Source organism: Bidens hawaiensis, unplaced genomic scaffold (assembly GCF_021521415.1).
Source record: "Bidens hawaiensis isolate Kalapana, Puna unplaced genomic scaffold, B.hawaiensis_p1.1 tig00045938_1, whole genome shotgun sequence".
NCBI classification, from domain to species: domain Eukaryota; kingdom Viridiplantae; phylum Streptophyta; class Magnoliopsida; order Asterales; family Asteraceae; genus Bidens; species Bidens hawaiensis.
Window position 1 is genome coordinate 1 of NW_027498170.1, and position 143,050 is coordinate 143,050.

Consider the following 143,050-nt stretch of genomic DNA (forward strand, 5'->3'; position numbering starts at 1 on the left):
GGCCGTCTTTTTAAGGTACATTTTCTTTATTATATGTCATTTTTTTTAATATTGTTGTTAATGCATCTTGATAGTAAAACATTATTTTGGATAAATGGTCATTTGTTTACTTTAGCAGCCCGGAAAGCCAGTGAAAACAGTTGACGGAAGTACAACCGAAGGAAGAACACATTCTTCTGAGTATCCTTTTTTTCTTGATTTTTACGGGTTGACTTTTGTGGTCAAGTGTAAATCATTTTGATGGTCAACATTGATATGGGTTCAGAAGCAAATGCATCACCATTCACATGAAAATTTCTTGCTAATCTTGAAGAAAATAGCTGCTTCTTTTGGCTATCTACTAATGGTTATGTTTTGACTTTGAATATCAAACTTGTTTTTACCGAAACTCTAATAATACTTGTAACTTTGATTCTTTTTCAGAGTTATTATCCTTATATATTGTTGTATCTTGCTACCAATAATTTCTGAAAAAAGATAATCGCATTCACATTAAATTCAAAATGAAATATACTTTTTTTGATTTCCAAAGTCAAAGTTGGACGATATGATGGTCAGTTAATCCTTAATTACTTGATTAGAAGCTCAACAACAGGAGACGAGAAACCACAAAGACACGGAACACTGCCAGCTTATAATTTTAGTTTTAGGTGTAACGAAAGAGCCGAAAAAACGGAAAGAGGTTTGAAATGTTGACTTGACTTTATCGGTGTAGATTATTTTCACCCTAAAAACTTATTTATTTATTTATTTTTTGCTTTTGGCAGTTTTATTCTAAGCTCGAGGAAAAGATCCACGCACAAGAAGAAGAAAAAATCACATTAGAAGCAAAAACCAAGGTAAATTTGACTTTTTGCTACATATTTAAAGGTGAATAACTTATAACAAGAAATTGTATGTAATTTGTACTAGGAAACATCAAGAAGCCGAAATTAAAATGTTAAGGAAGAGCCTTAAGGTTCAAAGCAACACCTATGCCTAGTTTTTACCGTGAAAACTCCTCCTAAAACCGAGTTAAAGAAGGTAAGATTGACTCTATAAAGGCTAACATACTACTTTCAATCCCAAAAGTCAAAATCTAAACAAATTGATTTTGTTTATGTAGATACCGACCACGCGTCCCAAATCTCCAAAACTTGGAAGGAAAAAGGATTCACAATCACCATCAGAAATGGAAGCAAATGGTGGTAATACTTTTAGACCACGGTTAAGTTTGGATGCAAAGAAGTCATTAAACAACAAAGCAGTCACTAAAGATCCTTCTAATGGTCCTGCAAAGAAACCAATAAGGAAATCCCTTCCTGAACTCCCTTCTGAAAAGACCAAATTGCCCTCCGACTCCTGTGAAGGTACAATATCGTCATCCAACGAAACAAATGAACCTGCAAATAAAGAGTCATCAGATTCACATGCCCAAGAGGAAGATTCACATGCTGTTGAGGTATCAGTTAATTGAAATGGTGAGAAGTATGTAAATGGAACCATCATTGTTCATAGTCAGCTGCCGAGAATACAAAGAGCGTTTTTCAAGAATGGTGGTGTGACCATTTTGCCCTTATTTGAGGACTGAATGTGGCTTAGTTTACTAGTTAATTATGAAGAAACTGGTGGGAAGTGATGCTTTATGAATCTTTGTGAATCCTTGAAATGAGATTGTTAAATTTCTGCATTTGAGGCTTCATTTGTGTCTATACTTTTGCACGCATGAAGCTTTATGAATCTTTGTGACACTATAAAACACTATAGTCCTTTTAGTAATAAACTTGTTTTCTTTTAAACTTGCCATTATACATATACTCCTTTAATATACACCACTTTACATAGTTTATTATTAAGGGTAACTTTGTATGAAAAAGTATATAGTTTATTAAATTAATAAGTTATAAAAAATAACACTCAAAGCCAAAGATAAATGCATTGATTGAGTTTGTCCTTCGAGATAAATATTTCAAGGTGTGACAATTATAACAACAAATGTAATTAATGAGATGTGACTGCTTGCTTGTGACATAGCAATCCAACAAATATACTTAAATTACTACAGTCTAATCATGTCAAATCAAACCAACAAAACCAGACAACATGAACCCAAATTTACAAGCCTTTTCCCATCCCAAACTCAAAAACAAATAATTATTATAAGGTATGCAACAAATGAGGTAGTCCAATGGTGATGGTGAAATGAAGGCTATACAAAAAACAACTATAGTTAAAGGTAAAATCCTTGATAAGTTAGTAATTCAATCGCTGCATAGTTGCTTCATCTGTTAACTAGATCAATAGCCTTCCAAGTGATATTTAAGTAAAATTATACACAAAAACTTGAAGGTGTTCTCAACCAAAAAGCCAATATATTTGTACCACTACACTCTCAATACAATTTATGCTCACCTTAAAACATCATATACCAAAAGTTCCGAACCCAACCTCGTACCTCTCCCATCAATCCAAACATACATACATAATCAACATTTTACGGTCGTATAATATGAACATAATAACAAATAAGATGTCGATTATAGTTGCATTACAATTAAGAAAGCAACGTATCTTGTGTTTGGCAGCAACTCAGTCATACAATCCCTCTTGTTCCCAAATATCCACAAGAAAATTTACCATCTCCTGAGATAATAAAATGTCACTTTGGTCAACAAAAACTATTATTAAAATAGTTCATATTTTAAGCTCCAGATGTAAATCAGATATGAAAACTTACTGGTAGAGGGATGGGCCGTGAAAAGGGCTTATTTGTCCCGAGCAAATTATCATAAGTTGCATTCCAACTAAACAAAATTACCATTAAGTCATCATATTAATTATATTACCAAGTATGTTTAAACAAATTATTTACCTTATAACAGATGGACGAGGTTTTTTATTATGGTCAGCCGCCTTATTCCCAATCCATTGTTGTCTTGTTTGGTTCCAAAGTAAAAGACCTGGAAGCAACAAAATGTCACTATTGATTTTACTAAAGTTATTAATGATATTGTATAATTATGAATAACTGAACAACATACCTCGGTTAACAAATTCTGAAGGATTGGTGCCAGAACTACATTCTGCAACACTAGTTGATGAAGCACTTATTTGAGACTGAGGTAAACTATTATCCATTTCATATGTGCTGCTGCTACAAAAATCTTCTAGAATACTATGTCGGTTAGTGATTTGGGGTTTTCCTAAGTTTCCTGTCTGCTTGTTATCAGTGGTTATAAATGGAGTCTTAGTACAACATCCAAGACACCCTCTGCTCTGTTGCAAATAAGGTTTACAACCGTAAACTTGATTAGAACAAACGCCACGGATCAGATTCATGGTAACAAAAACAAGAAATTATGTACCAAATGTTAAGGTCAATGTGGGTCCTACTAAAATTAGTCAACGGGTCCGTAATGGGTTAATCAACTTGTTTAGTAGTTTTTGTCTGAACCGTAGCTAGATTAACTTACAGTAACCGGAACTAGGAATCATTTTATTTTCTTCACCTAGCAATAATTTATGGAAAAAATGCAAATGCTTAACTTTGTTCTGTTATTTATAAAGATTAATTATCAAATTTATTATTTGTCAGGTAAGACGTTGAGATTCAAGCTTCTTACTTTTAAGACATGTTTATTATATTTTTAAATAGGGCAAATACCATAAAAAAAACTAACATTCTTTTGTTGTTTCTCATAAACTGATAAAAGTCCCTTAAAATATTTTGCATAAAAAAAACCAGCATACTTTCTTTTAAAACGACCTGTTTTGCCCGAACCAGATTGATACTTTTTTTAAAGCAGCCTGTTTTGACCATAACTCATTTTGCTCCAAACCTGTATTGACCCGTCACCCAAACCCGCCCGAGGCCGCCCAGTTTGCTATGCCCAATATAATTAAATAATAAGTACCATTACTTTTGAATTTATAACAAAAGTTAAACCAAATAGGCTCTCTTCACCCTCTTCTATAACAACATAAAGAAAGAATTTTTCCTAGAAAGGATAATGACTATATTTATTCATTTACTTATTATTAATATTTTGAAAATATAAGTAAACACCATATTACAATATCAATTAAGACCCTATCAAAAAAATCCACTATAAACAACATTCTTAGTATGCACTTTGTACCTTCAGAAGCCAATACACTGAAACTACAACTAAATCATACTACTTTAGATTGTCTAGTTTATATATTGAAAAATTATTGCTAAAGTCTGCAACTTTCAGATCATATTCCATTTCATTTATTTATGCAAAAAAAAAAAACCTTAAAATTTAATGGAAAAGGCATAATAATTAATAGATGTAAGAGTATAAAAATAAAAATAAAAAGAATTGTTACAAAACCACCTAAGGTGACATGTGATGTGAATACATCACCATATATATTGTTGAACAATTTGCAAAGAGGATTGATACATATATATAATCAAGAAGCTAGCTTCTAAGACTAATAAACAATAAATAATGAATGATATATGGAATCTGAAGAAGACAACTGACCCCATGAATTCGATGATTTTGAGGATGCAAGTGGAAATTGATCTGAGAATTTGCATCTATAAGACTATAACTACAACAAACCCGATCGTCTGCTTATCAAATCCTCACCTGCATAAATCCAATTGGACGTGAAAATAAAAAATAATAATAATAATTGGAATTTGATTTGGAAAATGAAAAGGAGATGAAAGAGAGAGAAACATAGTGCATACATACCGTAGAACATGATATGATTAGTGGTTAATTTTAGTCTCCTTCTCTTCTCTTTCATTATTATTTATTTATCTTCACTTTCAAGTTATTATTATTATTCCACTATGCACTTTTAACCCACTCAACTTTTTAAATTAATTAATTCTTTCCTTACTTTTTATGGAATTTGTTCGGGTTTGACATAATAAAAATTATATATTAGTATAATTGATAAGTTTGGTGTTACGAATTTTTTTTAAAAATATTTTAATAGTTTAGTTTTATTTTATGTAAATTATTTTAATACTTAACCAATTGTGATTACTTGGCATGTTGGTTGTTGATGAGTTTGTTAAAAGTTGAGAGGTTAGAAAAAAGGGTGTACAAGTTCAAGGTACATCTCTAACAATTTTTTTGATAAATATTTTGGGTTATGTGAAAACCTTTCTTTGAGTTTTTTTTTTTTTTGTTATCTTTTTTTTTTGTTTTTTTAAATATGTTAATTTGTCAAAATTATTATCTGGGTTTTTTTCGATACCTCAACAAACCTATTTGATACCTATCGAATTCACGTCGACTCGATGCCGCAACGTCCGTGTTTTACCGACCACACAAACATCGTTTTACATATGTTATTTTTCGTATCATACGCTATGCAAGTGTCGCTATTATAACATATTCACGTCGTTTCTCCGTCTCAATGTGTGCTTTTCTTTAAATATGTTTATTTGACGTATATCTAGGTGTTGACGAATTAATTTTTTTTGTTTAGTTCCGGTTACTACCAAATAAACGTCGAATATTTTATATTTTTTATATGTTAACTTGACCAATTTATTTTTGGGTTTTCACGCTCAGATTTTATCAACAGTGTGTATAGTGTAGCGAGCCTAACTGATAGTGTCTAAATTCGCGTCGACTCACCGTTATAGCACTTAGCTTTTATAAATACATGGGTTTCAACGTTAGGAGTTTAACCAGTTGTCCCGTCGCAACGCAACGGGTAAATCACTCGTTAGATACAAAATGAAAACAAATTTACATAATGGATCTTGTTCGGGCGTGGTTTCTTTTAGTACCGTGACATTCTTGTATTTACGCTAACACACTCTTTAAATTTGGAAAGTTTCGATGCCCCACTTAGACCATTAATACTTTACATTTATTTTATTTTTTTTCTAAAAAAATGGATTTTAATAATTTCATTTTTTACAGTTAGCGATAATAATTGTTACCAGTCTCATCTTTTACACTATTTTTTTATTGGACTTCGTTAAGAAAAACTTAACTTCATTTAGTTTTATCTTATTTTCAAACTGATGTATTGAGGCCTTTGATTAGAAAGATGATGATGTAAAAATATCCAGATTAAACTAGTGTAAAGGTGGAATTGATGGTAAACGTATTATCAAGTAAGATTATTAGTGTGCAACTATAAAAATATGGGATTATTAATCTATTTTTTTAATTATAAGTTAGAGTTACTTACACAGGGGGATTGTAATTACTCTACTAGTATATATAATTATTTTACTTGATTATCACGTTTAGCACGTTAATTTCATTTGTATTTGATCTAAACCCACTTACACATATGATACATGTTGCGTGAGCGCTTGGCCATATTAGCCACTTCAATAATATTTGAACAAAATTAAAACATTTCACAAAAATATCAATCATACCCAGTAAAATCCCATCAATAACACAACTATTAGTAATGTCTGAACAGGGTGAGATGTAGACAAGTCATACATCTATCCTGAAGAATAGAAATGTTGATTCGAGAGTAAAACAATCTAATGCATCATTACATTTTTCAAACAATCCTGAATTAAAACAGGTTTAATTTCCCACAAACATTTTAGTCTCCATCGTCACATGTGGTTGGAGAACAATAAGCCAATATGTCATGGTCTTGTTCAAATATAGCCATTACATCTTCCTCCTAATTAACCCATACTTCAATTCCATTCCCTTCTTTAGTACTTGAATGGTGTATTTGTAAAACTAATCCACCTTGGTTCCCCAATCCAAAGTCAATCTCATACAATGGAAATCCACACCAACTACTAAATGTAAACACTTCAGTATCGTTTCTCTGCAATTTTTCACTAAACATTTTATTGTAATTCAAGATCGTAAAGATCCTGTCTTTGGGATCTTGAACACCTTTCATATAAACATCACAAAACTCTTTGAATTCGTTCTTAGTTGATCGGTCAAACGACACAACTCGATTTCATTCTCGTCGCCAAATTGTTTCTCAGCCAGAAACGACCCGACAAAGTTACCGAAAGATATTAGCGGTAATGGTGGGTTGGACCGGCCCTGCATGTTCACAAGATTCATTGCTATAGACGGCGTTATATCAGGCTTAGCCGACTTCTTGATCGTGCTCATCAAACATTTAAGTCCCTTATCCCTACCTAGTTGATAATTTTGAACCGAAATTTTAAGGATATTACAAATTAGATGAATAAAGCATGAATTTTTCAATTCATTTCATTCAAAGTGTGAGATTTAGTTTAGAGTTATTTAATTGAATTAAAGTTAAAACTTTAATATATTACTATTGATGTGATCACGTTGACAAAGTTACTACAAAAATCAATAGGAATCAGAGAGTAACATGTTCAATTAGAATTCGGCAAGTCAATTAATCGACATCTGTTCAATCTGAATTTGCGAAATTAGTTTTTGGGTTATTTGGAAATCCGCAATCACGTGCTTGATTTTTAAATTGATATATAGCTTTCTGAAGGTCACGCACATGTTGTATGATAAAGGATTGTTGTGCAATAACTCACTCATGTACTTTATCACGATAATAATTCAGTGATTACATATAACTAAAAGGTAGATTTAGATTAAGTTAAGGGAAAATTCCCAAAATAAGCGTTTATGAATATGTTTTTCAGGTTTTAGGTGTCATCTCCAACAAATTCCCAAAATAGGTATTATAAACTAGTCGTGACGAATAGTTTATTATTACACACGAGTAGTTTGTATAACCATTTAAAACTTGCCACGTGTCTATAAACCAATCGTAACGACCAGTTTCACTAATTATCTACCCATAACGATTAAATAAGTTTAAAGCCTCGTAATCAACGCCCACAAGTAAATAAGAAATCCTTTAGTCGCGACGAGTAGATTTAAAAACTTTACGATTCACGAGTAGTTTATCAAACTAACCACGACGATGCGTTTGTTTACCAAATACATCGAACCGATTAGTTTTACAAAATACTAACAGGAATGGTTAGTTTGATAGGTCAACTAGTCGTTACGTTTAGATCTTGATCAACGACTAGTTTACATTCTCCATACAAGTATTTTATTAGTAATTAACTCGTCTCGATAAGTTTACCTGTTAAACATTACGCATGCGAGTAGTTTATATCTAGTTAACTCGGTGTGACTAGTTTACCTTGTTTACATTCCCGATAAGAGTATTTTGTTAGTAATTAGCTCGTCCTGATAAATTTAACTGATTTACATTACCCATACGAGTAGTTTATATGCAGTTAACTCGTCGTGACTAATATCATGCTATAAACTAGTCGCGGCTATATATTTATTTGTATATTACTTGTTTTGTTATCTATAATCCCTTACCAGTGCACTTTCCAATCAAACCATTACCGTTGAAAAAACACCAAAAGTAGAAAATGTCTAGGTTGTCAAATGAATTGTCGGAATCACTTTGCCACCGACACAATGATGGAAGGGTTATTTGTTCTTGTGTTTCTGTTACAACGATTCACACTTCTTGGACCGATGCAAATCCTGGCAGAAGATTTTACTGCTGCACGAGTGTGAGTTTTTTTTTGGTTATTCATTTTTTTTAATTTTGATGTCACAATAAATTGTTCGTAGCCATCTAGATGTGGTTTTGTATGTTGTTCGATGCCCCATTGTGACTTCATTAGGTCTTCCTTTATCACGTTTTAGAAAAAGCGTCATGTCATAGTCGTCGTGTATATCCATCGGATATGAGTAATTACATAACTTATAAGATAATCGTTTGACATGACCTATTTTAAAAACGACTAGTAACAAAATCTATAAACTCACAATAACCGAACCTCAACGATAGAGATACACCTTGCAGTCCACAATCAAATAACATACTCAGTAGCTCCTTTTGTTTTTCCCACTTTACGTGGTAACAAACTACAATATTATCAATTTCCTACTCCACTGATGTGCAGGTTCAAAACAACAAGAACATGACGTTATAAACCCAACAATTTCAAATCAACATTGTAATGACTAGTTTAGACTATAAAGTAACGAGAAGAGTAGATTGTTACGTTAAACTAGCCAAGACAAGTTAGTTACTAATTAACTACTCGTGTAGAAATGTAAACAATGTAAACTATTCACGACGAGTTAGCTACGTATAAACTACTTGTATGGGTAATGTAAATCAAGTAAACTGATCAGGACGAGTTAATTACTAATAAAATTCTCGTATCGGGAATGTAAACTAGTCACGACGAGTTAACTACGTATAAACTACGCATATGCGTAATGTTTACCAGGTAAACTTATTGAGACGATTTAATTACTAATAAAATACTCGTATGGTGAATGTAAACTAGTCGTTGACCAAGATCTACTCGTATCGACTAGTTGACCTATCAAACTAACCATTCTGGTTAGTATTTTGTAAACCTAACTGGCTCAATGTATTTGGTAAACAAACGCATCGTCGTGGTTAGGTTGATAAACTACTCGTGAATTCATAAGTTTTAAAATCTATTCGTCGCGACTAAAGGATTTCTTATTTACTCGTGGGCGTTGATTACAAGGCTTTAAACTTATTTAATCGTTACGGGTGGATGATTATTGAAACTGGTCTTTACGGTTAGTTTATGGACACGTGACAAGTTTTAATTGGTTATACAAACTACTCGTGTGTAATAATAAAGTATTCGTCACGACTAATTAATAATACATATTTTGCGAATTTGTTGGAAATGACACATAAAACCTAAAAACGTATTCATAAACGTTTATTTTGAGAATTTTCCTTAAAGTTAAACGCAAAAGTAAGAAAAATTATTAAAATAATAAATTATTAACGAGAAAGATATTTAAAATTTTCTTAAGAATATCAAAATATTAAATTAGAAGTATGAGAGCATTTAATATCAAAAAAATACTCAAAAATATCCTAGTCACTTTACATGAGCATTTAAAAACATTAACTTTATTTCTTTTTTTTATTTAATGAACAGCTAAGAAAAAATTTATTTATATATATATTTTATTACTAACTTAAAACTTTGTACTATACAAGATTAAAAGTATCGATACATAAAGTTTTAGGGTCAAATTATTATATAAAGAGAATAAAATTGATATGGATGAAAATGATTTATAGTCACACAAAAAACCCTAAAAAGTTAATAAAAAAAAGCATAACTTAAAATTTAATAAAAAAAACAAAAAAAGTAAAAACACAAAAATGTTTCCACCGTCTTTCTCGTTCTTAAAAACACAATTGTGAGTGAAAAAGATCATTGTGTCTTTTTGTTTATCATTATGTTTTGTGTTTATTTTCTCATTGATTGTGTTTTTTAATGTTTGATATTTTGTTATATTACTCAAAATTGTTTTATATTTGTTCGACATTGTGTTATATTTTGCGATCTGTTGTGTCTTCTTTAGTTATAACTGTGTCTTTTGTTCATTTTCGTCATTGTGTCTTTAATCTCGGCAGTGTGTCTTTTCTTCGATTTTTTAACGGTAATGACGGAGGATACATTTTTGTTTTTTACATTTCTTTGTTTTTATTTATATTTTAAGTTACGATATTTTTATTATTTTTAATGGGTGTGTGGTCACAAATCTTTCTCACACTTCTTATTTTTGTCTCCCTTTTAACTTTACCCAAAGTAGGTAAAGCAAAAACACAAAGGGAGACAAAAATAAGAAGGATTTACGGTCACACAAAAAACTTTCTAAAAAATAATAAAAAAATCATAACTTAATGTATAAATAAAAAACGAAAAAAATTTTAAAAAACCAAAAATTTCCCCTCGTCATTCTTGTTCCAAAAAAAGGTCGACGAAAGGACACAAAGTCGAGAAAAAAGACACAATGCTGAAAATGAACAAACAACACAATGATAAACAAAAAAAACACGATAAATCGTAAAATATAAAACAATGTTGAGTAATATAACACAATATCAAGAAAAAAAGACACAATTAATGACTAAAATAAACATAAAACACAATGATAAATAAAAAGACACAATGAACTTTTTCACTTAACATTATGTTTTTTTCGAGTTTTTTTTAAGAACAAGGAAGACGGTGAACACATTTTCGTGTTTACATTTTTTGTTTTTTTATTAAAATTTGAGTTATGATTTTTTGAAATTAATTTTTTAATTATTTTTTAAGGTTTTTCTTTGGCTATAAATCATTCTCATCTTTTTTCCATTTATAAAATAACTTGACCCTCATATACAAGCTAAAACAACACTATTAGGTGCTGTTTGTTTTTGCAGACATAAACTGTCTGCAAGCTGATTTCATCTGTTTTCATGTCTGCAACTAAAGATGTGGTCTGAAGATCTGCAAGCTGAAAATATAAGACTGTTTGTTTTTATAAGCTGATACTGTCTGCATAACTGTCAAACTTATCTCACAAGATAGAAGTCATTTATTCAAGTTACATCTAGTTTTTAGTCTTTGCTTGCCATGCCGATTTGGTTTTGGTGGGTGGTGGAAGGTGGTGGTGGTGGATGGTGGTAGTGGCGGCGGACGGTGGGTAGTGGCGGTGGATGGTGGTGGTGGACAATGGGTGGTGGTGATGGATGGTTTTGGTTGGTGATGGACGGTGGTGGTGATGGATGGTGGTGGTGGTGATGGATGGTGGTGGTGATGGATGGTGGGTGGTGGACGGTGGTGGTGATGGATGGTGGTGGTGGTGGCGGACGGTGGTGGTGATGGATGGTGGTGGTGGTGGCGGACGGTGGTGGTGATGGATGGTGGGTGGTGGACGGTGGTGGTGATGGATGGTGGGTGGTGGACGGTGGTGGTGGCGGTGATGGATGGTGGTGGTGGTGGCGGTGATGGATGGTGGTGGTGGTGGGTGATGGATGGTGGTGGTGGCGGTGATGGATGGTGGTGGTGGTGGCGGACGGTGGTGGTGATGGATGGTGGGTGGTGGACGGTGGTGGTGGATGGTGGGTGGTGGACGGTGGTGGTGGCGGTGGATGGTGGTGGACGGTGGCGGCGGGGTACGGGGGTGGTGGTGGCGGCGTACGGTGGGTGGTGGTGTTGGCGGACGGTGGTAGGAGCAGTGGATGAGAGGGTGGCTGCAAAGGGAGAAGAGTAGGGTTTTTTTGTGAAGATGTTTTAAGCAAGATTTCCTTGCTTTTCTTTTAAGATGAAAGAAGATAACTTCAGATCTGTTTTAAGAAAAAAACAAACAGTCTTCAAGGGTAATGTCTGCGCGCCTGCAGACATTAGCTCCCTTGAAGATGTTTGAAGAAAAAACAAACACCCCCTTAATGAACTACTCCGTCTGTCCGGTTAAAGTGTCTTAGTTTGAAAAACATAAAGTTTAAGGTATATTAAATTATTGTTTTCTTTGCTTACCAAATAACAATGATGTCATTCGAAAGTGGGTCCATTAATCATTAATATTATTTACTCCGTATAAATGTTAATTGTGTGTGTTTAATAGTAAATTTGAAAATTAGTTAATAAATTTTGAAAGTAAATATTTATAATGAGGCAAAAAAAAAATTTTATATGAACATTTGTGAGACTAGGGAGTAATATAATTAGTGGAGTATTTTTTATTGCATTGCATTAATGGAATGGGGGTTACATTATCCGACATTAATGGCAAATTTTTAAATTGGTTTTGAACTAAAATAGCTATTTATTATTACATTGCATTAATGGAATTACATTATCCGACATTAATGGTAATTTTTTAATTGATTTTGAACTAAAATAATTACTTTTAGTGATATAATTATTTCGAATTAAATTATGTTCTATGTTTGGTTGAAAAAAGAACAAGATTCACATAATACCATTACTTAGTTGGGTGTATAAATTCAACCTTGGTTTGGTAATGTTTACTTACATGCATCTAGCAAATCAGAAATCAACCATGAAAAGTTTCTCCTATCTTGTTATCTTTGTGCTCTTTAGCTTTCTTGTTTTCGGTAAATTTCCTTTCTGCTTCAAAACTTCAATATATAATAATTTCTAAACAGTTTTTTAAATATATGTCATGCAAATTATATGTAGTAATTATTCTATATGATTTTGTTTTTCTCATAAAAATGAAAACAGAGCCGACCCTAGGTAGTGCAGGCGCCGAGGCCCGTAATAATATATAGTTAATATATTGTGTCCAAAACTTATCATTTTTCTATTTTTATAATAAACAAGGTATTGATGTTAATCATCATTAATATATTGTGTCCACATTTTTTTTAATATATAATTAATTTAATCTGTTGAGCCTAAACTAAATTTAAAACCTAAAAAATTTAACATATATTGTCAACTAAAAATATCTGCTTATATATTGTATTTTTTGTTAGTGCATATGGCCTCATTTTATTTCGACTCGGCCGAGATATTTAAATCCTCGGGCCTGCCCTAAATGTAAATATGAAATAACAATAACAAATTTATATATGCTGAGTTGTGTTTGCGAAATTACAGGGCCTGAGATATCAAATGCGACTGCATCAAATGGATATGAGCAAGCATGTGAAAAGCGTCTCACAATAATTCCAGGATTTTGTGAGAACAATGCATGTGAAAACACTTGCAAAGATAAATTTGGCTTTGGAGCTTCGGGACTTTGCACGAGTTTCTTTATTTGCAGATGTCGATGGCCTTGTTAACTTTAATCATTTATTATTAATAATACGGAATTGTGTTGCTTTTTTTTCCTGATGTTGTATGCATCTTATTCTATAGACCCTATCCTATATAAATTATTAATTAGCTATTACAACATGCTTTAATGACTATGTTAAGTGGATGGCTATGGGCTAAGAGGATGTCACATTTTCTTTAACTTGATGAACCCTGTTACACAAACATCAAAGGCATGGCTAACTCAAATTAGCTATTACAACATGCTTTAATGAGTAATGACTATGTTAACTTGATGCCAAAGGGTGGCCATGGCTAACTCAAAACAAATCAATCACATTTTTTATTATATTTTTCTTTGATTTATTTTTTTAGTTAAAACCAATATAACATTGTTAAATGATGGAGTGTTAAAGCCGCACCGCACCTACTTGACAATAGTGTGACAAATTAACATGTCTTTTTAACCTCGACCGTTACGCATAGCCTAAAAACATCTTTATTTATTTTTTTCAATCATTAGTTTCAAATATTTTTTGTTATTTCTACTAAATGTAAGTTTTACTTTTATTATTTCTTTCGGTGAATACTTTATACTTCATAGAATTGTTAGATTAATTAAATATAAATAATTGTTTTATATTATTAATTTGAATTTTATCTAATTAAATTTGGAGATAAACAATTAACTTTTCAAAAACTACACATTTCTGTAAATACTTTTCTTAACTACACCATTTTAGGAACAAAAAAACTTGTATATTATTATTAGAAAAGCCTGTAATTAATATATTTAACATCCATGTAATATTGAATCCGATAGCAGATTGCACCTTACAACATCCACAAAAGAAAAAAAGGAAAAAAAATTACAATAAAAGAAAATGATTAAATCTATCTTCTCAAAGTGGAATATCAAGTCCTTTGCCAATTTCAACTCCAATGATCTCAAGTATGCCTTTGTTCAATATCTGAACAATAAGATCAAACAGTTAACAAAACATGTATGAATCAACCGCTAATTTCATAGATTACTTAACATACCAGTTCAACAATGAAAGTACCAATGAGACCAATCATGCAAGCTCTAGAGTTCCAAACTTCAGCAGTTTTGGTGAATCCAAGAAACGGTGCTTGAAACTTAGGCTGTGACTTTGGCAATTTCACCTGAATATTATATTTTGTTTTTTAGTAAAATAATTCATAAATTTCAAAGTAAATATTACAATAAAGTGGCGGTTAAACGGGCAACAATTTTCGCCCCAACCTCGTAACATATTAAATATTAATATGTACCCCGGCAGGAAGTTTGGCAGCTTGAATCTTGAAGGAGATGGATCTTTTTGTGGGAATTTGGTGGGATTTAAATAAGTGGGTAGATTGTAGAGTTGGTGTTTGTAGGAAAGATGATGAGATGGTAGCCATTGTTGAATGATTTAGGATTGGTTGGTTTGGTTACTCTTGTTTGCAGAATTTTTTGTTGGGATAATGTGTTTGTGATTTTATCTGGTTTTGGAGTTTTGGTTGGGGAACCATTATCCACCACTCATTTACAACTGGTGGGAAAGAAGATGATGTGGAACAAGAAAAAACTAGAAAAAAATATTATAAACAAACAATATTTGTACATAAGTTAAAATGGAGGTCTCTGTAAAACCGTCCTATGTGGAGTGTTTTGTAGGGGTGAGTAATAACCGAATTGTTAACCGAAACTGAATTGAAACCGACAAAATTGAACTGATATAATTGAAATTAACTGAACTGAACTCTTTATTTTTTAATATTTTCATGTATTTTTTTCCTCTATGTCATGTATTATATATGTATTAATAGTTTAATACTATTATTCTCATGTATTTAAATCTCCATTCATATACTAATATATCAATTTTATATATTTATACATTCATTTCATGTAGTTATGCATTCATTTCATGTATTTAAACATTCATTGCATGTATTTTTAAGCAAAATTTTAGCCCACGTTTGATATTAGTTATTAACCGAAATTAACCGAACCGAACCGATAACCGATCGGTTCGGTTGGGTTAATGCTAATAACCGAATCGAACCGAACCGTGCACACCCCTAGTGCTTTGTCGTCCTGTTACATCATCGCCACGTAAAAAACAAGACATCAAAGTCTTTTTTCATAATGTCCTGTTGTGGTTTAAAATCTTTTTATATTACTCACATTATATATGTATATACATATAGGGAAAGTTAACGTACAAATTAAATTAACGTGTTAATTGTGAGAATCAAATAGTGTAATTATATATACAAGTAGTGTAATTATGTATTTATATCGTAGCGTAATTACACTATGTTGTAATTATACTATGTTTTATATATAATTACACTATTTGATTTTCACTATTAACACGTTAATTTAATGCGCATTTGATCCAAACCCTAAACCACCTCAATCCCCACGTTGCCCTTTCTTCAGCCCACCACCCCAACCCAACTCGCCCCTCCAAGATGCCCATCGACGGTGTGTTCCATCCCAAATCACCCCATTAAGCCCATAGCATATGGTCTAACAATGAGTGTTAGGCCTACGGCTATACACGTGATGCTGATAACGGGGAATGGATGCTCACGCTCTCCTTGGCGCTCCTCCATAAGTCATAATGATCTGTCGTCGATTATAATAGTGAGGTGGTTTGGGTGCCATCCCACTACGAACAATATAATGTATTTTATGTACAGTAGGTATATCAAATGTAGGATTTTTTTTTTCTAAATATATCGCTACATACTTAATTTTACAAACTTTATAAATTACATCCCCTACACATTTTTCTTAGGGAAAATTCCTTAAATAACCTTTTTTAAAAGAGAGAAAGTGTCACACCCCCATCTAAGGCCTAGGAATGCGACTAACAGTTGGTACCACATTTGTAAATAAATCAGAGTTGCTGGTTAATGCGGAAGACTTAATAAACATGTGGATTTGAGTTATAAATATTTACATTACAAAAGATGAGACAAAATTCTCATATAAGATTACTTGTTTATAGTTTTACAAAACCACCATTCATTAATATTTAAGTTAAACAAAAATATCCGAGTCATCGGATTCTTGAGCACTTCGCCTACACAAGCTCTAATCTTGATTACCTGCAAAATGTTAGAAAATACGTCAGCAACGAATGCTGGTGAATATGCTGACGCAAAAATATTTTCTTTTACTTGATTACCCCTCGAGACATAACTTAGGTCCGGCCCATCATGGCTTAGGAATAATCAAGTTATAAAACAATACAATTTATAAACTCAAGTCTCTACACAAGGTCACCCCAGCAAACACCACAGTGTTCGACATTACTTAGGTACCATAGATATACACATGGTCATTACTCCCCACAGGCGAGCGTACTATAACCAAGTGTGGTGCGATGTGCCCACCGCGTTTTACCACATATGTAAGGATCCAGACAAACGTATACTACAGCCTGAGGACAAGGTTTATAGTTTTCGTTTATAAATGTTTTAGAAACACATAGTCTCATGTAAACTCTTTTTCACATAACACATTGGACTCGTTTGAAAACAAGTTTGTAAAATTTGGGGCGTATTCACCTTTTTGATTTGGATCGACTTCAATCACCGTCTGAGGGTCTTTCCTGTTGCTATCTCGCACCTATAGTACGAGTATAACCATTTGTTAGTCGGATATACAATCCGGCCTAAGACTGTCAAATGTGATAAATCAACCTCATAATTACATGAGAATCGATAGGCATTATATAACAAATGTTATATAATGCCTAGGAATGCGACCTAGGCATTATCGATAGGATATCTTTAGCATATTTTGACTGCGTTAAAAAGAGACCATTATCGGTATATGCTACTTCAAGACCCAATAAATAATTCAAGTTTCCAAGATCCTTGATGGCGAACTCTTGGTTAAGACGTGAGATAAAGGCGGCAGTGGCAGGCTCATCATTTTCTGTAAGAATAAGGTCATCCACATACACAAGTAGGTACATAATACATGAATTTTTCTTGAAAACAAACATGGAGGTGTCTGCGCGGCTACATGTGAACCCATATGAGATAAGAAAAGTGCTCAAGCGTTGAAACCAAGCACGTGGGGCCTGTTTTAAACCGTACAAGGCCTTGGATAACTTGCATACATAGTTGGGAAAATGAGGATTTGTGAATCCTGGTGGTTGCTCCACGAAAACCGTCTCAGAAAAATTGCCATTTAAAAAGGCATTTTTGACATCTAATTGATGCAATTTCCAATTGTTTAAGACTGCAAGAGATAAAACAATTCTGACCGTGGAAGCCTTGACGACAGGACTAAAGGTGTGAGAGTAGTCGAGACCGGGGATCTGTGTGTAGCCTTGTGCCACTAACTGGGCTTTGTAACGTTCAATGGTACCATCCGAGTGATATTTGATACGGTAGACCCATTTAGATCCGACAATATTAGTGCAACATGGGCGTGGTACTAATGCGTGTGCGCGTGTAGTAGTAAAATATAAAAGGATGGAATGATTTGCTTTTGCACAAGATCATGTTTTAAATTTATAAAAGTGATTTCTACAAAGACTAAACACACACAAAATAGGCAAGTGTACCTATCGTATATGTAGAATTGTATTGGTAAGAACCAAGTATCGATCCGTGGACACAAAGGTTTCTAATAATAAATCGTTGTTTTGCTTTAATCAGAGGTTTTAATCATTTTTTGGGGTTAATTTTTAAGTTTTTATAAAATGTAAATACTTATATATAATATATAGGTGACCAAGACAAGAAATTCTTAACGAGTTGTTCAATTATGCGAATGTTACCATCTAAGATCAAGAATCCACTCCATTTTAACATTGATAATTAATTTTTGGACTTGTGATAAACTTGCCATAGCAATATATGATAGATAGCTCCTTAAACCTTAAGTGAGCATCTTTGGCACTAAGGAGATAGTATGCGCATTTTAAAGTCCACCATTTCCTAATGTCATACCATCTCAATGATGTCAATTTAAGTTGGCAAGTAGTTTCGTAAAGTAGAAAGATTAGGATTGACTTCGATTTCTCAAATACCAATTCTAACAACTTCGGGTGGTTGTAGTTCATCACACAACCTCCCCTTGGTTGATTTATGTAGGTTATAATTACACATTCCGTTAACATATGGTTTCTTTAACTATTTTGATATCCTAAGCAAAGCCATTTTCGGATTACCAAGGTTTAGAAAAATACATCATAACTTATATCTCATCATTTCTAAGTACAATATAAGGATCCATATTTCGATAATGTATCAAAGTATTTCTATCTTTCAGGAACATGAATCGATCATGAACGATTGCCAATGAAATTAACAACCACCAACTTTGAATTAGTGATTTAAGATGGTGAAACATTTCTCATAAAAAGATAATTGTAATATAACCATGTACTTTACTAGACTACATCACATGTCTTGATTAATTATCAAGTAAAACAAAGCTTCTTTATAGATTTTAGATGGTAAAAGGAGTTTATCTCATAATGAGCATGATGATAAACATTAAGATGATTGATAATAACAAATAAATGATTAAACTTGGAACAATCTAACCAAATGTAGATGAATCTTTCTTCTTAATGATGGTAATGATGGTTGATGATGATGATTGATGGTGATGACCTCCAAGCCTTCAAACTCTTCACTAGATCTTCAAAGTGAGTGTTAGTGTGTGTTTTTATAAGTGAAAACCGGAGAGAACTCTTTTCAAGGCACACCAAATGAGTGCAACATGAGCCACTATTTATAGGCATTCTGGATAGTGAGGCACGACCCCGTGCTTGATGAGCACGCCCCGTGCATTTTTATGACACGTGCCAGATTTGTTTTGTCTTTTCTGTGAGGTGGCAACGGCCGCGTGGTTGGTAGGCATGGCCTCGTGTTTTTAGTGACATGTGCTCAATTCTTCTTTGTCTTTTCTGTATTCTCATCCACGGACCTGTGCATGATGAGCACGGCCCCGTGCTTTTGCTTTCAGATTTTGTCTTTTCTTGTGTTAGAAGCATGGGGGCGTGTTTCTTGAGACATGGGGGCGTGTTTCTTTGTTTTCTTGTGTTTTCTTCTGTTTTTCTTCGTCTTTTTGCTTGTTTCTTCGTTTGGGGCTTGGTTTCACCTGAAATTATGTTTTATTATGATAAGTAGCCTTTTATGCTATGTTATTAGATAGAAATTGCAATTTTTAGAGATTATTTGATGCCGAAAAGATGTGTATTTCTATGTACATCAAACATCCCCACACTTAATAAACATGTGGATTTAAGTTATAAATATTTACATTGCAAAAGATGAGACAAAAGTCTCATATAAGATTACTTGTTTATATTTTTACAAAACCACCATTCATTAATATTTAAGTTAAACAAAAATATCCGAGCCATCGGATTCTTGAGCACTTCACCTACACAAGCTCTAATCTTGATTACCTGCAAAATGTTAGAAAATACGTCGGCAACAAAATGCTGGTGAATATGCTGACGCAAAAATATTTTCTTTTACTTGATTACCCCTCAAGACATAACTTAGGTCCGGCCCATCATGGCTTAGGAATAATCAAGTTATAAAACAATACAATTTATAAACTCAAGTCTCTACACAAGGTCACCCCAGCAAACATCGCAGCGTTCGACATTACTTAGGTACCATAGATATACACATTTTCATTACTCCCCGCAGGCGAGCGTACTATAACCAAATGTGGTGCGATGTGCCCACCGCATTTTACCACATATGTAAGAATCCAGACAAACGTATACTACAGCCTGATGGCAAGGTTTATAATTTTCGTTTATAAATGTTTTAGAGACACATAGTCTCATGTAAACTCTTTTTCACATAACACATTGGACTCGTTTGAAAACAAGTTTGTAAAGTTTGGGGCGTATTCACCTTTTTGATTTGGATCGTGTAACATCCTGTTTTTCTAGTTTCGGTTAATAAAATGAGAATATGAATTATTATGAGTCGGGCTAGTGTTGGGTGGGCTTTGCCCCTTGGACCCTGCTAGGGGCTGCCGCCCCTAGACCCCGCTACCAGGGGCGCTGCCCCAGGACCCCGTTCGTTGTGGGTTATGAATAAACTAGAAACGCGATATAGATAGTGATAGTTAATTGATACGTGTAATTGTTATACAGTTAGTCGTGCATAGCTCAAGAAAGGAATAACTATAAACGGTGAACGTAACCGCATTCAGGTGAGTTTCTAGCCCCATTCCTTGTTATGTTTTCGGGGCTGTGTGCATACTCGATGTGATTAGTTAATACACTTATCCTAAGTGATAAGTGTATGCCATATATGTATTATGTGAAATGTATGAATGATTTCTTGTCGGTACATGAACGATCTTCGGAATTGTATGTACTGCCAGGAAATGGTTTGATGTTATATGTATGTTGTAAGATGAAGAATGAATGATGTATGTATGTGCGAAACTTACGATTATGTATATAGAAAGTACGCTATGGAGGTATGGAAGAAAGGGTACCGGACCCTAATAATATCCGAGGATGGAGGGTGATCGGACCCTAATAATATCCGAGGATGGAGGGTACCGGACCCTAATAATATCCGAGGATGGAGGGTGACCGGATCCTAATAATATCCGAGGATGGAGGGTACCGGACCCTAATAATATCCAAGGATAAAGGGTGACTGGACCCTAATAATATCCGAGGATGGAGGGTACCGGACCCTAATAATATCCGAGGTATGTAGGGCGAATGCTCTTTATAACGTAAGGTTAGTTATGAATGTATATGTAAGAACGATGGACAGGTTAAGTATGTAATGCGTACCTTTGGGCACGTATATGTGTATGTAAAGTAAGTTATGTGATTAACTAGAACTCACTCAACGTAGCTGACTTTTAGTATGCACGCAGGTTAATAGGTTGAGACAACTGGTTTGAGGAGGACACATGGCAAGATCGAAGAGGCTGGCATCTGAATATTTGTCGTGATGTTTTGATATTATCATTTATGTTATGTTTTAAAGACAAGTTAAGAATGTTTGTAATGAATGGATGACTACTATTATTATTATTCCGCGAAAGTTTTAATTAACTCTGATTTGTAGAACTGGGTTTATGAGTAAATCCAACACCAAAGTAGGGCTACCGGTAACGGGGCCTTACAGATCGACTTCAATCACCGCCCGAGGGTCTTTCCCGTTGCTATCTCGCACCTATAGTACGAGTATAACCATTTGTTAGTCGGATATACAATCCGGCTTAAGACCTTTAGTCTTATTTTATAAACTTTACCTCGATGAACCTTTAGTTCAAAATCTCATTTTTACTTTAAAACCTTTAGTTAAAAAGTAATATTATAAACCTTAAGTTTATTTATAAAACCCTACGCTTCTTCTTCTTTAAAAAACGTATTCTTTTTCTTTAATTTAAGAATATTCATTATTACTTAAATAATATTTATAACAAAGAATAATCACACACACACATATATATATATATATATATATATATATACACATTTATATTTCTTTCTTTTTCTTTTTCTTTCTTTTCTTTGTTAAATATTTCTTTTGTTTATCGAGGTATCGAGTATAACCTCGACTTAGGGTATTAAGCCTTTTATAACATATTATTATTATTTTATTCAGGCATTATGTCTACCTTTGTCGGCTTATAATTACCCTAGAAAGTTGACATGTCCATATTTTCTCATTAAATCTTCTTCTCAAATGCAGTCTTGTCATACGGTTTTTTAAGGTTTTCTACCTGATCCCTACAAATTCTAAAAACATGGAAAAACGTGTCTTTAAAATCCGTCTTTCAAGACGCATTTTAGATGAATTTGTATCAAGGAGACGATATTTTGGTTTTGTTATTATAAATTGAAATCTCGTCCACACCGACAATATTATTTTTAATCCGTCCACACCGATATGATTTAAGTTAATTCCATCCACATGACATGTTCGTCCATTGAATATAATTCCCATATAATTTTCATTATTTTTCATCTTTGTATATAATTTTCATCAAACGTTTTAATAACAAATGATGTATTAAAAAAATATTTTTCTGTCCAATTATGAAATGTCATTTTTGTCCTCATTATGTAATTGCGAAATTACGCTCATTGCCAATCACTCGTGCTTAATAATATAATATAGATAATTTACAATATACATTGGACTTCTAAAAAGCTCTATGTTGTGGAGCTTCATGTGTAGGAGGTAGGACTCGAAAGTCTAATCGCTCTTTTTGGTGCGTATGGAAATAGTTTAGGATTATCTTTTTTGAGAGCCTCAGGGGCATCCCCGGTGGTATTTTGTACATAACCAGTTAGTTTAGGTCAACGATGGTATTAAACGGTAGACGGTGGTGGTGGTGATGGCCGGTGGAGGTGAAAGTGTTGAAGATGAAAATGGAGGTGGACGGGCGTAAACCGAATCCCTCAAAACCATAGCAACTCAGTATAACTTAATAAAATGGCATAAATGTCATCTCAATTTTTTTGTGCAAAAAATGAAACCACAAGGACTATATTTTGTTTGTTTTTAAAGTACAAGAAACGATTGGGTCATTTTGACTTTTGGGGTAGCAACATGCGCCCACTTTATAACTACATGGACTCAAATAAAAATAAGAATTCTCACAAAAATGGTAGGTAAATTTGAGGGGGTGAAATATAAATTTTAAGAGGTGAAAAACTAAAAATGTAACAATATTGTTTTGTTAACGATAATAATAATAACTTCTATAAAACGTGGTAGATGGGTACAGGGTCGTCTATGGGGTATGGCGGGGTAGTCGACGGCCACAGGCCCGACACTCTGCTAGGCCCGAATTATTTTTTTTTTACAAATTATATTTACTTTTATGAAAAAATATATGTATATTCAATGTTTTAACACAATTACATGACCACTAGTTTGATCTAGTGGTAATAAGTATGACATTTAACCAAAAGGTTGTGGGTTCTAATCTTACTTGAGACATTTTTTATTTTATTTTTATACAAAAGTTTTTTACACAACTCAAATCATAATAAAGTAAGCCCATTTATAATTAAATTGTATAAACCCAAAAAATATTCCTTTTACTAAAGGCCCAAAAAAATTTCGCCTTTGGCCCGAAAATTTTTTCGCATTCTCGGAGCCGGGCCTGGATAGGTAGATTACAGACACACCACCACCGTAACCGTAACCGTAACCGTCATCGCACCAACGCAGTGCCAGATCCTAATACGCACTCCCGGCGCCAACACCACCATCACACCCGCCGTCGAAATAACCATCTCAGACTTCCTTCAACTCTTTCCAACCAACACTAGCACTCCTCTTCATCACAAACAACCTCCATCTGATTCTACACCATAGGTTTTTTGGATAGGATCTCATTGTAATAATAATAATAATAATAATAATAATAATAATAATAATAATAATTCATCTTCTTCTTCAGGTGAGTTAGTTGGTGGAGGTTTGTTTCTTCTCTTTATTATATTATTATGTTTTTCATTCTCTCTTTATATATAATTCTTATATTTGTAATGTATACATATACATAGAAATAACAGCAACAGCGATTCACGACAAGTTGGTATCTTCTTTTTCGACAATCAGACTAACGGCAGTTTCAACTTCTGGTTACCTATGTCAGTTCTGGGCAACTGTAAAAGTAAACGGCAGGCGGCTACTTTCAACTTCTGGTTATCCATTTGTCGTCGGTTATCTTACCAACCAGCTTGCAATGTATAGGCAGTTTTCTCAGAAACAAATATATTATCCGGATAACATGACCGGATTACCTACCACAGTACCACTGCAATCCTGTTTCGGTGTTTCCTATGCCAAAAATGTTTTGAAAATTAATTTGAAACTCAACTCATGTTTAAAATTCTAACTTTTATCCGTTTGGCATTTTAAGTCAACACTTTGAACCCATAAAAAATTTGACGATAAATCTATTTGCATTCTCAAACTTTTAAAAATACTCATATTTCTCATTTTTTACCCATAACAAATTTTGACCCAAATATAATTAATTTGTACCAAACAATCTATTTACCAATTTTTCTTGTAAAAACCAAATTTAAGTTTCACAAAACCCAAAATAATCCTTGATAAAAATAATCAAGAAATTAAATATGATAAATTTGTTATATATGAAGGTGATTGGTATATCGTTACTAAATTAACTGAAAAATATATAGTTTATGAAAATTAACCAAAAAAATAAATTGATAGATTTAAAGCATATTTAAAATTTATAAATTCATATGGCAAATAATAATAATAATATAGGTAAATGGATTGATTTTAAAAACAATGGACCAATTTTTAAGCATAGATTTATGATTTAATCATTAAAAAAATTACTTTGTAAAACTAAAACATGTTCGAGTTTTTTTTTCTTGATAATCTTCAACAATATGCATAATAAAATATTTAATGATAACATTTGAAATTATATATTCTTTTCAATCTTTAACAAGCATGGTTTGTTGTTAATTTTTGGATTTACCAAGTATTTTGGAATATATAATAAACTTATATGTTAATATTTATTTTTATAAAAATGTATAAATATAATTAAACAAAATGTAAAAGGAAAATAAATATGAACATGTATTAAAGTCAAGTAAGATCTTAGTTTTGGAAAAAAAATGTTGTAAGGTTTAACCACAAATTGACACGTGTCACAATTACTTTACTTTATTAGAATAAATAAATAACTCACCCATGTACTTTATCAGATAATAAATCAGTGATTACATATTACTAAAAGGTAGATTAAGTTAAACGCAAATGTTAAGAAAATTTATTAAAAAAAATAATTATTAATGAGAAAGATATTTAAATTTTTCTTTAGGATATCAAAATATTAAATTTAAGTATGAGAGCATTTAATATCAAAAAAACTACTCAAGAATATCATATCACTTTACATGTACTTTATCACGATAATAAATAAGTGATTATATATTATTAAGGTTATATGTAGTGAAGGAGCTACAAATTAGGACGTTTTGCGTCGTCTGGTGCCCAGTCAGTAAGGGGTGAGAGTTAGTTTTTGGGGTGTAATGGTATAGGGCTACAAATAACTATATATATACATACATATATATATATATACATACATATATATATATATATATATATATATATATATATAACACATATGATTAAAATAATAATATTCTTTTCCCCCCTTCCGGCAAAAATTTTCCCCCATCCCTGCCCCTTATCGCCCCAAAATCGCCAGGGGGGGGGGGCGGTGTCCCCCCCCCCAATCCGCCCCATTTCGCCTCTCCTTATCGCCCATTACGAATGGCCTAAAAGGTAAATTAAGTTAAACGCAAATGTGAGAAAATTTATTTAAAAAAATTAATTATTAATGAGAAAGATATTTAAAATTTCTTTAGGATACCAAAATATTAAATTTAAAGTATGAGAGCATTTAATATCAAACAAATACTCAAGAATATCATAGTCGCCAGGGGCGTACACAGACCGGACGGGCACGGACGAGACCTTGTCTGTGTCCGTCCGTTAAGCTTTTGACGGACAAACAGACGGTTCACGAACACTCTACCGAATAAAAATTTATGTCCGTGTCCGTCCGTTAAGAAATTGAGTGTGTCCGTGTCCGTCCGTTAAAATTGTAAACGGACGTTAACGAACACTAATGGACAAACGGACACTAATGTAAATTAATGGACAAAACAGACACTAATTGACTCTAATAGACAAACAAACACATGAATATCAATTAAAACTAATGAACATTAATGGACAAACAAACATATGAACATTAATGGACACTAATAGATAACAAACACTTATAAAGTCATTAACAAAGACCAAACATACACACACCTATCTATACGAACATTACCGGATGGACATTGTCGGGCATAATTGAACGGACGATACCAGACGTTCTAGGACATTATTGAACGGACATGGCCTTTGTCCGTGTTCGTCCATTAAGCTTACAGAACGAATTTTTTTTGTCCGTTTACGGTTCATTTATTAAACAGACAAATACAAGCAAACTTCTTGTTGAACGGATGACCAGACGGACATCGGACGTCAGGTTCGCGTACACCCCTAATAATCACTTTATACGAGCATTTAAAAACATTAATTTAATCTTCAAATCGTTGGTTTGACGAAGGAGGTGTGAGATTTTCAATTTTTTAATCGTATATATATAAAAAAAATTTTTGTCATTTCCCAACATGAAACACATACAAACTTTCCTACACCATGTGTATTTAATTGCATGAAAATAAAAATTGCATAAATTGAAATGGTGACGTCCAAGCATAATTACACACTAACATGAGTACCCAATCAATATAAATTAAGTTGAAAACAAAAATGAAATCATAAAAAAGTTCATGGATAACCTCAGTTTTGACGTTTTGTAATAAATTTATTTTCCAGTAGATAAATTAACACCATCAGACAAACTATAATGGAGAATTGCCATTTAACTGATGAAGAGATATGTATTTTTTTACCAATGCAACGTATACTAGTTTATCATAACTATGTTGTTCAACTCTTCAATGATTTTGATTATGAAGAGAAAATAAATCCCAAATTGAATCTATCTGGGATCAAATAAATGCACGAGAGATTATAGGAGAGACTATAGGAAGGAGTTAACAAAGAAAATAATTTTCATCTCCATAATGCCCTTTACTTATTTAGTTATTACCCATACTCTTTTAGTTAATTACACAAATGCCATTGTTGTTTAGAACCATTGATCAATTAATCTAGGGTCTAGATGAGTTCTTAGTGTTCTTAATGAAATTAAGGGTTCTTAATTGATACTCATCCTACACACACACATATATATATATATATATGAACAAAAATGAGAAGATTGAGAAGAATTTTTTACCACACAAAAAAGCTCCTAAAAATAATAAAAAAAACATAACTCAAAATTTAATAAAAAAAACGAAAAACGTAAAAACACAAAAATGTTTCCACCGTATTTCTCGTTCTCAAAAAAAAAAAGAAAAAAAAAGACACAATTGTGAGTGAAAAAGATCATTGTCTTATTTTGTTTATCATTTTTTTGTGTTTATTTTCGTTAGTAATTATGTATTTTTTTTCTTGAGATTGTGTCTTTTTACCCAGATATTGTGTTATATTACTCAATTAATATCGTGTTATATTTTGTTCCACATTCTGTTATATTTTGCGATTTATTGTGTCTTTTTAGTTATAATTGTGTCTTTTGTTTATTTTCGTCATTGTGTCTTTTATCTCAGCATTGTGTCTTTTCGTCGCTTTTTTTAACAGTAATGCATTTTTTTTTATATTTTGAGTTATGATTTTTTATTATTTTTTAAAATTTATTTTTAATGGGTTTTTTAAGTGGTCACAAATCATTCTCACACTTCTCATTTTTGTTTCAATTTGTTTTTTGTGTGGTTACAAATTCTTCTCACATTTCTTATATTTATCTCCCTTACAAAGGGAGACATGGAGATAAAGAGACACAAAAATAAGAAGTGTAAAAAGGATTTGTGACTACACAAAAAAACCTTAAAAAATCCTTAAAAAATCATAACTCAATATATAAATAAAAAACTAAAATGTTTTCCCCGTCATTCTTGTTAAAAAAAAAGGCCGACGAAAAGACATAATGCCGAAAATGAACAAACAACACGATGATAAACAAAAAAGACACAATAAATTGCAAAATATAACGCAGTGCCGAACAAATTATAACACAATTTTTAGTGGTATAACACAATATCAAGAAAAAAAAAGACATTATGTAAAGAAAAAAAAAGACACAATCAATACGAGAATAAACACAAAACACAATGAATTTTTCCACTCAACATTGTGTCTTTTACGAGTTTTATTTATAACAATAAAGACGGTAGAAACATTTTTATGTTTTTATATTTTTCGTTTTTTTTTTAATTTGAGTTATTTTTTTATAAGGTTTTTTCATACAAATCAATTTTATCCTACTCATTTTTGTTCTCATTTATAAAATAAATTGACCTTCATATACAAACTAAACTCAACAGCATTAATGAACTAATATAATTAGTTATTTTTTTTATTAGATTACATTGATGGAATGGGGGTTACATTATCCGACATTAATGGTATTTTTTAAATTGATTTTGAACTAAAATAGTTACTTTTTTGTTTTGCTGAAAAAAAAAACAAGATTCACACAATACCATTACTTAGTTGGGTGTATAAATTCAACCTTGGTTTAGTAATGTTTACTTACATGCATCTACCAAATAAATCAACCATGAAAAGCTTCTCCTATCTTGTTATGTTTGAGCTCTTTAGCTTTCTTGTTTTCTAATTTTCTTTTATGCTTCAAAACTTTTATATAAAATCATTTCTAAACAGTTTTTTAAACATATGCCATGCAAATTATATGTAGTAATTATTCTTTATGTTTTTGCTTTTCCTATAAAGATGAAAACAAAACCGACCCTAGGGTAGTGTGAGGCCCAAGGCCCATAATTAGGGGTGTTCATCAGGTCAACCCGATCGTGTTTCGGGTTAATCGGGTCGGGTTAGTTGGGTTTTCCTTAAAAAATATCTAACCCGCAACCCGACCCTATTAAGGTTTAGGTTAGCCAGGTTCGGGTTATTTGGGTTTCGAGTTTGTCGGGTTAATCGGGTTAACCATGTTACTTTATAATTTTAAGTTGTTTTTTTGTGTTTGTAACTTGTAGGTTGCAAAATTTATAATTCTACTCAATTTTCATTTCTTTTACAAGTAGTTATCTTATAATTTCACATATAGACCTGTAAACGAACCGAACATAAATGAACAAAGGCATTTTCGTGTTCTTTCATTTAACTTTTAACGAACACGAACACGAACACTTAATGGAACAAATATTTGTGTTCATGTTCATTCATTTAAAATCTAAACGAAGAGTTTACAAACATAAATAAACATAATTAAACAAAGATTAATTAACATGAAGAAACGTATATGTACATACATTAACGAACACAAACATACATTAACGAACATAAATGAAGGCATTTAAATAAACACAAACAAACAAATATAAAACATATTAGGGTGATATAATTACTAAATGCAAATAATATTTAATAAATAATTTTCTATTAATATGTAAACAAACATGAATGAACGTAAACAAACTTAAATGAACGATCATAAACGAACATTTACAAACATATATGAACGAGTGAAACATGTGTTCATATTTTGTTTAATTAAATGAATATAACATAAATTAACTTTCCACAGAACGGTTCATGAACACAACATTATTGCATTTATAGTGTTTATTTCACCTTTTAATAATTGTATTTAAAGTTAAGTATCACCACTAATCGGGTTATTCGGCTCCGAAACCCGACTTTTTTCCAAATATGAACTCGAAACCCGACCATATTAACAATTCGGGTTAACCCAAATAACCCGATTAATACTTTTGACCCGATTTAACCCGACCCGAATTTGCTTATTCGGGTTTGGGTCAAGTTAATCGGGTTTGGGTATTTTGGACACCCCTACCCGTAATAATATATAGTTCATATTTTGTGTCCAAAATTCATTTTTCTATTTTTATAATAAACAAGGTATTGATCTTAATCATCTTTAATATATTGTTTCCACATTTTTTAATATATAATTAATTTAATCTGTTGAGCCAAACTAAATTTAAAACCTAAAGAAAGTTAACTTATATTGTCAACTAAAAAAATTTGCTTATATATTGCATTTCTTGTCTGTGGCCCCTTTTTATTTCGACTCGGCCGAGATATATAAATCCTCGGGTTTGCCCTAAATTAATATATGAAATAACAATAACAAATTTATATATGCGGAGTTGTGTTTGCAAAATTACAGGGCCTAAGATATCAAGTGCAATTGCATCAAATGGATATGAGCCGGCATGTGAAAAGCGCCTCACAATAATTCCAGGATTTTGTGTGAACGATAAATGTAATAACACTTGCAAAGATAAATTTGGCTTTGGAGCATCTGGACTTTGCGCGAGTTTCTTTGTTTGCAGATGTCGATGGCCTTGTTAACTTTAATCAGTTTTTTATTAATAAAATGAAATTTTGTTGCCTTTTTTCTTTTCTTTTCATGATGTTGTATGCAGCTTATTCTATAGACCTATCCTATATAAATCATTAATTAATTATTACAACATGTTTTTAAGACTATGTATAGTAGAGAGTCATGGATTCAGATTTAAGAGGATGTCACATTGGTCTTTAACTTGATGAACACTGTTACACAAACATTAAATGCTAATTCGTTAAAGTTTTAACGAAAAAACATTGATGCCAAAGGGCGGCCATGGCTAACTCAAAACCAATCAATCACACATTGTTTATTACATTTTTTTTAGTTAATACCAATATACCATTGTTAATGATGGAGAGTTAAAGTCGTACCGCATCTACTTAACAGTAACGTGACAAATTAACATGTCTTTTTAACATCAACTGTTACACATAGCCTAAAAACATCTTTAAATATTTTTTTTCAATCATTAGTTTCAAATTTGTTTTTGATATTTCTACTAAATGAAGTTTTTCTTTTATTATTTCTTTTGGCGAAAACTTTATACTTCATAGAATTATAACGTAGTTTCTTACTCGTTGTTAGAGTAATTAAATATAAATAATTATTACACTACTTGATTTTCATAATTAACACGTTAATTTAATTTGTATTGATCTGAACCGTAAACCACCTCCATCCCCCACGTTGCCCTTTCTTTGGCCCACTGCCCCAACCCAAATCGCCCCCATGAATCTCATAGCGGATGGTCTAACAGTGAGTGTTATGTTAGGCCTACGGCTATACACGTGATGCTGATAACGGGGAATGGGCGCTCACGCTCCCTTTGGCGCTCCTCCATAAGTCATAATGCTCCGTCGTCGATTATAATAGTGAGGTGGTTTTGGTGCCATCTCACTACGAACAATCTAATGTATTTTATGTAAAGTAGGTATATCAAATGTAGCCTTTTTTTTCTAAATATATCGCCGCATACTTAGTTTTACAAACTGCATAAATTACATCTTCTACGCATTTTTCTTAGGAAAAATTCCCCTAAATAGCCCTTTTTTAAAAGAGAGAAAGTGTGTAATAACTCTAAATCCTCAAATATTCCACATAATTTTGACTAAGGCGACATATTAGAATGATCCGACCAAATTTCTAAACCAATGGTATTTTGATACATGTAAAGATTTCTGAAAATCCAACCAAATTTTTGAAAATATTAAGGGACACGTCCATATTTTCTCACTAAATATTCTTCTCAAAAGCGGTATTGCCATCGATTTTTTAATGTCTTCTACATGATCCCTACAAATTCTAAAACCATGAAAATATGTGTCTTTAAATTTCGCCTTTCAAAACACATTTTAAATGAATTATACCAAGGAGACGATATTTTGGTTTTGTTATTATAAGTTGAAATCTCGTACACACCGACAAGATTTATTTTTAATCCGTCCACACCAACATGTTCGTCCATTGAATATAATTCCCATATAATTTTTATTATCTTTATCTTTATATATAATTTTCATCATCTTCTTCATCCTTCATACATTCATCCAATACATTAATCCATTGATAAACCTTAATCTTCAATCATAAGAAATTATAAGGAATTATAAGAAATTAATCTTTAAGGTTCATCAATTGATGAATGTATGAAGGAGGAAGGAGATAAGGAAAATTATATATAAAGATTAAAAATAATGAAAATTATATGGGAATTATATTCAATGGGCGATCATGTCGGAGTGGACGGAATTAACTTAAATCTTGTCGGTGTGGATGGAATCAACTTAAATCTTGTCAGTGTGGACAGATTAAAAATTAATCTTATCGGTGTGGACAAGATTTCAACTCATAAGAAATTAACCAAAAGCTCGTCTGTTGGTACAAATTCATCTAAAATGCGTCATAAAAGACTAAATTTAAAGACACATTCTTTCATATCTTTAGAATTTGAATGGATCAGGTAGGAAACATTATAAAAATGTCTGGCAAGACTGCTTTTGAGAAGAAGATTTAGTGAGAAATATGGACGGGTCCCGGTCGGATTTTCAGAAATCTTTACACATGTCAAAAAACTATTGGTTTAGAAATCTGGTCGGATCTTTTCCAACGTGTCGCCTCAATCCAAATGTTATGGGTTATTTTGGGAATATTGGAGGATTTAAGACTATTTTCTCCATTCTTTCTCCTAAAAATGACTATTTAATGAATTTTCCCTACCACAAAACATGACTCAAATTCACAATTATGTATATCATTGTATACAAGCTTTTGAATTTATCTAGTATACCACCACACTCAATAAGTTGATAAGAGGACATAAGTATAGACCACGTATCACGCGATAGTACAATGCAGTAACATGAAAGTTAAGATACATTATGACAAAGGTTTAGATAAATCAGATGGGTCAAAGTAACAAAATCATGTAGCATTTTGATTACTTACTTTACACTCCATATACACGCATCGTTCCAAAGAATTTCGATAGGCATGGGGATTTGTCTAAAGTGTTTAGCCTGTTAAGATACTTTGCTCACATCTTATGGGTGTCATAACTTCATATGAATCAAAAGTCGGAAAAAGTAAGTTTTATGAAGTTGCACCAAACATTTTAATAACAAATAGATGCATTAAAAAATTATTTTTTCTGCCCAGTTATGAAATGTCATATTCGTCCTCATCATGTAATTGCGAAATTACCCTCATTGCCAATCACTCGTGCTTAATAATATAATATAAATAATTCACAATCTACATTTGACTTCTAAAAATCTCAATGTTGTGGAGCTTCATGTGTAGGAGGTAGGACTCGAAAGTCTAATCGCTCTTTTCGGTGTGTAAGGATGTGGTTTAGGATTTTCTTTTATGAGAGCTTCGGGGGGCATCCCCGGTGGTCTTTTGTACATAACCAGTTAGTTTGGGTCACCAATGGTGTTAAACGGTAGACGGTGCCCAGTGGTCTTTTGTACATAACCAGTTAGTTTGGGTCACCAATGGTGTTAAACGGTAGACGGTGGTGAAAGTGATGAAGATGAAAATGGAGGTGGACGGACGTAAACCAAATGTAACACCCCGTAACCGCAGCGGAAACGTAAACGGGATGCAACAGACACATCTGATATCAACAGCATTGCTTATAAAGAAAACACCACTACATTAATTTACATCATATTACATTGTTCCGAGTTTAGTTCCCGTCTAGGCGATAGCACATAAGTTTTACCAACATTACATTATCATATTTAATACAAAATGATCACTAAACTTCCACAAATAGCACGCATCATCAAGCATGTAGCACTTACTCCAGTTTGGGAGTACCTAGAAAGCATGTAAAGAAAACGGGCCAACTACGAATAGTTGGTGAGTTTCACTAATTTAAATAAACAGTGACAAATCATTATGATAATCATATATTAGGGACATCTGGGGACACTGTTAACCCAGTACTGTACCCATTCCTGGGGCAGTGTTAACCCAGAAACACTTCTAGAGACATCTGGGGACACTGTTAACCCAGTACCGTACCCATTCCGGGGGCAATGTTAACCCAGAAACACTTCCAGGGACATCTGGGGACACTGTTAACCCAGTACTGTACCCATTCCGTACGATTCCCTTACAATCGAATATTTATAAATACACGCAAATCCATGCGTTCAGTATGTACTTAAACATTTTATTAGTAACATGCTTCCGCCCCGGGAAAATATTTGAAAACAATTCAGAAAAAGGGGCTCGTGAAACTCACCTTATCGTAAGCAATTAAGTCACACAATACTCCAGCTACTAGTCCAAATCTGTAATACGATCCCTAAGTTCGTTACTATACAATCACTATTAACATAACTTTAATCGTGTTAACCGGTACATCTGGGGACACAGTTAACCCAGTACTGTACCCGTTCTGGGGGCAATGTTAACCCAGAAACACTTCTCCGGACTCAGATTGTGATATCGTTTAGAGTTCATTAGTCATATTTACTATTAGTCATTTTTCCCGTTTTGCGTGCCTAGCACGGTTATCCATTTTTATGTTTCAAAAATGAGTTTGGTCACACACGACCCGAAAATAGTTGTTAATTGATAATTTAACTAAAGTTGTGAAATTAGGGCTCGGTTTAGACGCCCCGATTGGCCGCGGGACCCGTTTCCGTTTTTAGCGTACCGGAAACTGTTAAAAATTACTCAAATCATCCGAATTATTTTCGGATGATTTATTTTTACTTGATTAACTCAATTATATGAAAATAGTTCATTTTTAGGGTTTTTATACACCAGTCAGCTCGCTTATGCGAACTTTACCGGTTTACGCGTTTTAAGCTTTAAAAGTTTGTTTTAGCACAAATAATTATCCGTTTAGTCTCGGATCTTGAAATTTTGCACAAATCACTTTTTGACAGTGGGGAATTTTATAAAAATATTACCAGAATTAATTTTATATTCAGAATTTATTTATCTATTTTTAAACACCATTTAAACACTAAATATGTCGTAAATACCAAACGATCTTAGAAAAATCCCAAATTTTTCCTGGATAACCCCTGCCATCTCCATAGTCCCCTGTAATTTTTTCAGAACCAAAATCCCTTTTTAAATGCCATTTTCACTAAAACCGAGCTAGAAAACCCTAGAACTCGTTTAACCGAAAAGCCGACTTAGACTTCTCCAAATGACCTCAAATTTTGTGTGTTTCTTATACATGTTATAAAAAGCTTATCTGAAATTTTCCAGAATTTTTCATGATATTTAACTATTTTTCATCATTTTTGGCCAAAACCGAGCATTAAATTCACCAAATATTCATCCTTTGTCCAAAAATTACCAAAAAATCACAGAACTCATATTTTCATATATCTAATACCTCTGTAAAATTTCATGACCTAACTCTACACGTATCACAATCTGTCCAAAAATACAAACATCACACAAAACCGAACTACCTTGTGTTTCTAGCTTCAAACCGCAAGAACCTCGCTTTCTAGCCTTTGCTAGCAACTAGATACAACACCTACAAGCACAATAACACCACACCAAGCAAGTTACACCCACAATCAAGCCATTTCTTTCATGGTTTCGGTTATGCTTTAAAAACAAAGATTTAACCGTAAAAATTCGTTTTTGGTTCGTTTAACTCCTTTCTTGGACCAAGATCCCTTGTATAACCCGTATACATCACTTGATCATGCAAGAATCGGTTCCATCTCGGGTTTTCACCCTTTTTCACTTGGAAACCTCATTTTCTTGTAAGAAAACTCAAGAAACAAAGATAAACACGTACATAACACGATCTTTACCTCGGTTTTTCTTGTTAAAAAGTCTCGGTTTTTTATCAAGGGGTTGAGAGAGTTGAAGGTTTGTTGGATTATTGGATGAAAAAAAGAAAAATGGAATGAGGTTGGACCATATGGTCCGATCGGTGTAAGGAGGTGGTGGGGTGGGACTCCCATCTCCATTTTTAGCCACATATTCAGATTCCCGTAATCTGGATAATGTTTTGGATAATCTGGTTCAGTTCGTTTTTCGGTTAAACGTTTAATTCGGCTTAAAACGAGGCTAAAACGGTCGTTTTTCGGCTTAAAAAAATGAAGTTTATATAAAACCGATTTAAAAACTTAAACCATGACATTTATTAACTTAAAACATCATAGTATTAATAATTGTGCATCTTATTCGGCTTGATCGATCGTCTCTTGCTTGGTTTGGTATTAAAGGTTTCGTTTAACGTACCGACGTATCATTAAATCGAAATCCTTTTTCTGTGCTTTAATTCACTTATCCCGAAGCTTTAACACTTCGTAAACATCACTAAATATTATATATTTCGTCTATAATGCAATCCCCGATCGTTCGGGCTTCAATAACCGTTAATCGGTTAATCGTATTTCCAATACGATTAACTGTATAATCGAGTATAATTCGTACTATGAATCATACATACTCGTATAAATGCATCATAATTCACATATTCATTATTAAATAACACATAAATAGTATATACCGGTTAGGGTATACCTGATTTTGCCGGAATCGTTACACCAAATCCCTCAAAACCATAGCAACTCAGTATAATTTAATAACAAGGCATAAATGTCGTCTCGATTTGTTTTGTGTAAAAATGAAACTACAAGGACTCTATTTTGCTCGTTTTTAAAGTACAAGAAACGATTGGGTCATTTTGACTTTTGGGGTAGCAACATCCGCCCACTTCATAACTACATTGACTCAAATAAAAATAAGAATTCTCTCAAAATTGGTAGGTAAATTTGGGGGGGGGGGGGGGGGGTTGAAATATAAAGTTTAAGAGGTAAAAAACTAAAAATGTAACAATATTGTTTTGTTAATAATAATAATAATAATAATCTATATCTATATATACTATTAAAACAATTGAGTTTGTGTACATTTGACATCTTTTTATTGGACCAACTCTATTGTTTCCATATATAACAACCACTTCTATTTTTTTCTTAACAATTAAATAATTCAAAAATAAATTAATCAACAACCCACAATTAATTCACATACTAAAATTATTTAATATATAAACAAATATTTAGCTAATTAAACCGACAATTTTAATATTCAAATTTTAATTTCTAACTTAAACCGAAACTGACACAATTATGTTCAATTTTAATATTCAAATTTAGGCCAAAACTGACAACATAATTAATTAATATCCTTACTAATTGTATCTACTCTAGATCTAAATCATCTATAAATAAAAACCGCGTAATAACTATTGTCAAACCCTCACGTATTAGACGTCCAATTTTAAAATTTCAAATTTCCACTACTTATTTGACCTTATATTATACTTTGAAAACCATTTCAACAATCATTTCTATAAATTCGGTATTCCATATTCATTTGTTTATATCATCATTTTCACTCTTCTGAAGTTGTTATAACTTATAACTACGACTTTGTATTCAAATTTCTATCGTTTGTTATTGTTTGTAAGTGAAATTCACATTTTAATTTAATTATGTTAATTCGTTAAGAACTGAGTAACGAACTGGAAGTTTAACAAAATGATAGAACAGTCCCTGGACTTAGAAAAGAATAATTTAATTACAAAGAAGCCCTTGAACTTTTAAGTTAGCAAATTAATTAATGATTTAAAATTCTAATGGAAAATGTGTTAAGACGGTTCATGAAAATACAATTTTTCCAAGCTCGACCCCAGCCAGGGGCTCTGCCCCTTGGACCCTACTAGGGGCTGCCGCCCCTAGAACTCCGCTTCCAGGGGTGCTGCCCCCGGACCCACGTTCGTTGAGGGTCATAATTAAACTAAAAATACGATATGGGTAGTGATAGTAATTGATACGTGTAATTGTTATATAGTTAGTCGCGCACAGCTAAAGAAAGGGATAACTATTAACGGTGAACGTAACCGAGTTCAGGTGAGTTTCTAGCCCCATTTCCTTGTTATGTTTTCGGGGCTATGTGCATACTCGATGTGATCGTTAGTACACTTACCTTAAATGGTAAGTGTATGTCATGTATGATTTATTTGTTAATTATGAATGTCTTGAATGTGAACGAAAGCTTGTCGGTACGTGAACGATCTTCGGATATTGCAAGTAGTGACAAGGGAGGTACGCATGTAATAAATGAATGTTTACGATATATGTATGTATAACGTATGAATATGTATGAATGAGTAAAGATTGTATATTTATGTTACAGGTATGTAAAGACAGAATGTACGAAGATGAAGAAGTAAGGGATCAGACCCTAATAATATCTGAGATAGAGAAGAAAGGGATCAGACCCTAATAATAGCTGAGATAGAGAAGTAAAGAGGGATCAGACCCTACTAATATCTGAGGTAGACAAGAAATGGATCAGATCCTAAGAATATCTGAGATAGACAAAGGAAAGAGGGATCAGGCCCTATAATATCTGAGATAGAAAAGGAAGGGATCAGACACTAATAATATATGAGATAGAATGGACATTAAATATAAAGTATGAAAGTAATAAAGTATGTACGTATGTATGAAAGTATGAAATGAAAGTAAATTAGTAAATTAATCATTATGTATCTTCGGATGCATGATTGAAGGTAAGTGTATGTACTGTATGATGTATGATTAACTAGAAATCACTCAGCGTAGCTGACTTTTAGTATGCACACAAGTGAGTATAATGAGGCAGCTCGCTTGAGGGGAACACATGGCATGGAATTGAAGATACTGGCATCTCAAGGAAGTGTTATGTTATTATAAAGACATTGTTTTATGTTTAAACTACTTTGAACGTTTATTATGATGAGATTTGAAAGCTATGTAATATATTCTGGTTGAAAGTTTTAATATTTCGCGATTGTTTTAATTAACTCTGATAATTGGAACTGTGTTTATGAGTAAATCCAACGTCCAATGTAGGGCACCGGTAATGGGGCCTTACACTTTAATAAAATTTTAATTAGGGAATGACTTCTATGTAATAAAATTAAAATTAACCGATTTAATTTTTAACTTTAAAAAAAACCAATTTAATTTTAACTAACTCTATTATTTTAATTATATCTAATTAGTGAAATTAGTAGAATAAAACTTTATTACTTCGATTTAACTTAATATATTTAACTAAAAGGTCTTTGAATCGAAATAAAACAAAAGTTTAATTACAAAACAATTTATAACAAAATATACCTTTATTTATTTATTAATGTTGAAATGAAACTCATAATAACTTAAGACTTTAGTTGTATATTTAATCAGGCTGCTATGGTTTATTTTGTTTTTTAAATTGTGAGGCAAAATGTTTTTTTTTTAAAATGTCGAAGAAGTTGACGGTGGGCTAATATGATTATAACATGTTCATGTCTTCGTTTGTTTTTTTAATTAAGGTGTATAGTAAGTTTGTGTAAGTATTAACTTTTTATGTACACAATCTAAATATTTAATATTTTGGTTACAAACTTATCTTAAATATTTGTGCTGGTTTAATATGTTAGTTATAAAATTTTTATGGTTGTCTATATTTATATGTTGTTTATATGTTTTCAACTCATGTGTAACATGGGCTAATATTCTAGAAATATATTGGTGGGTTAGATACTTTTACATAAATGATTTTCTGATCATCTATGTCGATTCAAGTTAGTCGATAATCTTTATATCAAGTAGAGTAAGTTGTGTTATTGTTGTTTCCTGTGTAACATTTCTAATTTCCATGTCTTTAATATCTTTATGAACACCAAATATAAGTAACCTACAATTGTCACTAAAGTTAATAGTATTTGGTTTCTCGGTTTTCTAATTTTTCTGTTTTTGTATTAAAATCCTTCATTAAGTTAGCAAAATTGAAACATCATGCTCTATAAAACTCTGTTTTTATATATTATGTTGTTCATCTTTTTCATATGCTAACCGTATTATATTCTATTATAGATGTATTCAAAATTAAAGAAAACGTAATTTTTGGTCAATCAGCGTTTTCTAATGAGAGGAGTAATTCAAACGTTTAGTCATTTTAATATTTTAGTTGCCCTTTAAATGTTTTTTAAGAATGCATTTTTTAATGTGCAGCTTCAACACCAAGAGAACTAATTACTAGCATTTTGAACGATAACATTTTATTTTTAAACGTGTTAATACACTATATTGTATTAAAATAAAAAACATTATTAACTAAAATATAGTAAATAGAAGTTAATACGGTATTAACTAAAAATTAGACACTTGTAACAGAAAATTATAAACGATTTTTAATATATTTATTATGAACTACATTATACCTTTTTGATAAACAAATTTTTAATAACATTAAATGTATTTTTACACATTTCTTTTTTGTATTTTCGTTTTTAGAAATGATATGAAACATAATTTTCAGTTATCCAATACTATTTTATTTTCTTAAAACCAATTAAAATATATGTTTTATTTAAGATGTATATGCGAATCAGTTTATGTTAATTAGAGCCGCAAATATATTTTTCTATCATTTTTTTACTTATATTTGGTTTATTCAATTTATAGTATTTCCATACTTAGCAACAAAATTCACAAATTTAGTTGTGGTCCATGTAAAAAATCAGTTTTTTGGTTTTTAATTAAGATAATACCAATTATTTTTTTATATTTTAATTTGAACTAAATTTTCATAAACACATTATGCTAAATAATCAAAAAGATCAAAATTATTTTGACTAATAGATTGGTTCTAAAAGTCGGTGTGCTAATAATGTTACTTAGGAATATGGATCAGAAGAACGGTTTGTTTATTATATTAATATGTTTTTCATTCTCTCTTTAGTCCGTCCTTATATTTATACCGTATATATATATATACACACACATAGAAATAACAGCAGCAGCGATTCACGACAAGTTGGTATCTTCTTTTTCGACAATCAGACTAACGGCAGTTTCAACTTCTGGTTACCTATGTCAGTTCTGGGCAACTGTAAAAGTAAACGGCAGGCAGCTGCTTTCAACTTCTGGTTATCCATTTGCCGTCGATTATCTTACCAACCAACTTGCAATGTACAGGCAGTTTTCTCAGAAACAAAAATATTATCTGGATAGCATCACCGGAGTACCCACCACTGCAATCTTGTTTCCAATGCCACGTGTGGATTATCTGCAATGGATTCCTTCCGAGGTTGATGCTTCATTGAACCGTTCTGTTTTGCTTCCTATTTGTTTCGCATGCACTTGTATCGGTCTGCTCGAGTTCACCGCCAATACTAATTTTGCTGACTCCCTTGTAGATGTGATTAATAGCCTAAAGGTATTATATCAGGGCTGTCACTTTTACCCGAAACCCGGAACCCAACTTGAAAAAACCTGTACATGAACCCGAACCGAAGTAATTCTGGTTGGTTTTCGGGTTTGATTTATAAGTTTCAGGTCAACCCAAAAAACCCGAATAAACTTTTAGTTTTGAAATAAATATATTTTAAGGTATAATTGGCTTAGTCTTAGACACTAAAGTTATCAGTTGCTGATGACCATAATCGATTGTTGTCATTCCAACTATTATAGATCAATTGTTTATTGCTAGTTTATGTTTTCCGTTTATTACGAATAGCAACTGTAAATCTGTAATCGAACAACCAAATCACATCCGATTGAAAAAGATTTTGGTTCGAGTTAGTTACTTAGTTTTATTCTTCTTTTGAATTGTTTTATCAAGTTATGTTGGTTTGTTATTTGATTATTTACGTTACAAGCAAAGAAGAATATGTTGTTTTATATTTAGCATTGAAGTTTTTTAATTATTTTTGTTTTGTTTTCTACTATACTCGAAACCCGATTAACCCAACCCGAAAAAACCCGAACCCGAAAAACCCATGAGAGATTCGGGTTTTAAGATTTAAAACTTTGAAACCTGAAAAATGAACCCGAAGAATTATATATGTCCTTTTCAACAAGTGTTTGTACAAGTATTTTTGCTCATTGCTAATTTGCTATTTATTATTGTCTTTGCAGAAAGCTGGTCTGGATGTGTTCCCTGTACCACAAGACCGAATACCCTACAAGGTACCTACTGCGCGCTTGCTTGCTTGCTTACAAAATAAATCTTCTTTTCCATTCTTTGTAAGATGTTTCATAAATGCTTGCTTTTAATTAATTAAAACAGAATATAAGCGGCCTCCAACATGCCAAGGACGAGATCAACAACGCGTTAAAGGTCGTTTGTCGATCACTTAACGCAGCTCTAGCTAATGCTTGGATCGCTCGTCAAGATCCAAGACGCCTGCCAATTTCATCTCAACAGGCGCTCAAATTGACGGGTTATCTTTTTGATGTAACAAACCATGGATACACAACTCTTCAAACATTGTACGATTCAATTCCCTCGGATCTTGCTCTCGCCACACTTCAAGATCATAGATCACGTTGTGCTCCTCTCCTTTATCCTGAGGCACTAATCGGTTGGAATGCTACGTTTTTGCCCAAAAGTAGGGCACTTGCGATATGCTTGAAGAGTAAGGACACCGGTGATTTTGATTATGCACTTGAATTCATATGGTCCCAATACACGGATTTAAATTATGATTCAAACTATGTTGACTTTGTGAAGGGCATACTCTTCACTTTGAAAGAGTGTTTGCCAAGATTCAAGTTTGCTTCTGGTGCAGAACTATGCGACGACTTGACTCTTACTTGTATTACTGAGACCAGTAGATTAGTTCAAACTTGGAATTACTATCCGGTTAAGCTGGTTTTTAAAAAAAGATCATCACCTATGCTGGCAGAAGCTGCAGAAAACCTTCATGGGAGTAGTATAATCGTTTATTTTACAATCATAGTTTGTTTTTAAAACTTCAATACAGTTTATATCGTTTTAAGAGATTTCCTTTTTTGATATTGTGATAAAGGTCCCGAATCTGCATACCCACCAAAATCAAAGAGGAGCAAGGCAAATGATTCATCCATTATTAACGCATATGAAGAGAATAATGGAGCAGTTGGAGACCAATCAACCAGCAGCCTGCACAAATATGCCCGGATGTTGAGGACAGAAGCGGACTATGGACATGGTATGCTCAATTTCAATCTCCGTTTCTCGCAAGCGACCTATGCAACTCTTGAGAAAGAAATCAGTAGGAAGTTGAGGTTGATTGTTGGGACTTTTAGCCTCAAGTACCTTGATGAAGATGAAGATTGGATATCTTTATATAGCGAGGAGGAAATGCTTGATTGTATCAAAAGTCTGAGAATTCGACTGCGTGTGCTACCATTACTACTCCATGAACAACTAGATTTATACCCGTCCGGTGGACGGGTTGTTTGATGTTATAATGGATTAAAGTCATAACTATTTTCTTTGCATTTTAAAAGATAACGGTATTGCTATAAATATAAATTCCAGAATTCTATAAATCATAAATTGCTATAAATATAAATTTTCTAACATCCTACCATAATTTTATTAATATAAACTGACTTTTATAATTTTATAAATACAAATTGAGTTAAACAATATTCAAACATGAATTTGTATCTTCCTAAATTTAAAAAAAAAAACACCCAGAATGCACTCCCAAGCTTATATGAAATCTACACCAATCAAAATACCCTTTATATTTTGTTCGTTTACGCTCGCGTGCCGTTCGTTCATAGTGTCATCAAACGAACATAAATAAACATGAATTTGATTATTTTCTTAATGACTGAACACGGACAAAAAAAAACCGTGTTCTTTTATGTCTTTGATTGTTTGTTAAAATAAAGCTAAACGATCGAATACAAGCATGCCATGCATGTGTTCGTTCAGTCCGTTTACATACCTATTGAAACAAAATATTACCTTCAATGTCAATAAATCTCTCACAATGGTGTTGCTAAGTGTAAAGGAGACCATAATATGAATGGTATAGCCACAAACCTTTATTGTGTATTTACATAATACTACATGTTATTCTTGTTAAGGTTGTGCTTAGTGTGTCTGTTACCCAATATGTGAAGCTTTAAAAACGACACCATGTCACCTTTGCCCACCCTCACCCGAGCTTTGTTCCTCCCATAGTAAAAAAAATTACCCTATAAAAACAAAAAACAAACATCTCCTTTTTTCTTCCCTTCATATAATCCGTTACACACATTTTTCAGCAATAACACATATACTCTCTCTATCCACATCAACACCATCTCCCACCTCTCTCCTCAAGGTAAGTTGAAAAATGCCCCAAAAGCGTGCATTGAAGTGGTTCTTAGTAGGAAAAAATATTGGTTAGGGCTTCGAACCACAAGTAGTGTAATTATGTAACTATATTGTAGTTTAATTAAATTATGTTGTAATTACACTATGTTTTAGATATAATTACACTACTCGATTTTCACAATTAGCACGTTAATTTAATTTGCATATGATCTAAACCCTAAACCACCTCCAATCCCCACATCGCCCCTTCTCCGGCCCAACCCAAATCGTCCCTCGATGGTGTTCCATCCCTAAATTACCCTCATGAAGCCCATAGCGGATGGTCTAACAGTGAGTGTTAAGCCTAGGGCTATACACGTGATGCTAATAACAGGGAATGGGCGCTCATGCTCTCCTTGGCGCTCCTCCATAAGTCGTAATGCTCTGTCGTCGATTATAATAGTGGGGTGGTTTGGGTGTCTTCCCAGTTCCCGCTATGAATAATCTTATGTGTTTTATGTAAAGTATGTAATATCTAATGTAGGCTTCTTTTTTTTTATTATATATAAATATATCGCAACATACTTAATTTTACAAAATTCATAATCCCTACACATTTTTCTTACTATGGTCTATGCATGTATGGTAAACACAGTTGTGCATTTAATTTGTAATGTATATATGTAACCTATTTTATGTACTAAATTACTAATAGTTTAACTGAAATGCAGGGTTGTGTATTTTATGTATTGATTATAAAAGTACGCTTTTAGAAAATTTACATGTGATGCAGTTATTTTGCAAGTACCACGTAAGTGTTGTGACATTTTTATACTATTTAGAAATATAGTTTCATGAGTGTACCATTTTACTTGTTTGTGTTTTTAAAGTACATCAATAAATATATTTGTTCGGCGTCACATAAATTACTTTAGTAGTAATTAAATGCAATCAATATATGTGTATCCACATATGTGTGCATAGCATAACACAAATAACACTGCGTCTTTGTTATGCTATCGTGTGGAAGAGAGGTTCCATTCTAGGAGTAGGGACTAGTCTCTTCATTGTGTATTTACTATTTACATAATACTACATGTTGCTATTCTTGTTAAGGTTATTTTTAGTGTGTCTGTTATCCAATATGGGAAGCTTTAAAAACCCTCTCCCGAGCTTTGTTCCTCTCACAGTAAAAAAGCACCCTATAAAGACAAAAAATACTCATCTCCTTTTCTTCCCTTCATATAATCTGTTACACGCATTTTCAGAAAGAACACATATACTCTCTCTATCCACATCAACACCATCTCTCACCTCTATCCTCTAGGTAAGCTGAAAAATACCCCAAATGCGTGCATTGAAGAGTTTCTTACTTAATAGTAAAACAGTTAGTTAGGGCTTCGAACCACATTGGGATAACATGGCATAGTGGCTTTAAAGCCCCACACCGAGACTATTGAATAGCTTTAAAGCCACACCCACAATTCACAATCTTATGGCCATCACATTTTCAAAAATCCACAATTACGTTCAACATCAGCATTGGAGATTGTCCAAGTGGTTATGACAGTTCTCTATTTTAAATTGGTTATTATGTATTTAATCATTATATCTATTTTGGATTAATTATAAAATCTTACTATACTATTAAAACAATACAAGATATCCACATGAACTTTCAACAAACATGCCCACATATGCTTCCAAGTCATCCGGTTTCCATCTATAGAATTACCACATAATTTACTAATTAATGTTTATAGAATCATAACCTCACTAGTTAATGTTTTATATAATAATAACCACTCATTTCCTTTCAAATGGTTTAAAAACCGATTTTGTGTTCTCTCTTTTAGTATGATTATTATTTTAGTAAATCAATGATTTGTATAATAATTTTCATTCAATCATTTATACGTATTTTTCCAATTTCTTGTGGTTTTGCGGAGAACAAATTAAATAATTCTTATGATATCTACATATATATATATAGGGGATGGTTTAAGAGAGAAATGATATTATTGCAAGAAATATAAGAAATGAATATGGACCACTAGTTTTGTTTTAAGTTTTAAATGCTTAAAGCTAAATAAAGAAACTATTAATTATTCTCTTTATTCAATTAATAAAACTAATAAACCATAATACTTATTTAATTAATTAATATAACTAATTAAATTATTATAATTAGAAAATATTAAGAACTTATTTATTTTTATAACTTACTTTTGTTTCTTGAATTTTTATCCTACACAAGTATAATTTATTCATACATTAAAATTTCTTTCTATCGAAAACTAATTTCTTCCAACTCAATATATTAATATCCATCAACACATACTTACATTATGATGAATAATACCAAAAAACAATTTTACATGTGTTTGCATTAGATATCAACAAAAAACATACAACCTACACAAAAGCGTATAATCTACACTTGTTTTAAGAATAAGACAACATATAACCTACATACGAAAAACATTTAACCTACACACAAAATTCATCATCAATAAAATACATACGCACACGAAAACATATAACCTACACACAAAAAACATATAACCTACACACGAAAAATTTATCTTACACAAATACAATTTATTCATACATTAATTTCTTTTCAAAACCAATTTCTTCAAATTCAACATAACAATATCCATCAACACATAGTTACATTGTGATGAATAATACAAAAAAATATCTTACACATGGTTGCATTAATGTCAATAAAAAATATACAACCTACACAAAAACATATAACCTACACTTGTTCTAAGAATAAGAAAACATATAGCTTACATACGAAAAACATATGACCTACGCATGTGTAGGGTATGTGTATCTTTGTGTAGTTTATATAATTGTTGATGTCGAATTACATATGTAAGTTATATGCTTTTTGTATGTTGTACGTTTTTATTGCTTAAAACAAGTGTATGTTATATAACTTTGTGTAGGTTGTATATTTATTGAACTTAAATACGTTGATATATGCTTATATATTGAGTGAAAATTATTTTTTTAATATGAAGAAATAGTATTATATGAATAAATTGTATTTGTGTTGAATAAAATGAAGAATGTTTAAATAAAAAATAAAAGTAAAGTAGTGTTCTTATCTTTTTTATTATTATAGTTAAATTAGTTAGATATATTAATTAGAGATATTTATTATGGTTATATTAGTTGTATTAATTGGAGAGAGATAGTGCATTTATTGTTGAATTTATATCTTTTTTATTTATTTTTAAATATTTAAAACCTAAAATAAAACTAGTGGCTCATATTCATTTCTCTCATTTCTTGCAATAATTTGATTTCTTTCTTGAACTTAAACATAAATATATATATATATATATATATATATAGATAAGGGATCAAATACAATAATCCCTTATCATACAATAGCTACGCGAGTTTATTCACCATCGATTTTCAAAAAACATGTGACCGTTTCCGATCCTCTTCTCCACTGCTCCATCGATTCCATACGCCTTCACCGTCACCGTCCAATGATTGCATCTACCGTCGCGACCGTCGATGGTACCGTCGTGAACACCATCTTCCTCGTCACGCCTTTTTCACAGGTCAGTTGATAAAATTGACCAATTAAAATTGAAATTGTTGAACTAATTGATCAATTAAACTTTGAAATTTGTCCAATTAATCATCAATTTGAAGTTTCAATTAATCAATTTTGAGTTTTGAGTAAACCCAGTTGCAGACGTTCCATTTTTTGTTCATATGATCGAATCAATGATCAAATTAACGGTCGATTGACGATTTTTTGATGATTATGAGATTATATGAAATGATTTCAATGTTTAATTTCATGTTTACAGGTGTTTAATTTTTTTTTGTTAGTTTTAGAAGTTCTGAACACCCAGAACTTCTTAGAACTTCTAAACTTTATCAGTTTGAACACACAAGACTTCTTAAAACTTCTAAACTTTATCAGAACTTCAATACTTTTTTGAACACCCAAATCTTCTTTGAATGTATTAGAACGTTTAAAGATGTTCTTTTTTGGTCAGAACGTTTAAAGGTATTTCGTTTTGTTTCAGAACGTTTAAACACAATATTTGTACTGAACTTATAAACAACATTATTTAAAAACGTATAAACAGAACGTATAAACTTTTTGTACTGAACTTTTAAAGTTTAATTGATTATGTTCTGAACGTTTAAACAGAACGTATAATATGTTTAAACATAACGTATAAACAGATCGTATAAACTTAATGTTAATACATTCAATGTCAAAACCCAGAACTCAAAACTCAAAATTGATCGACAAAAACTTCAAATTGATGATTAATTGGATCAATTTCAAGGTTAATTGATCAATTAAGCTCATCAACAATTTCAATTGGAAATTGCTTAACTGACCTGTGACCAACGATCGATGGTGGTGACAGACGATGGTGGTGCTCATGACAGTAGACGATGGTCGCGATGGTGGACTTTGATGGGTATGCGTTAAGTATTTTTAGGTTAATTACAATTATGCCACTAAGCGGCGGCGATGAGGAAAATAAAGGAATTTGAAATGAACGGTGGGGCCCAGCTGAATGTTTCCAGGGGTAAATGGGTCACTGGAAGTTTTAATCTCACCAGTAATTTTACCTTGTTTCTTGAACAAGGTGCTGTTATTATGGGCTCAAAGGTAATTGCACATCTCCCCTGTTTTTACTTTGTATAATTCAATGGTAATTTAATTTCACATGGAACTTGTAGCCTGATAAAAGTTGCTTTGTTTTGTTTGGTTCAAACTTAAAAAGCCTTTATTGTCAGTTGTAAGAAAGTCAGAATCTTGACTTTATACTTGTCATAAAATAATTTATTAATGAACCTTTTAAGGGTTGTAACGGGTCAAAACATAAGAAATAGGACTATTCGGTTCGTATAGGTTACGCGGGACTAATAAATGTATGATGGGAACAAAGTGATAGCTTTTTGCAGTCTATACGGCTCGTATAAGGCTTCACAGCACGCATAGAGCCTTATATGCTAGTAGGGGCTATACGAATCGTATATTTTTCGCTTGCACAACAATGTTTGACTTATCAGCCTGTACTTTATGTCTAATGTCTATGCTAACTCGTTTAAAGCTATACAAGCCAGAGAGACAAAACTGACACATGCCGACATGATCTGACACAGTTATGTACCTATACGACCCGTATAGGCGTATACGAGTGGTAAAGGTCTCATTTGGTGTCTGGATAACCAACATGGTGTTGGTATAATGCATGCCCTTTTTATTTATGTGTTTAAACTTTTAAGTTTATATAGTTTTGTGTATTATACTATTATTAAACTTTGTTTAAATTTTAGGATGAGAAAGAGTGGCCTGTAATTGAGCCTACCTTCTTATGGAAGAGGAAGAGAGAGACTTGGAGGGAGACATATAAGTCTGATACATGGTGATGGTCTCGCAAATGTTGTCATTACAGGTACACCACCATGTTTCACTTTTTTAATACCAAATGTACTTTTCACTACTTAAGGAACAAGTTTCATTAGAGTGTGCTTTAATTTGACTTAGAGGTAAATTTGTCCTTTTTTTAGGTCAAATGTCTCCTTTCTCAAACCCAAATTTGACATGATTTTACTAATAATTTGAATTTTTGTTACCTTGTTGAGTTATTGTCTGTGATAGTATAATATGTCACTCGGTACGGAATCCTTTTCTAGTAGAGAACTATAAGAACTAGATTTTTGACCATAAAAGAGGCCCGTTTAATCTTAAGATTCACAAAGAAGATTATGTATGCTAATTTATTAATCCGTCTAATATTCTTGATTATTATGACACGTAGGAAAAAGTTCCAGATCATGTTACCTTTTCTTGTCATTAGAATAAAATTGCTGTCATTAGAACTTGTTCGGTTCTTTTGGTTATTTAAATACTAATGTGGGGCGGGAAATCAAGATCTTTAGCATTATTTTATAAAGGAGAATCAAAACTATATATTTTAGGGCCAAAATATTTATCTTATTTGTCACACACCACAAAGGGGAATCATACCTGTAATTCGGATGCTTTTCTGTATATTATTATATTTCTTGAAGATTATAAATTTGAATAATCCCATGTTCAATACAAAAAGTACATTTTGTTTTATTTAATGATCCAAAGTTGCATGTATTTTGAATTAAGACTGAGGGGTGTGGGGCTTCAACGGGGCGTTAGAGCCCCTCCGCTCGCGCCCCCAGGCGCTAACACCACACCACCAGGGCGCTAGCGGGGGCGCTAACGGGGCGCTAACGCCAAAAACAATGCAGGCGTGAGTCGGTTAGCGGGAGAAGAGAGAGGGCTGCACAACTTTTGATGGTTTTTTGATCGTTGGGAGCCGAACAAACAAAAAAAAAATATATTTTTCCTATATAATTGTACCCCATTTCACCCATTTTTATACCAAAACTTCAAACCTTCACCCAAAATCAATTCATCTTCTCAACTTTTTTTAAAAAAAATGGCTGGAAATTGGTTCCCAAACCTTGATTCAGATTATCTTGACGATGATTTATGGTCGTCACCGCACCAACCGATGTTTTATTCGGAGCCGCAAGAATCATCCGGCTTTCAACCATCCAACACACAACCGTCTCCTAACTTTGTTGTTCCGGAGACACAAGAATCACACGGTGAAGCTACGAGACCAAAAAGACGCGTCCACCGGAAAAAACAAGTTGCAACGGACGGGTCGGGCTTGGATGAGAAGGAAGCCTTGTGTCGGGCTTGGATAGTCATTTCTGAGGATCGGCGTTGCGGTAATTGTTTTAACGTTTTTAAAAATGATTTTTAATAAAAAAGTTAAATGGAAATCTAATTTATTTAGTCATTTTGCAGCCGACTACCAAAAGAGCAAGATTTTTTGGACAAAGGTTAGGGAGACGTTCTACATGCTCGTTGGGAGTACAAAGCGGAACGCCGATATGATTTCGGGTCGGTGGTCCGAAATCAGAAAATTTGTCGGCTTGTTTACTAATCTTTTCAACAGGAACAGCGGTCGTATGAGACCAAGTGGCAGTGATGATTTGGCGGTTTACAATTTCACGGTCGAAGAGTGGAAGCAGGAGTGTTTGCGGAGGTATGGGATGGTGAAGACGTGGGACGATTTAAAGTTGTGGGAGATGTTGAAAAGGTGTTCCAAGTGGGTTGAGCTGGTGGCGCCGGACTTTGATGCGGAAGTAAGGCCGAAACGGACTAAAACTAGTTCGTCTGGAGCGTATAGCACTTCAACCGGGTCGGATTGCCGCGTTGGATTCGACCTAAACATTGCGGAGGAGGAAACGTCTTCACCGCCGAGGAGGTGGCCATTGGGAAGGGACGCCAAGGGGAAAAAACCGGCTGAGGGGGAAGCCGTAAACATCGCCAATCTTGTTGAATCCCTCAATAAATTCAACAAAACCATGGAGGTGGTCTCTTATGACAAAAAGGAAAAAAGTCGAATGAGAGATTTGAACTTTCTTACTAGAGACTTCAGTAACCTAAATCCGGTCGATCAAATGCTAATGGAAAAGCAAAAGGAACGTATCCGAAAGAGGTTGATCGAAAAAGACCAAGCCGAAGAATAAGAAGAATGTTTTTTTTAGTACTTTAATTTTTATTTTATTTTTAGATATTAATGTGTTTTTTTATTAATGTGTGTTTTTTTTAATAATTTATGAGTTTTTTTAATAATACGTTGTTTGAATATATTTATAAAAAAATAAAAAAAAAATTCGCTGGAGCCTCTGCTGGAGCCCCTCCACACCAAGGCCAGAGACTCCAACGGGGGCTCCAACACCCCCCTTATCCAGTTTCTCTGTCTGCCACACGTCATAATATTATTGGTTGGAGCCTCAATTAAAACCCCCATTAAAGCCCCACACCCCTCATCCTAATGTTTCATCCATTGATCCTAAAATCAAAATGTTGACTTTTTGTGTATGATGACTTCAGGGCAAAATGGGACAATTGATGGAAATGGTAAGATGTGGTGGGACCTATGGTGGAATAGGACTTTGAAACACACTAGAGGCCACCTCCTTGAAATCATGAACTCAAGAAACATACTCATTTCCAACCTTACAATTCTCAATTCTCCATTTTGGACCATTCATCCTGTTTATTGCAGGTTGATCTTCCTCTTTTCTTAGTTTGACTTTTATAAGTCAAAGATTGCACCTTTATCATAAAAGTCAAGATTGATAGACTGATAGATGCCATATGACTATTTAAATTTCCTTATAACTTAATTTTGTGTAGTCATTTAGAAGTTGGTCAAAGGTACTTTTTCACCATTTAATTTCATAGTTTTAAAAGATTAAGGGTAAAATGGCCATTTATTATATTCTCCTTAATGAAATATATATGATAACTTTGTAGAGGTATATATGAAATTGACCATCATTTAACTGTCTATTTTCTTTAATGAATCTTGAAACACATGGCTATTGATCCTTCACATGTTCTATGTGATGAACACAAACTTGCACATGATCTTGTTTGTTCTAATCAGCATAATGAGGGCAATGTGACATGCACATTAAAGATACAAACCCAAGTTTTAGATATGAAAATAATGTTATGATAAAAAGCTAACTGCTTTCTTTCATTATTCCAGTAATGTTGTGATAAAAGACATGACAATATTGGCTCCACTCAACGCTCCAAATACAGACGGTATAGACCCAGGTATCGCGAAGTTTTCAAAATTCCCATTCTACCCTTACAGACACACCTTAATTTTTTTTTTAAATCATTAACAGATTCATGCACAAACGTTTGTATCGAAGATTGTTACATAGAAAGCGGGGACGACCTTGTAGCTATAAAAAGCGGGTGGGACCAATACGGGACATCCCTGGCCCGCCCAAGCTCCAACAATATTATCAGACGAGTGTCGGGTACAACCCCGACATGTTCAGGAATCGGGATTGGTAGTGAAATGTCGGGTGGTATTTCAAATATCCACGTGGAAAACATTCACATTCGAAACTCAGCAGCGGGGGTCCGAATAAAAACCGACAAAGGTAGAGGGGAGTATATTGAAAATATCACAATTACAAATATTACAATGGAGAATGTTAAGGTGGTGAAGAAACACTAAGTGACCCTAGCAGATTAAGGATAATCTTGGGGTTAAGTAGATGTTTCCCACGAGGGTTAGGTCCGGCAAAGATGGTTATTCTTCTCAACCTGAAAAACAGACACCGTAAGCTCGTCACTGAGAAGGGGGGGGGGGTTCCTCCTTGTGACCACCCTCCGGTGTGAGAATCAGACTAGATTGCTCTGAATATAAGTGTATATTGAGAGAAATAGCTGGAGAGAAGATGATGATACCGTTCCAAGGTGTTGGAGTATTTATAGCCGAAGGTAGGTTTCCAAGCAGGTACGGCCAGCTGTATATAATATTTCTTTTCCACCAACCATGGGCTATGTTCGTGCCACGATGGGAGTTGGTGGGTAGGCAGCGGCTGATAGTGACATTTTGTACTGGAGCGTGCTCCTCCTCGTACTATTGTCGGTGAGCTGTCACCCTGTGATTGGTTCATGGGTCGCTTTTGTCAGATCTTGTCTATTTGTCCATACCTTGGTAGGTATAGTACAAAATATATTCTAGAAGCGTACGGACTGGCTCTTTTGGGCGGGAATATTCCCGCCCTGCTCATTCCTTCTTCAGGTGACATTATTGAAGTATTAAGAGTTAGTGCCTTATGCGTGTAGCCTTACTGTTAATGCAGGTGGCCTTCCTTCTTGGCTTGTACCCACAACTGCGGGGACAGGCAGGGTACTGTACCAAGGGAGGCTTTCCTGCGGGAACAGCTGGCTTACTGCGTGTAAGGTCTTCATCTCTGAGCATGGTGGGTCCTGCGGATCCAGTTGTTCTTTGCGCAGACGTACCTCTTCAAGGTGAGTCTTGCGGGTCCAACTGGGCTTTGCGGGGACCTACCTTTTCAAGTCCCCCTAGTCCATTGTTCTTCTCATGAATTGTTAATAAGTGAGGTGAACTTTTGGACTTTAAGCAAGGGGTTTTAAAGGGGTTTTCGTTTTTTAAGGTTCTCCGTGGGGATTCTTCCCGCAGTTTTCCTAATGTCACTTGCAGAAAATTCCCGACTTTTTCTGCCTGGTCTTTGGGTATGAAGCGGGTAGGTGCGTAACCTCTCCGCAAGTCGGGTGCGTTGAGTTTCACTTGTGTAGATTCTCCATAGGGTATTGGTAGTTTTAGACATAGTGATCAGTTATGTTAAACAACCAATTCCACCTTGAAGCTTCAAACAATCTAGTTCTCAACGTTCTCGTCATGCGGGGGTGTTATTTCCCTTTCCGCAAGCATGACCCATAAGATCCATCTTGGGTTCAATTCCCTGCAAGTGCTGAGTATGTGAAGGGTTTCGCCTTGACACTGTACCCGCACTTGTCTTATGGTTTCTTGTTTTCCAAGGTATCTTCTTGGCTTCAATTCCCCGCAAGTGCTAAGTATGTAAAGGGTTTAGCATTGACAATGTACCCGCACTTGTCTTATGGTTTCTCGCTTTCCAAGGTAAGGGGGTATATTCCCTCTTATTTTTGAATCTTTTTGGAATTCGGAGAGTTGGTGAAAGGATAAGGACAGTCCAAACGGTTGAAGGGACGTTGGCGTCTTCTGACGGTTTCAGGACGTGCAGGAAGTTATGACGACGTGACAGCATGTGGTCAATCAGGACGCTTTTTCAGGCGCCTGGGCGCGAGTTTCATGACACGCGCCATTCCGACACCTGTTGCCAGATTGCTTTATCCACACGTGTCGCCGTGTCACTGCGCCTGCGCTTTCTCTCTCATCCGCATTAAATTCATCGCATTCATTGCGATGAGTATATAAAGGGGGAGAGGGTGTATCTCGTCCCATACCTTCACTTCACCTTTCTTTTCCTTTTAAGCGATTTCCGGCGAATACTCATCTTTTCCGGCGAGCATTCTCCTGAAACCGCTTTCTTTCATTAACATTTAAAAAATGTCTTCTTCTACTCATGACCCCGAGGTTAACGTTGAGGAGTCCGATGTTTACCTCGAGAACCCGACGTCCACGTCCGATAAGGACGATAAGAGTACTGCTGGCGAGTGCCAATGTACTCTTTCTGTCGATGTATACCATTACATCGTCAAGAAGTTCATGCTGGAGCCGTATGAGCCGAAGTTCCCGGAGGCCAACCAGACCGTATACGACGCCCCTAAGGGCAAGATAGGGGTCTACGCTTTGTTCTTCCTATATGGGAATACGAAGTTCGTGTACCGTGTTCTGGAGAAACACGGTGTTTACTTGACGGAGGTGCACCCAATGGCAATTGCCAAAGTTCGCCATTTCGAATGGGTGTGCCGTATTTTGGGTATCGAGCCTCGCGTCGACCGCCTGATGACCTTCTACACTTGGAGGTGCATCCAGGGTTGGTATACCCTTGTTACTCGGATCAAGGGTTTGAAGATCTGGGCTACTGAGCATAGTCTTCGTTCTTGGAAGCGGGAGTTTTTCTAAATCTCCGCTCGCGTCGTCCCCATCGCGATGACGTTCAAGAATGGGAGGGCACTTCCTAACCTTCACGCCTCCAATTACCAGGAGACGGAATGGTTCACCATGATTTCCCAGATTCAGACTCCGGTTTATCGCTTCACGGAGTATGGGATGGTGATGCTTGGGATGAGCCGCGTGTGGAAGGATGCCGGGTCCGGGACGCCGCAAATACCCATCGTCCTTGAATACGGTTTGAACTATATTCCTTATGGTATGCTCCGTCTTTTGTGTTGGTTTAGGATTTTCTTCTAACATTGTTATCTTTTTATTTCAGAAGGAAACAACTTGCAGTCGCTCTTGCACCCGCTGGAGACTGGTGGTCCCGCACGGTTGGGTACTCGTGATCTCGATGAGAGCGAGTTGCCCATTTTGGAGCAAACTGCGGATAGATTTGTAGAAGTCTACCCGCCAGGCCACGAGATTTTAAGCGCCACTCGGCCAGGTAAGGAGTTTTTTAATCCCCGTCCTCTTCATGCTCAAACTTCTGCGGGAATTCCTCTGATCTTGTCATCTTCTGATGAGGGATCCGCAGATGGGCCTTTCATTGTGAGGAAAAAGAAGGCGGCTGGCGTGAAGGGCAAAGCGAAGGTTGCTTCCTTCGTTGACCTAGGGAATCAGTCTGATTCCGAGACTGAAAGTGAGGAGGCGGCGGGGAACCTTGGTGGTGACGCGACCATTGTCTCAGAGGTTGAGACAGTCACTTCCGAGCCACCAAGCGTTGCGAAGGTGACTGGCGTGAAGAGGCCAGTTCCCTCGGGTCCATCTCCGCCTGTCAGGGCTTTCAAGATTAAGAAAACCCGTAAGTATATTTTGTGTACCTTTTCCGCATTTCCTTCCGCCTTTGTTTTTTATCTTTGGCTTTTCTTTATGCAGGAGTGGACTTATCTGCTTTTGAGAGCGGTGCGGGAGGAAGTGGTTCAGGACCCACGACGATAGGTTTGGTCAACCTATCCAAGGCGATGACCCAGGCTGCTGCGCCTGTTTATGGTACTGGTTTAGTTGCTTATACTGTTGAAGCAACTGTTCCAGTTATGACGTCATCTGTCATGGCTGATGTGCCGACGATGGCGTCCAGTTTCGTTGCTGCGTTGAGCAGTTCAACTTCTCCACCGGCCGTCAGTGCCATCTTTGCTACATCATTCACCGGACCGGCGGTGACTTTTTCCGTAAGCTCATCTGCGGCGGCTACCACGGTTATGAGTTCATCTCAAATGAGTTCATCTCCGATGGTCTCTACCTCAATGGCTTCTGCAGTGTCACATTCGGCGTCAGCGACTACCTCGTCCTTGGCTGGTTCTTCAGGTATGTTTAGAGTTGGGACCTCTAGACTTACCTCTGTTGATGAGGGGGTCCAATCTTTGCCTCCTTCCCATCTCCTTGACCTCTTGGATGGATATCCTTTAGGTTCGGGTGATGGGTTTAGCGGCTATCGGCCTGTTATCGACCCTACATGTGCGTGGGGTTACTTTGGCCTGTTATCCATTCGTCATTTTTTCCTAACTGTTTTTTGTTTTTGCAGTTTCGGATTCCAATGATGTTTATGCTCCGAGGTGGAATATCCGCCAGGGAACAACCCTCCGGACGGCTGCAGACTGCGTCGACTGGGCGCGCCATGCCGCTCCAAGCGGTGCATTGGGGGAGGCAATGGCTAGCTACCAGGAGGGCAGGTTGTCCAACGAGCTCCGAATCCTTCTCGCCCGGATGCAGCCGCGTGTCGAGTTACTTTGTCGTGAAAACGACAAGTTAAAGAATGTGCGTAGCTTGGAGGGCGCTCAGGTGCGATCGCTGCGGGAGGAGAACAAGAAGCTTGCCGCCACCGCTGCGGAGAAAGAGAAGGCCTTCAAGGATCTTGAGGCCGAAATTCAAGCTAGGCATGAGGCCCGTTCCAAGGCTACCCAAGCTATTAACGAACAGCTTAGGTTGGCTAAGGAAACTGCGCGTAATGCAACTGAAAGGGCCACCAAAGCTAAAGCCGTTGCTGAGCCTCTGCGCACTGAGAATGAAGAATTAAAAGCTAAACTGGAGAAGCTTCAGCAGGCTCATGAGGCTTTGGCTTTGGAAGATTCCAAGAAGCTACAGGAGCTCTTGGATCAGAAGGGTGTGCTTGATCGCACTGAGCGCAAGCTTAAAAGCGTTGAGGAGGCTACTGCCAAGGAAGTGCTGCTCGCCAACTTAAACAAGAATGAGGCCGAACGCGCACGCGATCAAGCTCACGCTACCCTTCAAGAGGCTCTGTCCAATAAGGACTGGCTTCTACGAGAAGCGTTGCCGCAGGTACGCATAGCTCCATAACTGTTTGCTTTTTGCTCTTTTTCTTTATACTTAGAAAAGTTTTTTTTTTTTTTTTTTTTTTTTTGTGTAGGTTGTGCATCGGATTTTCGCGAATACATCCTATGATGATGCCATGAGTGCAGCCCTCAACGCTTCTCATGAGGATGGAGAGAAGGCTGGTTTCTTGCTTGGTCTAGGATTTGCAGAGAAAGGCATCCCGCCTTCCAAATTTCCTTTACACGATGTTGACACTGAAGCTGCCTATGACCAAGCTGTGAACCAGTATGCTGCCTTCTCGCATCCGGTTGTGGAGAAGGTGAATGAAGTTGCTGCTGCTGATGACGGGCTAGCTGTTCTCAAATCTTTCCTTGAACAATCGCAGCCAACTGATGGTGCGGGTTCAAGTGGGTTTGGAGGGAGTGGTCCCGAAGCCTGAATCTTGAGATTCCTCCCAACCGTTAGGATAGATTTGTACATTTTGTAGGCGAGTAAATACTAAGCCATTTTGTAATGTTTGAACAGTTTTTAATGTGAATATAAATGTTTTGTTAACGCCTTGCCTTGTAAACATTATATGATTTAACTTAGCAATTTTCTAAGTGTTTTGAATAAGTTAACCTCTCGACGCGTGTCAGATAATAGGTTAATGTTCTGTTTCCTCTATCATGATTGTGCGGGTAGGACCGTCACTTTCACTTAGTAGGATGACCAAACTTCATCTATGTCTGAAGTGGCTCTAGGCCTTTTCTTTACAAGGTTTTCCTCATCTCCCCCTTAGAAACTTTTGCTGTTTTTGTGTTTATGCGGGTTGTGCCGCTTTCCACATGCAACGACTTACTTCCTCCCTCATTTATGCGGTGAATACCGGCATATCAGTGTGGTCAGTTCATAAGTATAAAGGTAAGGCTATCAACATCAATGTGATAAGGAGAATCATTTCCATTAGAAGTGGCTCTAGGCCTTTTCTTTACAAGTTTGGAATTGATCTACATGTAACATCTGCGTAATTGAGCTCCATTCCATGTTCTTGGGATGGGGGTGCCATCGAGCCTTCGAGCCGGTATGCGCCCTTTCCCAGAACTTCTTTAATAATGTATGGCCCTTCCCAGACCGGGGCCAGCTTTCTTGGGCGCTCCTGGTTCGAAGCCTCGTTGTTACGCAGTATGTAGTCTCCGACATTGAAGTTGCAGAGTTTCACCCGCGTGTTGTAGTACTTTTGCATTTGTCGCTTGTAGTTCTCTTCACGCGCTGCGGCTAAGTCTCTGTGCTCTTCAGTTAGCATAAGGTCTAACCGTCTTTCCGTATCATTGTCTTCTGGTTGAGTAATGACTCTTGGAGAGGGTAGACCGATCTCGACTGAAACCATGGCTTCAGTGCCATAAGTGAGGCTGAACGGGGTTTCGCCCGTGCTTGCCGTTTTCTGCGTTATGTTTGCCCAAAGGACGTGTGGAACTTCGTCCACCCAACCGGATCTATGCTCCAAGAGTCTTTTCTTTATGCCGTCGACGATGCTTTTGTTTGCTCTTTCCACCTCACCATTACCCTGCGGGTGTGCCACTGAGGTAAAGGTGTGGGTGATTTGAAGCTCTTTCAGCCACTTTTGTAGCTTCTGGTCAGCAAAGTTGGTGCCATTATCGCTCACCAAATTCTGTGGAAGTCCAAAACGACAAATAATAAATTCCCAAATAAATCTTTTGATATGCTTTGCGGTTGTTTGGGCTATGGGTTTTTCTTCTATCCACTTGGTGAAGTAGTCGATGGCTACCACTAGGAACTGAACATTCCCTGCTGTTGTGGGAAATGGGCCTGTCACATCGATGGCCCACTTCTGGAATGGCCATGAAGAAGTGACTGGAACAAGTTCGTTCTTCGGGCGATGCGTGTTGGGTGCGTAAAGCTGGCAGGACCTACATTTTCTGATGTAGGCCAGCACATCCGTGTGCATCCCCGGCCAAAAGTATCCCGCGTTGTTTAGCTTAGCTACAACTGCGCGTGGACCTGCGTGTACTCCACAGATGCCTTCGTGTACTTCCCTTAGGAGGTAGTCGACATCTTGGTCGTCAACGCATCTGAGGAGTGTGCTAAGAAAATTACGCCTGTAAAGTATGTCATCAACAAGTTGATAGTTCAGTGATTTACAACGTATCTTTCTTGCCTGTGTCTTCGACTCTGGTAGTATACCCGCTGCAAGGTAATTTATGATTGGTGTCATCCATGTTTCCGTGCCGGTTTGGACGACACAAATTTTCTTGTGCGGGACTGATGGTGCTCCAAAAAGTTCAACGCGGATGTCCTTTCCCAAGTGGGTGAAGGCAAACGATGCAAGCTTACTTAACGCATCCGCAGATTTGTTTTCGCTTCGCTTGATGTGCACAACTTTGCAATCGTTAAAATCGCGCATAAGGGTTTTTGCTTGTGCGAGGTACAGGTCCATTGTGTCGTTCACGGCCGTGTACGTCCCGTTAATCTGGCTGGCTACTAGCATGGAATCCACGTGGGCTTCCAAGTTTTTCACCCCCATCTTACGCGCAATTCTTAATCCGGCCAAGAATGCTTCGTACTCCGCTTCGTTATTCGTACTTGGGAAGTCCAGCCGAATAGCGTAAGTGTATTCTTGGCCTGCTGGGTTAGTTAGTTTCATCCCTGCGTCTGAACCTTCGTTGTTGGCTGCTCCATCAGTATAGAGTCGCCAGTCATCGTTAATGTCTTGTTCTGGAGAGGGTTGAGCCTCTTTCTGGCACTCTTTTTCCCGCGATGCGGGAACTTCCGCAATAAAGTCGGCCAAGGCCTGGCCTTTTATGGCTGGTCTTGGCTTGTACTTTATCGCGTATTCCCCCAACTCAATTGCCCATTTGGCTAGGCGCCACGACAATTCGGGTTTGCATAGAACGTTGCAAGTTTGAAGTTGGTGAGAATGGTGATTGGGTGACCTTGGAAATATCGTCTTAGCCTGCGTGAAGCCTGTACAAGCGCTAAGAATAATTTTTCCAGGGTAGAGTACCGGGTTTCCACGTCTGTTAAGACGCGGCTTACATAGTAGATGGGCATCTGGATGCCTTTTCGTTCTACTAGTAAGACTGCCCCGGTTGCTCTGTCTGTGGCGGAGAGGTAGAGAATTAATTCCTCCCCCACTTCTGGTGCTGTGAGTGTTGGGAGTTCGATCAAGCGTGACCGAATCTCTTGAAAAGCTGCTTCCGCTTCTGGTGTCCAGCAGAAGTGCGTTTTCTTCAAGCAATTTCTCAATGTTGACACGAATGGGAACGACCTATCCGCATGGTTTGCCAAAAAGCGGTTAAGTGCGACTAGTCGTCCATTCAGTGTCTGAGCCTGTTTGATGGTAATAGGTGATTACATTTTTATAATGGCTTTGACCTTTTCAGTGTTCGCTCTGAAGCCATCCTTGGTAACGATGACTCCTAAGAACTTCCCTTATTCCATTCCAAAGGAACACTTGCTCGGGTTGAGCTTCATGTTTATTTTTCTGAGCGTGTTGAAAGTTTCTTCGATGTCTTTCAACATCGCCTCAGGCTCGAGGCTTTTGATGACCAAGTCATCCATGTAAACTTCCAAGTTCCTCCCGATTTGGGCATGAAACTCTTTGTCCATCAGGCGTTGGTATGTGGATCCGGCATTCTTTAGTCCGAATGGCATCATTTGGTAACAAAATGTGCCATCGGGCGTTCGAAATGCGGTTTTATCCTGATCGTCAACGGCTATGTGGATTTGATGGTACCCTTTATACGCATCAAGGAAGCATTTAAGGCGAAACGATGCTAATGAATCTACCTTAAGGTCAATTTCGGGTAACGGGTAACAATCCTTGGGGCATGCTTTGTTTAGGTCTTTAGAATCTATGTACATGCGCCATTGTTTGTTGGATTTCGGTACCATGACGGGATTTGCAACCAAGGTTTGATATTTACTAACGCGTACGATGCCTGCGTCAAAGAGTTCCTTGACTTGGGTTCTACACGCGTTAGACTGCTCGGCACCCATTACGCGACGCTTTGTATGACCGGCGCAAACGCCGGGTCACACTTGAGTTTATGCTCAGCCTTACTTCGAGGTACACCAGTCATGTCAGCTGGTGTCCACGCGAAGATGTCGGGGTTTTTTTGCAACAAGCGTTTGAGTAAGGTGCGTGTGGAACTAGTGATCGTTGGGCCAATGGTAACTGCCTGGTCAGGGTATTTGCCATTGAAGGCCCATTCTTCTGGCTCAGAGGTTGTTGGTTTAGCCATCTTTGGTTTGGGTTTAGATGAGACAGATGCGATGCATACCTGGGGGAATACCCGTGATCATCGCGACGCCCTCAGCTGTTGGCCATCCCATCATACCATGGACCGAAGATACCACGGCATTAAATCTTGCCATCCCATCTCTCCCGAAGAGAATGTCGTATGTGTGGTGTGGCTTTCTCATTACAACGAAGTCCACGTCTTCTGTGCGGGAGTACTTCCCGTCCGTGAGAGTGACGGGGAAAGATAGGATACCCAAGGGGGGTGTTTGTGCTGCCGTCAAACCCTTCCATCGAGGCGTAAACCATTTCTAGGCGTTCTTTGTCTTCGTCGTCTAGCTTGTCGAAGAACTGCCTATACATGACCGTTGACGAAGTGCCAATATCAACCAGAGTGCGGGACGTGATGTAGTGCCCTAGCTGGCTTTTGATGACTATGGGGCCTTCTTTGTTGGGCCCTCCTGGCACACGCGGGAAGCGCACTTCAGCTTCCTTCCACGCACTTGGCTCTGTTGTTCGTCGTTTTCTTCCTCTGACGTTGCCATGAACCATGTGAATGCTGATGTCGACGGACTTTCGTCCATTGCCCTTGTACCGATTGTCATTCCTCCCTCCGTTCTTGATTGATGCCACGAGGTGTGTGAGTTTCCCATCTTTGACGAATGTTTCGACGATATCCTTCAAAGATGTGCATTCCTCCGTGGTGTGGCCTTTTGTCCCGTGGAAGTCACAGGATTTGCTCTGATCAGCGTTATGACGCTGTCGGATTATTGGAGCCTTTGGCCATGGGAGTTTCTCGGTGGCAAATATTTCGGTGACGCTTTTGGTGAGTGGCGTCCATCTGGGATTCCGGTTCGACGAGTGCGTGTTGTCCCTTCCGCCTAAGAGAGGGCGAGAGCTGGATGAGGTGTCAAAGTTTATCCTTGACTGTCAAATACCAAGCTTCCTCTTTTTATTTTGTCGGGCGGTACGGACGTTATTTTCTCTTGTTCTCTGCGTGTAGAGGTTTGTGCTCTGGGGAAGATTTCTACCCAGTTGCTTCTCCGTCTCGGCAAAGCGTTTAGCTGCCGTCATGATGGCATCCCACGTGGATGGCATGCCATCTTTACCCGTCAACGTGCGAATGAGCTCTGGGTACTCAGCGCCCTGGATGAAAGCGGCGCGGACAAGATCTTCGCTAATAGTGCCCAGACTTAGCTTCTTTCAGTTGAAGCGAGTGATGAAGTCTAGCAAAGATTCGTCTTCCTCTCGAATGCAGTTGAGGATCGTCCATTGCTCTTTAGTATATTTTCTTTGTTGACTGAAGTGCTGGCTGAACTTGTGCTGGAAGTCTGCCCAATCATAGATGTGGTGGACCGGTAGACGATCAAACCACGCTCTGGCTGCCCCTACGAGCGTCATCTGGAACATGTAACACCATGTGGGTTCCGTCCAATTACTGACGGTTGCCCCCGCTATAAATCTGTTCAAGTGATCGTCCGGGTCAGATATGCCATCGTAAGTGCCTATGTTGGACATCTGTTTGGCACTCTTTGGAGCGATTGCTTCCGCAATGTCCCTTGCAAATTTGGACATTCCCGCATTCGCAACAGTTGGTCTGAAAGTTTTGGAGAAGTCACGTGGGTTTCCCCCCGTGTTCTTTGGTTTGAAGGTTCCCTCGAAATTTCTTCTAGAGTGGAAGTCTGCTTCTATACGCTTCCCTTTCGTCTTATGACGAGGGTTTGCGTCACTGTCAGATTCTTCCTAATCTTCATCATCCAAATACTCGCAATCATTGCTCATGTTGAGCTGTTGTCGAGTGCTTCCGAATTCATCATTGGCCTGTTGGAGTGAACGTAAACGTTCGTCCAACTCGGCTTGGAATTCTTTTTGACGTGCTTCCGCTCAAGCTTTGACTTGATCTAGTGTTTGTCGGGGAAGCCTCGTCTGTTGTTTCTCCACCTGGGTACCAATGAATCCCAGGGGAGGATTGTTTACTGCACTTGCCCCGGCTTGGGTAACCGGGGTAGTGTTCGTAAAAATCGTGTATTCACCGGTGTTCCCCCCGGTAGCTGGGGTTGTGGTTACCGGAGTTTCTTGGTCACTCGGTGGCTTTGGCATCGGAGTAACCTTAACCATCTTTCCAGAAGTTTGAAAAAATTGAGAAAAAGAAGAATTAGTTCTAGCTTAATGCATGGATGGCGCCAATGAAGAAACACTAAGTGACCCTAGCAGATTAAGGATAATCTTGGGGTTAAGTAGATGTTTCCCACGAGGGTTAGGTCCGGCAAAGATGGTTATTCTTCTCAACCTGCAAAACAGACACCGTAAGCTCGTCACTGAGAAGGGGGGGGGGGTTCCTCCTTGTGACCACCCTCCGGCGTGAGAATCAGACTTGATTGCTTTGAATATAAGTGTATATTGAGAGAAATAGCTGGAGAGAAGATGATGATACCGTTCCAAGGTGTTGGAGTATTTATAGCCGAAGGTAGGTTTCCAAGCAGGTACGGCCAGCTGTATATAATATTCCTTTTCCACCAACCATGGGCTATGTTCGTGCCACGATGGGAGTTGGTGGGTAGGCAGCGGCTGATAGTGACATTTTGTACTGGAGCGTGCTCCTCCTCGTACTATTGTCGGTGAGCTGTCACCCTGTGATTGGTTCATGGGTCGCTTTTGTCAGATCTTGTCTATTTGTCCATACCTTGGTAGGTATAGTACAAAATATATTCTAGAAGCGTACGGACTGGCTCTTTTGGGCGGGAATATTCCCGCCCTGCTAATTCCTTCTTCAGGTGACATTACTGAAGTATTAAGAGTTAGTGCCTTATGCGTGTAGCCTTACTGTTAATGCGGGTGGCCTTCCTTCTTGGCTTGTACCCACAACTGCGGGGACAGGCAGGGTACTGTACCAAGGGAGGCTTTCCTGCGGGAACAACTGGCTTACTGCGTGTATTGTCTTCATCTCTGAGCATGGTGGGTCCTGCGGATCTAGTTGGTCTTTGCGCAGACGTACCTCTTCAAGGTGAGTCTTGCGGGTCCAACTGGGCTTTGCGGGGACCTACCTCTTCAGGTGCCTTTAAGGTTTAGCCGAGGTGCTGATGACCACCCGGATGACGGGTGGGACCCACACGCGCTGCCGAGGGTGAAGGGTATTTTTGTAACTAATGTGGTTAGTTTTAATACCAAAAAAGCCCCTATGTTGCAGGGGATTGAGGGTGCACCATTTGAAGGAATATGCATGAAAAATGTTAGCCTGCATGGGTTGCCAGTAACCATGAAGTGGAACTGTGAACATATTTCGGGTTTTGCGAATGATGTTTGGCCTGAACCGTGTCCATTGTTGAGAAGTATTGCATCGGTGACTTGTACGTAGGAGACGGGCATTAGTGGATATGGTTGTGGAAATAGGGAAAACTATGTGATTAACATGTTGATGGTGGTATGGTGTACAATCTGGCAATGTAGTGATGGCTTGTCCTGTACAACTAATGGGCGACTGCTCGTCGGAACTCCTAAGCAGTGTTGTCCGGAAGTTGTTTCGTAGGCAGTTTGGACTTTAAACAGGCTGTGGAGTGAGGTGCAACTTTTTTAATGCCAGTATGCCACAGTTATAATTTTGCCATCAAAGTCTAAACTGTTTAATGCCCATTCTTTTAAATTGTTATATGAAAACTTTTAATTATTTGTAAAATCTTATTAAGTTAGTTTTTAGATATTAATTTAAGAGTGATTAGTATGTTGTACGTTATACATCAACTTTATCTCAATATGTTTATATCATGGTTGCATGTGATGTTGAATGTTATATGATGAATTGGGCTATTTGTGTACAAGCCCAAAGTTGCTGTTGCTGTTGCTGTTGCTGTAATGCAGAATTGGAAAACAATACGCTAATATTCACACACTTGTACATACAATATAAATATAATACTGTGGGCCGGTAGGTACTACTAAACCGTCCCTTTCTAGACTTATTATGTCGCTCAATCAAACTCAAGATTTCGTAAAATTCCTTTTTGCACTTTGCCCTCTTCACATCATTCCAATAAATAATAATGTCTAGTTGATTTTGGACACGTATCTGTAAATGTTACTTACTTTTTACTGTTTGTATTCAATATATGATTACAACATATAAAGCTTCTGGATACTAAAACCTTAAATACGATAGGTTCAATTAGAAATAGATTAACACATCTTCAAGTTATAACTTGTAACAAAAGAGGTCTCTAAACTTTAAACATACTCAACGCCTACTTCTAGAACTAGAAGTTTGACTTTTATTATTTAGTCAACACTAAGTAATTAAGTAGACCCACTTCATATAATTAAGTAAATTACACACTTTCTTTCAAGTAACCAATAATTATTATCCTTACCATTCCGTACACCCAATTGGAAAAAAAAGGGGTATTCCGATCACTTCAAAGTTGTGTCCGATCTGCGGTGAAGTCGAGGAATCTGTGGAACATATATTTGTCTCGTGTGGTCTTGCTCCAACCGTGTGGTGTATTGTTTCCCAGTGGTGTAAGGTACCTACTCCGTTTCTATTTTGCTTTAACGATGTATTGGAGTTGCATAAGTTAGTTTGCACCATTGCAAAAAGACAAAACTAAATGTTTTCAAGTGATTTGTTTTGTTGTTACGTGGGTTTTGTGGAAGAAAAGAAACGCTCTTGTGCATAAAGGTGTGCCGATCCGACTAGCCGGGATTGTCGAAGAAATAAAAGTTATGAGTTTCATATGGATAAAGAATAGGGGAAAAATGAGGGATCTCACATGGAAGAGTTTGGCTCATTATAATGTTTAGTTTTGGGATGTAATTTTGTATGTTTGTTTGGTGTATGGGATATTGTTTAGGTTGAGGGTGGAGTGTTTTTTGTGGTTGTAAATGTTCTAGCTCCTTACTAGTCTATTGAAAATTTAATTTTGTTGATCGTTGAAAAAAAAATCCGTACATCCAATTGGGCCCAAACTTTTGTTAACTCGTTAAGACCACATGCAAAGCTCATAATTGGGTTTCCAATGTTCAAAAATAATAATAAAAGTGCCTGGCTTTCAAATTTTGTGTCATTAATCTACTAAACAGGTAAAATTGGTTACTTTTATTACGTCGCGGAGGCGACGGTTCAATCTATAGCATAATTAAAAGTATACAATGGTTTAAATATTGTAATTCTATTTAAATATTTAAAAAGTGCTTAAAAACCATAATCTTCATTTCATTTCGGTTCATCTTCATGGTTTATGTTTCCTAACACACAAGAAACAACAAAGGATAATCACTCACTCAGTTTTCCTAGCTACATTCACTCTATGTGCTAGCCTAAATCTACATCTACTTCCTTTCTTGCATACCCGCAGTTGTGTTCTTCAGTATCTGAATACATAACAACAAATCAATCAATCAAAACTTGGGTTTTCTCAAGGTTGTATGACACACACAAAACACATTAACAATTAACAAGAAAACTATACATACATGTCTAAGCATCTGGTTCTCGTTTTGCAAAGTCGACAAACGCTCCTCAACCTCCGAGTTCTTCTTCTCCAACTCTTTCATTCGCACCTCCAACTCACCCAAGTACGCCTTCTTTCTCTCCCGTGCTTGTTGGGCTGACACCCGGTTCCTCAACAACCTGTCACCAAAGCAACCCATTGTTAAATGATTCGCTTTTGTGTTGTCATATATAACCCGTTTCAAAAAACAAACATGTCTCGGACTCTCGGCCGACTTGTTTATTACTTTATTTAAACAGGCAATGTTCAATTTGACCCGTTTAATAAAAAGGGGGCCGTGTTTTGGTTGACCTGTTTAATTAAACCATTTGTTTTTCCATTGACCTGTTTTTGATTAAAAAGGTCGTGTTTAGTTTGAGTTGTTTAATTAAACAGGTCGTCTTGGACTGTCGGGTCAGGTTCGTTCGACCTTCTGGTTGACCTGTTTAACTAAATGGGCCATGTTCATGTCAACATGTTTAACTAAACAGGCCGTGTTCGGGCGACCTGTTTAATTAATTAAACCATCCATGTTTCGGTTGACCATTTTAACCCGTTAAGTTAAGCAGGTCGATCCACCAACCCGTTAACCGATCTATTTTGCCATACCTCTTCAACCGCTTGTTCTCTTTGTCAGCGGGGTTTTTCCCTTTTCTCCTCGAACCTTCAGCTGAGCCTTGAACCGGTTGTACAACCGACCCGTTTTCCCGACCCGAAACCGAAGTCCCGATAACCTCAGCACCCATCTCCGGCACCCTTCTAATCTCCTCATCACTCTCCATTCCTATAAATTCAATTTTTTTTTCAACTAATCAATTAATTATTTTACAGGGGAAAGTCAATTAAATTAACGTGTTAACCGTGAGAATCAATAAGTGTAATTACACTATGTTGTATATATAGTTATAGTACTTGATTATCGAATTTTTTTTCGAAATGGTGTGTATTTACAAAAAAAAAAGAAAAGGAAAACGGTGTATCCTTTCATGCCACCAGAGGATTATGAACAATATGGATTAGGATCCTCCATTGGCAGGCGAGGTTCAATCAGGACCTATTCCTTCCACGCCAATGGAGGATTAAGAGGAGCAACTTCCAAACCCCGTTTGTGTTCCGTTATGAAACTTACAAGTTAATACCCCTTTTCACATCTTACAAGTTAATACCACTTTTCACATGCCCCTACCAAACACCATTAATATATTAAAGACGACTTAGAATTAGGGCTGTTTAAAAAGCTAACGTTAAAAATTCTTTAGTTTATAAATTTTATATAATATGTATGTTAAAATTATAATATTTTTCTTTTATATATCAAAATTTGTAAAATATAAAATAAAAAAATAGAAAAAATAAAAAAATTAAATGAGTCGGCTCGAGCTTTAAACGAGCCGAGCTCGAGCTCGATATTTCAGCTCGATAAAGAAAACGAGCCGAGCTCGAGCCAGCTCGATTAAGTTCGAGCTCGAGCACACTCTGGCTCGACTCGACTCGGCTTGTTTACATCCCTACTCAGAATCCAGCCAACCACCTCAAAGCTGCCAAACACCTTCAATATATTAAAGCTGCAACATTTCACATGCCATCTGCCACAGTCTAAGACCCGTGAATGGTGAGTTTCATAACGGAACACAAACGGGGTTTGGAAGTTGCTCCTCTTAATCCTCCATTGGCGTGGAAGGAATAGGTCCCAATGATTGAACCTCGCCTGCCAATGGAGGATCCTAATCCATATTGTTCCTAATCCTCTGGTGGCAGGAAAGGATACATCGTTTTCCTTTTCTTTTTTTTTTTTTGTAAATACACACCATTTCGAAAAAAAATTCCTTGATTATCACAGTTAGCAGGTTAATTTAATTTGTGTTTGATCCAAACCCTTATTTAATATAGCAATCAAAACCCAGTTGAAAATCGATCTGATCAGATCACCATTTTAAGTTAATGAAATGAAATAAAACAAAAAATAGAGCAACCTTCTTTGACGTTGACTTGAAGTGCTGAGCTGGACGATATGTCACTACTGGAGGGTAAGCTCGCGGCAACGGAGCTAGTAGCACCTTGATCCTGCATTATTCTAGAGAGATAAACTATAACATATATGTTTCTGAGAGAGAGAGAGAGAGAGTGTGTGTGTGTTGAGACAGAAAGCGGGCGGGAGGAGAGGATATTGGTAATAGAGAGAGAGGAGATATTATTATTGGCCGTTGGATGGTGATTGATCGGACGGTTGGAAAATGGTGAACGTGGACGCGTGACGAACCACAATGTGTATGTGTTAATCCAAAGGCAGAGGTACGTGGATGGAGTTGTGACCGTCAGATGGTGGATGATCGGACGGGGGTGAGTTGTTGGAGTGGTGGAGATTTGAATGTTGTATGGGAGTAGGGGCCCACATGGTAGTTTGGCACATCCTGTGTGCTACTGCTGTCTGTACGAGAGTCGGGTATGTCGTCATAATTCGTAAATAAAAATTTAAATTTTATTTTTATCAATTTATTTACGTTTTATTAACATGTTATGTCAAATTGTATTAAACTTTAATATAACCCGTTTAATTAGCATGTAAATGTAAGCATTTAGAAGATAACATGTTTTTAAACTTTAATATAACCCGTTTAATTAGCATGTAAATGTAAGCATTTAGAAGATAACATGTTTTTGTTATACGTGTCGTGTCGTGTCATGTTCAGTTTAGTAATTGTATAAGATGTGTAGTATTAAATACGGTCTGTTTAAAAAATGCCTTGCATTTTGTCGGTTCAAGTTTATTTTTCAATAATGTAAGTATTATTATCAATGAAAGCTAAAGAAAGGCTATTACTGGTCTCTATCAAAAAGCATTAGGAAACGTAATGCACCAACAATGTATTCTAGCCGACTAGTCCCTTGTTTTGTGGCCACACCCCCTTTATATTTACTAACATAAAATATCATTAGTTATACATAGGGATTGCAATGGAACGAATAGTTCTAAAACTTTGACTAGGAAGTATAAGAAGTTTGGTTCTTGAAATCTAACTGTTACTATGCCCCAAGTCTTCTAACAGCCAAAAAGTTTACTGGGTTTGTGAACACAGATGCAATATCTAATCCCATATCTTCCTAGTGGCGCGAACGCGCTTTCCCGAAACTAATTAAACTGAGTCATTTGCTCAAGGGTTTGGATTTGATCAATGGAAGATTAGTTAATGTCCAGGATGAATGTATTGTTGTTGTTAACAATGAGTTTTTTATGCAAAGCATGCATGCTTTCAAGTCAATCGGTGCGGCTTTTGTTATACCGAACATGCATACTTGTGCCAACAAGCCGGTTTACAAGGAACCCTTTGCTTTAAACTCTCTAAAGAAAGTATGTGACGCGTTAACCGTATCGGCTCAAGATAGAAAGTTGGTCCGTCTTGCAATATGCCCACAGGTTACACAGCACCAAATATGGATCGGTACCCTTATTGAGATACTGAATCAGTTAAAAGATGAAATGAGTGTTAAGGGTTATCGGGCTGACATGGCTCTGCAAATAGTGGTTAGTTGTCTTAGGTTGTTAGACGATGCAATGTCGTATGATCCTGACTCAACGTCGTGGATGCGGCTTGCACCTAAGAAGGACGCTGACCCACCTCCTTATGCCAAATGGGCTGATTTGCTTGAAATGTTTAATGATTTAGTTACTTGTTTAAAGTATGATCATAAGTTTCTCTTTTATGTTACAAAGATTGAGATAATGAAAGAAGGGTTAGCGCAGATAAAAGATGGTTTAATGGATAAGAATATTGGGTACAAAGAGGCTCGACACCAACAAAGTTTGGTTCAGAAGAAGTTGACTAAATCGTTGGGTCATTCGTCACAATGTTTGTTTACGCTTTTATTGTATTATCTTTATGGAAGTGTTGACGATATTGAGATTGACGTTTGTTGTTGGTTGTCCGAGGATGTTGTCGGTGGGGATAAAGTCTGTTTGTGTGTTGGCAAGATTATGACATCGGATGGAGATAAAATGTTAATGCATGTGGTTAAGCAGTTGGATCGGGCCCTTGGGGTGGTTAAATTTGTTCATGAATTAGCGGGAATGAAAGAGGTTTTGGAGTTTCAGGGTCATCTGTGGTATGTAGGGTCGGAGAGCAGGTCGCTCACTTATAGAGGACACAAGTTCTTTGTTCATGGAATTAGTCTTTGATGTAGGGTGAATTGAAGGCGTTCCATAGAAATGTATTCTTCTGTAAGGTAATTGTTTATTTAAGAATTTTATATTTTTATTTGAAGATCTATTTATTTATAATATATACTAGGCTAGAAACCTGTGCGTTACATGGGTTGAATTACTTATTCAGGCTACAAAACTTTTAGGTTTGGTGCGTTGTTCCAAACCAAAAAAAAGGCTTCATAAATAATGCTTCAACACATAATTTGTTTGTACTTTGTAATGAACAGAAAACACTTGTTGGATTTTTCATAGTACTTCCAAGTTCTAAAACGACTCCCCAAACTTAAGATAAGTATTTGGTTTTTCCTTAGAAAAAAGTTAATCTACTCATCTAAAGCGAGAAGGGAACTTCGTCTCTTGAACCATAGTAAACCACAAACCATAACCACCTGCAAACTATGCAACCAAAAACATTTTAAATTAAAAAAAATGTAATATATATACTTCTAGGGCGTGTATCAAATACAAATGACTTTTATCGTGAGAAATACACAAATATTTAGAGTAATAATTATTACACTATTTTCATTTTTATAACATAATTACTCCAGTTCAAAACTATAATTACTCTAGTTATTTCATATTTGTATGTTTAGTACGCTAATTTTATTTGTACCGGATCCCACCTATATAGATAGACTTGTATCTACATATCACAAACATTACTTTCTGAAATAACAAATATTGAAACACAGACCAGCCAAAAGATATCAGCACCTTATCATCCACTTCAATTTTAATGGTGTAGCTAAAGTGGTAACCCAAGCAGATGTCAAGTAAAATCAGAAGTCAAAGTGCAGGTAACGCCAATACAGCATAAGTAACCAATATGCAAATATTTGATATAAATGCAACCAGGGTACTTCCGTTTTCCCTCCCAATCATGCTTACTATGAGTCTATGACACAATCACTCATGAAGGGTAAAGTGGGGCATTAAATTAGCAATCAACAAATGGTTCCGAAACCTTAAGTCGAACTTGACGCTCGTTAATGTTCGTCATTGCCAGCAGATCACTTTCAATGTCTTCAGGCACAAATTAGCAGGGGTCTTTGTTTCTGTTTCAATAATTCAATTGATGAGAAAATAAAAAAGTTAATGAGAGCTTAATCTTAAGATAAGCAGGAGGCAAGTTAGTGGTTTGTGTAAAATAGTAACTAAACGGGCCAATAAACAGGCAGCCTTCTTACAAATGATTTTTGAAGAAAGACCATAATCACTGATCGCCTTCATTAATAATTCTGAGAATCGTTTATGCAAGCATCGGTATATAAATATTAGAGACAATTGCATAAATATTCCATCTGATGTGACCATTTTAAGAGTTTGGTTCTTAGATTTTAAAAATTGCAAAATTATCCAACCATTTATGAGAGGGTTATACGTTTCGTCCATACCATTAATCCCATATAGTTTTTAACGAAAAACTTTTTGAAAGTTTCTCATTTAGTCCCCACAGTTAATTTGGCAACTTGTTTGTGATGAACGATTAAGACTAATTTGGCAATTGAACTATTAATATGCAGCCATATGCATTTTGGACTTGACAAAATGCATGAAAACTGAACTGTTATATGCAGCCAACAGAACAGAATTAATGCCAACTGTTAAAATGCAGCCAAAATGTAAATATTTAATGTGCTGCAACTATTAATATGCGATCCAGATTTCAGAGGCTGCAATGCAACTGTTATAATGCAGCCAAAATGTAAATAGTTAAATTTGTTCATGATGGGAGAAGAAAGAGGTTTTGGAGTTTCAGGGTCATCTGTGGTGCATAGGGTCGGAGAGTCGATCGCTCACTTATAGAGGACACAAGTTCTTTGTTCATGGAATTAGCCTTTAATGAAGGGTGTAACCGAAGGCGCTACATAGAAATGTATTCTTCTGTAAGGTAATTGTTTATTTAAGAATTATATATATATTTTATTTGAATATATATTTATTTATAATATATATTAGGAAAGATTCTATTATATAAAGACATGCCTTTTTCTTTTCCACCATTTGATAAAGCTACACCAGGACTTAACCAGGAGACATGTTTTAAACACATACTAATGCATGTTGCTTTCCTACATAAAACGATGAACTATTTGGTCAATTATATCATAAAGATTTCATTATATTCTTAAACCAAATGTTGAAATAAAGATTATTGCATTCAAGCTTATTGCAAACTGTATTATGATATCAATATGACTATCATATCTTTAAGTTTTAGACAACTATCAAGCATTTGAAATCAATATGTCCCGCAAAAATGATGTCATTGCTAAAATAACACTTTGAATACTGAGGCTAATTAGAATATTAGATTAGTGATCTTTACTTGCCATTCTAGCGGAAATGTTACTTTCGAGAGAAAAACTTGGAGTAGAATATTGGAAATAGTTTCTCTACCCCTTGAGATAGCGGAACACTTTGCTTTTATCACAGCCTCTGCGGACTCTACTAATAGCTTTGGTATGTGTGTGATTTTACTGGATACGTTTATTTGTTTGTTATGCAAAACTTTACAAAGTGCATCAAACACAAACGTGTTTAAGTAATGCATAATTGTATAAACAAATATTCAAGTACTTATATGACATAAAATGATAAAATACTTAACCAACTGGCAAGCAGTAAAATATATAGATTGATAGGCTTTGAGCAAACTTAACTAACACAAAGGCTTTTTTCCATGTACTATAAGAACTCGGGAAGTGGAATTTGAAAACTATGAATGCTTAGCTTTTTTTTAACTTTCATGCAATTTAGATTCCATATGATTATTTACTTTACCTTTGTTATTTTATGCTTCAGTACTTCCTTTAATAATTTCACCCCATAAAGCAACTAATGGCAATGAATGGACCATCAGTTCTTGAAATATCACAATTTCATATCATGATTAAAGTTTCTCTGGTTTTTCTTTTACAACAAAAAAAGAAAAAAAAAGCTTGTTTTGTATTCCTTTCATGATCTTATATGATTGCATCCATGAACTTAATGGTTTTCTCAGATTGTTACTTGGTTGTGTATACAATTGCAATGTAATAGTAACCTTAGATTGAAACATTATCTAAATAATACATAAAGTTTCAAAGTGGTGAGTGACTCAGCCAGTATATTACAAGATTGTGAGGCTGAAAATGAGATATTTATTAGGGAAAAAGAATCTTGTTGTGGAGATTAAAATGATAATGACATATTATTAGTGCTTGACCAAGTAGCATATTAAGGTAAATTATAAAGCTTCTTTTTTGTAAGAATCTTGTTAAAGCTAAACAATAATGGCTAGCAGGAGATCACTAATTAATAAAAATGTGTGTTTTAGCTTTTTGACCAGCATTGCAGATTTCTAGGTGCAAAAAAGATGTTAAACTCAAAAGCTTAATTTGGAATCCTATGTTGTCATGTATATATGTTCTTGCTCATGAACCATCTGAAATTAATATAATTTGTTAGCTTGTAATATTTGAAAAGGGTATTATTATTTTACTTATTTTGTAACACTGTGTAACTTTATTTTAAGTGATAGCAGATAATTAAAGAACAAAAGGAACACATAATTAATATTAAGGAAGAACCTCACAAAATGAGGGATTAATCAGCCATAAAATCAAACATGAGTTTTACTAATCAAATTAACCATAATTTAATCTACCTAACAAATCGAAAGCGGATAATATTAAGATAAAAAAAAAAGAAAAAAAAACAAAAACAAACAAAGAAAATTAAATCGAAGATAGGATTGCATATAATAAGGGAAAAACGGGTCGGTTTAGAATATGGATCCTATCAACTGGATGCAAATAAGATGCTCTTTCTTTCTTCATTATGTCTGATCAATCTCTCATTATGTAGTAGATAGCAAATCTAACAATACCTGAAATTAAGTTCACATCATATGTATAATTTAATTAAATCTGTATTAATATTAATCGATGAGAAAACAAATATAAAGTGTTGTTACCTGCAGACTTAAAAGGAAGAATGGCTACCAGAGTCCTTAGGTGCATTGCATCTAAAGCATTCCATTCTGCTAGCAAAGTTGTGCTCGTTACACCCGGGCCTACAAAAATCAAACATAAATATATAGGGGAAAATTAGTGTACAAACTAAAAAAAACGTGATAACTGTGCGAATCAAGTAGTGTAATTATCTAATTACATCGTAGTGACATTACACTATGTTGTATACACAGTTATTACGTTAATTTAATTTGTATTTGATTCAAAATCAAATGTAGATGCTAAATAATTGATTAATAAATATATAAACTTATATATAATATATAAAGATGTTAATTTTCATGCATGTACGTACTTTATTATATTGTGCATGAAGTAGACAGATCAAAGTTAAATAATTATTTACCTGGTGCATATCCAGTCACCGGACTTCCACCCTGAGCGGCCGCCACCGCCACCAGTACTTCCGCCACCAAAGCCGAAACCCCTCCCACCATCAAAACCACCACCACCACTGCCGCCGCAAGAGACCAAGTCATCCTTGAAGGCGCCGCACTTGAAGCAGCTGGAGCGGCTAGCAAAGTTGTGGGCCCCACAGTTGCCCACATTGCAGTACCAGTCACCGGGCCTGACATCAGGCCCGGTACTGAAGCTAAATGCAGAGGCAGTGATCATACTGCCTCTAGTACCGCCATAACCGCCACCACCATGCTTCGTCTCCCCGCAGCGCTGGCAAGACTCCCTCCTCTGGAAGTTCAAATGCTGGCATGACCTGCAGTTCCAATCTCCTGGTCTGCTCATCTTAATTAACTTCTGCAAAAACAAAACATTAAACTAAATGTTAGTTATATATTAAGTAAGGTGCATATATACGGAGATTAGATTTAGGGTTTTGAGTGTAACCTTGAGGAAGATAGTGAGTGAGTGTGTGTGTGTGTTGAGGGATTGTGTGTGTATATATATATATACATGCAAAAAGGCCTCGAAATTCGAGGAGATTCGGGCTGCTAGCTGTAGACGTAGTTCAAGCTCAAGCCAACCCAACTTTTTCTTTTTAATATTCTTCCCTAGCTTCAACAATGCCACTTTAATTATTACTAAATCTTATAACCTATATATCTTGAAAGTATTTATTTAGTGAAAAACATTTAACTAAATATATTATGATGCTTTAAAACCAATAATATGTTAAGAATTAAATACTTTATCTGTTCATGTTGCTTTAAATATGATACACAACACAAATAGGTTATCTATCTATTAAGTTAAAGTGAAGGTTTGGGATTCCTGAAATCTCATGTTCGAAAGCTGACTCAAGGGGGGGTTTTCATCTTGATGATGTTTTTGAGTGAGTCAGGCACACATCATCAAAATCAGTATGAATGGTTAACATCACTTGTCAAAAAGACCCACCGGTAGTTCTTAATATTGTTAAAAAAGAAAAAGGACTAAAGGGGCATCTAAGGAATTTTGTTTGCAACGTTGGGTTGAGATTCTAAAGATGGATATATCGTGGAGTTTAAGGTGTAGCTTCTTTCAAGGCTTTCATTTTCCCTTCATGCCCTTCCCTTCATTCTTAAATCACTAAATTTACCCTTGTGTAATTTATTTTCTTTTCATAACACTGTTGAAGAGATATCACTTGATTCATGGGTAAACCTGGACCCAACATAATAATTAATGTATGATCTTGTGGTTTCCCAAAGGAAAAAAAGAATGCTTAATTCATATCGACTAACAGGAAATACAAGAAGTCATTGTCATATTTCGTTAGGCCATTCTTTCATGTGGGGATTTGCGACGTGATCAATGACATTACCCTATTATCTACTACTATAAGTAGCACAAAAGTTTACATTTATTCTGTACTTATTCACTGTGAAAGAATGATACAAGTGCTGATTCTCACATGCTCACATTGCTCCATCTTACCGAATTGATTTTATCTTACATGATTGATTTCGATCACATGCTTGAGATTGATGGGAGAGAACGAATTGTCAAAGGGTTTCGAAGCAGTTGGTCTAGTGTATATGTAATTCTGTCTACACATTTGATTTCTTTAGGGAATTAAAAGTTTTTTTTAGGTTATTTGTATTTTAGTAATACGTGATTGATCCAATAAAAAAAACATCTAATCTGGGTAAATCAACATGCTTAGATAGTTGGATGAACATAAAAAAAAAGGCTATAGTTTTCGTTTCAAGTTATTGTACTTTTTCCAACCCTAACTCGAGACCCAGGTCTAAGCTTTTTTAAAACTAAATCTGTAATTTTAAAGAAAACTTCCTATTTCACTCATGGAATTCATTAGAATTGAAATTAATTCCACATAGAAATGCATGTTTGATAGGTTAAGAAAGGGTTATAAATTGAAATTTATTTGTCAACATGGTAACCTACTTGGTAAAGTCGCATGACTCATGTTTAAACCTGAGCAATAGAGTAATTTAGGGATGTAGCTTCATCATTTGATTTTATTGTAAACGAGAGTATAATCCTGTCAAAATTTGATTTATTAGATCGATTTTGGGGTTGTGATTTTAGATGTGAATATTACTCATACTATACTACACCAATTTACCGACCTCTTTTCTCTTGTGGATTTCATCGTGGAAACGGCCCCAAATCAATCTTATAAATCAAATTATATGTTTCATATGTGGTACCTACAAAGGCTACAATAAAAGAAGAATTAGTAGTGACAAGAAGACATGAATACCAAAGCGTTCATAGGTCACTACAAGAATCTAAGGCTATGGCGACGACATAAGTCGTCGCTACAGGGTGTCCCAACGGCTTGTCCTCGACATAGCATTGTCGTTGTTGGTGGAAAAAGTCTTCGCCTTAGGTCGAGCTATGGTGACAACAAGTCGTCAGGAAATTTAATGCAATTTTTTTCTTTTTTTTTCTCGTCGGCCATTTTAAATAACAAAACTATAAAAACGAATACACACTTAGTTCGAATCTAATGCAAATTACCATAACATATTATTAAAATAATTAAAATGCTTGTAAAATTGTTGAAATACATTTCATAAATACAAGTTAAACCGGACTACCTAATCACTTTCATGTCTCAACCATGCATATTTTTAATTATTTAACGGTGAAAGTAGTTCATTTAATTAATTACTGTTGTTGCATATGTTGATTTAATTGTTGATACCATTCGTTTATTGCTTGCTGTTGTTGCCACTTTTCATTCGCTTGTTGCAATTGTTCTTGCATTACATCATATTGTGAGGTGAAGACTTATGTATGTACAAGCAGCCATGTCGGTGGATAGATTTTAAAGTTTTCAACCAATACCCGTGTATGACTATATACGCCATTCACCTAAGGCACGTCTGAGACAGAAAACTTCATCAGCTGGCGAGTCAAGGGCTTCACTTTGGATTTCGTCATACTCATGTTGAATCTTATCTTGATTTAAATACAAACAATAATAGCAACAATACTCACAATCTCTTGTAGTGGTCGAAGAAGATCACACAAATAAGCTTTTAGAAAAAGGAAATAACCTTGTCATTCCACCGTGTCTCGATATAAGCTTTAACTAGAAGTCGTGTAAATAACATGTCTTCGGGATCTTTGAAAGGATTGGGTATTTATTTATCTCATCTCATGTTCTTTTGTGTGATACCTATTTATCAACTATTATAGTCTTTCATGCTCGAAGAAATCGCATTAAGTTTGATTTTATTTTTAAGAAAATGTGTCTCAAGATGATCTATGGACTATGTGTTTAGTTTGTATCTAAAAATGATGAGATTGAAGATTAATTCACAAATTCTTTAGCCACAAGTCGAGGTGAACGACATGTTTAGTATAAATCTACACACTATGACATCTTCCGCCTTTAGATGCAATTAAATTAACAATTATTATTATTATTATTATTATTATTATTATTATTATTATTATTATTATTATTATTATTATTATTATTATTATCAATTGCCTAATTGTATTAGGTATCTTGTTCACTAAGATTACTATATATCTTAAGAGCTCATTTTATTAATCCTCATTTTAATAAAACACAATGCTTTTAAAATCTACTGGGTTAATTAATTGTTGATTGAAACCCTAAAAAAGTTGGTTCTAATTTGGTTTGGAAAAAGAGCGAATCCATACCCACAAAAAATTAATAAATTACAAGTCTTTTACAAGCTTAAGTAAGATAGACCAACATGGCCTACATTAAAGCAAAAGATCACATGTCACCTCTAAGTAAGGCAATACATGTTTATTCAAAGATCTAATTGTTTGTAGGAAAACTCTTTGACCAACAATTATGCACGTAACTGGAATACACACACATATTGATCTCATATACAATTAACTCTCCCGGTCAAGAAAAAGAAGCGTAAGAGTTTGGAGTATTTGTTTTCGTTTAAAAAATCGTTACAAACAAGAATCAAAATCTAAATTAATAAACCTAAAATAATCTCGTCAGCTGCCTAAAAACAAACTAGGAATTTTAATTGGTAAAAATGTAGTTAAAATTTTTATTAGATAGGCAAAATGAATGTACTATATATTTTGACATCTTGTTTGAATGACTTAAAACCACAATATTTTGCCCCCGTAACATTAAGGAGGGGTCACCTCGTCACTTTTGTAAATAAATTGCCTAAACCCCAAATTAGAAAATTGATGCTTCTTTTTACAAATTTTTGAATATTCCTGTTTTGTACTTGTGGTATTTTTTTTTTTTAAGATTTGAGTCAAAAAGAGTGTATGGGATGACACCACATATTAAAAGTAATAGATAATATTTGATATTAATTTGCTTTCTTGACGGCATTTTCTTTTCAATATGTTTAGTGTTTATAATAATTAATATTTGGAATTTCTTGTTTACATTTACATTATTATTGGTTTAATTTTTTTTTATATTTAATCTTTATTACAAAGAAAGTAAAAGTAGTGATATATGTGTGGTAGCAGTAAAGAACAGGCACATTGAAAATTTAAAATATTCCACGTGTGAAATTCATTCAAATAACTTTAGATGTTATACTATAATTGGTTTATGCATTTGTAGTGACATAAATAAATTAGTATTTTGTTTTATATATAATTTACTATAAAACGATTACAATAAAGTGGCAGATAAAGTGGCAACCCCTTTTTGAATAGCAAAACCATAGATGAAATTTGTTGTGTTTAACATAACAGTTTATGATCAAATGAAACCTCTCATTCCATAGAGTAGTGTCAATCTCTATAACAACAAAATAGCAATCTCAACAAGATTCGAAATCTGGACATCATTTTGAAGACCTTTTTTCAAACTTTATTGTTACATAACCTTCTAATTTATTTGAATATAAGGCTGATAATAATAAGTTTTTTATGTAAAAAGTGTAGTATATATTAACACCTAAGCTTAGATGAAAAACTCATTGAAACAAAATTTTACAAAATTTTGGCTGTTCTTTTTACCAATCTTTGAGAAAGTCAAAAGGTATAGTTGTAACTTATTTTAGTGTTTATTATGGAAATGAGCATTAATCCTAAAAAACAAATTTGAACAGGAAATTAAAAATGGGGCTGTAGAGATTGCCGACTCTAAAAGGCATGCGCTTTAGCCACCGCCTACCGGACAAAAGCTAGCCTAATATTTGTAAATGATTCACTTATTTCATAACATGTTTTCATGTATGTACATAGATAAAACTAGATTATAAACCCGTGTATTACACGGGTTTAAAAAATTATTTTTTTTCAACAAATTTTACTTTTCTTCTCATTATATAGAAACATAGATATTACATCAATATAGCAGGTGGGCGGGCAACAAGCTGCGCCGCCACCCCTTTCTGAATTGCAAACCCTAACCTGCTAAAGACATACCCCTGCCCCTTTGGAGTCGACACATTGCCATGCACAACCCGTTGGACCCTGGTTAGGAAATGGATAGCTTCCGGTGCCAAGGAGCCAAAGGTATCAAAAGCAAGAGGGACAAAAACATGTTGGTTCTCTTCGCAGGCTTTAGCATGTTTCTCCACCTTCTTCGTTTCAGCCCTTTTCATTGCTTGCCCAGCTACAAACCCATTATCCCTCAAACCAGCTAAAGGAGATACCCCTGTGAGGTCAACACAAGCGTGTTTTCCCCCGGCCCAACCAAAGACGAGCAAATCTGCCGATCGTAGAGTGGATCTCCCTTCCGTGGGGTCTGTAAGGAAGTTTACGGGGGCTTCCTTTTTAGCTGATATCCCAGCTCGCCTTAAGTGTCCCAAAGAACGTCCGCACCCAATCATGTCGGTATTTGAACCCAGGCATCTCCTTGCAATGAACCGCATGCTCTCCGAATTTATCCAGGCAAGCCTTACGGCAGATCGGACATGTTTCGTGGGTACATTGGGACCATCAAACGGTACTTAAGAATGGCCCTATACTCGACCGCATACATGCTTTGGCCCAAACCATCAATCGGGATAACAGTCAGAAAATCTTGGGCATGAGGACCTTGTAAGCATTCAATAACCGCCTTCTGTCGGGATAACGGTCAGAAAATTAAATCTCATTTGTTATTTTATTATATGATCCGGTTCTTCAAGTTGCAATAATCATGTACAAAAACACACATCAAAATTCTTGAAAAGTCACAAGAGCTGAGAAATATAAAAAAATTGTTTCTAATTATATATTGCTACTGAATTAACAGTTGCAAGAGTTTTTATCAGTAAAAAAAATTACCAAAGGATTCAAATTGAGGTTTAATGATATTAAATTATTAACCATCCATAACTAACAAAATAAACTTGTGTGGCTTACTTCATGTCTTTTTTTTTTCCTAATACATGCCTTAGATTATAAAATTAGAAGCAAGAGCAACTGTATATTTAGTAATATCGGCAAAGAAATTATAATACTAATAAAGTTATAGGCATTTTATCACAATTTTTTTCAGTTTCAAACAATCCATCTTATTAACACATTTTACTCAATTCCAACAACATACAAGAAACTAAACAGTTGTAGTGAGTTTTATATTTGTGTGTAAATGTAAAAAAAATGTAAAGAAAACATGTTCGGAACCAAAAGTAATATTTTTCTTAAAATAACCTGTTCTTGTACCGACCAAACCGGTTCTTATGTGTTGCGTGACTGACACAACCCGTCCTTTTTGCCAGTCATAAGAGAACACAAGTAGCAAATTTGACCCATTTACTTAAAGGGTCAAATACAAGCTAAACTTGCCTGATATGTTCCAAGTCATACTAAAAGTGGGTATGTTTCAAATGAAACTTGTTGTGACCCATTACACAAATCAGAGTAAAAAAAGCTGTTGCAAAGATTTTATTCACAACGAATAAGTATCTCACTGAAAACCAAACCATCATTTCTCCTAGATCTATCAAACAATTTTAAGATTCCTGTATAGAATATAAAACACAAATAAATCATAATAATAATAATAAACAACCAACTAAAAAGAAATAGATTAGCATTTCGAACACCCTACTCATGATCTTACTCCTTATAATGATTTTCTATAAAATCGGTTTGCAACATCCGTAATTACAACCATTTTCCAATCATTTATATTAGTCAAGTATACTTTATGACCTTAACTTGTAAGATTTAAAAAAAATGAGTGTTGTGTCTATAACAAACAACACAATATTATCACCACCAAGATACTCTTCCGAGAAGATATGAATTTTGTTTCATGAATATAAATGGATATCATCAAGGGAACAAAACAACTCATTTTATATATTAGTTTGACCCGAAACTCTAGTTTATGCAAGTTTGTGACAATGAATGATAAGCATAATTAATTTCACTATCATCTAACATATGACAAAAAATGGCAAATATTTATTAGATCTGAAAAAAAGTACATGTACGCGCCACAATCAATCTACTATTCCTTTTTAGTACTGAATTATGTCACTTTAGCAAAAGTTGTCAATACATATAAAAAGTTTATTATATACAATTAATAGTAAAAAATAATCAAATAAGATGAACCATTTCGTATTGCTTAGAGTAAAGACGTATCGTGGCACCTTCTGAATTGATCACTAATAAACTAAAAACATATATACAACGCGAATTTATCCACACTAAAATGAGTGTTAAAAGTTTTACATATGTTCTTTTATTTCTAATTTTTTTTTACTTTATTACTATTATAAAATTATAAAAAAATCATTAATATGAAATGTATAAAATATTTATTAATTATTTTAATTAGATATTTATGATTATTTTTACTTTATTTACTACTATAAAATTAAAGATAAATCATTAATATGGAATGTTTAAGATATTTTTAATTATTTTAATTAAATAGCTATGACTTTCAAAATTTAGCAATATTGATGCCATTTGGCAAAAAGTTGGACAATTATGTGCCATGTGGCACAACAATTATTTTTGTTTATTATAACAGTAGATTCAAACGGGCCAGGAACTTTGGAGGTCCTAAGCCAGGGATTTTTTTTATAACGCGCGGGCAGACCCTAACAATGGTTTCATGTTAAAATATGGGATCGATGTAACGACTATTTCAAGTTTCACAAGGATTTCTGAAGTTGTCAGCATTGTAATGGCTTTGAAGAGAAGAGGGGGGGGGGGGGCAGGATGGTCGATGGTCCCGGCCTAACCATACTGGTAGGTCTGAATTTTTTTTCAACTTATATATATATATATATATTATACTAGCTTTTACCCCCCGTATTACGGGGGTTGTTATATATTGTTTGTTCTAATATTTATTTATTTTTTGAATTTATATTTTTTTATTGTATAAAAATTAATAATATACTTATGGTTTGATGATAAATTGTTTCACAAATAATGAGATGTTATAACCCGGTTTAAAAGCTATATGGTTTTGATGAGAGACAAGACCCATTTATTTTTTTTACTATAAAATTGGTTTTTTAATTATAAATAATATTTATGAAAGTTAATAATATACTTATGGTTTGATGAGACCCAAGACCCGTTTATTTTTTTTACTATCAAATTGGTTTTTTAATTTAATAATATATATATATATCTTTTTTAAAATAAATAAAATATTAATTTTTATTATATCCTATTTTATAGGATTTTACATCAATAATTTGGTGAGAATAATTTATAATTATTGAGATGTTATAACCCGTTTAAGGAATATATGGGTTCGTAAGACCCATACCCATGAATTCGGGTCAAATGCATGAGAAGCCTCTATTTAAAAATTAAACAAATCTGGTGACTAAAAAAAAAGATGGGGCGGTCACATCACGACACGTAGTTTTATATCTTCGTTTATATATATTTTATAGATGAAAAAAAATATGTATTTTTCATGTTTAAATCAACTTAATTAACTCATTTAAGCCTGTTTTATAAATATAAATTTATACCCAAATTATAACCAAAAATCCATTTAAAAGTTTAATTGTTGAAACCCAACAAAAAAAAAAGCCAAGCCCAAAACTTTTGCGCATTCAACTCAAAAATTTTAACAATTCTTGAAAACCACCCTGATCAAATACTGCAAATCATGAAAAGGAGTAAATTTAACAATTTATCTCTTCGATACTCGACAGGCTTAATACAATAATACATGAATGTGTTATGCAATATATTTTCTTTGTCTTATTCCTCGATAACGGCAAAAACAATTATAGTTTAATGTAGGGTGGTCCAAACCGCTCGTGGCTCGAACTCGCTCGCCACTCGCTAGAAAAATGCTCGCTCGATTGTAAACGAGCCATCTGCTCGGTTTGGTTTGTAAACGAGCCAGACAACGAGCAAAGGTCTGCTTGGTTCGGTTCGGCTCGAATATTTTTAAAATTATTTTATATATAACTAGCTTTTTCCTCGGCGTGTTGCGCCGGGCAGGTCGGTTTCATTTACGTTCGTTACGATACCGTATAAACAATATTGGTAAAACCTAAGCGTTAAAACCCAAAAATAAACTCGTCAAATTTACATAAAAAATATTAAATATTCAAAATGAAGTTTATTTAGTCGGTAAAACCTAAGGATGAGCAAAATCGGTACGGTACCGGTACCGAAATCGGTACCGATTTGGTATCTTCGGTACCAAATCGGTACCAATTTTTTGAGTTTCGGTACCATTACGGGACGGGACTGGTATTTCTCGAGTTTTTACCTTCAATCCCGGTACCGTCCTGGTACCGAACCGAATATTTTGATACCGGTACCAAGAATTCGCAATTTTCAGGACCGGGACCGGTCGGTACCGGCACGGTCTCGATCTCATCCCTAGTACAACCAATGGCGCCGGTAAAACCTGAGTGTTGTGGCGTTGAATCGACGCGAATTCGGTCGGTTTTGATTATTATCTATACAATACCCAAACTAAAAAAATGTTGGTAAAACCTGGTCGCTGTTAAACCCGAGCGTTGCGACTTTGAATCGACGCGAACAACCGTTTGATTATCAAATTTAAAACAAAAAAAGGATAACTTAACAGACCATATCACTCATCGCCAAGTGAACCAATTGTAATCTTACGTTGTCAAAGTTCTTTTTTATATTATATAATTATATATGAACAAAGGGGATGATTCAAGGGAGAAAAGATATTACTGCGAGAAATGCGAGAAATGAATATGAACCATTAGTTTTTTTTAGGTTTTAAAAGTTTAAAGATAAATTAAGAAAGTATAAATTCATCTCTCTCTCCCTCTTCAATTAATATATCTATTCAATTAATATAACTAATCAAATTACTATAATTGAAAAAAATTAAGAATTCATTTATATTTATAACTTATTTTTTCTCTCTTAAATTTTTATCCTACACAAGTATAATTTATTCATACGTTAAATTTTGTTTCTATCCAAATTTCTTCCAACTCAATATATTAATATCCATCAACGTGTAGTTACACTGTGATAAATATTACAAAAAACAATTTTACATGTGTTTACATTAAATATAAAAAAAATATACAACCTACACAAAAACATATAGCCTACACTTGTTCTAAGAATAAGAAAACATATAACCTACACATAAAATTCATCATCAATAAAATACACACGCACACGAAAACATATATATAACCTACACACAAAAATTTTATCCTACACAAATACAATTTATTCATACATTAAAATTTCTTTCTATTTAAAACCAATTTCTTCCAACTCAACTTATCAATATCCATCAACACGTAGTTACATTGTGATGAATAATATAAAAAAGTATCTTACACATGTTTGCATTAAAAGTGAAATATCTAACCTATACAAAAACATATAACTCACACTTGTTATAAGAATAAGAAAGCATATAACCTATACACGAAAAACATATAACCTACACACGTGTAGGATATGTGTATATTTGTGTAGTTTATATAGTTTTTGATGTCGAATTAAATATGTAAGTTGTATGTCTTTTTGTATGTTGTACGTTTTTATTGCTCAAAACAAGTGTAGGTTGTATAATTTTGTGTAGGTTGTATATTTATTGTTTATATTTAATAGACACATTTGTATGACATTTGTTTTTATTATTTATGACAATAGTTTTTCTAGATATATATATCAACTGAAAAAAATATATTATGTTTCAATATTTATTGTTAAAAATTACGTGTTGATATATGCTAATAAATTGAGTGGAAAGAAATTGTTTTTTTTAATAAAGAACTAGTATTATATGAATAAATTGTATTTTTGTTAGATAAAATGAAAATGATGTAAATAAATTATAAACTAAATTAGTGTTTTTATCTTTTTAATTATTATAGTTAAATTAGGTAGATATATTAATTAGAGAGAGATTTATTATGATTATATTAATTATATTAATTGGAGATAGTGTGTGCATTTATATCTTTTTTATTTATCTTTAAGCTTTTAAAGCCTAAAATAAAACTCGTGGCTCATATTCATTTCTCACAGTAATTTAATTTCTCTCTTGAACTTAAACCTATGAACAAATATATAAATATATAGATAACATATATTAGTTAATAAAGTCTTAGTATAGGCTCAACCCTAAGTTAATTATATCCGGCCCTCATCTTTGTAATCCTAGTCTATATATATCCTATATGTAATCTCATTGTAATCACAATTATAATACAATTAGTATATACAACGATACCAAGTTTATCTCGGTATCAGAGACTTTTTCTGGTCCAACCCGTCTATAACAGTCGCAAACAATCCTTCTCTGATGGCTGCTTAACCAATAACCGCCTTTACCACAGCAGACAAAAATCACACAACTCTCACAAGTTTAGTTTTACCCTATCCCCCACAAATTATGGCCATTGGAACCTCATGATACAACCCTTTTTAACCATCCACAGCCTATTCGGCTATGTTGATGGCAGTATTCCCTGCCCGCCACCAACCATCATAGCCACAGCCTCATCCACATCCGGTAAAGACAAAGAAAACACGACACCTGTTACTCAACCCAACCCCGAATACACAACATGGTTGTGTAACGATGCACATGTCCGGATGCTGATCATCTCTACTATCTCTGAAACCTCTTTTCAACACGTTCAAGGTGTCACTTCCCGTGATCTTTGGCTAGGTCTTGAACGTGCATATGCACCACACACCTCCTCTAGAGAATTTACCTTGAGAACGCAGCTCTTGAAGATCCAGATGAAACCGGAAGAGACATCGGCTACCTATCTGTCCAGGGCACAGGAGTATGCCAATGCCCTTGCCAATATTGGCCAACCCATGGCTGATAAAGATATTGTGATGCTGGTTGTTGCAGGTCTTCGCAACGAATACAATGGAGTCAAACAGACTCTATTTGCGAGACAATTCACAGCTGTGTTTAATGAACTTCCCGGTCTCCTTGCTGACCACGAGTTCTTAGTCAACAAATCAGTTCCAGAACCTGCTCCCGTACAAGCATTCACAGTTGCTACAGCAGTAAATTCCTCATCAGCCTCGGCTGAAATAGTGCAGGTCATCCAACAGCTTGTTTCTCGTTTGGGGTTTCATCTTCAACCTGTCTCGGGTGCCCCTCAGAATCCCATTCCTCAAGCTTTTTACACCAACAGGACCGGAGAACCAAACTCTTCACGTGGTCGTGGTCAACGCGGTGGCCGTGGTGGACGGCGTACCAACTAAAACCACAACCAAAACAATTGTCCTTCAGGTCAGTTCAGTTGGGCTTCAAACCAAAACACTATGTATGGTACTTGTAACAGGTGTGGAATAGGACATGTTCCCTCCCAATGCCCGAACAAAGATCCATCTACAATTCGGAACAGATAACCCACTGCCAACTATGCGGATTTTCGATCACAAGCCTCCACTACCTATATTCCGGACACTGGATCCAATGGACATGCTTCAGTAGATTGTCAGGTTTTTATTCTGCTAAACCTTACTTCGGTGATGTGAGTCTTCATGTTGGTAATGGTATGGCTCTACCCATTTTACATATTGGTTCACAAAAATTATCCTCTCCAAACAAAACATTTTACCTAAAAGATATCCTTCATGTTCCCGCACTAAAAAAAATCTTATTTCTGTTCAAAAATTTTGTCAAGACAATAATGTGTATTTTGAATTTCAGGCAAATTTTTTTTTCTGTGAAGGACAAGTCTACAAAAACTACCCTCCTCATGGGTCCAAGTGAAGGTGGGCTCTACTCCATCAAGCTTCCAACCAAACAACCAATTCCAAAGGTCGCTTTTTCAACCACTCGTGCTACAACAACCACATGGCATCAACGATTGGGACATCCACACTCTCAGTTGTTTAAAACTATGCTTTCTAAATATCGTTTACCTGTTTCTATAAAGACTTTTAATTCTGATTGTTCGTCTTGTTCTATTGGGAAATCCTCCAAACTGCATTTATTATCAATAGATTATAAAAGTACTCATGTTTTGGACTTGGTATTTTGTGATGTTTGGGGTCCAGCCCCTGTTACTTCGTATGATGGTCATAATTACTTTTTGCTATGTGTTGACTATTTTTCTAAATTTATGTGGTTTCCTATGAAATGGAAATCTGAGGTGTTTGGAATTTTTAAACAATTTGTTATTATGGCTGAACGCCAATTTTTCACCAAACTTAAAATTGTCCAGTCTGATTGGGGAGGAGAGTTTAGAAGTCTTTAACCTCTACTTGCCTCCCTTGGCATTATCCATCGTTTGTCTTGCCCACATACCAGTGAACAGAACGGTATCGTTGAACGCCGTCACCGTCATGTCACTGAAACCGGTCTGACCCTCATGGGACAAGCCCATGTTCCCCAACGTTTTTGGCACTATGCTTTTGAAACGGCTGTTTATTTAATTAACCGCATGCCCTCTCGCACACACTCCACGGTTTCTCCTTTTTAATATTTATTCAAGTGTCCACCTGATTTCTCCTTGCTTCGTGTCTTCAGTTGTTAGTGTTTTCCCCATCTTCGACCCTATAATCCACATAAAATGGATTTACGTTCCCTACCTTGTATTTTCCTCGGATACAACACATATCATCATGGTTACCGTTGTTTTGACCCTCTCACTGAGCACATTTATATCGCTCGTCATGTTCGGTTTCATGAACATATTTTTCCTTTCTCCATTACCACCACAAGCCAATTAACCACACCTCCACCTAACAACCCCTATGTTTTCTCTTATCCAAATCCGCCCATTTCTATCACACATGACATACCCACAACCCACACCACACCAGCACCGACATACCAAAACACCCAACCAACAGCCCACCATAACCCAGCCCCGACCCAACACCAATCACCACCTTCACCCACCAGACCGGTCCATGATACCGGCCCAGAACCAAACCCAGAACTGGCCCAACCACAAACCTAGCCCAGCACTACTTACTCCCGTCGGCCCACACCTCAACCCACAACCCAGCCAACCGCCTTTGACCGCTACAAAACTTCCACCGAAACAACACCACCTCCGCCTACTCCTCCCAACACATCCATTACCACTACAAATCAGCCACTTCAGCCTCGTACTCGCCCACCAAACCTACGTCCAAACCCCAAACAAATAAACCCTTTTAAACCCACTTCCTTCCATACATCCACCACTACACCCGAATCATCACCTGATGTAGAAACCGTCTCCTTTGTCATTGCCAACAAAGCATCTCACTAGCGTCAAGCTATGACAGATGAATATAGTGCCCTTATACGAAATGTTACTTGGTCCTTGGTTCCTCGTGCTCCTAATTCAAATATAGTTGACTGCAAATGGATGTATAAGATTAAAAGAGATCAACATGGGGCTGTTAAGCGTCACAAGGCGCGTTTGGTTGCTAAAGGCTTTAATGAGCAGGCGGGTATCGACTATACTGATACTTTCAGTCCAGTGGTTAAATCTACCACTATACGGGTTGTTCTTTCGTTGGCAGTTACACGTCATTGTCCCTTACGTCAATTAGATGTTCAGAATGCTTTCTTGCATGGTGACTTGAAGGAGACAGTTTATATGAAACAGACACAGGGGTTTGTTGATCCTCAAAAGCCAAATCATGTGTGCCTCTTACATAAGTCCCTTTATGGGCTCAAACAAGCACCTCGGGCATGGTTTGAAAGACTCTCAGCAGCCTTGACTGCTCTTGGCTTCCGGGGTTCTAAAACGGATCCCTCCCTTTTATATACTCACACAATGGGACACTTTTGTATATTCTTGTCTATGTGGATGACATTGTTTTGACAGGTAACAACAGCAGCGAAATTGATCGTGTTGTCAGGGGTCTCAGCCAATCTTTTGCCATACAAGACATGGGATCCTTATCTTATTTCTTGGGGATTGAAGTCGTACGCACTAGGTCTGATATTCTCCTCTCTCAGAAGAAATATATTACTGAATTACTTGCTCGGGCGAACTTATCGCATTCTAAACCGGTTTCCTCACCGTGCACAACCAATATCTCACTTTCTCTTGGTGACAGTCCCATGTTTGCTGATCCAGTAAAATACAGACAAATGGTTAGAGCATTACAGTATGTTACTCTCTCTCGGCCTGAGATCACCTACACAGTCAACAAAGTCTGCCGGTTCATGCACTCTCCCACTGAAAATCACTGGTATGTTGTTAAACGTATTCTACGGTATTTACATGGAACGCCTGATCATTGCCTTTTAATCTCCAACACTTCTTCATCTATTTTGCATGCTTATACTGATGCCCACAACTTAACTGCCTTTTCTAATTCGGACTGGGCTGGTTGTCCATATGACCGTCGATCCACAGGGGGATATGCCATCTATTTGGGGTCAAACCTTATCTCTTGGTTAGCTAGGAAGCAAAAGACTTTCTCTTGGTCATCCACTGAAGCAGAATACAAGGCCTTAGCTAATACAGTTGCTGAATTAACTTGGCTTGAAACATTGTTGGCTGAACTTCATGTTTCTATGAAGATACCTTCGATTTTATGGTGTGATATTTGGGAGCTACATATCTTTCTGCCAATCCAATCTTCCATGCCAAAACAAAACATGTAGAAGTAGACTTTCACTTTGTTCGTGAGAAAGTTGCAAGCAAGAAGTTATTTGTTCAGTTCATTTCTACACATGATCAGATTGCTGATGTCTTCACAAAACCCTTGTCTTCTGATCTTTTCCTCTTCTTGAAGTCCAAGTTGAAATTCCAGTCCCCGCCTTAGCTTGAGGGGGGGTATTAGTTAATAAAGTCTTAGTATAGGCCCATCCCTAAGTTGATTATAGCCGGCCCTAATCTTTGTAATCCTAGTCTATATATATCCTATATGTAATCTCATTGTAATCACAATTATAATACAATCAGTATATACAACGATACCAAGTTTATCTACATACATAAAAGTATACAATTTTTTAAACCCTTTTAAATATTTTCTATTCCATCAATTTTACAGTTTCATTAGTTCAGTTCGATTCAAGTTTTCAGAATACTATAAGTTTGTTTACATATTTACTATATCTCACTTCAAACTTGTTTCTCCTTACATTTACAACATATTATACGTTTGTCTAAATACTACTATTTTTTTATAAAATATATTAGTTACAACCTTCAACCTATTTTTTTTAGAAATTTTTAAAGTGAAAATGAAACAAACAATGCTCGAAAATCGCTCGATGTTCGATCGAAAAATGCTTGATTCGATTTTTGCTCGGTTCGAATTTCAGCCGTTCGATTTGGTTGTAAACGAGCCAAGCAATGAGCAAGCCTTCGCTCGGTTCGGTTCGGTTCGGTTCGGTTCGGCTCGGCTCGGCTCGTGAACAACCCTAGTTTAATAATGCAATTGTAACCATTTATAATACTCTCTTTTACATTTATTTATGTCACTTTCATTGTGACAATTGATGAAATTAACTATATTACAGTATTTTCTTTATATTTGGTAAAACATACGTTAAAATTATAATGACTGAAATTATTGTGTCACAATAGAGAGAATTCAACCTTCATCATATGCTCATAAATCGATCTCAACTTGACCTATAAGTGATATCAGAGTAATACTCAAGAAGTAAAAAACATATTCTAGCAAGAGACTTACGCCCTGTTCTTGAGTTTTTTAAGGAGAGAGAGGAAAGGAAAACTAAGGATAACTAAAAAATGGGTGTTCTTGAGTTTTTTTTAGGATGGAAAGAAAAGGAGTAAGAGGAGTTGGAAGGGATTAAATTGATCTATTTTTCCAATAAGTTATCCACCCATTTTTGGGTTGATTACTAAGGATAACAACACCTAATTACAATATTACCCATTAATAAAACTTCAATCGGCCTTTCATCTACAGCTTCTTCATCTTCTTCATTAGCCCATTAAGTCAAGAATACTCACCCATAATCACGATCGGCCTCTTTCATCTGCGGCTCCGGTTAACTCTCAATTTAAGGTAACACTTGATTACCGTTCTATCATCATCCTGTTCAATACCCTGTTCTCAATTTTCCGGAATTTGTTCCCAGGTTTGTGAATTTTGGAAACTGAATGTGAACCTAGAAACCCTAATTCACCATCAATTGTTTACAAGGTCGTGTCTGATTAACATCTTGTTTCAGTTGGTTATTGTTTTACATGTTTCAGTTGGTAATATAGGTATACTTAATTGTTTTAGTTAATTAGTTTCAATATAAACAGGTTATCATCATGCCTTTGCTATTATATTATTTCATCTACTATTTTTAATTGTATCGCGAATTTTAGTTTATGTAAAAAACATCAACAGTTTTATTAATTCCACTCAGCACTAGATTTTTATGGAGTTTTATGTTAGGCCTGACAATTTAAGGTAGATTTAAGGTAATTTTTGATTATGTTGCGTGATAGAACGTGATTGCTTCAGATAACTGTCATGTTTATCATAGTTTTGAACGATTTTAGGTGATTAAAACGGTTTTTACTTGTTTTTGTTGGTTATTTTATCATCTTATAATTGTTTACATAGAAATATGCTATACTGAAACAGGTTTTGATCTTGTTTTTATAATGGACGATAACCTATTTCTTGCGGTGAGACAACACCATTTAGATGTCGTTCATTTGGTTTGTCTAGTGGTAGCTCTTATAGCACATCGTAGACATCACAGTGGAAATCGTGTTAGGGGAGAAGAGATGTTACATCGACGACGAGTACGTGAAGAGATGTTGCATGAACTTGCAACAGGTGAAAAATGTCGATAAATAATTCGTATGAGTGAGAATTCATTTATGATATTATGTCAAAAGTTAGAAAGTGATGGTGGTTTCCGATCAACTCAACGTATGACTATTAAAGAACAAGTTGCAAGATTTTTGCATATAATTGGAAATGATTTTACAAATTGTTTCGTCTCTTTATTATCGATTTGGGTCAGCAACAAGCGTGCATTTTCATAGAGTCTTAAATGCAATTATATCATTAGAAGACTAGTATCTTATTCAACCTATCGGTGATACTGTGCAAAAATAAATTCAAGAGAAAAGAAGATTTTATCCATTTTTTAAGGATTGTATAGGAGCAATTGATGGAACACATATTCGTGTGAAAGTACCTAGTAAAGATGCTCCGAGATATAGAGGTCGGAAAGGATATCCAACTATCAATGTATTAGCAGCTTGCACATTCGATTTGAAGTTCACATATGTTTTAAGTGGTTGGGAAGGCACAATGTCTGATTCAAGAGTCTTAAAAGATGCACTTACTAGGGAAGATAAGTTAAATACTCCAGATGGTAGATTTTATTTAGTGGATGGCAGTCTACCACTTAAAAGTACACTCATAGCACCTTATAGAGGCGTTAGGTATCATTTAAAGGAATACTCAAAACGTGCACCTCAGAATCCAAGAGAATTGTTTAACCTTCGACATGCATCACTAAAAAACTCTATTGAAAGGGCGTTATACTTCGAGTACGCTATACTTTCAACACTTTAAAAATAAGAAATTAAGATTTGTCGGTTTAAAATTTAAGAACTTAAAAATAAAATATTAAAACTTATATCTTTTTACAATTCTTTTATTCTTTTAACTAAACAGAAAATTTGAAAACATGCTATATATAACAAGAAATTTGCAATTAGTATATTTTCCAACATGGGTGAGCAATAACCATAACTAGGGCTGTAAGCGAATAAGACGTCCGTCCGTTTGGCAAGAAGTTTCATTTATGTTTGTCCGTTTACTAAACAAACCGGACATGAACAAAAAATTCATTCGATAAGCTTAACGGACGAACACGGACATGGGCCAAGTCCGTTCGATAGTTTTCGTGAACGTCTGGTAACGTTCATCCAATTACGTCTAGTAATGTCCATCCGATAACGTACGCCCGCTATTGTAAGCGTTTAGATCTATCAAGTATTGTAATTTAATTGTGGAATTGCTAGTGTTATTAATCAAACTATCGTATTAACACATATGTCTGATGTCTCTTATAGTGATCCACTTTTTGTTAATATATTAAGTGTTAAGTATATTTAGGATGATATATGGTGTATTCCAAATTTGTAGATGAAGTTGTTTGGATTTATGTTTGGAATTAATATGTAACCGTTTATATATGTACATTAGTGTACGTTGTCTATTAATATTCACATGTTCGTTTGTTCATTAGTGTCTGTTTGTCCATTATTGTCCGTTAACGTTCGTTTACAATATTAACGGACGGGCACAGACGGACACGGATAAACTCAATTTCTTAATGGACGGACAAAAACATGAATTTTCGTTCGGTAGAGTGTTCGTGAACCGTCCGTTTGTCCGTCAAAGGCTTAACGGACGGACACGGACATACTCTCGGTCGGTTTGGTTCGGTCAATGTACACCCCAACCCAAAACATTAACTGAAATCGAACTTAAAACCGATGAAATTGAACTGAAATTAACAAAACATTAATTAACTGAAAATCGGTTATTATTTTTTTAATGTAACATCAGTTAACCTAAATAAACTCAACCAAACCGAGACAATATTTATATTTTCATATAGAGCTTTTTAATATCCATTTCATGTTTTATACTTGAGATTTTGCATTTATACTTCCATTAGGGTAACATTTTTTTTCATCGCTAGAATCCTCTGATTCCATATTGTTCATGTAGGGGTGTAGGGATGAACTTGGTACCGGTACCGGAGGTAAAAAATTAAGGAAATACCGCTATTGTAACGTGCCGATCCCAAAACTCAAAACTTTGGTATCGATTTTGGTACCGGTACCGAATTTGCTCATCCCTATGTTCAGGTGCTGATCAAGCCGACGGAGCTTTCATTTTTTTCATACAGAGATTTTTAACAGTTATTTCATGTTTGATACTTGATTTTTTGTATTTATACTTCCACTTTATGTATTTATACATCAATTTTATGTACTTCTAAGCAAAAATTTTATCCAAAGGTTGGTTTTGGTTATCAACCGAACCGAAACCAACAAACCAACCGACTAACAAAAGACCGCTTGATTACTAAAATAGATTAAATAATAACTTCGGCTTCAGTTCCCATTAAGACTAATAACCGAACCAAACCAAACTGAACCAAACACTATATTTTTTCATAATCATTCAACTTGGAAGAAAAGATTTCTAATTTCTAAAGCTAAGTTGAAAAATATATACTACCCTGAAGCATGCTTGTGTAGACATTACTAGAGTGTCCACTCTTGTTGGGTTTAGGGAGTCCGAGTCTGTTGCTAGGCTGGCCGTGTTAAAGGCTGAATCAGGAAAAATTGCTAAGCACGAGAAGACTTGTGTCGACATCAGCACACCTTTATTCTTTTTTGCTTTTGATACATTTGGATCACTTGCCCCCGATGCTGATACATTTATTAAAAGAGTTATTTTGCTTCCAGTATGATCAGATTTGTCATTCAAAATGGGTGACGGAAAAGTTTGTTCCCGGCTTACATGTCTTCCTATTTATTGGAATTGGATTTTTTATTGCGGTTAATAAATGAATGATATTGGTTATTATAAAAAGAATAAAATAATAATAAATATAACTAAAACTAACTTCCGCCTTATTCTATGTATCAATATCATCTCATTTTCCTGTAAAATTTTATCACCCAAAAGTAATTGAACTGAGTGATCATCTCATCATCCATCAGAGTAATTAGGGTTTTGTTTTTCATCGCCGGAATCCTTTGATTCCATATTGTTCTGGTGACGATCAACCCGACGGAGCTGTCAATTCTCACCGATCAACATTCAAAACCCTAAAAAACAAAAGGTATTTGGATTATTTCTTCATTCCAACATATTACTACAAATGCTTCCTGATTTATTTCATGTTTTTATATTATTGTTCAAGAATTAATGGATTCAATCACCAACAATGGCGGTCAAAAGGCCTGCAAGTGCAAGAAGTCAAAGTGTTTGCAACTGTAAGTAGTTTTCATACAACAATTTTGCCTAATTTAGTATAAACCATTTTGATGAAATTGATGATAGTAATAATAATATTTTCTTTGTAGTTATTGTGATTGCTTTGCTTCTGGATTGTATTGTGATGAAACTTGTGCATGCAAAGGCTGTTTCAATACTCCTGATTACGAAGACACCGTTGAAGCGGCGCGTAATCAGATTGAGTCGAAAAATCCGAATGCGTTTTCTTCCAAGATTCGGTATCTTGTGGAACCTTTAACAGGACAGAATATGGTATGTGACATATAAGTTAAACTTTGCATGTTTATTGATACATTATTATTATTATTATTATACAATAATAATAATGGTTGTGAACAGGAGGTTGAAGATCAAGTGAAGCCGGTTGCAGGCAAACATAGAAACGGTTGCAACTGTAAAAAGTCTATGTGTCAAAAAGGGTACTGTGAGTGCTATCAGGTTTGTTCTCAACACTGTGTTACGGTTCAGTTCATTTCATATTCTCGCAAATTACTTAATTTTTTGATTTGTTTTACTAATTTTTTGAGTTCATGTCAATAGGCTGGTGTGGGATGCTCTAAAGAATGCCGATGTTTAGGATGTAAAAACAAGTTCGGCAAGAGAGCAGCAGGTAAAACAGATATGCATATTTTGTTTTCAAGATTTTAAACCTTTTCTCGGTTTAGTATTAACTATATATGCATTGATTTCCAGATTACAATATACTTAATGCACCAATCCATGTGACTGTCGAGAATGAATTTGATAATCCTCACAACTTGACTCCCAGGACACCATATCAGCATTTTGGGTAAGTTGTATATTTTGAATCTTACATTATAATAATCACACTGATAATTACTTTTTTAATGTATATATAGCCATGAAAACGGTCCTTCGACAACCGGAAGATACATTGCTTCACCAGGATCTGTTGAGTCTGATATGATGTTGGGGTACTTTGATATGGTTAACTTAGATCAACAAGCATATCTTGATGCTTTCATGGATCAATTCACACCTCCAGATACTACACATGTTAATGCCAGAACTCGCAGTTCTGTGATGGACATTCCTCCAATGATGGACTTACCATATAGTTCTTCTACACCTGGTGGGAGTTACTCCTCTGTGGGAAGTTGGCCCGGTTCACTAACGGGCCCGGTAACTGTGTTTGGTGGCCCGGAAGTTATGTACTATGATGAAAGGCCCAATCATAGTTTCATTTCACCAGGTAATAAGTGAGAGTCTTGCATGGACCATGGGTAATTTTGGCCTAAGGCCTAGATACCCTCTTTTGTTTTCATAGAACCGGTTAACCGAATGTTAATATGTTTTGGTCCATAGTTATATATGTTCAGTTTTTTCTTTATTCTTCTATCCTCTTTTGTTATACAATATGTTATGTCTTATGTTCTATACCAGAAACATAAGACAATCTTTAAGAAAGATGATTTTGAAAGATCATGTAGATATAAAAGGCACACAATCTTTAAGAAAGATGATTTATGATGTAAGAAGATTTAATATGTCAATACATCTATTCCGATTTGTAGGACAAATCGAAGTTTGCAAACTTTTAGCACGGTACATTCTTTATTAGATTCAAACACATATATATAGAACTCGCTCTAATGCTACATATTGTATAAATACATATATTATCCCCCACAACAAAATCATCAAGCCCCTAGATAAGCAGTGAGCCAACAACAAACATCATTAATCTCTTGTAGGCTTGTGTAATGACCAAGCCTGAAACGAAAATAAATAAATCAGTAAAGTAATAAACGTACACTTGAAATAGGTTCGTAACATAAATTTGAGAACAAGAATTACCCATCATATGCCTGAATTGTTAAATTCTGAAATCCAGCAGAATACATGGTTTGAGCCGATTTCTCACCAAGTTTGTACTCGACCACATCATCAACTGCAACAAAGAAACATTACATGAATCACATACATTGTTTCTATCTTAGGTTTTGTGCGATAGCGTGTTATAAGCAATTACCTTGACCATGACAAAGCAAAACATGTGACGATGACGCGCGCCTTGCAGCTTCTTGTGATACTCCCACTCTATTTCTTAAATTTCTAGAAAAAAGTTATTTGATCATCAAAAGAATGTCAAATTTGTGACCCGCTAAGTGGCTAAAACTTAAAATAATAATAATAAGTTTGCAAAGAACATAAGTAAAACCTTGAACATGGGATCCAGCCACTGAGAGCTACGACAGCACTAAGATTGATGGGGTATCGGTTTCCATTCCCATATTGACCAAGAGCTCGACACGTTGCAGAGTAGAGAGCGACAGATGCACCCATGCTGAAGCCTGCAACGCCTAGTTTAACTGTTTTAAGATCAATATATCAATCAATCATGCCCAGTAAAATCCCACCGACAGCAAAGCTATAAGTAGGGTCTGGGGAGGGTGGGATGTAGGCACACCGTACCTCCATCCAAAGGAATGAAGAAGTGGCTTCCAGAGAGACCCTCGGCTCTAAGTTCATGTGTATGAAGCAAAATAAAGGAAATCAAAGTTTAACAGTTATATACAACTACTACTAATTATAATAATATTAATAATAAGATCACAGTTTAACAGCTATATAAAAGCTAATAATAATTATAATAATAATAATAATATATGTAAGGGAAATACCATTATGGTATGCGACCTAAATAAGTTAAGTCTAAGCCCTAAGGTATTCAATTCTCTCTAAAAATCCTTAACTTTAATTCTACTTCTCCACGAAATCCTATCCTCAACCATGTCCTCGGAGAGGTTTAGGTCTATCAAATCATGCCTAATCCTCTCATCCCAAGTCAATTTCGGTCGTCCTCTACCCCTCCTCCCCTCTATAGTAATGTTTTCTACGGATCTAACAGGATTCGTCGTCTGTCTTCTCTTTACATGTCCAAACCATCTCAATCTCCACTCTCTTATCTTGTCTGCTATGTTCGCCACCCCTAATCTCTCGCGAAACACAACGTTTTCTTATTCGGTCTAGCCTTGTGTGCCCACACATCCAACGTAGCATTCTCATTTCTGCTACCTCCATCTTCCGCACTTGTGCCTTCTTGATGGCCCAACACTCTGATCCATATAGCATTGCAGGTCTAACTGCCACCCTATAGAATTTTCCCTTTAATTTAGTCGGGAAACTCTTGTCGCACAATATACCTGTGGTTGCTTTCCATCTACACCATCCTACCTGAACTCGGTGGGTGACATCACTGTCTAATTCCCCATCGCTCTGTACAAATGATCCTAAATACTTGAACTTCGTTACCTGCGGGACCACCTGCCCTTCAATTGTGATCTGTGCGTCTTCATTGTCGTTTATCCCACCAAAATCACAGTGGAGGTACTCCGTCTTAGATCGGCTAATCTTTAAATCTTTTGTCTCTAAGGTTGTTCGCCACTCCTCAAGCCTCATGTTTAGATCTTGTTTTTTCTCAGCAAGTAACACAATATCGTCTGCGAACATCATGCACCACGGGAGAGTCCCCTGAATCGACTTTGACAACTCATCCAAGACTACTGCAAAAAGAAACGGGCTCAACGCTGACCCCTGGTGAAGACCTACCTCTACAGGAAAGAAATCAGTATCCCCCACTGGCGCACGGACACTTGTTTCACTCCTGGTATACATATCCATAATTATCTCTATGTATTTCCTGGGCACTCTTCTACCCTCCAAGCACTCCCAGAGCACCTGTCGTGGCACACTGTCGTAGGCCTTTTCTAGGTCAATAAACACCATGTGTAGATCACGCTTCTTCTCCCTATACTTTTCCATTAATCTTCTTAGAAGGTGTATTGCCTCTGTGGTGGAACGCCCCCGGCATGAAGCCAAATTGGTTGACCGTAACCTGAGTTTCTCGTCTAAGTCTACCCTCAATCACTCTTTCCCATAGCTTCATAGTATGACTTAGTAGTTTGATTCCTCGGTAGTTACCACAACATTGGGCGTCTCCTTTGTTCTTATAGATAGGAACTACAACGCTGCTCCTCCACTGGTCTGGCATCTTACCTGATTTGAGAATACTATTGAACAGAGTAGTTAACCACATGACTCCTTCCTCCCCCAGACACTTCCACAACTCGATGGGTATGTTGTATGGGCCAACCGCCTTAGACCTTCCCATCCTCCTAAGTGCATCCTTCACCTCTTCTCGTGTGATCCGTCGGCAGTAGCAGTTATTCGATTGTTGTCGTTGAAAGTTTGTGTTGTCATGTTCTTCTTGGAAAGCTCTCCCATTGTTAAAAAGATTGTGGAAGTAGGTTTGCCATCTTAGCTTGATGTCCTGCTCCTTGACCAGTACATGCCCATCTGTATCCTTTATGAACTTCACCGGTCCTAGATCTTGCCTTCTACGCTCCCTGGCTTTGGCAATCTTAAACATAGCATGTTCCCCCTCTTTTGTTTCTAGACCTTCATACATCCGTTTAAAGGCCGCCTTCTTTGCTTCCGCCATTGCCTTCTTCGCCTCTATCTTGGCCGTTTTGTAGTTGTCCCTCAATTCCACTCGCTCCTCCTCATTTGTGCACCTCATTAGCTCCCTAAAACATCCTTGTTTGTCCCTTATATTGTCTTGCACTGCGTCATTCCACCACCAAGACTCCTTATGCCCACTTGTCTTTCCTGTTGTGACCCCGAGAGTCTCCTTTGCTACTTGGATGATCTTTGTCTCCATAGCTTCCCATATATGATTTGAGTCCCCATTTAGTCGAGCCCGCGTATGCAGCATGAGTCCCCATTTAACTGTTTTAAGATAAAAATATTAAAAAGAATATATTACTTTTTCGTTTACAATTTGAGCATGCGGGTCTATTTCTGATCATTATAAGTTACAAAAATTGAATTCAAATGGTCCCATATTCTGTGCTCTTTGTATAGTGGCATATGATGATCAAGACCTTTCACTAGTTTTGAAAACGTGACAAGTGAATCTTTCCTTCTAAAGAAAAAGCACACAATTTGGACCAGAAGAATAGTATATACTTGTTACAACTTGCAATGTGTCTTGTTATCCTCGTGTTCATCGATCTGTAACACTTTTTTATGTTTTACAAATTCTATATGGAAATACAGTTGTTAAGCATGTTGTTTGCTTTCGTGATCATTAAAACACTGCCATAATCATTGCGGTTTTAACAAGTAAAAACATTCATAACTAGATGCATAGTAACTAACATGAAGACGTACATACCATGATTAGGCTCACTAATCAAGAGATTTGCAACATGTGTTGCTGAAGCATCCAAGCCCTCCAAATCAACACAAGCGTCTTCTGACATGCTTGCGATATTAAACCCTGATAATATTGGCATCTAATGTTATAAACTCGATCTTCATATATTTCATAATCCTTGCAGTGTGGTCTATAAATATAAAATACAACATACACGCGGTGCAAGGATATCCGCCATATAGAGATAGTAGTCGACTTGGCGCACTTGGACAGATCCATTTGATCTAAATTATACATGAAAATATATCTTAAAACACTAGTTATGTGAAGAAACACTAAGTGAACCCTGGGCAGATTATAGATAATCTGGGGGTTAAGTAATGTTTCCCACGAGGATGAGGTTCAGCAGAGAAGATTGTTCTTCAGATGACCTGCAAAACAGACACCGTAAGCTCGTCACTGAGAAGGGGGGGGGGGTTCCTCCTTGTGACCACCCTCCGGCGTGAGAATCAGACTAGATTGCTCTGAATATAAGTGTATATTAAGAGATTGCTAGATAAGATGAGATATCAGATGATGTCCTTACCATTCCAAGGTGTTGGAGTATTTATAGCCGAAGGTAGGTTTCCTAGAAGGTACAGCCGGCTGAATAGTATTCCTGTTCCACCAACAGTGGACTACGCACAGGCCATGCTGGTTGGTGGATAGGCTACGGCCGACAGTAACAAGGTCGGCTGTACACTGTTCCTTTACTGCCGGCTACGCACTGTTCCACCAACTGTAGGCTGCGCACGTCCCATCGTAAGGGTTGGTGAGTAGGCAGCGGCTAATAGCGACAAACAGTACTAGAGGGTGCTCCTCCTCGTACTGTTGTCGGTGAGCTGTCACCCTGTGATTGGTTCATGGGTTGTTCTGGTCAAATCTTCTGTTCTGCCCATACCTTAGTAGGTATAGTACAAAAGATCTTCCAGAAGCATACGGACTCGCTCATTTAGGTGGGAGTATTCCCGCCTTGCTCATTCCTTCATGTGACTACTGAAGTAGCTAGTGCCTTGTGCGTGTAGCCTTGCTGTTAGTGCGGGTAGCCTTCCCTGATGGCTTGTATCCGCAACTGCGGGAACAGGCGGGGTACTTCACCATTGGGAGGCTTTCCCTGCGGGTACAGCTGGCGTACTGCGCGTAAGGTTTTCTCTGAGCATGGTGGGTCCTGCGGGAGCAGTTGGTCGTTGCACAGACGTCCCTGTTCAAGGTGAGTCTTGCGGGTCCAACTGGGCTCTGCTGGGACCTACCTCTTCAAGTCCCCCCAGTCCAATGTTCTTCTCATGAATTATTAATAAGTGAGGTGAACTTTTGGACTTAGCAAGGGGTTTTGAAAAGGGTTTAGTTTTTAGGTTTTCCGTGATGATTCTTCCCGCGGTTTTCCTGATGTCACGCAGAAATTCCCGACTTTTCTGCTTGATCTTTGGGTATGAAGCGGGTAGGTTTGTAACCTCCTCGCAAGTCAGGAGCGTTGAGTCCCACTTGTGTGGAATCTCCATGGGGTTTTGGTAGTTTTCAACATACTGATCAACTATGCTAAAACCACCAATTCCATCTTGGAGTTTCAAACAATATAGTTCTCGACGTTCCCGTCACGCGGGGATGTTATTCCCGTTTCCGCAAGCATGGCCCAGAAGATCCTTCTTGGTTTGAATTCCCTACAGAGTGCTAAGTATGTGAAGGGTTTTGCCTTGACACTATACCCGCACTCGTCTTATGGTTACTTTACTTCCAAGGTATTCCTGGCGTCAATTCCCTGCGGGTGCTAAGTATGTGAAGGGTTTTGCCTTGACACTGTACCCGCACCCGTCTTATGGTTACTTGGTTGCCAAGGTAAGGGGTATTTTCCGCTTACTTTTGAATCTTTTTGAATTTTGAAATTCGAAGAGTTGGTGAAAGGATAAGAACAGTCCAAACTTCTGAAACGTCGTGCGACGGTTTCTTCTGACTGTGTCAGGACGTGCAGGAAGTTATGGTGACGTGACAGTACCTGGTCATTCCAGACGCTTTTTCAGGCGCGTGGGCGCGATTTTTCGGGCGCGTGGCCGCGAAATTAATGGTACGCGTCCTTTCAACAGCTGTTGCCAGCTTGCTTTTTGCCACGTGTCATAGTTTCATTGCACCTTCGATTTCTCTCTCTTCCACATTAAATTCATCGCATTAATTGCGATTAGTATATAAAGGGGGAGAGGGTCCTTTGCAATTCACACTTTCACTTCTCTCTTCATCTTTAACGATTTCCGGCGAATACTCACCTTTTCAGTCGAGCATTCTCTTGAAATCGTTTTCTTCTTTCATCTGCAAGATGTCTTCTCACGATGTCGAAGCTACAGCCGATGACAAGAGTACTGCTGGCGAGTGCCAGTGTGCTCTGCCTGTCGATCTGTATCAGTACGTCGTCAGGAAGTTCATGCTCGAGTCTCTCGAGCCTGAGTTTCCTGAACCCCATCAGACGGTGTACGATGCCCCCAGAGGTAAGATCGGGGTATATGCTGCATTCTTTGTTTATGGGAATCTTAGGTTCCCATTGACAAAGTTTGTGTACCGTGTCCTGGAGAGGCACGGTGTGCACCTGACCGAGGTGCACCCGATGGCGATTGCCAAGATTCGGCACTTCGAGTGGGTGTGCCGGATTCTGGGCATTGAGCCCTATGTTGACTGCCTGATGACCTTCTACTCTTGGAGGTGCATCCAGGGGTGGTATACCCTGATAACCCGGATCAAGGGTTTGAAGATTTGCGCAACCGAGCGCAGTCTTCGTTCGTGGAAGCGGGAGTTCTTCTACATCTCCGCTCGTGCCATCCCCCTTGCCATGAAATTCAAGAATGGGCAAGCACTTCCCAGCCTTCACGCCTCCAACTACCAGGAGGCGGAATGGTTCTCGAAGATATCCCGAGTCCAATCTCCGGTTTACCGGTTTGCGGAGTCCGGGATGGTGATGCTGGGGATGAGCCGGGTGTGGAAGGATGCGGATGCGCAAAAGATCCCAATCGTCCTTGAATACGGTTCGAACTCTGTTCCTTACGGTATGCTATGTTTCTTTTTGTTAATTTAGAATCTCTTCTAACTTCTTTCCTGTTTATTTCAGAGGGGAACGACTTAAAGTCGCTCATGTACCCGCGGGAAGCTAACGGTCCCGCTCGGATGGGTACTCGCGCTCTAGACGAGAACGAGTTGCCCATCCTAGAACAAACGGCGGATCGGTTCGTGGAGGTCTACCCGCTAGGCCACGAGATCCTGAGCGCCAGGCGGCCAGGTAAGGCGCTATTCAACCCTCGACCCCTCAATGTTGAAACCTCTGCTGGAAGTCCTCTAATCGTATGTTCTGATGAGGAATCCGCAGATGGTCCTCCGTTGGTGCGGAAGAAGAAGGCTGCCGGCGGAAAGGGGAAGGAGAAGGTGGCCTCCACTGCCGATCCGGTGCCTCGGTCTGATTCGGAGACCGAGAGCGAAGAGGTGGCGGGGAATCCCGGTGGTGATAAGACCACCGCTCCGGAGGCTGCGACGATTGTTACCTCCGGAGGGCCCAGGATGACAATGGTGACCGGCGTGAAGAGGCCGGCTCCATCGGGTTCATCCCCGCCCGTCCGCACTTTCAGGCTCAAGAAAACCCGTAAGTACAAACTTTCTTTATCTTTAACTTCATAGTCTTCCATCATTAATACTTATCTTCTTTGTGCAGGCGTGGATGTTGACGCATTCCAGGGTGGAGCGCAGAGTACCCTTCCGCCCATGACGGTAGGCTTGGTCAGCCTACTTGAGGCGACGACCCAGGCGCCTGCGCCTGCTTCCGCTGGTTCAGTTGCTCACTCCTTTGAGCCGACTGTTCTAGCTGTGATGACGTCACCGCCGGCTGTGAGTGCCATTTTTACCGCATCTTTCACCGAGCCGGCGGTTACTTTTGCTACGGATTCCGCAGCGTCGACCGCGGCGGACTTCACCATGCCTCCTCCGTCATCGGCCTCGACGGCCGATCCTTCAGGTATGCATGGGGCTTCTCGCCAACCTCTGCCTCCTTCCCATCTACCTGACCTCTTGGACGGATTTCCCTTGGGTTCAGGTGACGGGTTTGGCGGCTATCGGCCTGCTATTGACCCTACAGGTGCGTAGGGTTCTCTTGGCCTATTATATATATATATATATATATATATATATATATATATTTTATATATCATCTTTTCCCAACTGCTTTTTGTTTTTTGCAGTGTCGGATTCCAATGAAGTGTATGTTCCACGATTGGGCTCGTCACGCAGCTCCCAGTGGTGCGTTGGGGGAAGCCATGGCTAGCTACCAGGAGGGTAGGCTAACCAATGAGCTTCGGGTTCTCCTGGCCCGGATGCAGCCGCGTGTCGAGCTGCTTTGTCGTGAAAACGACAAGTTAAAAGCAGCTCGCATTCAAGAGGTGGCTCAGGCGCGGGCTGTCCGGGAGGAGAATATGAGGCTCTCCGCAGCGGCTGCAGAGAAGGAGAAGGCGTTCAAGCCCTTGAAGTTGAGGTTCAGGCCCGTCTCGAGGCCCGTTCCAAGGCTGCCCAAGCTGTTAACGAACAGCTTCGGCTGGCTAAGGAAACTGCTAGGAACGCAACTGAAAGGGCCACCAAGGCTGAAGCTGTTGCTGAGCCTCTACGCCTCGAGAATGAGGAACTTAAAGCTAAATTAGAGGCGCTTCAACATGCTCATGATGCCTTGGCGATGGAGGACGCGAAGAAGCTCCAAGAGATCCTGGACCAGAGGGGCGTGCTTGACCACACTGAGCAGATGCTAAAGGGCGTCGAAGAGGCTGCTGCAAAGGAAGTGTTGCTTGCCAACCTTAATAAAAGTGAAGCCGAACGCGCCTGTACCCAAGCTCAAGCCGCCCTCCAAGAAGCTCTGGTTGCCAAGGAATGGCTTCTTCGAGAAGCGTTGTCTCAGGTAAGCTTTTCATGTCTTTTACGCTTTTCTTTGTAAATAGAAAATGTTCTGATACTTGTATTTTTTCTTTGTAGGTTGTGCATCGGGTCTTCTCAGAGACGTCTTATGACGATGCTATGAGCGCAGCCCTCAACGCTTCTCATGAGGATGGGGAAAAGGCCGGCTTCCTGCTTGGTCTAGGGTTCGTTGAGAAAGGCATCCCGCCTTCCAACTTCCCTTTGTATGATGTGGATACTGAAGCTGTTTATGACCAAGCAGTGAACCAGTATGCCGCCTTCTCGCATCCGGTGGTGGAGAAGGTGAACGAAGTCGCTGCTGCTGATGATGGGCTAGCTATCCTTAAAGCTTTCCTTGAACCACCACGCTCTACTGATGGAGCGGGTCCAAGTGGAAGTGGTCCTGAAGCTTGATTCTGAAGATCCCTTTCCACCATTAGCGTAGATTTTTGCTTTTGTATAGCTATCTTTGTAATATTTGAATTTGATGAAATAAAGATTGTGTTAGTTCTTTGCCTTGTTTATTTTACGCATGTTTTGATCTAACTTAGCAATTTCTTTAGTACTTAGATAAGTTAACTTTTTAACGTGGCAAATTATAAGTTTGTTTCGCTTCCTCTTTCATGATTGTGCGGGTATGACCGTCACTTACACTTAGTAGGATGGCTTAACTTTACTTATATCTGACCTGCGTTGAAGTTTTCCTCATCTTTTCCTTTGAAATTTTCTAAGTGTTCAGAATAAGTTAACCTTTGGACGTGGTAGATGATAGGTTGAAGTTTTGCCTCCTTGTTCGTGATTGTGCGGGTAAGACCGTCACTTGCACTTACAAGGATGGCTAAACTTTACTTACATCTGACCTGCGTGTAGGTTTTCCTTAAAACTTGAAATTTTTACCGTGTGTTTATGCGGGTTTTGCCGCCTTCCACACGTAACGACTTACTTCTTCCCCTATTTATGCAGTGAATACCGGCACATCAGTGTGGGAAGTTCATAAGTATAAAGGTAAGGCTATTAACACATTGTGAAAGGAGAATCATTTCCATTAGAAGTGGCTCAAGGCCTTTTCTTTACAAGTTTGGAATTGATCTACATATAACATTTGCGTAATTGAGCTCCATTCCATGTTCTTGGGATGGGAGTGCCATCGAGCCTTTCGAGCCGGTATGCGCCCTTTCCCAGAACTTTGATAAGGTATGGCCCTTCCCAGACCGGGGCCAGCTTTCATGGGCGTTCTTGGTTCGAAGCCTCGTTGTTACGCAGTATGTAGTCTCCTACATTGAAGTTGCAGAGTTTTACCCGCGTGTTGTAGTACTTTTGCATTTGTCGCTTGTAGTTCTCTTCACGCACTGCGGCTAAGTCTCTGCCTTCCTCGGTTAGCATAAGATCTAACCGTCTTTCCGCATCATTGACTTCTGGCTGAATCAAGACCCTTGGTGAAGGTAAACCAATTTCGACCGGGACCATGGCTTCAGTGCCATAAGTGAGGCTGAACGGGGTTTCTCCCGTACTGGCCTTTTTCAGCGTTCTGTTTGCCCAAAGGACGTGCGGAAGCTCGTCCACCCAGCCGGATCTGTGTTCCAAGAGTCTTTTCTTTATGCCTTCAACGATGCTCTTATTTGCTCTTTCCACCTCACCATTACCTTGCGGGTGTGCCACTGAGGTAAAGGTGTGGGTGATTTGAAGTTCTTTCAGCCACTGTTGTAGCTTCTTGTCAGCAAAGTTGGTGCCGTTATCGCTCACCAAATTCTGTGGAAGTCCAAAACGACAAATAATAAATTCCCAAATAAATTTTTTGATATGTTTCGCGGTTGTTTGGGCTAAGGGTTTTGCTTCTATCCACTTGGTGAAGTAGTCGATGGCTACCACTAGGAACTGAACATTTCCTGCTGCTGTAGGAAATGGGCCTATCACATCGATTGCCCACTTCTGAAATGGCCATGAAGAGGTGACTGGAACAAGTTCATTCTTCGGGCGGTGCGTGTTGGGTGCGTAAAGCTGGCAAGACCTGCATTTTCTGATGTATGCCAGCGCATCCGTATGCATCCCCGGCCAAAAGTATCCCGCGTTGTTTAGCTTAGCTACAACAGCGCGGGGACCTGCGTGTACTCCACAGATGCCTTCGTGTACTTCCCTTAGGAGGTAGTCAGCATCTTGGTTGTCAACGCATCTTAAGAGTGGGCCAAGAAAGTTACGTCTGTAAAGGATGTCATCGATGAGTTGATAATTCAGTGCTTTACAGCGTAGTTTTCTTGCCTGTGTTTTTGACTCTGGTAGTGTACCTGCCGCAAGGTATTTTATTATTGGTGTCATCCATGTTTCTGTGCCGGTTTGGATGACACAAATTTCCTTGTGCGGGACCGAAGGTGTCTCGAGGAGTTCAATGCGGATGTCCTTTCCTAAGTGGGTGAAGGCTAACGATGCAAGCTTGCTTAACGCATCCGCAGATTTGTTTTCACTTCGCTTGACGTGTATGACTTTGTAGTCGTTGAAATCGCGCATAAGGGATTTTGCTTGTGCGAGGTACAGGGCCATTGTGTCGTTCACGGCCGTGTACGTCCCGTTGATTTGATTGGCTACTAACATGGAATCCACGTGGGCTTCCAAGTGTTTCACTCCCATCTTACGCGCAATTCTCAGCCCAGCCAAGAATGCCTCATACTCGGCTTCGTTATTCGTACTTGGAAAATCCAGTCGAATAGCGTAAGTGTATTCTTGGCCTGCGGGGTTGGTTAGTTTCAGCCCTGCGCCTGAACCCTCGTTACTGGCTGCTCCATCAGTGTAGAGTCGCCAGACATCATTGATGTCTTGTGCTGGAGAGGGTTGAGCCTCTTCCTGGCACTCTTTTTCCCGCGATGCAGGCACTTCTGCAATAAAGTCGGCCAAAACCTGGCCTTTTATGGCTGGTCTTGGTTTATACTTTATCGCGCACTCCCCCAACTCAATTGCCCATTTGGCTAGGCGTCCCGATAACTCGGGTTTGCCTAGAACGTTTGCAAGTTTGAAGTTGGAGAGAATGGTGATTGGGTGACCCTGGAAATATCGTCTTAACCTGCGTGAAGCGTGTATAAGTGCTAAGACTAATTTTTCGAGGGTAGAGTACCGGGTTTCTACGTCTGTTAGGATACGACTGATATAATAGATTGGCATCTGGATGCCTTTTCGCTCTACTAGCAGGACTGCCCCGGTTGCTCTATCTGTTGCGGAAAGGTATAGTATTAACTCCTCTCCCGCTTTTGGTGCTGTGAGCGTTGGGAGTTCGATCAAGCGTGACCGAATCTCCTGAAAAGCTGCTTCCGCTTCTGGTGTCCAGCGGAAGTGCGTTTTCTTTAAACAGTTTCTCAACGTTGACACGAAGGGAAACGACTTATCCGCGTGGTTTGCCAAAAAGCGATTAAGTGCCACTAGTCGTCCATTCAGTGTCTGAGCCTGTTTGATGGTAGTAGGTGATTCCATTTTGATATTGGCTTCGACCTTTTCAGGGTTCGCTCTGAAGCCATCTTTAGTGACGATGACCCCCAAGAACTTCCCTTCTTCCATTCCAAAGGCACACTTGCTCGGGTTGAGCTTCATGTTTATCTTCCTGAGCGTGTTGAAAGTTTCTTCGATGTCTTTCAACATCGCTTCTGGGTCAGGGCTTTTGATGACCAAGTCATCCGTCCATCAGGCGTTGGTATGTGGACCCGGCATTCTTAAGTCCGAATGGCATCATTTGGTAACAAAATGTGCCATCGGGCGTCCGAAAAGCGGTTTTGTCCTGATCATCAACGGCCATGTGGATTTGATGGTACCCCTTATACGCGTCCAGGAAGCATTTAAGGCGGAACGGTGCCAACGAATCCACCTTAAGATCAATTTCGGGTAACGGATAACAATCTTTGGGGCATGCTTTGTTCAAGTCCTTGAAATCTATGCACATGCGCCATTGCTTGTTATTCTTCGGTACCATAACGGGATTTGCAACCCAAGTTTGATATCTATTAACGCGTACGATGCCTGCGTCAAGGAGTTCCTTGACTTGGGTTCTACACGCGTTAGTTTGTTCTGGCCCCATTACTCTTTTCTTTTGTACGATTGGCGTAACAGCCGGATCGCATTTGAGCTTATGCTCTGCCTTACTTCGGGGTACACCAGTCATGTCAGCTGGTGTCCACGCGAAGATGTCAGCGTTTTTTTGTAATAAGCGCTTGAGTAAGGTGCGTGTGGGATCAACAACTGTTGGGCCAATGGAAACGGCCTGGTCAGGGTATTTGCCGTTGAAGGCCCATCTTTCTGGTTCGGTGATGGTTGGTTTAGCCATCTTTGGTTTGGGTTTAGATGAGACAGATGCGATGCATACCTGTGGAATGCCGGTGATCATCGCTACACCCTCAGCTGTTGGCCATCCCATCATGCCGTGGACTGAGGATACCACGGCGTTGAATCTTGCCATCCCGTCTCTTCCGAAGAGAATGTCGTATGTGTGGTGTGGCTTCCTCATTACGACAAAATCGACGTCTTCTGTGCGTGAGTGATTCCCGTCCGTAAGAGTGACGGGGAAAGATAGGATACCCAGGGGGTGTTTGTGCTGCCATCGAACCCTTCCATCGAGGCGCAGATCGTTTCCAGGCGTTCCTTGTCTTCGTCATCTAGCTTGTCGAAGAACTGCCTGTACATCACCGTTGACGAGGCGCCGTTGTCAGCAAGAGTGCGAGAAGTGATGTAGTGCCCCAGCTGGCTTTTGATGACGATAGGGCCTTCTTTGCTGGGTCCTCCTGGCACTCGCGGGAAGCGCACCTCAGCTTCCTTCCACGCGCATGGTTCTGTCGTTCGCCTTTTTCTTCCTCTGATCTTACCATGAACCATGTTGATGCTGATGTCAACGGGCTTTCGTCCGTTGCCTCGGTACCGGTTGTCGTTCCTTCCTCCCTTCTTGATTGATGCCACCAGGTGTGCCAGTCTTCCATCCTTGACGAATGCTTCAACAATATCCTTCAAGGATGTACACTCTTCCGTACTATGACCTTTTGTCCCGTGGAAGTCACAGGATTTGCTCTGATCCGCACTAGGTCGCTGCCGGATCATTGGAGCTTTTGGCCATGGTAGCTTTTCAGTGGCAAATATCTCCGTGACGCTTTTGGTGAGTGGCGTCCACCGGTGTTTTTGGCTTGAAGGGTGTGTGTTATTTCTTCCGCCAACAAGAGGGTGAGAGCTGGATGAGGTGTCAAAGTTTACCCTTGACTGCCAAATACCTAGCTTCCTCTTTTTGTTCTGCCGGGCGATCCGAACATTGTTTTCTCTGGTCCTTTGCGTGTAGAGGTGTGTACTCTGGGGAAGATCCCTTCCCAGTTGCTTCTCCGTCTCGGCAAAGCGCTTGGCTGCCGTCATGATGGCATCCCATGTGGATGGCATGCCGTCCTTACCCGTCAATGTGCGGATAAGCTCTGGGTATTCGGCGCCCTGGATGAAAGCGGCGCGAACAAGATCTTCACTTATGTTGCCCAGACTTAGCTTTTTGGAGTTGAAGCGAGTGATGAAGTCTAGTAAAGATTCATCCTCCTCTCTGACGCAGTTGAGGATCGTCCACTGTTCTTCAGTATATTTCCTTTGTTGGCTGAAGTGTTGGCTGAACTTGTTTTGAAAGTCCGCCCAATCATATATGTGGTGGACCGGTAAACGATCGAACCATGCCCTGGCCGCTCCAACCAGAGTCATCTGGAACATATAACACCACGTGGGTTCCGTCCAGTTATTGACGGTTACCCCCGCAATGAATCTGTTCAAGTGGTCGTCTGGGTCGGATAGACCATCATAAGTGCCAATGTTGGACATTTGTTTGGCACTTCTCGGGGCGATTGCTTCCGCAATGTCCCTTGCGAACTTTGACTTTCCTGCATTTGTAGCAGTTGGTCTAAAGGTTTTGGAGAAGTCACGCGGGTTTCTCTCCGCATTCATTGGTTTAAAGGCTTCCCCAAAATTCCTTTTTGGTTGGAAGTCCGTTTCCTTACGCTTCCCTTTCGCCTTATGGCGAGGGTTTGCGTCGGTATCGGATTCTTCCCTCTCATCGTCTGAGTACTCGCACTCACTGTTCATATTGAGATGTTGGCGAGTACTGCCGAATTCGTCAGCCTGTTGAACTGAACGCAAGCGTTCATCCAATTCAGCTTGGAACTCTTTCTGACGTGCCTCGGCCCACGCCTTAACTTGATCTAGTGTTTGGCGAGGGACCCTCGTTCGTTTTTCCAACTGGGCATCAGTGAACCCTAGTGGAATATTGTTTACTGCACTTGCCCCGGCTTGGGTAACCGGGGTAGTGTTCGTAAAATTTGTATAACCGCCGGTGTTCCCAGTTGCTGGGGTTGTGGTCACCGGGGTTTCTTGGTCACTTACTGGTCTTGGGACCGGAGTAACGTTAACCATTTCTTCAGAAATTTTGAAAAAACTAAGAATTAGTTCTAGCTTTTATGCACGGATAGCGCCAATGAAGAAATACTAAGTGAACCCTGTGCAGATTATAGATAATCTGGGGGTTAAGTAATGTTTCCCACGAGGATGAGGTTCAGCAGAGAAGATTGTTCTTCAGATGACCTGCAAAACAGACACCGTAAGCTCGTCACTGAGAAGGGGGGGGGGTTCCTCCTTGTGACCACCCTCCGGCGTGAGAATCAGACTAGATTGCTCTGAATATAAGTGTATATTAAGAGATTGCTAGATAAGATGAGATATCAGATGATGTCCTTACCATTCCAAGGTGTTGGAGTATTTATAGCCGAAGGTAGGTTTCCTAGAAGGTACAGCCGGCTGAATAGTATTCCTGTTCCACCAACAGTGGACTACGCACAGGCCATGTTGGTTGGTGGATAGGCTACGGCCGACAGTAACAAGGTCGGCTGTACACTGTTCCTTTACTGCCGGCTACGCACTGTTCCACCAACTGTAGGCTGCGCACGTCCCATCGTAAGGGTTGGTGAGTAGGCAGCGGCTAATAGCGACAAACAGTACTAGAGGGTGCTCCTCCTCGTACTGTTGTCGGTGAGCTGTCACCCTGTGATTGGTTCATGGGTTGTTCTGGTCAAATCTTCTGTTCTGCCCATACCTTAGTAGGTATAGTACAAAAGATCTTCCAGAAGCATACGGACTCGCTCATTTAGGTGGGAGTATTCCCGCCTTGCTCATTCCTTCATGTGACTACTGAAGTAGCTAGTGCCTTGTGCGTGTAGCCTTGCTGTTAGTGCGGGTAGCCTTCCCTGATGGCTTGTATCCGCAACTGCGGGAACAGGCGGGGTACTTCACCATTGGGAGGCTTTCCCTGCGGGTACAGCTGGCGTACTGCGCGTAAGGTTTTCTCTGAGCATGGTGGGTCCTGCGGGAGCAGTTGGTCGTTGCGCAGACGTCCCTGTTCAAGGTGAGTCTTGTGGGTCCAACTGGGCTCTGCTGGAACCTACCTCTTCAGTATGCAAGAAATGTAACTAAAGTTATGATTGAACTTGCATGAGAGATTATGGTAGAAAAATTGAATCATTACATTTGGATGAGGAAAAGTTTCCAAGATCTGCGTCCAACTGCAAACAGTTAAAAAAATGGACATCATTATCATTATCATGAATAATATGTTTGTTTTTCTAAGCTAAAAAAAGGGAAAGGAGAACATGACTTGATGAACTCTTATGTCGCATGTTGTTTCAGGTAGCCATTAAATAGAATCACGAGAACTGCACAAGTACTTGTACATAATGATTGTCACATATAACGAAGACAAAAAACAAGGCCGGTTATGAGGTTACATAACCACCATAGGTATTATACTAAAATCAACAATATACGGTCAATTAATTTCTAATAGAAGATAATTATTTTACACTAAAAGGTCAAACATGATATGTAGAGCAAGTCATCCATATTCAAATGTCAAAAGCTGTAAAGTCAAATCAAAAGTCAAAAAGTCAACAATCACCTTGAGCCCTTCTCACCAATGCCATGCAGCCAAACAATAGTTGCTTTGTGAGTTTCTTTGGGCATAACAACAAAAGTCCTTCCAAAGTCAAACACATTTCTTCTAACACTTCTACTTCCTGAAAAAAAAAGTGTACTAATACTTCTTTATGGCTCGATGCACATAATGCGCCAACGTTCTATTGCGTAAATATGCAAATAGGACTAACCTAAATCGCGGTTAGAGCTGTTGTGACTCATGTCCTGAACCCTTAAGTGATATTTGAAACAAATAAGAAAGCACAATGCAATGGAAACGAAAGGTCAGTTGTAACTATTTATAACGACATCCTGGTAGTGGGAATTTACAGAAACCGGTCGCAGACACATCATGATCTGAATCATCGGCTATGTCTACACCAGTTAAACACTTCCTGAAACCACCTGCCAAAGTAGAATCAGATAACAAAAAAAAAAGCACATATGAGAATAGGAATAATAAGGTTGGAATCTTTAGTAGTTTTCAAGATATAATTCCAACCAATCCAAAAGAAGAAAAATGAAAACGTAGACATAAGATGTCACTGAGGCTGCTATGGATATGTTGAGAATATATGCTTGATTGAAACATGGTAGTATTATGTGAACACCGTTGCCACATGACACAAAAGAAGCTAATCTCATATATGTTATCAACTTGTGATCTATAGGGACATCATGTGCTTATACAATATACATACACACAAGTAGGCATTTTAAAGTGATGCTAATGACTTAAAATATGCAAAGTGAAGCATGTTGCTGAAAATAAACAATACACAATATATTAGTCAATTAGTCACATTTTTGTTTTAGTGAAAAAATTATTCTTACTTGCATCTGATTCTTTCATAGCAGACAGTATTGCTATAAATGAATGAACTTATAAACACTTTGGATTCTATTTGGTTTGCTTATCTATTATGGCATCTATTAAGGTTGTTATCCTAATTTTAATGTAGTTTTGATTCTATTTGTCTGGTTGTATTTTTATAAAGAGGGTAATTTTGCTACCAGCTATTTCACATATCACAAAATAGATAGAGAAGTCGTGTTGGTTAACGGGGTTAATAGACTCAAAATAAATTTGTGTCTGCCCGTTTTTAACATAAATTTTATGTGAGTTTCACATCTCCTCATTCATGTTTTGGTACGTACAGGGTTGTTCACATACTGAACCGCGTCAAGCCGGCTCATTTACAACCACAAATTCCAGCAAGTTTTGTGCTGTTTGAACAGCCTTAACCAACAAGATCATTACTTGGAGTCTCAGTTTCAATAAATGATGGGAAAATTCCCAAACTAGTTGTGACGAGTAGTTTATGATTACACACGAGTAATTTGTAGAACCAGTTAAAACTTGCCACGTGCCCTTTAACTAACCGTAATTAGCAGATTTACTAACCATTTACTCGTCACGACTAAATAAGTTTCATGCCTCGTAATCAACTCCCACGAGTAATTCATAAGTCCTTTAGTCGCGACGAATAGTTTACCTGCTGGTTTACATTCCCTACACGAGTAGTTTATTAGTAGTTAACTCGCTGCGACTAGTTTAACCTTACAATCTACTCGTCGCGACTAAAGAACTTATGAATTACTCGTGAGCGTTGATTACGAGACATAAAACTTATTTAGTCGTGACAAGTAAATGGTTAGTAAATCTGCTCGTTATGGTTAGTTTAAAGACATGTGTCAAGTTTTGATTGGTTATACAAACTACTCGTCACGACTAGATTTTAATACCTATTTTGGGAATTTCTTGCAAATGACATTTAAACCTGAAAAACGTTTTCATAAACGCTTATTTTGGGAATTTTCCCTTAAATGATTCTTTGAGAAATGACAAGACATTTTATAATATGATAAAAAGAACTAAAACCTTTAATCGCGTATAAGATTCTATAAAATAAGTTCTATCAACATTTTATGATTTACCGTTAATTAAAACGAGAAAATTTGAAGACTAAAACAAATTACATTACAGAATGTATAAAATAACAAAACTAAGATTAAAATAAATTCAACACAAGATAAACAATTAATGTCAAGGTTCAACAAATTACAAGAGAAGCATATCAATCCATGTTATGAAATCCCACACAGTTGATTAAACGAGCAACGGATGAAACTACAGGGAACTAATCTTCACATTAAAACACATTTATGTTAAACGACAAACCAGTGCCAAGTGCAGAACCGATCTTCACATTAAAACACATTTATGTTAAACGATAAACCAGTGCCAAGTGCACCATCAAAACTCCATATTACACACATCGCTCCTTGCCCGGGCGCAGGAGTATCGGGTGCTCTGCACCCTTGCAACTACCAATTAATGGATTTTTTTTTCATACAAGAATACATTTTTGTGAACCCTCACACTTTATAAGCTACTTAAAAAAATTTCATTCCACCAATATACAATAAACTCATTTTCCATACTTTCAGAGTCTCAAACACACAACCTACAACATCAATGTTGCATTTATCTTAACTCTGTTTTAAACATGTTTTGGTTCGTTGTGATCCTCTCACATAAAAGAACATGAACTTACCAAATAATGTATATTAATAACATATATCTATAATTATTTGTGTCCAAAATTAGTGAAAAAAAAGACATTATTATATATATTAATTTGCAACTATTTAGAGTTATACCCTTCGCTTAATTTGTTGTACAACTGTCTTAAGCTTCTTCATGTGGTACGTGTCAATAGTCGTTCCACGTGTGTGGTACGTGTCTCCCCTTCCCCAAGCTTTTTGTTTATGATTTGTCTTACAGAGAGAAGACTGTTTATGTTTCATGGCTTATGTTTTCAATTTTACATCTGTCTTCTCCGGTACACCGTCATCAACCTGACCTACCGTTGCCGGTTTCTATTTGAAAACCCTACGTGGCTTCCGTTGGTATTCGATGGACTACGGCCTCTGATATGCGTTGGTCGGTTGGGGGTTCACGGCTTACCTGCTGCTGCTGCTGGGTTCTATTTGGAAACCCTATGTAGCGCTGGTGTTTGCCAGTGGTGAGCCTCTTGATTATGGGTTCAAATGGGTGTTTATGTCTTGAATGGTGTTCAAGGTTCTGATCGGAACCTTCATCTTCACCCCATTGCGTGTCATCAGTTGTTGTTATTGGCCGGTATGTTTTGTTAATGTCAATATGTCATGGTTTGAGTGTACAACCTGTACTTGAAATTGGTTAATTTTTGCAGCAATTGTTGGTATCTTCCTGTGGGCTTTAGTCCATTGGTTGTTGTTCATTGTTGGTGGTATTTGGTTTGGCCTTATTTGTGGTTACTATATTGCCTGCGACTTTTGGGTCATCTATGGTAGTTGTGGATTTGCAACGTGTGGGGTTCGAGGTTGTGATGATTGCCTGAGGTCTGAACCTCTTCAGATAGATTGATGTTTATATAACTTTGAAGTGATGTTCTGATTACGGGTTAAAATTGACGAGACTGTACTCATTTTAGTGGTGGTTTCTGGGTGTTTATGGGTTGAAAGGTGTTCAAGGTTTCTATGATGATGGTTTGAAACTGATCTGAGCACACCTGATGATGTCCGCCCGTATTCTTCTGAGCTTTATTTTACTGCATGGAAGCTTGGTTGTACTTTAGTGGTTATAGTTCGCCTGCTAATGTTGTTTGTACATTGTGTTTTGCAATGATGACACTCCATTGTTTGGAATGACAAAGTATGTTGCATGCAATCGTAACGGAGATCTGAGCGTTCGTTTTGTTCCGTTGATTTATTTTAATTCATTTGTGCTATGATGATGGTTTGAAACCGATCTGAGCACGCATAACACTACCCTTGGTAGAAGTTGAGTGATTTTTTTGGTGAAAAGTTCATTTGTTCAAATTAGTTTCTTGGTTAGACATTATGTGCAGCTGATTATGATCAAGGAAGATCTCGCTACTGGACAGCCTTATTAACATTTGAATTATTGAGCTATCAACTTGGGTGAGTTTTTATTACAATAGAATTAGGTCATCTACTGTCTGCATATTACCAAATTTTCTCAAATAAAGGCGATTTTGCACTTAGCATTTGGCTAAATGATAAACATTTTACTCATCAAATCCTATTTGCCAATATTATACTTTTTTGTGCATTTTAAAGAGCAGGGAATTGAAATGCTTTCCCTCGGCCCGTTTTAAGTTTTGACCCACCATCTTACCAGATATTGGAATGACAGCAAGCAATATTATAATGGTGGCTGCAATTGAAAATGTTGGCCCCCTTTATGGTACTAGGGAACTTGAGTTACTAATTGACAATAATTAACGAGACCAAGGATGTAAGTACATCGGTGATCAGTGGTTTTCTTTGTGTAAAGGTTTTTCCGTGTTCGCTGATGAATTAGTCTTTGTAAATGTTTGTGAATACATGTAATGAAAACTAGAGAGGTTTAGACCAAATGGAAACTATGGTTTTCTGACAAATATAGTTTTTTGAATAACATCCGAAATGAAACGCATTGAAATCATTTGCAATCTCCTGTTAGTTGGGAATGATTGTTTTCCTTGGTTAGCTCTATTCCATTGTGTTATTTACTAAGTGTATTAGTTTATATATTTCAAGGAAAATAAGTGACTTATATGGTCTCTAAAAGCATATCAATCAATAATAATATTTATTTTTAGATCTGCAAAATGATTAAATCTATAATAAGTGCATGTCTCGAAGATTAAATGGTTTAAGAATTGAGCAGTTAAGCGGCCTTCAAGGTATTGGACTCAATGTACAGCTCATTAGAATAGAAATAAATATAATTCAAATCTTACACCATGTTTCAAAATGTACACAATTTAACAAGAAGTTATTGTTTGCTGAATTACTTCAAGCCAGATGATCAAAATCGAGAAGATTTGATTGACTCTCGATCACCAAGATCTAAGATTTGGCTATGGTTTGCGGGGGTCGAAATACTAGTTTCACTAAAATTTCCAACATAATAATAGAAAAAGGAAACCAAGTCAATAAGTCAACCACCCGTCACAAAATTATTTATTAGTGTAGGAGTATTGGATTGGTCTATAAAATATGGGTGAAAAGGAGTAACAATAAAGTAGCTAGAAAATAAGACATTAACATACGGGTTTAGCTTAAGCGCATGACTCAAACGAACTGAGCTAAAACTATGTTGACCTATTGACTTGAAGTTGTTCCAAATAGTATTGGGTCAAAGTAACAATTTCCATCTGAAAGCCTTCAAGCTTTGCATTTGCAATTATGTGAACCCATAACTTCACTTTTGAAGAGACACATACAATATCACTAGACCAATAGGTCACAAAATTAAACAGATATATGGGTTTGAGATGATAACACAAATAGCCATTTTGATGGCCATTTTAGTTGTAAATTTCTTTTTGAGAAAAAAGATTGAAGATGCCTAATGAAAAAGTGTTTTTTTTCTTTCTTTTTTCACAAACAAATATTCCATTTATTGTCTAGTTTTCCTTTATTTTTGATACGTTAATTCGAATGAATGAACAAAAAGAATCATCTATTTACTTTCACTACCCAATTTCTAGAAAATGAGATGTGGAAAAAAGAATCAAATTTGTCATTATATATCCTTGAATCACATGTGGTATTTGATTTTATGTTTTACTTTTACTTGCATGACTATATAAAACTCAATAAAGATCACTAAAATCTGCTTATAAATTATAGTGTAAGGAAAGAAATTGAGATGCATAGTGATTCATGTACGCGATGTTAAGGAATAGTCGCATTATGCATTTACGCTCATGCCTTAGCGGCTTAGCTTTTAACATCTTTCTTAGTTGATATAGATTAAAGTAATAACGTCTAAGTAATATGATAGTGATCACTACTTCTCGTCTCAACGAGGTTGTAGTAACCACCAAATGTGCAACTTTGAACATTAATTTGGTAGCGATCACCGTCTTGCCTAAAAATAAATGGTAATAATCGCTAACTCCCACTCGTGTCATGTCATAGTGATCACCAAATATAAACGGTACAAATGTTTCAATTCAATTCCTTGTAAACTACATAGAAATTAGATTGTGTCCTTATATATTCATAATGAGGATTGCATGTTTAAGACTTTGTTACACAACATATTTAGTATTATAAGGCCTCAGGGTATACTTTAATGTCGAGGTCGTTAAAGCTGAGTTGGCAAGCAACAGTTAACGAGTGAGACACCCGGGTTAATGAGCGTTAAAGATAAGGTGAATTAAAATATCAACGGACTTTAAAATCCTTTATACTCACATGCAATAGTTTAAGAACTGTTTTTTAAATTATATTGAGAGGGATTAAGTAGGGTTAAATCATATTCTTTAAGTGAGATGGAGTAAAAGTGAGTGATGTGTATATGGGTCATGAATTTATACTTGATGGCCTAATTATGGTTTGTTATTTCCTACAATCATAGATCATGTCTTGCTATTTTGGGAAAAATATTTTATTTCAATTTCTAGCTGATTTTTGGCTTGGTCTTCCGTTAGCAACATCTGCAGTTCGTGTCTGATGACGTGGTGGGAAACATTGAATCTTCAAAAATAAAAGAAAGATTTGATCTGGTTGGTGGTTTCTGTCACTTGGTGGGTTCTTTGGAGATGTAGGCACGACTAGATTTTCGAGAAGAATCGTTACAACAAACAAACATTTGTTTTGTTTATATTTTGCTTCTTTTTTTGTGATACAGCATTAGGAATCAGAAATGCAAGATCTCTAGAATCAAGTGACTTAAGAATTCATAATTGCATATAGGGCTGAGATCGGGACCATACCCGTACATGTACATGTACCTGAAAGTACCCGTACCTAAAATCAGTAAATCTTGGTACCCATAACCGTACCCGAATTATATAATATGGGTACGGGTACATGTACTTTGGGTACGGTACTCGCTTTGGTACCCCTTTGTTATTTAAAAAAAGTTCCACTAAACTAGGTATCGGTAACGGGACGGTACCGACAATCAATTATCTATAATACTAAAAACGTAATACCACAACCAGAAGCGTAATACCGCAACCAAAACATAACACCAAAACTAAAAATGAAACAAATCAACCAATATAAAATTCATTTCCTTTTTTTTCTCTTGTTTATTGTTTTCTCAATTTCTATAGAAAAACAAGAGAGAAAATTAATACATGTTATTTAATAATATTCACAATTACATATATATGAAATAAAAATATACGAATACGTACACATATAGATTGAGAATGAACTTATTCAATTTATATATATTATGTTTTGAAAATCCCGCTTGAAAGTTAAGTTATAAGTGTTGGAAACCTAATAAAAGTCCCTACATATTCTAAACGGGTACCGGTACTCGTAATACCCATACCTGTACCCGTACATGTACCCGAAAGTACTCGTACCTATAATCAGTAAATTTGGGTACACATACCCGTACCCAATAGACATGTACGCAGTGGCGAAGCTTGGATTAAGGCACCCGGGGGGCTCAAAATGTATACAAAATTTCACAAACGAGAGGGGAGGGGGCAGACTCAAAGTTTCGTTCGCAAAAGGCTAAAATTACACAGCGTATAAAAATTTTCGGCCGAAAACGGGTAAATTTACACTACTGCGCAAAAAAACAGAGGGGTCGGGGCCACCCCGGGCCTCAATGAAGCTTCACCCTCAACATAACACCAAAACTAAAAATGAAACAAATCAACCAATATAAAATTCATTTCCTTTTCTTTCTCTTGTTTATTGTTTTCTCAATTTCTATAGAAAAATAAGAGAGAAAATTAATACATGTTATTTAATAATATTCACAATTACATATAGGGGTGTTCTTCGGGTTCGTTTTTCGGGTTTCGGGTTTTTCGGGTCGGGTTCTTCGGGTTTCAAAGTTTTAAATCTTGACCCGAAACCCAATCCGAATCTCTCACGGGTTTTTCTGGTTCGGGTAATTCGGGTTTGGGTTTTTTCGGGTTAGGTTAATCGGGTTTCGAGTATCCTAGAAAACAAACCAAAAAACAAAAAAAAATGCTAAAACTAAAACAACATATTATTCTTTGCTCGTAAGCAAATAATCAAATAATAAACCAGCATAACTTGATAAGTAATTCAAAAGAAGAGTAAAAATAACTCGTACCATAATCGTCTTCTATCGGACGTGATTTGGTTGTTCGATAACGGTTGCTATTAGTAATACTAAAAACATAAATTAGCAATAAACAATGGATATATAATAGTTGTAATGACAGCAATTGATTAGGACCAAATTGTGATAAAGTTAGTGGTTAAAAATAAGTGTATTATACCTAAAAATATATTTAATTTCAAAACTAAAAGTTTATTCGGGTTATTCGGGTTGACCCAAAACTTATAAATCAAACCCGAGAACCAACCCAAATTACTTCGGTTCGGGTTCGGATTAGTCTTTTCTCGGGTTTGGGTTTTTCGGGTCGGGTTAGTTCGGGTTCGGGTACGTGTTTTCTCGGGTCGGGGCCACCAGGGCCTCAATGAAGCTTCACCCTTGCATGTACACGAGTACAGGTACAGATACTGAACATGTACGGGTATTCGGGGAAAAAATCTCATCCCTAATTACATATGTAATATTCTTTTTTTATGTTTTAGCTTCTCGCAATGACTCTTCTTAATAAACTATGTAATACTCTTTTTTTATGTTTTAGCTTCTCGCTATGACTCTTCTTAATAAAATGCCGCCTTTCTAAAAAAAATGTGAAAGCATATAATTGATAGATTTTGAATGAAATCATGTCTTTTCTATCATTAAAAAAAAAAGATCACACCATGCGCAATGACAAGATTAGTTTAGTAGTAAACACCTACACGTATAAAGGGTAAAATAACTCATCACGTCTCTGTCCAAATGTGCATATAAATATGTATTGTATCCACATTATAAGTCGACAACCGACTAAGTAATAAAATCCCAAACACCCGCTAATAATAGAATCTCAAAGACACGCTACCATGTTGAGGCTTGTAGAATCACATTCTGGGTGTTCAGTCTAAGCTTTCGTATGTCGATTACATATCAACGGTGTGTGTTTTCGTAACCTTACAATCATTTTGTCATGTCACATACTTTAGATAAACATCCTAAAAAATATTATCATTTTTGGATTTATAGGTGAAAGTGTTGAACTATTGAAGATACTGGCGTGAGAGCATTTTGACTCCCACCGCCACAAAACTGTACAATACATTGTACACAACTGAAGATACTAATAGGTACTGTTGTCGTGGTCAGGGCCGGCTCCGATAAGATGAAATTTTTTTTGGGCTAAAGGCGAAAATTTTTTGGGCCTTAAGTAAAAGAAGCATTTTGTTGGGTTTAACCAATTTAATTTTAAATAGGCTTACTTGATTATGATTTGAGTTATGTAAAAAACTTTTGTATAAAAATAAACTTAAAATTGTATTAAATAAGACTAGAACCCACAAGCTTTTGGTAAAATATCATACCTCTTTACCACTAGACTAAGCTAGTGGTTATGTAATTTTGTTGAAATATTGATTATATATATTTTTTTGATAAAAATACATATAATTTTTTTTAAAAAAAATTCGGGCCTAACGGGGTGTTGGGCTTGTGGCCGTCGACTACCCCGCCATGCCTTTAGGCCGGCCCTAGTCGTGGTGGTTACGAATTCAGATATATGTTCCTTGAGTTTAAAATAATGTGATCCAAATTGTATTATTACTATATAATAAAATCAAAATTTGGTGCCGCTTGAGTTTTTATTGGATCAAGTGGCACGATATCAATGGAGCATATCATTTTTTATGGTTTTTTTTAAGTTAGGCTTTAATTTTTGTACGGTAACATACGTAACTAAAATTGATCAAATTCGCGTCGATTCACTACCCAACACTCAGGACATAGCTCAGGTTTTACCAACGTCCAGTTTTACCTTATCCCGCTGCGATGCCAGAGATCGATAATAATCTGGTTTTACCAACGTCCGAGATTCAACGTCTGTGTTTTACTAACCAAATAAATTTTCTCTTACATATTTTATAATACACTATATGAGTGCCGCTACTTTTTTTTGGGTTTGATTCTTAATATGTTAATTTATACGAATTTATTTTACATTTAGTTTTGGTATTGTGACGAACATAGTCAGTACCGACCAAATTCGTGCTGACTCGCCCATGCAATGACCGAGTTTTACCGACCAACACAACATGCACGGGAAATCGTTAATGTTACGTACATTTTAATATGTTAATTTTTATTTATACAAATGCTGCTACGTTTTCCTACGTTAATATACTGATTATTTTTTTTAGTTTAGTGTCGATATCTTAATGAACTTAACTTATACCAACTGAATTCACATTAGTGCATCACTACAACGTGACTTATGTAGAAAGCGATCGCAAATGCCAAAACTAATCATATATATAGATAAAAGTTGAAATGTTGGTGTGCCATAATTTTTTTTGAATATTTAATTACCTCCTATGATATTTAGTCAAATAATTTGGAGGCATAATGAATATGAATGGTGTAGCTTAATGCTTGTTATTCTAAATGTTTTGTCTTTGTATAAGTTTTGATGTGGGTTCGAGGCCCATATTATGCAAGCAATGAGAATTCTTTTTCTTAGTACTTATTTTGATATTTCAATGGTATTTTTAGTCGGAGCATGGATTTCTTTATTTGTTTTCTTTTTTTATATCCATTTTTTATTCTATTTGTTTGAGATATTTTAACATAAAGAATTTATTATTTGAGTTTATTTTCGATACCGGTCAAATTCATGTCGGTTCATCATCGTAATGTTCGAATTTTAACGATCGAGTAAACATCATTCTAAATATGTTAAATGTATCATAACCTATACGAGTGCCGGTATCGTTGCTAAGTTCTTACCATTTTGATCATAAATTGTACGCGTGTCGATACTATTTTCGACGTTTACATTTTATTTTTTTTATTGGTGTCGGTGTAGTAACGAACTTAACCAATACCGACCGAGTTCGCGTTGCTACGACGCCGCAATGCGGCGTGTTGTTTACCTAGTTACTGACAAAACATGTGATAAAACAATTGATATTATTAATATAATGAAGAATAAATATACCATTAGTCTACGTATACAAAGCATCTAGATTCAATAAGAAACTAATACAAATCTTGTTCTTTAATGTTCAGGTACGTGCTATTATTAGGCTAAAAAAGCCCTTTGTATAGATTTATAGTCGGTTCCTTATAGTATAATATGTATGTTACATAATAATATTATAACGTGTGTTAGCAAAACGTATGTGACCAGGTAAGTGTTTCTACTGACCTTATAGACACTTAACACTACACTAAAGATCAATAATGAAAACATTTACATCCGCTGGAGAATAAATGTATGACGATAAACTTTACAAAGCATCTAGAAAAAATGGTTGAAAGATGAAGACGAGTATAACTGAGTTTGAAAGATGTGGGGAAAATGGAGAGTGGTGATGTGGCGCAGAGTTAATGCAAAATGATGAAAGATAAAAGATACGTATAAAGGTACTCAGAATTGGTTTGGGCGATTTGTCAGTGTTAAGGGAAACCATCGGGAACAGTGACTGACCCTTCGATACCGAGTCATTTAATTATCGCATAGGTTTTTTTACTTCCCGAAGGTCTTGCCATTTGACAACGATTATTTACCGTTAATTGTCTACATTTATAGGGCATTAAGCTTTTTATAAATAAACTAATTATTCAATGCAATTTCCTTATATATACTGACTAAAATCTTATTTTTTACACCATTTGTGAATCTTTTTTAATATTTCTATTGACTCACAACTCTTTAAATGGATTCAACGTTCCCTTGTAAAAATACAGTTCGATTTAAACAAAGACAAAATTTAAGGCGGGTCTCGCAGGATCAACCTAGAATCCAATCCAAACATACTATTTCCAATATTACGTCACTTTATTACATTCACGAATTCCGACATAACTATCGTACAATGATTTCCATCAAAACTTACCCTACCCTCACTTGTATCTATTTTATTATCAAACCTACCCTATAATCAAAACCTCTCTTGGATCCGTTGTGGGTGGACTCTCTTTGTCACCTATTTTAAACACCCCTTGTCCATTTTGGTCTTAATTCGTTTTTATCCTTATCAAATTTATATCTATTAAAATCATCTCGTTTTAACCTTAATTCGTCACTTACCAAACCAATTTGTGAGGCTTGAATAATATGAATGTCATTAGTAGTTGATTAAAACTAATGTCTTAGAAGCGGTTTAAAAATTAAAACTAATCAGCTTGGTCTTATTATATTGAAACTTTAGTTTTTACCTGAAAAAATGGACTTTCTTTGATGCCGAATGCAAGACTTGCAAGATAAAAGAGCACAAAAGCAGTCCATCCTTTGTCACTATACCGGCCCATCTTTCATGGGCCACTGCCCAACTCTTGAATAAGCAAGCGTTTATGTTCAAGCAAAGTATCATACTGTCATTTACCAACGCTCGTTTTATTTTCATACACACATAAAACTTCGTATTAGTTTTTATCCTCTCTATTTATCTTTAAAAACATATTCGATCAAATTCACAAATGTCATGAATTTCAAGGGTTTCCTCAGTTTCAGTTGCGTGTAGTGACTGAGCTAAAATATTTTTCTGAGAAATCAGGTTTTTACGATGCTCGAATTTCTATTAACTTGAAATCTGAATTCTTGGTTCGAGTCTTAGTTACATAGATAATGACCAATTGTCTCATAAACATTATAACTAGAACCTAAAAAATGTTTTTGAGGTTACATTGACCACAAAAAAGTTATGTATCGCTAAATAATCATTTAAACCGAATAAATGAAGTATTAAATTTCAATCATACACTTTTCTTTTTTTGTTTTTCAAATGTAACATGCATAAATAAATCTTTTCTTATTTAACAAACATTCGGGGTTCGAATTCAAAAATCAAGGGGGTCGGTGAAAAAAACCGCTATATACTTTACATATTAAATAAACAAACCTCAGGGTCGGTTAACCCCACACTCTATAGTATACATGGTCCGTTAATAATCGTTCAAAGTTTTGACAACTCTTGTATACTTCTTAAATTTGTGAACAGCCTTATACATGTCGATTGCTTCTAAAATCATTCAATCTCATGAACAACATTAAAATAAAAATAATTACAGCTTTCTGAATATGTTTTCTTTATCATTACAAACAGGGCCGGTTTCGAGAAGGCAAAAAAAATTTGGGCCGAAGGCGAAAATTTTTTTTGGGGCCCAAAATTTTTTTGGGCCTTAGGTAAATGAAGTATTTTGTTGAGTTTAAACAATTTAATTTTATATGGTTTACTTTGTTACAATTTGGGTTGTGTAAAAAACTTTTGTATAAAAAAAAGATTAAACATGTGTCAAATAAGACTTGAACCCATGACCTTTTGGTTAGAAGTAATACTCTTTCCAACTAGACCAAACTATTGGTTATGTAATTATGTTTAAACATTAAATATACATATTATATTTCATAAAAATACAATATAATTAAAAAAAAAAATTCAGGCCTAACGGGTGTCGGGCCTATGGCCGTCGACTACCTTGCCTCACCCCAAGGCCGGCCCTGATTACATACCTAACCGATACTGACGAAATTCACATCACTTGACAACCGTAACGCGACGGGATTAATATCTAGCTGTTAACAAAAGTCAAGTCAATCTCATAAAAAGCATTGGAATAAACCTAAGAAAATAACAAAAATAATATTATTAAGCCAAAATATATTCGAATGTGACACAATGTAAGCTATATACACGTGTCAATGTATGAAAAAGAGTTGATCGGACGGTGGAGATTGCTGCTTGAGATTAAAGCTAACCACCTTCAGTTGGGCTCTAGGGCATAATATTTTGAAACGCAGAATCTGCACCTGTTTCCGCACTATATATACCAACAACACTCATTATACGCCTTCATCTTCATCTCTCACCTTTCAAATATGGTATGTATCCTAATAGCCCACAATTTTTCATCTGGGTTTTCGTTTTTTTCATTCAAAACATTCAATTTATGCTTAATTTCATCTGGGTTTGCGTTGATTTGATTCAAAACGTTGAATTTACGCTTTAATTTTTCTGGGTTTTGTGTTTTAGGCGCTTCCGAATCAGCAAACGGTTGATTATCCGAGCTTTAAGCTTGTTATTGTTGGCGATGGTGGAACTGGTAAGGGTTTTGATTTGCGTTATGCGATTTGAATCTGTTGGTTGATATTATTGTTATTAATTTTAGTGTTTTGTGATTAATTGATGGGTTGATTAAGGGTTTTAGGTTTAGGGTTTATGTTCGTTTTGATTAATAGATTTAGGGTTTATGTTCATTTTGATTAATAGATTTAGGGTTTATGTTAATGTCTGTTTAAATTTTGAAATTATGATTAGATGTTTTATAAATAATATATTATTAGGTTAGCTGGTCTGTTTACAAGTTGGTTAAAACCCTGTTGTTATTATTTTGCTACTTTTTTAAAACAGATTCTAGTGTGTTTGCTTTAACAAGGTTTTTGACTAGTATATTCCAATTTAGACTGTTATGTGACTTTTTGTGTATCAAGGTTTTATGTTTTGTTAATTTATGTTTTAGGCTCTTTATCAGATAGCATATTTCTTTCTTTTGTTACTATAGATTTTAAGCTTGTTTGATTTCAGTTAATACTTTTTTTATATCATATGAAATGAAAAGTTGTGTACAATAATAAACTACACATCTTACAAGTTTCTTGCCTTCTTCTATAATAAAATTTGGAAAAATAGAAACCTAGTTTATGGTTTTTAACAGTCTTGTAAACTGATTTTTAACAGCATATAAATGTGTGTACGAAACAGTCATTTATAGATACAATATATATTAAAGATATAAATGTTTCTGATGTTTTTATTCTGCAGGGAAAACTACATTTGTGAAGAGACATTTGACTGGAGAATTCGAGAAGAAATACGAACGTAAGAATTTATTAAATTTGTTACTTTTTTGAGCTTATGTAACTGTCTATTTGTTTGGTAATCCAACGCGCATAATAAATAATAATTATAATTATATTCTTTATTGTCATGTTTAGCAACAATCGGTGTGGAAGTTCATCCGTTAGATTTCTTCACTAACTGTGGCAAGATTCGGTTTTACTGCTGGGACACAGCCGGGCAAGAGAAATTTGGCGGTCTTAGAGACGGATATTAGTAAGTACTTGGGTGGGCGTGTTTATAATGTTGGTTTCTTTCATATTTATAAAAAGCTAACTATTTGTATCATTCGCAGCATTCACGGTCAATGTGCTATCATCATGTTCGATGTAACCGCAAGATTGACTTACAAGAATGTCCCCACCTGGCACCGTGATCTTTGCAGGTTTGTTGTTAAAAGATTATTATATCCAATGTTATCGTTGAAGGGGTCATTTAACTTTTCGTTGAATCTTGACAGGGTTTGTGAGAACATCCCGATTGTCTTGTGTGGAAACAAGGTTGATGTGAAGAACCGTCAAGTGAAAGCAAAGCAAGTTACTTTCCACCGAAAGAAGAACTTGCAGTATTATGAAATATCTGCTAAGAGCAACTATAACTTTGAGAAGCCGTTCCTGTACCTCGCCAGGAAACTTGCAGGGTATTTATTATATAATATTAACCGTTTTAATCTCATAACCATTGGTTATATGTTAATTTATTTTTGTTGGTTTTTAGGGATGCAAACTTGCACTTTGTGGAGTCACCTGCACTTGCTCCGCCAGAAGTTCAAATCGATATGGCAGCTCAACAACAGTAAGTTTTGGTTTACGTGGTTATACTGTTTAACGATATTAATAGTAGGGTCCGTGTTTATGATGTGTTATTGTGTGTTTTGTAGGCATGAAGCTGAGCTGTTGCAGGCTGCAGCCCAACCTCTTCCGGATGATGATGATGATGCTTTTGATTAGAGAGAAGAAGATGGTTGATTTGTTTTTCTTTGAACTTGGAATTGATGTTAATGAACAAAGTGTTATATTCTTCTCTTCTTTAGAAGGATGAAATTGTATTGACAGGTCCGATTTATGAGCACTGGGATGTTTTTTAAAGAACGCGTTTTTATGTTTTAATTGAAGCTTTGGTTGAACTTGCAAATGATGATTTTGGTCTGCATTTTTATTTTATTTCAAGTGGAATGCTTTTGTTTTTTCATGATCTAAAATAGTATGTTTGCCTCCTGTCTGTAGAATGGGGGATTATGTTTTTTCTGCATCAGGGCTTGGTGGGATTTATAAATATAGTTACCAAGATTGTCCTTTTATGTTTGTATTAAATTTTATGTTCTTTATCTTTAAAATTGACTTAATTTGTAGAGTTTTGAAATGTTACACCAGTTGTCTTTTAGTGTCGATTTCAATGTTGATGTCAGTGGCACCGCCGCCAACTTTAACAACCAGTTGTCAAACATGGTTTAGGTGTGCACAGAGGAGTGGTCTTAACAAGTTCTTTGTGCTTGCCGGAAATGAAGGTGTTGATGGGTAGTGTTTGCCGGAGTGGTCTGTTCTTTAACTATTAAAATGCTTTATTTTTTAAGGGGCTCATGTGTAAGGTACATGACATGATTTACATAGAAAAACTAACTAAAACAAAGTATAATTACGTCAATTGTGAAGATAAAGGACAACCGATGAAATTGAGTACAAACCTCTTATGATTCATTCATCTAAACAATCAATTTGGTTTAGGGTGCTTGCCGATTAGGACTTGTTTTAAGTTAACAGATCTTAATATTTGAATCGATGGAGCTATAATAAAGAAATTGGAAAATGATTGAAAATGTTTAAAGTACATACGAAAATTAATAAATTTAAGGTAATTGAACTTTCCAATATCCAAAGTGTATGTAATATACATGGTAAGTACATGAGAAAGGGTGTTCATTGGTTTACTTATGTTTGTAAATACAAAAGATCTAGGTTAGAATTTAGAAAATTATATATTTCTTATCTTAGACCATCCTCAATCTCCATTGGCCATTCTTTAGATTTAGAGTTTGTCACGTGTTTCGGCCTTTCCTTTAACTGCTGTTAGATTTTCTATCATATGAGTAGTTAAATGCTCAATTTCCTCTTTCTTCTTACAATTAGAAAGCCAAATTTTTTTTAAATATGCATGCCCCTCTCCCCTCATTCAAGATTGTTTTAGGCCATCCATCATTGAAGAAATCATTGGCATAATTGGTGTTAAGGAGATCGACTCGTTGTAGGTGTCCGTCCAGGTTAGCAATTTGTTAGTTTAATCTGGTGGTGATTGAATTCCTTGAACATTTTCATATGGGTGGTGCCAAACTGTGTACGAGGTTAGATTGTTGTGCACGATACATGTTCGCATTTAAATTTGAACCAAACGATGTGTGGGAACTTGATGAGGCAATCAAGGATTTCTCTTACTAAAAGGCGATCGTAGGTGGGATTGAATTGACTATACACTTCGATACGTCTGCTTTCCGTTTTTGTATTTAGACAAACACTTGAATATGATATGTATATACCTCCCCGCTCCCCTTACTTAACATTCCCCTGTGTGAGAAGGATAATTGTGGAACCCACCATCAAAGTTTGAGAGAGAGAGAGAGTATGTTTAATGGCACCCCTTGAATATCAAGAATTAAAGGGTTTTGTATGTGATTGTTTCGAGCTCACAAGATAATGAATTACAAAAGATCATGGCCGGCCCTAGGCATGGTTGAGCCGGACTTCCATTCTAGGCACGTTTTTTTCCCAGGAGCACTATTAAGTTTGGACCTTTCAAATATGTGAGTAGAGAAAAGGTAAGATGAGAAAAGAAAAATGAATTTCGACTGATCGGAAAAATTCTGTCGAGGGCTATAAAGGCAACAATAGTTTCATGAAAAAGACGACTATAAGTAAAATAGTTAAGATTTTATTAAAGATTTCAGTTGATTTTTTAAAGTGAAAACGGGAGTAAGTAGTCTAAAAAAAGTTGTCCTGTATTAATCTTTAATAGTCAAATTTATTTATATTTAGTTGTTTTCTTTTAACAATAAATTTAACAAAATAAGACTGCCTTTTCTATTTCAACTTTTTTTTTAACTTTTATACTTTGTTTAGTTGAAACAAATAGATCCAAAACAATAAAAAAATGTTAGAAGCCTATGTTAATAAATGATGTTTTAGATTCTTTTGGCATGATATAGTTATATAGAAAAGCATCATATAACGCAATAAAAAATGTATTTTAAGCATGAACTATAAACCAACGTCGTGTTTTTGAATTATTGGCGTGTAAAAATAATATTTTTGCTATATTTGTTGTTATAGCGTTAACCGTCGTATAAAAAAATTGGTTTATATAATACTTACTCGTTAGGGCTCAAGACACTTTTTTTGAACTCGGCCGAGACATTTAATGGGCCGGCCTTGTATAAAACTGTGCTAAATAATAGCACAATGCACATATAAAGTAAATGCAATAAGATAATGGAAAACTAGAAAAGGGTTTCTGTGAATGCTGACCAATTTTGGATTAACGGGGCTGTTTACTTTGACTCTTGAAAATGTTTGTATGTTAACACGTATACGAGTAAGAGCAATAAAGAATGAAACACACGACAAAAGCTAAATGTAAAAATAAAAAATGATTCATTTAATTAAAGATATAAGAAAAAAAATAATAAACGATTTTTTTGCTCTTAAATTCTGAATTTCATCCACATACTTTATTTAATGGCACTATCATCCACTTATATAATGTCTCTCTTTGTCACACTTAAAAAATGTTAGTTTATTTTTTAATATAAACTAAAACACAAACTTTTCCCATCTTAAAAATTCTATCGCCAAGACCTAACCTAACAGAACTATTACTTCACACTTTCTTTTTAACACGTATTTTAATTAGAGGCCAGCCTTTATTTAAAAAAAACTAATGATACAGGTTTCTTGATTTTAACACCACCATTTTTATAATAATGTAAGGCTCTTTTAAGCTCTTAATCAAACAATTTCTCTGCAAACTAAATAAATTTTTTTGTGTTTACTACTAAAATTTAGCAGAAGATATCCATCAGAAATATTGATCAAACTCAAAAGGTAAATTACGCCCTAATTAACACCAAAACCGAACACAAATGTAACGTGTGCAGCGCCCAATAATAATTTCAACCTAACGAAACTCGCAATTTCTACCAAACTATATGGACAATTTATGTAATATATCTCTACAAAAAATCTTACATCCAACCACTCATATTCTTTCAATCTGAGTCAAATTATGACTGCACACCAAACATGGTATTTTGGTTGCTTCCACAATAAAAGTGTAAACAATTGGTGATTGTGACATATAATGTTACATTAATTAAAAATGAATTAATATACACCCAATTAAAAGTTGGTGACCTAGTCTACATCTACAACATATTGCATCATCATCTTGATCATATGATACAATATTATAATCCAATATCAAGTTCATGAAAATAAGCAATGGGGGCTTAAGGGTCATTCTAAAAACCTGCAGACAGTCTTTTCATATGCGAAGTCCATGCCACCGGTTAGTAACATAACATCATCACCTTCCTGTCATAAATGAAATAACAAGGTTATCGATCACGCGATATAAATAAAAAATCTGTATTGAAGTTCACTTACAGTTAACGTGAGGTGTCTTCTCACGATAAACCTGCAGTGCAGTTAAGACAAACCAGATAACAAGGATATGTAAAACAACAATTTGTTTGGTAAAATGGCTTCTTTGCAAGCACATATATTTTTTTAAATAAGCCATAAATCATCTGCAGCACAGTGATGACGGATGACAGATCAAGGCTGGCCTGAAATAGCAACAGATGAGCTAATAATATCAAACAAGCCGACATTTTTTTAATCGTTTAGATAAGTGCCAAGTGGCAACAGATTGTCTTATCTGTAGCAAATGAATGCTGAAATGCCTCACTGCTTTTTTTCCAAATAAAGGCAGCAGAACCAGAATCTTGTTTCGACCCTTTGGAAGCAAGAGACGCATGCCTCCAATTGTGGCTCTGAAAACGTATACCATCCATCAATAAAATTCATAAAAATAGAAAAAATCAAATCCTTTTTAAATTTCACCTCATAAAGATTGGATACATTGCATTAATAATTACAAAATCAAAAAGTCTAGGCAACTACATGTAATATCTCATATTACTTCTTACAACATTATTGAAATTGTACAAGATTGTCCTAATCTTAAAAGGGGGAAAAAAAGAAAAAAAAAAAAAACGTCAATTCACAGTTAATCAAGAATACGGGATCCAGATGAAATTAAATGCCTTAGCTCGGTCAAATGTTCATCATTTGAAATATTGAGGTTAATACGAAGATTGGTCAATAATGCTTCTTTTTCCCAACTTAATGGGCCAGAAGCATATAATGCTTCCAAAGTGGAACGATATGCATGTAACTCTAACCTATGAATACTCGCTGCAACTTCGTGTTCGACCCGTGAAGTACTAAAAGACTCGCCATCACTAGAAAGACCGTCTGCATCATAATGACTAGACAACTTATTAGGACCATGACCATCACTAGGAACACTACAACTACCAACAGAGCACTCGTCATTATCAGACTCGTAAGGTTCTGATATTCTTGTAAGATCACATCCAACACCATATGTTTTTCTTTTCTCCATTTCATAATAACCATTTAAACTATTGTATTTGTTACCCTCAAAAGCATCTACCTTTTGAGATGAATGGCCTGAAACACGCCTTTGACTTTGACCTTGACCGCCATCTTTCTCTGCACGTTTGACTTTCTTAGCTTCAAGAACAGATGAGCAAAACGGGGATGATCTCTTGCTTCCCGAAATCTATAAACAGCAATCAAAAGTTAAATAAAGATAAGTTTTTTAAACAATAATCATACGCGGAAATATAAAATTATAAAAAAGGAATTACCTTTCCAACCGGAATCCTTTGACCATCACCCCACGACTGTTGAGCCCTAATGTTCGTTTTATGGGCCCTAATGTCATAAGCAAAACCGTGTGGCCTCACCAAAAACCGACCTTCTTTCAAGATTTTTGAAACCGTTGCAACTTTCCAAATATCTTCATCAAAAACTTCAACAACATCACCGGCCACAAATTTCTGAGAACCGATTGCAGGCGGAGAAGGCTTAACGACCCTTCTAGAAACCTTTTCTCCCGTGTCTGCAACACACCATGCTTTCTGCACCTCTTTGTTCATAACCTCCGCTTTGCTACCCTTTTTGAACCTCATTATATCCATCAAATTTTGTTAACAGATTACACAAACCTGCAAATAACAATCTCCCATAATTAAATCCAAACTCATAATTAACGCGATCAAATTAGACGTAAAACAACAGATCTGAAAACACCCAAAGTGAATAAATAATAAAAAATACAGAAGATAACAGTAATACCATAACTTCAAATCCTTCTAGTTAAACACTGGTATCATCCAATTTTCTAATAAATTTTAATTATTTTTCAACAGATCTTGCTTTTAAAAACTATAACATCCAAACTGATTACAAGCCAGCAACAGATAATCTCATAATCCCAAAAAAAAAATATTAAAAAATTAAAAATAATAATACAGGAAAAAAAATATGATCAAATCAATAACTAAAGCATCTAATACAAATATTAAAAAATTGACTTTAAAAAATTAATTCCTTGAAAACACAAACTGATTAAGCAATAACTGCAATAACCCACAAATTAAAAAACAGTAATTGAAGAAATTACATATTCAATTCAATCAAAAGAACTAATTTGGGGAAAACGATTAAACCAACAAAATTGACGAAATTACTAACCTTTTGTTAAAATTGGAAGCGAATTGAAGGCGATAAGCTGATGTTTTGATTAAGCTTGGGATCACCGATTATGTGATTTGTATGTATGTTTGTTTCTAGGGTTTGGTTTGGTTGTTTAAATTGTTAATAATAATAAATAATAATAATAATTTTGATAGATTAAATTTTAGAGAATAAAAATAAAAGTGAAATAAATATGGGAATGGAGGGTAGAATTGTAAAAGTGTGTATGGGTTTGGCCTAAAAAAAGGGATAGGGGTGCGTAGTGCGCGCAGTCGTATACAAGAGAAGAGGCCTAATTATTATTATTATTATTATTATTATTATTATTATTATTCGTGTGGGAGAGAAGTTTTATCTCACTCTATAATTATATCACCTTTACGTGGATAACACCTCCTTTGGTTTATATCGAAAATATATTAGTTGTATTGATATTGATATATTGTTATGTTTTTTTAAAGAGATCTTGATGATTGTTTCATTTGAATGTAAGTAAGCATGTTTATGGATAAAAAGATGGGAAAATTGCTAAAGGAGTTTGCATAAAACAAATGAATATTTGTTGTAACTTTTATTACTTTTAATGGAGCTTTATGTGGACTTGTAAATCAATTATTATATTGTGTGAATACTAACTTAAGTTTTGACGATACAGGTGAATATAGGGATGAGCAAAATTGGTACCGGTAATGATCCCGAAATCGGTACCGATTTTGTACCGTCGGTACCGAATCGGTACCATGGTTTTAAGTTTCGGGATCGGTACGGTACCGGGTACCGGTACCAAGAATTTCCAATTTTCGGGATCGGAAAAATCGGGATCGGTACCTGGTACCATCCCATGCTCATCCCTAGGTGAATATGAGAGATTATGCGAGTATGTGACGTTTACTAGTTGGATTCTTGAACTGAAAGGGTTTTACCTCACCGCATTGTCGTGTCTTCAGGCGAGTGTTCATGGGTGTTGGTCTTAAGTGAGGGTTTTCCTTGGATCGAAAGACGAGTGTATTCCGGTATGATGAATTTAGCCGGTAGCCCATTTAGAGGATTCGTTGGTCGTTCAAGAAAAAAAAATTCAATTACTATTTATGTGGGAATACTTAAAACACAAAGATAATATTCATTTCTATAAACTTAAATTATTTACAATCATATAAGAGAAAATCATGATTATTGAATTAACATTAAAGACGTTTGTTTTGACCAACATTGGAACATATCCATCTTGTAGTGTTTGTTGATGGAAGAAAAATGATATGGTTGGTCTTGTCACTTGGTAAGGTCTTGTGACCAAATTTGATGTGAGGAATTGGCTCCTTTTAGGGTGTGAAAGTACATGATCGTAACAAAACGTGAAGGGTGAAATGTGTCTTTCAAATTTAATTTAATGATCCCTATGTTCCCGACGGATGAACCTTGCCCAATTTGTCGTAAGGTCTGTTTGGATTCTTTTGGTGACCATGCGGTGCATTGCAAAGAATTGCCTGGCTTTAAATACAGACATGATCTGGTTAGGGATGTTCTGTGTGATGTTCTTAAACGGGCAGGGATTTCTGCTAAAAAGGAGGCCCCTGTTAACTTTCTCACGGATCCTATTGAAGGGAGGTCTACTTTACGACCAGCTGATATTCTTGTGTTCGGGTGGGCAGGGGGGAAACACGCCTGTGTGGATCTTACAGGAGTGTCTCCTCTTGTTGGGCTCAGGGACCGTGGGTTTGTTGTGGGTCAGGCTGCGTTGAAGGCTGAATCGGGCAAAGTTGTTAAACACGAGAAAGCTTGTTTAGATAATCAACATGTCTTTCTACCATTTGCCTTTGATACATTTGGTTTTCTGGCTCCAGAGGCTGTGAAATTTTTGAGTAGGGTTCAGCGCGTCGTACACGGAACCTCTTCAGCTTCTAGGTCCCAAAGCTTCGTTTTTAGCAGGATTGGCTTTGCTGTTCAAAAGGGGGTTGCGGCGCAGCTTGTTGCCCGTTTGCCTGCCACTTTATTGTAATCGTTTTATAGTAATTTATATAAAACTATTATCTGACAAAAAAAAAATTTAATGAAGTTATTCGTGAGTAAATGATAAGTTTGTTGTCGCAAGCACACTGATACGTACCCACGTAACCCATATCTTCACTCACGTGACATCCATGCAACAAGATAACCTCCATGTTCACTTTAGCATTATGTTTATATACTGTTTATTAGATTAGTTTCTTAATTCCATTATGTCAAAGGTTTTAGCAGTTCATGCATATGCACGTTTCATTCTTTAAGTTTGCAAGCCTTATAAAAGGCCTTCTAGTTTTATTAAATGCTAAGAAGAAAATTGATAAAACAATGTCTCATTATCTCTATTATTTCTTTGGAGTCTAACCCGCTCAAAAGGTCATTATCTTGGGAGATTAGTCATCTCGAATCGGCTTCTATCATACACCAATGACTGTATTTGACACTTTTTTTCGAGAAGGTGATCGTGCTTTTGTCAAGGTGTGTTACCAAGGATTCGCCATTTGGCTTTAAGGCTCGAACCATGAGAAGGTATATATGTTGTTTGCACTAGACCATTAGATGTTTTAATGTCACGTGCTTGCCAAGGTAATGCCTTCATAATAGTAGTTGTGTATCGTGTTTGTCTAGATTACTTGAATGCGATGAAGTTATTTTTTTCATCTGAGTGACTCACGACTTAGATGTGTATGAACTAAAGGTTCAGCCCACGCTTCATTGCTTGGTTTAGACTTTATGCTTGTGACTTCTTATTGTTGTTATTTGGGCAAATAAATGTCTTTCAATAGCATTTTTTGAGTTACAGTTTCAATTAACCGATGTAATTTGTGAACATTACTCATTGATAGTATTCGATGTTCTTCTTCCACTCTTCCCGCTCATTTGTCCAACCTTTAAAACATGGTACCTCGTTTATTTGTCAAGTTAACTCCATTTGCCATAAGAATTTCCAGTTATATGATTAATGATATTGTAAATTGCTTTTGAAGGGTTAATCTTGATAAAGTTTTAAAGTATTAGAGTTTAAGTCGGTTATTTATGTTTGTCGAGTTGTTTCATTGTTTTATTTCTTTTATAAGGATAAGTTTAGAGAGTTTGAGTCATAGTTTAGGTTTTGAGTTTAGTATAAATAGATTGATAGGGTTAATGATTTATGTGTGGGTCAAGTTTTCACTCTTGTCATAATAATGAAAAGAGTCGAACGAGTTGTTCAAATTGTGTGTTCTCGTGTATGATTTCCGGGGCCTAATGTCCAAAAACTTTCTTTTTTTCATTCGGATTTTAGTTAGTCCCTCAGATGAGGTTCACATTGCATTTCTTTCATGATTTGTTTCTTGTTTATGACAAAATGTCAAAATACAACATTGATAATTATATTATGTGTTTCATATGTTTCATCACAAAACCCACATATAAACAACTATATTACATCAGAGTAATAACAATGTTTCGTATACTAATTATTATTTTATACAATTCTCATGATTAATAATCGGTAAAGTTATATACATTTAAGGACCACATGGATGGATCCTTGTTGTATGTACCGTTGAAAGTGACCCAAATATTTGTGGTAGTGCTTTGCCATTAAATTTTGACCTTATATTATTACTTATCTAAAGTATTCAGATGTTTATAAATAGTAAATTAGATTCGCTTCTTGAAATATTTTTCTTTGTTGATAATAATATACTATCGCCACTTAATTATAATTCACGTAAAGATTTTTCTATTTATTTCTCGTTAATACTGATTTGTATACTTCATTTTCATCAATCCAATTAGTACTTATATAGTTATACCTATAAGTATTTAAATTTTATCATTAATGTTATCATCCATAGATAAAAGTCATTTAAAGGATCATCAATGTTATCAAATACAAATTATGAAACTTACTATCATAGATAAACATGAAGTTGAAGATAAGTGATGTTATTTTAAATTGACATAATATATTTTGTTTAGTTTAAAACGTTTGTTAATTAAAGTCAATGTACATCTATCTATCTATCTATCTATCTATCTATCTGTCTATCTAGTTAGTCGATGACTCTATCATATAAACTCATTAAAAATACAGAGTCCACCATCGATATTGATACACATGATTAATTTCTTATATCTTATAGATAATATTTAACCATATTTTTCTTGCAAGAAGGTATTCTCCCTTTTTAGAGTGTTTTCAGATGTCAATTACTATATAATACAAAGTCAAATATATACGATTTTCTAATACATCCAATCGCAAGTATATCAATTGTAAATTTGATCAAAACGTAATTACACCAACATATAATAGTGGTTTCTAGTTATCGAATCATGACCGCACCAAGTAGTATTTTTTAGTTTTAGTTATACACTTATACATAGTGATGATTTGATTAAATAACGATTAGGTTAGCATGAACATGAACAAGTAAAATAAGGATTGAATCCTTAATTTCACATAAACGGCACAAGAGGATGTATATGGTAGCGTATACGTGGATTATTTAGGTGGTTATAAAGATTTAAAGTGCCTCGTTAGACAGACATTATAAAGTTGCAACCCAAAATTCGAGTGACTACTTGCTCAACCATTGAGATTATGAACACATTGAAATGCCATACATCCTTATTTGATTACAAACCTAATGGCTATAAGAGTAAACTTTTAGTTATTAATGCTAAAGAATAATAATGTTTGTGAAGTTTTTTTCTTATACCATTTAGATAGTTTGGTTAAAAAGGTTAGACAATATTCAAAACAAGTTATCACACATGGGATTGTAACATGTTGATCGATTCTAACCACATGTTTTGACTCGATTTTATTTTGAGACGTGCTAGACGATGTTACGTGTGCCAACGGCAAAAACCTTAACCTACATAGTGGGACTTTGATATTGTATATTTAACTATTTTAGTAAAGTCTTACGGAGTACTATCTTTCATGCATTGAACTAAAGTATAATATTCTACCATGAAATATTAACGTGTATAAATTATATAGACTGATTCTTTATAAAGTACATCTATACGTAATACTCTTTTAAATTTGACTTATTTTCCAATAACTAGAGAGGTGTTATTAAGTACATCTATACGTGTTATTTTCCAATAATTAGAGAGGTGTCTATGTGTAATAATAAATAGTGTACGGCTGTACGTCCAATGTGCATATATTATCTATATTCGATCAATCTACTAATATTTTTTAAAGATTCTGAGATGTCTTGAATATGAACGAACATCTCTCGAAGTCATACTTCACCCACACCAGTAATCTCTAATTGTTAAGTCATTTACAAGTGCATGTCAAAAATTATACCTATCACCGCTCATATGAGTAGCTAATTAAGACAATAGAAATTCAGCACGAGTAGCGGTTAACCTCATGTTCCC

General features: G+C 36.2%; 8 protein-coding genes and 3 pseudogenes across 13 annotated transcripts; 4 read left to right on the forward strand and 7 right to left on the reverse strand.

Annotated features, from left to right (window-relative positions):
- Nucleotides 1-118: 118 nt before the first annotated feature.
- LOC143596009 (protein WVD2-like 5) lies at nt 119-1,776 on the forward strand (annotated as a pseudogene). The gene is made up of 5 exons (XR_013146629.1): nt 119-180; nt 582-682; nt 768-840; nt 915-1,023; nt 1,106-1,776. The product of XR_013146629.1 is annotated as a protein WVD2-like 5 (transcript).
- Nucleotides 1,777-2,321: 545 nt separating this feature from the next.
- On the reverse strand, nt 2,322-4,617 carry LOC143596003 (uncharacterized). Of its 3 annotated transcripts, none has more exons than XM_077074881.1 (5): nt 4,490-4,521; nt 3,021-3,255; nt 2,852-2,939; nt 2,717-2,783; nt 2,322-2,622 (listed from the first exon to the last, which is right to left on the reverse strand). In XM_077074881.1, exons 1-5 carry the CDS (start codon nt 4,496-4,498, stop codon nt 2,569-2,571), a joined length of 453 nt encoding a protein of 150 aa, XP_076930996.1. In that variant the 5' UTR covers nt 4,499-4,521; the 3' UTR covers nt 2,322-2,568. The 3 variants fall into 3 exon arrangements, with proteins under 3 accessions (XP_076930996.1, XP_076930997.1, XP_076930998.1); XM_077074882.1 differs by having other exon boundaries at nt 2,323-2,622; nt 3,021-3,250; nt 4,494-4,614; XM_077074883.1 differs by having other exon boundaries at nt 2,324-2,622; nt 4,494-4,617.
- Nucleotides 4,618-6,549: 1,932 nt separating this feature from the next.
- On the reverse strand, nt 6,550-7,091 carry LOC143596001 (epi-neemfruitin B synthase L1AT-like; annotated as a pseudogene).
- Nucleotides 7,092-14,312: 7,221 nt separating this feature from the next.
- On the reverse strand, nt 14,313-15,113 carry LOC143596004 (light-harvesting complex-like protein OHP1, chloroplastic). Its single transcript, XM_077074884.1, has 3 exons — nt 14,855-15,113; nt 14,603-14,725; nt 14,313-14,529 (listed from the first exon to the last, which is right to left on the reverse strand). Exons 1-3 carry the CDS (start codon nt 14,981-14,983, stop codon nt 14,461-14,463), a joined length of 321 nt encoding a protein of 106 aa, XP_076930999.1. The 5' UTR covers nt 14,984-15,113; the 3' UTR covers nt 14,313-14,460.
- A 33,541-nt stretch (nt 15,114-48,654) lies between these two features.
- Nucleotides 48,655-65,652, forward strand: LOC143596002 (putative polygalacturonase; annotated as a pseudogene). Its single transcript, XR_013146628.1, has 7 exons — nt 48,655-48,721; nt 48,767-48,915; nt 49,587-49,705; nt 52,201-52,375; nt 52,865-52,935; nt 53,010-53,332; nt 65,350-65,652. The product of XR_013146628.1 is annotated as a putative polygalacturonase (transcript).
- A 1,827-nt stretch (nt 65,653-67,479) lies between these two features.
- LOC143596005 (transcription factor HY5-like) lies at nt 67,480-69,953 on the reverse strand. The gene is made up of 4 exons (XM_077074885.1): nt 69,751-69,953; nt 68,387-68,561; nt 67,761-67,917; nt 67,480-67,658 (listed from the first exon to the last, which is right to left on the reverse strand). Exons 1-4 carry the CDS (start codon nt 69,845-69,847, stop codon nt 67,617-67,619), a joined length of 471 nt encoding a protein of 156 aa, XP_076931000.1. The 5' UTR covers nt 69,848-69,953; the 3' UTR covers nt 67,480-67,616.
- Nucleotides 69,954-70,809: 856 nt separating this feature from the next.
- On the forward strand, nt 70,810-73,056 carry LOC143596006 (uncharacterized). The gene is made up of 2 exons (XM_077074886.1): nt 70,810-71,998; nt 72,674-73,056. Exon 1 carries the CDS (start codon nt 71,010-71,012, stop codon nt 71,949-71,951), a length of 942 nt encoding a protein of 313 aa, XP_076931001.1. The 5' UTR covers nt 70,810-71,009; the 3' UTR covers nt 71,952-71,998; nt 72,674-73,056.
- A 2,479-nt stretch (nt 73,057-75,535) lies between these two features.
- Nucleotides 75,536-76,850, reverse strand: LOC143596007 (RNA-binding protein involved in heterochromatin assembly dri1-like). Its single transcript, XM_077074889.1, has 4 exons — nt 76,841-76,850; nt 76,344-76,750; nt 75,940-76,038; nt 75,536-75,852 (listed from the first exon to the last, which is right to left on the reverse strand). Exons 2-3 carry the CDS (start codon nt 76,736-76,738, stop codon nt 75,948-75,950), a joined length of 486 nt encoding a protein of 161 aa, XP_076931004.1. The 5' UTR covers nt 76,739-76,750; nt 76,841-76,850; the 3' UTR covers nt 75,536-75,852; nt 75,940-75,947.
- A 22,454-nt stretch (nt 76,851-99,304) lies between these two features.
- LOC143596008 (uncharacterized) lies at nt 99,305-115,637 on the reverse strand. Its single transcript, XM_077074890.1, has 7 exons — nt 115,396-115,637; nt 103,162-103,231; nt 102,966-103,070; nt 99,948-100,098; nt 99,759-99,841; nt 99,584-99,677; nt 99,305-99,499 (listed from the first exon to the last, which is right to left on the reverse strand). Exons 1-7 carry the CDS (start codon nt 115,471-115,473, stop codon nt 99,427-99,429), a joined length of 654 nt encoding a protein of 217 aa, XP_076931005.1. The 5' UTR covers nt 115,474-115,637; the 3' UTR covers nt 99,305-99,426.
- A 14,034-nt stretch (nt 115,638-129,671) lies between these two features.
- Nucleotides 129,672-131,982, forward strand: LOC143596010 (GTP-binding nuclear protein Ran-3-like). Its single transcript, XM_077074891.1, has 8 exons — nt 129,672-129,811; nt 129,963-130,032; nt 130,752-130,808; nt 130,925-131,042; nt 131,122-131,211; nt 131,287-131,466; nt 131,544-131,621; nt 131,707-131,982. Exons 1-8 carry the CDS (start codon nt 129,809-129,811, stop codon nt 131,774-131,776), a joined length of 666 nt encoding a protein of 221 aa, XP_076931006.1. The 5' UTR covers nt 129,672-129,808; the 3' UTR covers nt 131,777-131,982.
- A 2,967-nt stretch (nt 131,983-134,949) lies between these two features.
- LOC143596011 (uncharacterized) lies at nt 134,950-137,907 on the reverse strand. 2 transcript variants are annotated; one of them, XR_013146630.1, is made up of 5 exons: nt 137,660-137,907; nt 136,771-137,130; nt 136,279-136,682; nt 135,479-135,867; nt 134,950-135,406 (listed from the first exon to the last, which is right to left on the reverse strand). XR_013146630.1 is itself a non-coding variant. In XM_077074892.1 (4 exons), exons 2-4 carry the CDS (start codon nt 137,101-137,103, stop codon nt 135,690-135,692), a joined length of 915 nt encoding a protein of 304 aa, XP_076931007.1. In that variant the 5' UTR covers nt 137,104-137,130; nt 137,660-137,907; the 3' UTR covers nt 135,439-135,689. The 2 variants fall into 2 exon arrangements, 1 of the variants encoding a protein (XP_076931007.1); XM_077074892.1 differs by lacking the exon at nt 134,950-135,406 and having other exon boundaries at nt 135,439-135,867.
- Between the last annotated feature and the right edge of the window lie 5,143 nt (nt 137,908-143,050).

Coding starts and splice junctions, on each gene's coding strand:
- LOC143596010 (XM_077074891.1), top strand. Junction 131,212..131,286: donor TGGCACCGTGATCTTTGCAG/GTTTGTTGTTAA, acceptor GAATCTTGACAG/GGTTTGTGAGAACATCCCGA. Junction 131,467..131,543: donor CTCGCCAGGAAACTTGCAGG/GTATTTATTATA, acceptor GTTGGTTTTTAG/GGATGCAAACTTGCACTTTG.
- LOC143596004 (XM_077074884.1), bottom strand. CDS start 14,983: ATGGCTACCATCTCATCATCTTTCCTACAAACACCAACTCTACAATCT. Junction 14,726..14,854: donor CTGCCAAACTTCCTGCCGGG/GTACATATTAAT, acceptor TATAATATTCAG/GTGAAATTGCCAAAGTCACA. Junction 14,530..14,602: donor GTACTTTCATTGTTGAACTG/GTATGTTAAGTA, acceptor CTTATTGTTCAG/ATATTGAACAAAGGCATACT.
- LOC143596011 (XM_077074892.1), bottom strand. CDS start 137,103: ATGGATATAATGAGGTTCAAAAAGGGTAGCAAAGCGGAGGTTATGAAC. Junction 136,683..136,770: donor AAAGGATTCCGGTTGGAAAG/GTAATTCCTTTT, acceptor TGCTGTTTATAG/ATTTCGGGAAGCAAGAGATC. Junction 135,868..136,278: donor GTTGCAGCGAGTATTCATAG/GTTAGAGTTACA, acceptor ATACGTTTTCAG/AGCCACAATTGGAGGCATGC.
- LOC143596008 (XM_077074890.1), bottom strand. CDS start 115,473: ATGATAATGATAATGATGTCCATTTTTTTAACTGTTTGCAGTTGGACG. Junction 103,071..103,161: donor CGGATATCCTTGCACCGCGT/GTATGTTGTATT, acceptor CAATATTATCAG/GGTTTAATATCGCAAGCATG. Junction 99,842..99,947: donor GGCTGGATCCCATGTTCAAG/GTTTTACTTATG, acceptor ACTTTTTTCTAG/AAATTTAAGAAATAGAGTGG.
- LOC143596007 (XM_077074889.1), bottom strand. CDS start 76,738: ATGAGCAGACCAGGAGATTGGAACTGCAGGTCATGCCAGCATTTGAAC. Junction 76,039..76,343: donor GGTGACTGGATATGCACCAG/GTAAATAATTAT, acceptor TGATTTTTGTAG/GCCCGGGTGTAACGAGCACA.
- LOC143596005 (XM_077074885.1), bottom strand. CDS start 69,847: ATGCAGGATCAAGGTGCTACTAGCTCCGTTGCCGCGAGCTTACCCTCC. Junction 68,562..69,750: donor TCAAGTCAACGTCAAAGAAG/GTTGCTCTATTT, acceptor TTGAATTTATAG/GAATGGAGAGTGATGAGGAG. Junction 67,659..67,760: donor AGAACCAGATGCTTAGACAT/GTATGTATAGTT, acceptor TTATGTATTCAG/ATACTGAAGAACACAACTGC.
- LOC143596003 (XM_077074882.1), bottom strand. CDS start 4,549: ATGCAAATTCTCAGATCAATTTCCACTTGCATCCTCAAAATCATCGAA. Junction 3,251..4,493: donor AAAATCATCGAATTCATGGG/GTCAGTTGTCTT, acceptor GCAACAGAGCAG/AGGGTGTCTTGGATGTTGTA. Junction 2,940..3,020: donor TTCAGAATTTGTTAACCGAG/GTATGTTGTTCA, acceptor TGTTGCTTCCAG/GTCTTTTACTTTGGAACCAA.
- LOC143596006 (XM_077074886.1), top strand. CDS start 71,010: ATGCAAAGCATGCATGCTTTCAAGTCAATCGGTGCGGCTTTTGTTATA.